A 143721-nucleotide genomic window follows, 5' to 3' on the forward strand; every position below is an offset into this window, starting at 1 on the left:
CCACCTCATGGTCCCCAGAGCCAAAGAGTTCAGAAGTGGGAGTCGGATGCACAGTGTAACTCGCGTTCGCTGAAAAGCATCTTCACAGCCTCCTCCGAGAAAAGCTGCAGCAGCTTTACTCACTGTAACGAAGTCACCTCCTTCAGTAAGGGCAGGTGGGGGTTTGCTCCATGGATTTCTGCCTTACTTTGACAATAGTCCCAATAGTCTCCAAATGAACTACTATTCCTTCTAATAAATGACGAAATAAGAGTTGGCAATGTCTTTCGATACAGCTGTCCCCTGCCTGCTCTGGGACTGCTCCTTGGAGCACGTGCATCACGTCTTCATCCAGTCCTGCTTTAAAAGACCTGGTTCCTGTGGCTCCTGCTGCTTCCCTGCAGATGTGAGCTTCCAGCTCAGTAGACCCCATCCTAGAGAAGGGCTGTCCCGTATTATCATGTCCTGCTTCCCTTTTCTTTGATCCACTGGAAATAATCTTTCCCATTTGGCACCCCAGGCAGCCCTTCTTTTAGCCTCCTGTTCTCACCCTTCTCACACTTGCAGCCGATGGTCAGCCGTGTCTCTTACGAGCTGTCACTTGGGCATTCACGCCTGGATTTTCCTGGTTTTGCTTCTGTAAGAGGTGGGGGGGAGTTTTCAACGCCTTAAGTCCAGCACAAGATAGTCACCTAGTGCTCTCCCACTGTGAAAAGGGAGAGCAGGGTATCATTGGGGTTAAGCAAGCCCCCCCAAGCTGGCTATCTAACATGGTCCTACCACTGCCTTCTGGAAATGCCTCACTTTTTCCCATGGGCCACAGTGAGGGTGCAGTCAACTATGTTTATTTGACGCCCTTAGATGGCTAAAGTTGACACGAATCCCAAAGTGCATGTGTCCTATCTGCCTCCTACAGTCCTCGGTGATGAGAACCTCCATCTTTTTCCCCTGGCCTTCATCCCTCTGCTGCTTCTGCAACAAAATGCCCTGCGGAGTCCTTGAGCTTAACTCCCTCCTAAGTGCACAAGGAGAGATCATCTGAAAATCTCACTGACTTCTCCCCCTCATATCTAATTTGTGGCACACAGTCAATCCTGTCCAGCACGCCTGCTGTCTCCTCCTTATCTGAGTTCAGCTGTGCAGATGGCATTTCCATGGATGACTTCCCTTGGCCTCATTGACCCAGCACCAGTCCTTGTCTGCAGCGAGATAACGATAAAGATCACCGTTAATTTATGACCATGTCACACAGACTGAGTATCCACGTTCCACTGACTCTTGGCATGGGTAGCTCCTGGCACCATAAAACACTTGTAAAGTGCAAGCAGAATAAGAAATACTTCAGAGATCTGATGTATCCCAAATCTAGATACAGCTATTATTTTTTTAAACTTCCCCCTGCCCAGCATCTGTTCATAAAAGAAGGGTTTGGGGAGAAGATACCATTTGCAGCAACGGGCTTAGAGCCATTCTAATTATCCTTCTGCCTCATCCTCCCCATCCCCTTTACCCATCACCTCTCCTTTTCTGCTGGTACTTACCTGCAGTGAGCACTGCTCTTTGGTGGGAGCTGAATGCTGGGCTCCGATGTGGTGTTACAGCTGCCCAGGGGTGAGGGTGACTCTTACAGAAAGAGGATTCAGCTTAGGGAAAGGGGGTTTTACCTGCTTCGTTTGGAAATGCCGTCCCAGGAATCACCAGGTAAGTTGTTCTTCATATGAGGACAATTTATTAAAAGACATGGGTTACTTGCAGTTTGGAAATCTCATCTCTGGCTTGACCCAAAATGTGATACAGAACCAGAACAAAATACTTACAAGATACAGGAGTAGCTGTCCTTCTGTACAAACAGTTTACAAGGCAACGGAGGGATGAGCTGGGGGAACAGCAGAAATACAGCCAAGGGAACTTCATTCGAGCCATTTGAAAAGCTGCTTGTAAACTTTACTCAAGATCTTTTCTGCTTCCTTGCCTTCAGCATCCACCCTGGATATGATCTCCCACTTTGAATTCAGTGGTCCTTACTGGAACAAAGAGTTAGGGAATGTTTTAAAGCAGAGAGGAGTGACTGATCGCTCAACTGCTGCCAAACTCCTTGACTTCATGCTTCAGCAAAGCAATGAGACGCAAGGTGTCCTTGGAAAGCTGGAGACATCAGCCTCCAGTAAAAATGATCCAATAAAACCCATTCTGCTTCCTCCCCATCTCGTCTCCTGCCAGCTTTAGCATTAAGGTCCCAAATGCACTTCATATGCGAGAAGGGACAGACTGAACTAACCCATAAAAAGCTGAAACGTTGTGACCTATGTGGCTCATCTTACCAGAACATCTTCTAGAGCAGGCACTTAAGTATCTCCATTGTGTTTTACTGCCAGCAAAATGAGCATTGCCAGGGCCCGTTCCCTGGCCTGGTATCATTAATCTCCATTATTTTCCAGGAGAGGTTGGTCACATCCATCCTTGTCACTGGGAAGGCTGTCTGGCCTGTGCAACTACAGGACTGTTGGGACTCCTTAGTCTTGGCTAAAACTGTTCCAGGGACCATGCTAAAAGTTGAGCTGTATGGCCAGCAGAGACCTGTGCTGGTTATTAGTGCGGATGTAATCAGAGAGTTTTATTTGCTTGGCAGAGCAATGCTGCTACAGCCTCGTCAGTGAACACTGGCCAAGCGAGGTTCAACCTTACCCCACGAGTGAGGATCAAGGGTTCAGATTCAGCTCACGAGGTCAGCTGGAAGCAAAGAGAGACCAAGAATGAAATGAAAACCTAGTTGGTTATATTATTTATGAGGAGGAGAAGGAAGAGATTAAAAAAAGCCCAGCTCAGTCCCACCTCTTTTTACCTTTACATTGTGTTTATGGCCTTTTTTTTTTTTGCAGCCAATACTGTCAATAAACCAGGCATCCAACCACTCTGGGCAAAGCCCATTTAACCTCTGCCTGGAGACAGTGGGAGAGACTGGATGGATGAGCTGATAAGGCAGTGTCACATCCCCATTTGGGTTGTAGCTCTTCTCTATGCCCTGATTTAATGAAGTAATGAGCCAATTTGGCTTCTTCATACCTGTGGCTGTAACATCCTGTCTCCATCTATGATCAAAGTGATCCAGGCACCACAGGTTTTGGAGCATGTTCTACGAACCACTGAATGAAAGTCAATGAGCTGGATGATGAATTAGATCAGACTAGATAATTAAGCTAGACTCATCCAGCCTTTACGTGGAGGAAAAAGTCCCCATTTAAGTCCTTTTAACTGCCAAGGCCATTATGAGTTCTCTATGACAAATCACAGATAATACCATTAACTTCAGTGGATGCAAACACAAGTTTAAGACAGGTTTTTTGTACAGTATTTGACTATTTGATTCCTGGAAATAGTCTCCATGCTGTAGCATGATTTGCACGTATAACCTTACTAGTTTTCTTGTTCAGTGTGTCACAGGAGCTCATGTGGTTTGTTGTCACCTCTGTCGCCCAGGGCTTGTCAAGCGTTTAAATGTCACAACCTATTTTGGTTAATACTGCTCATCTCTGCTTTGGGATGGCCAAACAGAAGAACGGCGATGTTAAGTGCGTTACCTTACCCACAAAGTATCTCTTTGCGATTCAGAACAGCACTCAGGACTATGCCAAGGTGTACTGCTGACCCAAATCATTACAAAGAAAGCAAACAGAATAAATCAGGAAAGGAGAAAAGGGATTTGCAGTCAAACATACATCAGTTTTAGGCGCAGTTTTTCCATTAGTGATAGCAGGTGAAGAGAGGAGAGAGCCACATATCCTCCCGTTCTCAGGTCTGTTACTTGGAGATGCCATATCAGAGTTGGGGACCAGCCCAAGATCTGGATACCACCTTCTCTTCCTGCAGTTACTGGTTTTAAACACAGACTGAGTGTGCTGTCATGTGAGTTCAGAAGATATGTTGACCGTATTTGCCAGTCCCAGAATTTATATCGTACAGTTGTTTGTCAAAGCCCCACCTATCCCGTGCAGCACTTCCCTTCTGATAATTGCTACTGAGATACAGAGCCAAATAACGGAAAGGGGAGAAAAATCTCTAATTCTCACCATTATCTTGAGGGTAGCCTGTTAAAACATGAACTCTCTGATATTTTCTTCCAAGCTCCTCCCCTGAGATACGCCTCTGAGCATCCCTGGAATTTCCTTGCACTTGGACACTGCCCTGGACTGTCGTGGGAACTCGGTGAAATTGGGAAGGTGTCATTTGGTGTTGAAAGCTTCTCGGTTTTGTCAAGTATTAATGGAGACATAGAGTGGTGAGCTGCAAAAAGGAAGAGCGATGAAGATTTTTTAAAGCCTTGCTGAGTTTATCTGTTCATTGTAATGGTGAAGAGATTATAACCCTGAGACTTTACATTCCCCCACAAGGCCTACTGAGGGCATGCTCATGTCTATCCAAGAGGGTAGAAGGTCTCTTTGGGCTGGGACTAGTCCCTGTAGTGGCATCAATGGCAAAAAGCTGTTTTGGACCATGTTTCAAATCTCAGGCACACGGCAGTGGCCCCCGCTGCAGCCCTGGGACTGCTAAAGTCACAAGTGCAAAACAGCACCATAAATGCCGGGTTTGCTCTTGCTTGGGCTATCAGAAACCTCAGGCACAGCATTGCTGTAGCGTGAAGGGCAGCATGAGTAACCCGCTGGGGCCACAGCTTCTACCTCAGGCACACGTTGCTTAACCTTGAAGCTGGACACCCTTTACAACCTAAGAGCTATAGTATCAAAGCTGCTTCCAGCACCTCCATTTCATGACTGATCCCCAACTCTCAGATTAAGGTGTCAGTCACTGGGGGCAATCCTGCAGCCACGGCCAAAGGATGCTCTAAGCCCATCCGTCTTGCTGTGAGCCAGCTGCAGACAATCAGCTCTCTTCCACAGTCACTGCTGTAATCATTTTATCCAGCCCTGGCTCCTGTGCTGCACAGTTTAGGCACCATCTGTCATAGTTTCCAACTTTGAGCCACCTCAGATCTTGGAGTTCAGGAGCTTGGAGTCAAGACCTTCACCTGATGATATAGGTTGTCCCTATGACTTCCCTCCCATCATTAGCACCTCTCGAAATGGTGCCTTGCTCAGACAACCTGAGCTCTACACAACATCTCACAGGCCTTTGTGTTGGCTGCAGGGTGCTTTCAAGGCATCGCTGCCCTTAGTCCACAGCACTTGTAAGTCTGTATGAGATCCAAGAGGAAAAAAAAACCTGGAAACAAGCAAAGAGCCCATCATGGAGATGAGAAGGGATGAGAATCAAAATGTCAGAGTAGGCAACAAGTGCTCTGAAACAGGAGCAATGACGGATGACAACAAGGGTCTTCTTCTCATTCTGATACTGGAAAAGAGGGAGATAACTGACAAAGCTCTCAAAGATTCTTCTCTTTTGTTAAACAGAAGATATTATTAATCAGAAACAAAACCCTAGAAACTAAAGTCACAAGCAGGTCTTGTCACAGCTTGATTTCCACCTTGGGCTTTCCTGTTCACCAGGGAAAGAGGCTCATCCAGCGCACTGTGAAGTCAGCAGAGACATCTAGTGGCAAAAATAACATAAAAATACTCAGGGGAATATACTGGAGTGCTTTGCTTCATCTTACGGACAGCTCGATTACCACTGGCTTCCCATGACACATAAAAAGGACTGGTTGAGAGCTCAAAGCTGTATTTTTAACTGATCTGTTGAAAAATGCATTGGAATGCTGCTTCCCTAAATCTCCAAAACCCCCGTTTTATGGAGATAAAACACCTCTATAACTACTGTGCTTCCTGCCGGTCCGCAGCCTCCCAGGACATTGTTCACCCCGACTCTCTCCAGCTTTTTTGAGGAGTTTGGAGATATTGGTATCGCGTCTGGTTTTGGTTATGTTTTTTGGTCATGTGTGAAGGTTTCTGTATGCCATTGCTGCGGGGCTGACTGATGTGATCTTGTTATAGAGCTCAGAACGATTTTTTTTCCATCTGTTCATTACAAATATGTTTTTTGTTAAAAGCTTTTCAGATTTTGGCTTTGATGGCACTGGATTTTGTTTAAAGACTCACATTACCTATTATGCTGAACATCTTTGTGCAGCTGTTCCATTTAGCCCAAGTCTGTTCTTCACTGGACACAAACCAGCCACTATTCAGCTTTGGCAGCTGTTTAAAAAAAACCAACCCTTAAGAATGTAACAAAGCAATAGCAAAATTCAATATCTTAGTGGAGCAGGTAATGCTGCCAATTTACCTGCACTGAAAATCTGGCTTATCTTTGTCAAAGCCCATAGTCCTTACACTGGATTTATTCTACAGTCGCAGACAATGGGTTAAACACAGTGCTGCAAATGGAGGATGAAAGATGTGAACGCAGAACTGCCAGTCTAGGTAGAAATTTTTACTTTTATAAGGACTTTGCTGGCTTCACGTACATCTCACAAAACACATTTGGCTGACAGGAGACCATTGCTGCGATGGCAAGACAGTTGCTCAAGCAAGAGAAGACTCTGGCCCAGATTTCAGTGGGTATTTAGCAACGTTCAGTAGTGCAACACCGAAAGGACTTACAGGAACACTGGAGTGTGAGGATGTGATCGTAAGCAATCAAGAGCTAAAGCAAGCGACCTAGCAGCCCACTTAGCAAACCTCTGTTCATCACCTGGGCTGCGGTACCCAACTATGCGTGTGGCCCTGCCCTGACTCACTAGCGGCGTTAAATATTTCAGCTTCTTGAAAGCCAGTAAGCTGTAGGCTCTTACATGAGTAAATCAGTTTGGAAAACCAAATTTAGACTCTGAAGTCAATTAGGCATTGCAAAGTGAAACAGCGAAACACTGAAATACCTCATCACCCGCTGGTTGGGCCAAAGAGACAGTTAGGGATCTCCAAAGCAGTTGGGATCAGGTATTTGATGTGATTCCAAACCACCTGTGAAACATTAAAAGGTTTAGAGGATTCAGTGGAAAATGAAGGCAATACAAGGGGTTTTTTTTTAAGTTACTCTTTCAACTTTGGTATTGAATTTTTGGTAGTGATTTTTTTTTTGGTAGCGATGTTTCTTTTGGCAGTGAATCCTGACACATTTTGAGATGCAAAGAAAAGCACCGCTTTGACCAGTAGTGCCCACATCAAGTCCAGTAAGTGAATGAAGAAGACCATTTTTAAATCGCTTGCAACCTTTCAGCTGTGCTCATAGGTAGGCTGTGGAATACCTTGGTCCCCTCACTGCCATTCCTCCCCCTGTCCTTTTGACTCATCACATCCAGTAGAGAAACTCTCCCCCACCACCAAGCACAACCAAAGAGGAAACACAAAGTCTGCCAAGCATCGGCTGTGCTGATGAGAGGGGACCACTTATCTCAGAGGGACAAGGGGGTATCAGCCAAAATTAATCTGGGGAGGATGTTCACCTCCGGATGGGGCTGCTGTGGTCCCCGGGGCTGCTGTTGTCCCCTCTCCTGGCCTCCAGTGCAACACAGATCGCAAGGTCCCTGCACACAGAGGAGCAAACAGCACCCACTCTCCCGTGGCCCGCATGCTTGCACCCATGAGACAGGGCTGTGGCTGGAGGGAGCTAAGGCCCCCCTGCCTCCACCAATTCATCGGCACCCAGCTGGAACATCATCTCACAGAAAAATATCTAATTCCACTCTGAAGCCTTCACATGATGAAGAATCCACCCTGCCTTCCAGTGACCTGCTCTAGCGCTAATTACTCACCCTGTTGAGAACAACCTTCCTCCAGCGTGATACATTGCTGCCTTCCCCATCACGTCCTTGGTTCCAAGCCTGCTAACTCCAGCAGTCCTTCTCTGTAGGCAAGCAGTAATCCAAGAACGGGAGGGCAAGCGGTGTCTCTGCAGTTCAGAGCCACGTTAATATTAGTGGTTACATCTCTTCTAGTAAATAAGATGATTCAGAGACTGTTTTCTGACCTGAAAGACCGTTTGCACAGCACAGCTGACATCCATACACCTAAATAATCACCAAAACACAGTGTCCTCCACCATCCTGCCTGCTGAGAGCAACCCAAAGGCTGTGCTCTCCCTGGAAACTGCTGGAGAGCGTGGCCAAAACCATGCCGGGCAACAGGCACAACTACACAACCTGGACTATTTCAGGACAGTAGATGGATCCATGCCTTGGTCCTGGTTAGTTCCAGTACCCTTCAAAGGAAAGATTAGCTGTATAAGGATAAAAACACTATCCAGAGCTGTAATCAGTAATATTAAGCTTAAGGGAGGCTATAAATACCTACTGCTTAGCATACGGCTGAACTTCAAGCTACTAGGGAGAAAGAAAAGGCCAGGAGAAAGCTTTTGCTTCAGGCATCTCACCTTATAATACATTCTAAAGAGATTTTTGCAGTTTCCCCAGTGGTGCCGGATCTGGCCAGTGTCTGCAGCAAGATACGAAGCTGCTGTTTCAGAGAGAAAGGTGATTTTGGTCATGTTGCGAACCAAGGATGCCCATCGTTTCCCAGAAGAAAAAAATAAAACAGTGGAGGAGTGGTCCAGTGCATCTTCTTTATTGGGAATGGGGAAGATATAAACTAGAAGTAACTATTTAGCGCGCAGAACTGGGAAGACCTCTTTTTCTCTGTACTATTGCTGTAATGTAGGAACCAGTGAATGTGGCTCTTGTCACCTGATACTTCATTTCAGTGCAAGCCTGAAGAGCTCAAATCCATAACAGACCAAGCTCTAAATACTTCCTCAGGACAGACTTGGCTGCTGTTCCTAGAAACCTCTTCCTTCTCTTCTCTCATCATTATTGGACTTGCTCTCACAGCGTCAACCCACGAGGTGGAGGGAAATGCTTGGCCAGAGAGTGGGAGACTCATAGGTTTTACAAGGCTCCTTGGCATCAATTCCAGCTCCCAAATGATTGCTTTTCACTGTTTAAATAATATGAAAAGTCAGTCCAAAAAGACAGGCTATCTGCATGGGAGATTTCAGACAATCTCTGAACCTTCAAAGTCAGGCCACTTGTCTAAATATTTAGATATGAGCACCAAGGCATACAATAATTTACTGAAAGGTGAGTAAGCACAAATTTTATTCTAATTTCTAATCCAGTAAACCAATTATTACAATCTTTAAGTCCTTTTGATGGTCTCTCAGGGCCCCAGTTTCTCAGAATGGCTGTAGTACTCAGAAATCTGAAATTATATGGAAGAAGACATTTGAATGGCACCTGATTTCAAAGGCACTGGCCATGAACATACTGCTGGAAAGCCTTTTGGGCAGGGTCTGCAAATTAACCAGTTTAAAACTGAGGCACCCATGATCACCAGGCTCATTAGAAAATCTGGACGCATTTGCCAGTGACAGATGCTCTCCTTCCTGGCTTGCCTTGCACATCCCTACTGCTCCTGAGCACATTTAGATTAATGCAAAGAAGGTGAATATATTTAAATGCAGGTGGCTCTCTGTGGTAGGCAGACGACCCCGCAGAGCCATGCTGAAGGTTGCCAAGCAGGAATTTAGCGTTGTCTCTGTTTGCACAGAAGGACCTCAGTGACTTGGAAAGCATAGCAGAAGGAAATGTTTTCTCCATGACATACTATGTGCTGCCTACAATCAGCATCCTTCCTCGGCAGCTGGGCTTGATAAATGTTGTCAGCAGCCTGGGAGTCCTTTTGGGCTCCCAGTGTCAAGAACGAATCCGAAGCAATCAGGCAGGGACAAACACCCCTATGCCAGAATTGCTCTGGTCACGCTAGAGCGAGTCCTTATGTGACTGGGCTGGAAGACTGAATCCTTCAGAATAAATTCAATTTGAGCTGCTTATTGAGAATAATCGAGTTCATTCATCTAGAGTTTAGTACGTTATCCAATTCTGTTAGAAGTATCACATTTAAAAGTAAAAAGAATCCTAATACACCTGGCTTTTCAATAGAAAAAAGTAAATTAATTACCCTGTTTGTCTGCTAAAATAGACTAAGTTGCCAGACAGAAATTACATTAACAGTTCTGCATGCTCCTACATATGCTATTATTTTACTTGATATTTTTAGCCCAGTTTTTGAAAGAATTAAAAGACCTCTGTAATTGTGCTGGGGTATTTGTGGGAGCTTATCAAGCCTTCCACTAGTACCTTTGAACCAACCGGGCAATTTCATACAAAGGAAGGGAGGAACACAGGTCCTGCAGAACTACAAGAGACAGAGACGCTTAAATTCTCCTCGTTATAGCGAATAAATGGATGTGGGCTTGCCCTTTATCAGACATCAGAGACTCCACACAGGGGAGCTGCCCTTGGAAACACAAATCAAGATGAAATGAAGCTTCTTTGGCTCTGCTAAACCCAAACCAACCTCAGTTCTTCTCTTCAGCAGAGCGAGGCAATGCCATGCCTTGTGCCTGTATTGGTCTGAGAGAGAGAAAAGAGGTCACATCACACATTTCCCCTGCACTCTTTCCCATGAACTATTCTTTTTAAATCTCTGCTCCATCACTGGGTTTCCAGGCTGGCATTTCCACTGTGCTGGGACATTTGGAACGAATTTACCTTTCAGTATTACTGCATTCAGGCAACATAAAGTGGTAGCTTAGAGGTGCTGCAGGACACACAAGGCTCTTTGCAGTACTCCCATTATGTACAAAGACCCACTTACAGGGGGAGCTGAGCCTTCCTCTTGAAACAAAGCTTCCAAGCAGTTTGTTTTGGCCTCCTTTGGAGCTGCAGGCCAAGTGAACTACAGCCATTTGTTCTGAAACCATAAATCTCACAAGCTATAAAGTGGTTTCCTAATCCTTTTATTTCACAGGGCACACATTTTCTCAGCGAGCCGTGCCTCTTCTTAGCTGTGATTTGGACAAATCTGCACAAGGAAACCATTCCAGCCCTCAGAGCTTGATTTCTCCAGCTGTTGCGTTTTCCTTATTTTCTGGGTTACCTGCCTGCACAAATTAGGTGCTCCAACCTGTCACAACCACCCCATAGAAGAAAAATAAAAGGAGCAGCAGCAGCAGCACCACAATAAAGTTGAACTTGGAGCCAAATAAAACCTGTTGTGGAAATTCACTTGACTAATCTGTCTCCTTAAAAAAAAAAGAAACAACTGAGAAATGAAGGGTTTTGTGTAAAAAAAAAATATATATGGACACACACCTGAGCAAACAGATTTCAAGGTCTGTGGGCCATGCTTCCATTGGGAAGGATCAAAGTAACTCTGCTGGAGTGCATTATGGAAAAAGTCACACATAAATTGGGATCCTGGCGGTCCAGGAGACAAAAAAGGATGGGGAAGGGCTCTGTAGAAGGTCCCTGTGACCATTCCTCCTGCAACAAAATCCTGCACTTAAACATCTAACTGCTGTTGAGAAGGCAATGGGGAAAAAACCTAGAAGGAATAGCACAAACCGCATATGACATTCACTCCTTTGGGGGTTCCATGTCCTCCTGCTGCGGGGCGTCCTCTCCTACACCAGCGGCACAGCACTGGGTCCGCCCTCCCACGCTGAGGTGGTGCGGGCAGGTGGTGGCATCCCGCCTGGCTGAGGAAACCACTTGTAGAAGACACGTCCTTCCGTGGCGGCTTGGTGGCAGTCACTGCCAGGCCAGCATGGTCAACCAGTCTCTGCCATACCCATCACATGATGTCATCTGTTCATGAAGCAGCTGGATATGCAGCTGGAGACAGGGGTTTCAGTCATTTGTGAGACTGGAGGACCTCCTACCAGGGACAGAAAGTCAAGGAGGATTGGAGGTGTTTCAACGGCAGTGCAAGGAAGCTGGCACCCTCTTGGTAAACACCTCCTGCTCCGCCACCACCATGCTGGGCATAGCTGGAGGATGTGGGAATGGATGTGTAGAACATGCCCCATCCCTGCTTGCACAGGGAGAGGGTGCCAAGCTCTGCAAGTTACTGGCAGCTCTCTAGGGAGCAGCCAAAGTCGCATCAGCAGTCCCCATCTCCGTTCCAATTTCTTACCCTCATCCAGTGTGATGACAGTGACAGAGAGACACTTTGCAAAGAACAAAGGGAATCACTGGTAATTTTTCATCCACAATGGGATATGGGCACAGTTTATTCCTAAAAGTAAAAGAAAATAAACCCAAGAAAGAGCTAAAGCTTTCAAACACACCACTGCTCTCTTTGGCCTCCAAGAACCACAGTGCTGCAGTGCCTGGCGTAATTCAGAGGTTGCTGCAAAATAGGTGTCCTTTTCAAACATTTGTAGGAACAACTGTTCTTGAGCATTAAAATGTCCTTTGTAACACAGCAAGGGTTTAATTTTAATAATTCCCTACATTGCAATGTGAGTTTGCATGCTCAGGAACAGTTAGCCAAATGCTTGAGCTGAATCATAGAATCATTAAGGTTGGAAAAGACCTCTAGGATCATCAAGTCCAACAGTTATCTCAACAGAGAATCCCAGAATCCCAGACTGGTGGGGGCTGGAAGGGCCCTCTGGAGCTCATCCCGTCCCACCCCCTGCTGGAGCAGGCACCCCCAGAGCAGGGGCACAGGACCACGTCCAGGCGGGGGGTGAATGTCTCCAGGGAAGGGACCCCACAGCCTCTCTGGGCAGCCCGTGCCCCTGCTCTGGCACCCGCACAGCAAAGGGGTTTCTCCTCATGTTCAGGGGGAACTTCCCGTGTTCCAGCTTGTGCCCGTGGCCCCTTGGCCTGGCGTTGGGCACCACTGAAAAGAGCCCGGCCCCATCCTCCTGACACCCACCCTTCAGATATTTATAAGCACTGATGAGACCCCCTCAGCCTTCTCTTCTCCAGGCTGAACAAGCCCAGGTCTCCCAGCCTTTCCTCACCAGGGAGATGCTCCAGCCCCTGATCCCCTTGGCAGCTCTGCGCTGGCCTTGCTCCAGCAGTTCCCTGCCCTTCTTGGACTGGGGGGCCCAGAACTGGCCACAACCCTCCAGATGTGGCCTCACTGGGGGAGACACCCCCATGTCTCCTAAACCATAGAGTCATAGAATCATAAAGGATGGAAGAGACCTCTATGCCCCTCAATGTCCCTCTTGTAGCAAGGGGCCCACTTCTGGAATATTTTCTGTCATTGATCTATTTATTTCCATAAAATCTCTGGGATATAAGGCCCAGTTATCAGATGTCTGAAGTGATTATGGACTCCATCTAGTCACATGAAAAATTTGCAGTGAATCAGGACGCTATATCAAGGTCTCCCGAAGCCCTGCCTAGTGCTATGAAACAATGTCGCCAGCCCAGGAGACTCACAGATGTGCCATGACGAGAGACAGCAGAAACAAGACAACTGATACTTTAAAAGAAGGGATAGCAGGGGTGAGTTAGTTTGGGACAAATGAACGTGCAGTTCATGGTGTTCATGGTATTCATAAAAGGTAAGAAGACAGCCTCTCCTAACATCAGCATCCATTTGGGTTCATGCTTTGCCAGCAGCGGACAAGGAAGGATCACCAGCAGAGGAGGAATCTTAGAAACTCATTCCATGTGTTCTTGGTTATTTAGGCATCGTCTCCCATAACAGCAGCATCTCCCCTTGCAGTGACAGCCGTTTATGAACGGTTCCACTTCACGCATTCCTCTTCATGCCGAAACGCACCCTGAGACTGAGCATCTCTGCAGAAGAGGAGGTGGGAACAGGTTGGAGACGGGAACGAGAGTGTAGGGAAGGAGCATAGGCTGGTAACATCCGTTCGAAATATTAAATATCCACAGCTGACTCAAACCTACCTCCCATGTTTATCTAACTACAAAAATTAATACAGTAATTCCTTCATTTCCAGCAAATCAGTATTTCCTGAAGTACTGTGATACTTTCCCTGAGCTGAGCAGAGCTCCGCTAGGGTTTTCATTTACAGACAATTTGGTAATATCTTATTACATGTCAGACGTGCTAAGTCAGATAAAAATGTGTCTTGCATTCCTTCCTTGTCCCGGACCTGCTGCACAATAGATATTTCAATGTGCTAAAGGCATAAAGAGTGTGCAGCTTTGGAATGTATTTGTTTTTCAGGGATATTTGAATAAAGCGTAGCCTATATGGAGTAACCACTTCTCCTGGGCTGGGAAAGAATTTGGGAACAGAGCTATAAAATAATTGGTATTTTTGATTCAACAATAATCCTGAAGTAATAATACAAGATCTCTTTTAAATAAACAGTCATCATCTGGTGTGAAACATAATTTAATATATTTTTAATCCTCTCAAGTTTAAATTCAAGACAAATTGACAAACTTGTGTGGTTAGATATCCTCAAAATAAAACATTTAATCTTAAAAACAGCATTTCATTCATCCTGAATGAACCACGCAGGAAAACAGAGCATTTCACAGATCGTTTTTTCCAGTTTACCAAAAGTTTCTGTTGAAAAACTTGGATGAATACTATGTAAAATCATATGTCTGTATCACCCCCATCCACATAATTTTCATCATAGGTAAAGACAGAGTGAGCTTACAGCTGAGCAGTAAGCGAGTTTTTTGTCTGGATTTGGGTTTTTTTCCTTACTTTTATGGGGAAGTAACAAGTGTTACTGCAGCAGGGTGAGAGGAAGAACACGTTTGGTATTTGAACAACCTGGCATTCCTTTTCCATATGGAATAAAAATGTGTTGTATTACAGAGCAGTCACCTTAGACCTGACGTCTTCCATTTCCTTCCTGTATTAAAAAAAAAAAGCAAAGAACAAGAAGCAAAACCATAAAGATGGCAGTAATAGTTTCTCACTAGGAATGCGATGTGGGCAAATAAACTTTGCTTTCCACATAGGTGAGATCTGAGGTAAATGCAAAATGATTGTGTATGTGCAAATTTCCTGGAGTCCTTGAGATCAGTGTGCTTCAGAACAGACTTTCCAGATGCTGCAGTTAAATCTTGAAAAGTTCAGGAACGTCTTCCCACATTTCTGATTCAGTGCAAGCTCAGCAGAGCTAAGTGGGAAATTGTGGTTTTTTCTGTGCTCTCAGGCCTTCACTATGCTTGTATGTAACATGTAAAATTGATGTTCATATTTTCATATGTTCATTGTGTGATATTATTTCATTGCCACTTCTTACTACACTATTTTTGGGCCAGTCTTGTTTAATATCTTTATCAATGATCCGGATGAGGGGATCGAGTGCACCCTCAGTAAGTTTGCAGATGACACCAAGTTGAACAGGAGTGTTGATCTGCTGGAGGGCAGGAAGGCTCTGCAGAGGGACCTGGACAGGCTGGATCCATGGGCCGAGGCCAGTTTTGTGAGGTTTAACAAGGCCAAGTGCCGGGTCCTGCCCTTGGGTCACACCAACCCCAGGCAACGCCCCAGGCCTGGGGCAGAGGGGCTGGGAAGTGCCCGGCGGAGAAGGCCCTGGGGGTGCTGGCTGACAGCCGGCTGGGCATGAGCCAGCAGTGCCCAGGTGGCCAAGGAGGCCACCAGCCCCCAGGCTTGTGTCAGCTCTGGTGTGGCCAGCAGGAGCCGGGCAGGGATGGGGCCCCTGTGCTCGGCCCTGGGGAGGCCCCACCTCGAATGCTGGGCTCAGGTTTGGGCCCCTTGGGACAAGAAGGCCCTGGAGGGGCTGGAGCGTGTCCAGAGAAGGGCAGCGGGGCTGGGGCAGGGTCTGGAGCACAAGTGTGCTGGGGGGCGGCTGGGGGAGCTGGGGGGGTTTAGCCTGGAGAAGAGGGGGCTGAGGGGAGCCCTTCTCGCTCTCTGCAGCTGCCTGAGAGGGGCTGGAGTGAGGGGGGGGTCGGTCTCTGCTCCCAAGTCACCAGTGACAGGACGAGAGGGAACGGCCTCAAGCTGCGTCAGGGGAGGTTTAGGTTGGATGTGAGGGAAAATGTCTTCCCTGCCAGAGCGGTCAGGCCCTGGCACAGGCTGCCCAGAGAGGTGGGGCTGTCCAAACACCGTGTAGAGGTGTCACTTCAGGGCATGGTTTAGGAGACATTGTAGTGTTGGGATGATGGTTGGACTTTTATGATCCTAGAGGTGTTTTCCAACCTTAATGATTCTATTCCATATGAATATCCATGATTACATATACATGGTCTTTTGCATACAAAAGAAAGTGAGTCCACCTGTGTCCATAGCCAACCAGGAATCCCGGAGCCATCTCCTCATCTGCAGGATGGTGCATTGGTGCTGGTTTCAAATGGAAGTTCCTGGTTCCTAGGCTGCCTGGAGCAAGGGCAGAGCACAGGGCGAAGTCTGCCTGCAAAGACCAGAGACCTGCCATCAGACATCAGAGCAGACCACGATCAACAAGATTTACCATTCAGTCTGGTATCTAACCCAAATCGTCATTGCTAGAACCCCTTCCGCTAAGCATGCTCACCAGTTGACTGCCTTTGTGACCATCACATCACATACTATTCTCGATCTGTGATGAAGGAAATGGCAGAAACGCTGGAACTTTTTAGCCATCTGCGACAGCTTGCGATGCATTTAATCAACAGGTAATGACCGTGTCAATAACAAGCTGGTCAGCCCAAGGAGTAAGCAAAATAAGTAGCTGTTCCAAGAGCATCCTGACTGTACAGGTTGCGGGTAAAGCATCCCTTGGGGTTTATGCTTTTTAGGATCGCGGATTACTGATTAATACACAATACTGTGGTAAGGGCTGTTCCTGCGCTCACACCTGAGGATTCACTTAGGAGTCACTCCAGTGGAAACCCTAGAAACCTTTTTCATCAGTTTGAGCTGTTTTAAGGCCACCTTTTCCCCGAAGACTGTAAGGGTAGTTCCCTTGGCTGGGCTTCCCGCATAGCCAAGGTTACAGAAGGAAAGAACAAATCTTTATTTAACATTTGAAGAATATTGGTATTTGAAAAAAAAACTGAAGAGGAATTTGCTGCTTTTCTACAATTGGGATCCATAAAAGCCGCATTTTAGGATGGGGGAGAAACAGGAGGGTAGGTGAGACGATGAGTTGGTTGTTTTGTTTAAACGGTAAACCTAACCCAATACATCTAGCAAATATGTCCTTGTCAGAATAGAAGTGAGTCTCTTTTCTCGAGATTTCTTTATCTGTAGATAAAGATTAGGAGTGATGAGTAACGTGTGACCTGGGACTGAGAAAAGAATGCAACTTTGTAGACAAGTGAAGGACTGTTGGGCTGAATTTGGGAAGGGGAAAGTAAATGAAGTAGAAAAAAAACCATAGCACGTGTAATATCTAATAGCAGAAATGGAATACAGTGGGTTTTTTCTATTCTCTGAATGACAACTACAATGAGGGGACGTATCAAAAAAGGCAAATTTTAAAATTGTTTAGAAAGATTTCGTTGTCACGGGATCTGCTGAAAGCCACCCAGGGAATGCAATGCAATACCAAGGTAGCTAAACAACGCAGCCCCAGTGCTCTACTGAGACGCTGGATTTTGTTCCTAGACTAAGACTTTCAAAATCTGTGCATTTTAGTGCCTTTAACTCTATATGCCCAGTTTGACACTGCTTTAAAGCTCCTTTCCACAGACAGGAGTAATTCTAAACACTATAAAAATCACAGCCTTTCAACACATCTCCAACTGAGAAATATAAGATATAGGCATTGAAGGACACTGACCGTTGAAAAGCATGACCTTAGATGCCACCAAGTTAGGCACAAAACATACAACCACACCGGAGAAGAAAAGTAGCACCCAGCCCTGGAAGGAGACCTGTCCTCCTTGAAGCTCTTTCCGTATCTGTGCTGGGAGAAAAGAAGAGTGGCAAGACCCGAAGGACCATGTAGCAGCAAGGTGAGCAGTACCTTACGGATTCCTTGGAGAAGCAAATAGTGCAGAAAATGGCTGCATCAGCATTTTCAGCGTCTTTTTTTTTTCCCCCCTTGAAGAGTTTCCCGGGGCAATGGTGCACTCTCAGGTGGGCAACTGCATCCAGGCTTCAGCTGCATTGTCCTGCCTGAAAGGTGCAGAGTCAGGATTAGAGTTGCGAATCTGTTCCGTTATCCCCATTGTTCAACCGAGAAAGTGAAATAGTCTGGAAAACGCAGGAATACCTGATGTATTGTATGTATTACAAGTAGTTTCCAAATCCTGCTTTTATAATATCGCAGAAGGGTGCCTTTACGTATGCCAAAACCCACACTAAAGCCACAGGTTTCTCAATAAACACATCTTCTGCAATGATGATACACTTACAGGATTAAAGTTTATAAGACCTGCTAGACAGAGAGAGGTCTGCTCACCTGCCAAGCAGTAATTCCTTCAAGCTTTCCGCCGTCTCTGCAGACACTGAACAGGGTACCCTGCCTCATGCACAACATTGATTTGGAAGGTGTAGTTTTGTAGGGTGAATTTGAAAAGTCTTAAAGTCGGTGCTCACTTGCATACTTAATCTTTTCAGAGTGAAGGGGAAACTATCTGATAATTAGCACGTGTTTAGGCTCATGCATTTTGTTCATCTAACAGTTGTGTGCTTGGATCATAGGGAGCAGGGTTCAGGAGGAGCCATGTACAGTGTGGACAAAGCCTCCCAGGAATAAGCCGTGTGCTTCTTGTTAATCAAAGCGTGGCTCAGCAAAGCTGACACGTGCAAGACAAACAAGTAACTTCATCTGGCTTTGCATACTTTATATGCATATATACACACACACACAAAATGAGCCAAAAAGTGACTTAGAAGTGCTTATTCATTAGGCAAAGAGAAGTTCTCCAGGGTGCAAAGACTCTTTTCTCAGTGAGGTTCCTGGCACTCGTAGCTTTCCGTTACTTTTTTATTATTAAAAAAGGAATTAAAACCATATTTTTCTCATTTCAGTAAGTACCTTTATGATATCCAAACAACTCCAACAATGATATCATCTGTCTCGTTCCTCCAGGGATGAATTTGGGCCAGACCGTGATATTCCTGCTCATTCCTGGAGCACAGAGCCCCACACCAAGGCGAAGGCAGCAAGCTTCACTCCCTGGGGGGGAAAGGCATGTCACAGCGCCATCCGCTTTATGCTGTACCTCCTACGCATCCCTCCCTCTTCCTGAGAGCTGTTCAACACTTTAGATTAAGAGTTAAGGCCTGAATCCTACTAAGCCTGATCTCTGCAGGCTGTTCTTCAGCGGGGCATGCTCAGCAGTAAGGATCTGCCCATATGGAACCCATTTCTCCACAAATACTCTTTTCAGGGTACATACATGTGGCATAATCGGGCTGCAGTCCTTGAAGCGGCCTCTGATTTAATAAAACAGATGATTCACTTTCAGCGACTCCTCCAGTTTAGGAGGGAGGTCAAGTGTGCCTTTAGTTGACTGCCCGCACGATGGCAGACCCGCAGGGAGGGATGTAGGTACAACCTCCCCAGCACTGTCAGCCTCATGCTTTCCATGAGGGACTTGTCCTGTCAGCAGCACAAAGCCCTCCAGCCTGTCACTCAGCCTGCCATCACTGCACGCCGGCAGATGGGCATGGAGGAGAAGTCCAGGACCCCATCTGGGCTTAACTCTAGGCTTATCTAGTATGCAGGCTTGGAGCATCACACTACCAACCAGCCCATGCCCCTGACCGGCTCTCTCATGTATCTCCTACCCATCTCCTGCTTCCCTCATGACCTGAACCCATGACTCCTCCTTCCCAGTAGCTCATAAACATCTTCCCTTCACCAAGTTAGCAAGTGCCACGTTGCTTCACTAGGGAACAGCCACAAAGCTTGACGTTCTGCTCTGGGAGATGACAAAAAAGCAAGGTGCTGGTGGTAAGTTCTTCCCCTCAAACACCATGTCCTGTTGACGGTAGATGCTGAAGTCTCTTGGTTGACAGAATCTACCCGCTAGAAGATCCCACTGAGGCTTGCTGGCCATGCCAGAGGTGTTGTCTTGCTGAGTAAACCTTCCAGAGGTTCTTGTAGGAGCAAGGAAAGACAGTCTTTTCCCCAGATCCTCAGACATTTTCTGGCTGAAGAGGTGACAGAAGCTGGATTTTCAAGCTCTAACAGTGGTTTGTGCAGTCCCAGCTCTGACTGTAGACTGTCACAGATGTCCAGGAACACAGCAGTCACCCCTCGCTGCAAGATGCCACGAGACACCTGAAACCAGTGGCAGATGTGCTGAGCTGTCCCCATCCCTGGCTTTCACGGGGAATCTCCATTTTTAAAGGTAAAGCAGCATTGCTCGCTATCTTTCACTAAAGGCAGGGCTGTAACAGGCTGTAGCCTGGATTCCATACAGCATGCTTGCAGGCTCACAGCGTGGCTCCTCAGCAAGAAGGATCCTATGTTGCCCCCACAAATGGTTTTTATGTGGTGGTGGTGGTAGAGTACGTGGTCATGAAAGTGTAAGGGTTAGTAGGACATCTGTAGATAGCACAGGTGGCTTTGGGAGGTGGTAAAAGCCATCCCTAGTCTTCATATCCTTTCTTACATCCTTTAGTCTTTACCCCAAGTTCCACAATTAGTAAACTAATTTATTCCTAAAGACTTTCGATGTCATTTAACACGCACACGGGGTTGTCGGGAACCTCAGGCAAAGCACTCATGCAGCAGCCACTGCAACACGAGAGCATCATCTAACGTAACATCACACGGGCAAATGTGTCAGTTAAACTGTCTGTGTGACTTTGGGACACTAGAGAGGAGCAGGGGGCAACACGGCACCTGTTCCGTCACTGCTGCACTGCTTCTCTTCAATCTCACTGAACAAGCTTTGCTAGTACCTTCAAGGAGACTTCCAGGGATAACTACAGAATCATAGAATCATGAAGGTTGGAAAAGACCTCTAGGATCATCAAAGTCCAACCACCAACCCAACACTACCATGTCTCCTAAACCATGTTCTGAAGTGACACCTCTACGTGTCTTTTAAATACCCCCAGGGACGGTGACTCCCCCACCTCTCTGGGCAGCCTGTGCCAGGGCCTGACCGCTCTGGCAGGGAAGGCATTTTCCCTCATCTCCAACCTAACCCTCCCCTGACGCAGCTTGAGGCCGTTCCCTCTTGTCCTGTCACTGGTGACTTGGGAGCAGAGACCAGCCCCCCCCTCACTCCAGCCCCTCTCAGGCAGCTGCAGAGAGCGAGAAGGGCTCCCCTCAGCCCCCTCTTCTCCAGGCTAAACCCCCCCCAGCTCCCTCAACCTGTCCTTGTAAGACTTGCTTTCCAGACCCTTCACCAGCTTCGCTGCCAGCTAAAACAAAAGACACACAGGCACGGTTTTAAGGAAAAAAGCAAGCTTGCTACATGAAAATAAATTAACAGAAACACTGGACAACTATGCAACAATGAAACGACAATTATTGAATTACAGAGCACGTTCATTGAATTCTCCATAACACTGTTATTTCCCAAAGTAAAGAAAACCTATAATGAACATGCATATTTTGAAATTGCTGCAGGTCTGTGTATGATTTCGAACTCCATTTTCTTTGCTGATGCCTCACTACTTACACATAGGCAAAATGTTGGGGGGACTGCTATTCTTTGTAAGAATTGTTTTCCTTAGGGAAAGTTGGGAGCATTAGAGGTCTGGAAGTTATTGAATGTTAAGCCTGCTTTGGGGTAACACCTATTGTTATTCTAGGTTAGCAACTGTTTCTTGAAACAGATCCAGCAGAGATTTATTTTCACCTTCTTAAAGTAATTGGGATGTTTCTGGCAACTCTGAGATTCGCAGTGTTTCACAGAAACAGAGCGCGGGGGGAACGGGGTGGCTGCACCCAGGATCATTAAGTGGTTCTGGCCCTCCGCTTCTTTACAGCAGAACCTTGGCAGCCAAACCAGTGGTTACAGGATTTCTTCAGCCAGTGACAGAAATAATGTTACAGGAGACAGAAAGCTACATACTATTTTTTGAAGAAGCAACAGTGATTTCTAACAGGAATTCTGTGCATGGGAAAAGGAAAGCGAGTTTGTGTACTCTGAAGATGAACATCGCCTTCACAAATCACAATCAGCTGAGCAGCTAAGGAAAATCCACTTTCCCTAAAATACATTAATTTCTCAGCAGTGATACTTAAAATAATTTAAGCAGACATATTGCTTTGTTACATAGAATGTGCCAAAAAGCCAGGTCAAAGCAAGGTAAATACCTCAGATGCACCCTTGAAATACTTAATGCCCTGAACTGGCATGATATTTATGATGACAATTTCCTCTGTCTCAAGAATCTGTTTTAAAAAAAAACAGAAGAGTAATCAAAATTTATCTTGGGTGATTATTTGTCCCATTTTCAGATACTTCTGTCAGTCTCTGACCTGCTCCAGCAATAGTGTTTGCTTTAAAATTGTATTACCAGATTCCACTTCAGTTCCATCCCTTCTCTGCACCCCCAGAAATAAGATGGGAACTGCTTCAGTCTCAGTAAACGGTTTTCCTCCACACAAATCTCTTCAGATAAAGGGGTACCAACCACTGCAATCTGCTATTCCTCCGCATCCCGCCAAGCCGTCGCTAATCAGACTACAGGTTCTTAAGTGATGCCCTGACATGCCTGAAGAATGAGGCATTCCTCACCAACAGGACAACTCACACAGGCTAAATAAGGAGCTTCTGCCCGATTACAGACAATCTAAGCACCTCTGTGAATGGCTGCGCAACAACCAAGCCCACCAAGCAGTCAAGGCTCTTGGAGGCAGCTAATTAGCAACACCAGTCACAACTGTATGTCTCAGCCGAGCTCCAGAGGACACTTCAGTGGCTAAAAGGGTGTTTTACTGCATCTCCCTTCTTCAATTTCCCTCAGCACATCGGTCAAAAAGATCTCATTTACACAGTTGGAAGGCAGCCTTCAGCTCTTTTGGCCAATTGTATGGCACTGGGTACCGAGCTTCCTTCCCCAGTTATGGCCGTAAGCCTGGGCTCACCCCGCCTTTATCGATAACAATTAATCAAGAACCTGACGTTACCGACACGGGGCTCACAAGCTCAGAGGTCACGACCACCTTGCGGTGCTGTCTTTAGCCGGGGAACTCACAGACATTCCCAGGATGGGAAAGATTCATTTATTTATTTTATTAAAATTGTAACTGAGATCTTCTTTAAAAAAAAGACAATTTTCCATACAGCTTCTAATGAAAAAATGCCTTTTTTTTTTAATAGCATTAACATAGATGTGGGCTATTTTCATATATTAAGAGGAACAGAGCAAGCTATTAGCTAAAACACTTTACTGATCGAGGCAACAATTGCATTAACACGAAAGCATGCCAGAAAGCATATACAGATAGCAGTGGAAAGAGAAGATAATACTTTTTTGAGCAATTTTTACTACTCCAATGTAAATAAAAGCTCCTGAAAGCATTTCTTAAGATGCACATAGCCACTTTAATACCTAAAATTACTTAGTAAAGGCTTCCCCCCCCCCCCCCCCCCCCAATTTCTTCTTAACGTTTCAATGCAATGAAACATTAAGAACTGTATTTGTCACAGTCTGTACAATCAAGCCATTTTCTGTTGCTGGGGGCCTTTCCCCCTGCAACCGGGAAGTACATAAAAGGACAACTGTAAATCAGTTGTAAAGCTGGCATGCATCAGGATAGCTGCAAAACTTAACTTTTTAACCATTTCAAATTTGATTTCCACCTGTTTCAGGCAGAACTTGACAATTAAAAGGCGTGTATTTAGCGCTATCTCAAAATATTTTAAAAAACCAACCCTTCAGGAGAACATACAGATCAAAAGTGCTTTTACACAAAGTATCCTGTGTCTTAAGACAACGCCACTCACTAGAACTGCAAAAACAACGGAGAAAAAAATTGCCAAAACTAAGAAGGTACCTTACAAAATACACCTTCTTGAAGAGGCACAGCTTTACTAAGAAATTCAATACTATGTAAAAAGCAATTCACATTTTATTTTAAATTGCAATAAACTGTACAAAAATGTTTCATTCTTGCCAAAAATAACAGCAATATTTTCCATCTTACTTCTAGACAAAGAATGAACTCTTATTTTAGTCTTTCGTGGGTGAGTTTACAAATAAACAGACAAGAAGATGCACGGGTTTGTGTCAGAGTCATGATAGAACGAGCAGATTTCAAAGTTTGTGGAATAAGTTCTAAGTTATTAGTGTCTTTTAGGAATTTCAATACTCCTGCCATGCCTCTTAAAAGCCTAAAGAAAAAAAAGAGAAGGTTTGTGTCTCACACAAAGGAATGTAAACAGTCATCCAGAGATGAAAGCAGCTGACTCCTCCAACAAAACCACAAACGTACCTCTATACCACTAACATTCACTTTACACCGAGAACAGTCCACGGCACGGGGATCGTGCAACAGCTGAATCCACTCTCCAAAACGCCAATTAAATATCCATCGAAGACTTTTTTAAAAAGTTTTCAAAAAGAATAAAATCCTAAGTAACAGAACTGAAATGGAATACGCTCTTTTTAACATTGGTTTTTTTCTTATCCTAATTTATAAGCAAGTGTGTAACAGCCCCATCCAATCTACAACCACAATTACTTTTTCCAAGATGCAATAAAGTAAACGAGCACCTAGTTAAGTCAATCAGATGCAAAAAGCACCTCTGCCAAGAGCACGGGCTTATTTTCAGGCTTGGTTTTGTTCACATAACACATTTAATGCGGACTAACAAAACATAATTTGGGTCACTGACCGTGGCTTCTTCAGCCCGAGACCTAAAATGGAAATACAATTGCAGTGATGTTACAGATTTCACAGTTGTTTTTTTTTCTTAGCGTTGGAACGTAATTAAGAAAAAGCTGTTTCAACAGATTGGTTAGAGCTTAAAAAAATTAAGAGTCTTCTGTTACTTCAGAGTTGTTTGAGGGAATAAAGTCTTCTTGAAATTCCACCTTATCTGGATAGAGTTTAATGTAGGTGTCCACCATTAAATCTAAGTCATGTTTGATATCAAAGTTTATGTTCAGCAAAGCCAGGTTGCATGACCTTTGCTCTCTCAAGGTGTTTTTCAGGTACGCCTTTAAGCGCTTCCGTCCTATCTCATATTTTTCATTCTCCACCTTCATCACTGGAAGTATGCACAAGACTTTAAGCAAGGCGTAAACGTTAGGGAAAAACTTGATGTCAGGCAAGTGAAGTGCTTCATAAATAGTAGCTGGAAGTTCAATATCTTTTCCTCTGTGCTTCCACTTGATTCTCCAACAATGAAGCTCAGCAGAAAGTGTGTCTGGATTAGGCAAGTCATTTTTATACATGTCAGCGTGATGCTCCTCAGACGTATTGAATTTCAGCTGCCCCATGACCGAGGGCACCAATGATAAACACTTAAGAGCTTTTAAATGTTGTTCTGAGAATATATCTTTTAATTCTTGAATAATATGCTCTACTGTGGGGACACTAAGGATTTCTTTGTAGTAATTTTCTGACGTTACTTCAGAGTCCAAGTTACCTTGTTGAGCCCTGCGAAATTTCCCTGGGAGTTTAATTTGTACATCCAGTTTGGTAGCCAAATTTGTTGCCTCCTCAAACCAAAATTCATGGTAAACTTCAATGTTCTCCATCACTTCATTCAGAGAATGCAACACTGCTGTTAAGCTGCTAGCCGCAAAGAACACATCTGATGTTTGTCCTTGGAGATTTTTTCCAAACGCTCTTGTAAAAGACAGGACATTTTTCAGAATTACAATAGTGACAATGAAGTCAAAATCTGTTAATGCACTTGAAAGTACAAACGCTCGGCCGGCAATGAAGTTGTTCCACCTGATGGACGAGTCGCTGCTTACCGCATCCAAGCACAGTACCAACGCTTGCATGAGGTCCACTAAAACCTCAAAAGTATCGTGCCTGCCTGTCCACTGAGAACGGCAGATCTCCTTCAGCTCATTACCCTTCTCCTCATTGTTCTGAAAAAGAACAGAAATTGTGTTGTCCAGTTCTAACAGTAATTGCGGAGACTGATTAAAAAGACAGTAAACTTCTTCGATTGTTCCTAACGCAATGGAAACGCCAACGACAGGAACAGATTTTGCCAGCCAAACATTTAAGGCACAAGAGGAACACAGCGTGTACACAGCTTGTGGGTACTTTTCCAAGAGTCTTGTAGCCACAACTTTCATTTTAGAAGCAAACCCGCTGGAGACGATGTAGGCTTGGCCACGGCAGTACTCCATGTTTAGTCCCCACTTTTCAGTAATAGTCGTGTGGAACTTTACAGCTAAGATTTCAGGATCAGCCTCATAAGGTAAAAACCCTATGAATTCTTCTCTTAGATTATGAGAATCATCAACAAACCTCACCAACACAGGCAAATGCTCCTCTCCCGCTATGTCTACTACTTCATCGGTGACAATAGAAAAGAAGTGCGAGTCTCTCACTTCCCTCAGTGTCTCTTCTCTAACACAGCTTTCACAGATCTCAAGCATTTGTTTCTGCTGAGTTTTTGAACAATACTCAAGATTGACTGCAGTCATCTCAAATCGTTTCCTCAGAACTTCATCCCCAGCATTAATTCTATATTCCAGCAGAGCCTGAAAGTTATCTGAAGTAAAAATACCTTCTGGAAGCTCATCAACACTATGGCCATCCAAAGGAATATTTTGTTTACCCATTAGGATCAAAATTTCAAACAAAGATTTCAGGTAATCTTTGTTTTCTCTTTCTTCCAGTGTTAAGGGAACAGCTTCTTCCTCTTGTTCTTCCCCTCCTTCCTCCGAGACGGCATTTTGTTCATTGCTTTCATTCAATTCTTGAGTTGCCTGTTCCCGCTCAAAAGCTTCATCAACTAGAAAACATAAAATACTGTGTCACGATAACATGAATGAAACATAACATTTGCTTTCCCCTCCTACTCCCATTACCTTTAAGTTACTGGAGTCCAAGGAAAAATGTTTCCAGTTTAAAAGCAAATGAGTGTTTTGGAAAGAGTTTAGACTGGCTGTCTGAATCAAGCAGCAGCTCAATTATCCTCCTGATACATGTAAACTTACAGTCACATGTCCCGCATGACCTTACCAGCCTTAATAACAAAGTTTTGATGAACTCGATTATTTTGCCTACTTACTCTTTTGTTGCTTCAGTGTCCTTATTTCATCTTCACTCTTTAAAAAACAACAAAAAACAAACCAAAAACCAAACTTATATTGATGATACTGTCTAGCACATGCTTTAAAATATTAAAGTACATCATGATCAGATACAAATATTGTAGATGAGATCATTTTAAGAGTGTTAATATTTACCAAAAAGTGCTAGGAAGTCCAAGAGAGAAGGAGGTTTCTTCAGGTTACTTTATTGCTGCCACGACACAGATCTACTGACTACGTGAGAGCAGTTTGCTGCTACTGCTTAGAACCCCATATTTATATTAAGAGTTTGTTCAATATATATTTTATAATTATTCTTAAATAGATTCCATTAAAGAAATCTGTTTCACTATGAACACGCACTGCCAGTAGACAGAACCACCTTTAACTCTATTTTCAGTCAATAAACAGACTCAAACTCACAAAAAATTATTTAGAATTTGTCTGTAATTTTCCAACATATAAGCAGAGTTTAGGAGTTGAATTCCTCTTGTCAGTATACTTATAACGACAGAGACCTAGAGACACTTTCTCTGTAAATGACACAAAAGAGGTATCGACAAGATGCAATTCCACAAGAAACTGCTTGATCTTGGTTTTATACGTGGATCTACTTCTCAAGAACAAGCTAAAACAAGCATGTCTGAATTGGTGCAGACTTGAAAAGTTAAACAACGTGTGAACTGAAGATCACAATCAATACACAGCAAGGATTTCGCGGTACTATGCATAAGTTGTAGTCAGCGCTGTAAGAACAAACAAAAGGAAGATATGCACTTTCTTTGGAAGACGGAATCAGCTCTGGATCAACGCATTTCATTTCCAGCCTATTGCATTAAGCCTCCCTTAGTTGATAAAATTTATCAGCATAATATTTGGGCATTTAACTTATAATCAACAAAAAGATACTAGACTAGGCAGTATAGAAAAAGCAAACACCCAATTGTTAAATATTGTTATTTGAGACTTTTACCCAAAAGTTTCACATGAACTTACTTACTTTTATTTTTTTAATAATAAAAAGAAGTCTTACATTAAATACTTACCAGCTCTTTTATCCTTTTCCGATGTCTGCTGTGTGGATTGTTCAAATGACTCGTAAGATCAAATATAGTTGGCACAGCATTATCCCGTAAAACCGTTCTGTAAGGGCTCTGCAGGAAGACAGACATCTAGATGAGGGATATCTCTGGGAGGTTCTCCCTCTCCATGCACTAAAAGCCCCCAGACCTTCAGATGCCATTTTTTCCTCCTTTTTTTTTAAAAAAAAAGTATTTTCACTTTCTGATGTTTCAAAACAAAGAGAAAGCTATGTCATCCGCTTTTTAGGATATCAAGAGAACACTGAACATGAGAAGGGAGATACTTAAAAGAACCCCACCATTCTAACCCAAACCATAAACACCTTTTCTTGCCCATTATCTTCACATCAAAGACCCCAGATGCAATAATTAATACCATAATACAATGGGGGTTTTTTCTGGATAAAAAGACATCTATGCATCAGAAAGGAAACCTTTTGTTACTATTAAACTTTGGGGTTTATTACTTATTTCACAATTCTAGATGCAATCACATAACCATTTTCACAATAAAAATGTTCAACTCCTTCGTTATGTAGACTTAGGAATTCCAGAAACCACTACTGTGAAAGATCATATTGAAGGAAAATGTATCTGTCAAATAAGCAGGAGGAAGAAAAGACTTCTAGACGATCATGTAAATGTTTCTAGCAGTTAAAGAAAAATTTTGTTTGGATATATTATAAACTTACATGTCTAAACTGGCTAATTTCCAGTAAGTACAGGATTTTAACTGATTATGTTTACACTGTCATTAGACTGAAATACATTTTAAACAAACTGAGTTTCATAAAGCATCATTTCAGATTCAGAATTATCTCCAACATTCGTTTGCTTCTGGGATGCTGGCTGCTCAGAGACCCTGCCATGTGTAACACCGCCAGGAGCTCCAAGTCTGACCTGTGTATTTTAATTATCCTTAATAACTAAAGGACTGATCTTGCCTACATATTAATGTAAAATTCAGCCTGGAAATTAAAACTTGATACAAAGCCCCAAATCCACCATTTCCAACTGTTATGTAAGCTGTTATAATCAGCATTATCATGTTAACAAGAAGCATTAAAAGCTATTATTTCATTAACAGGAAATAGTGCGCTGATTTTAGCTGGATAAAATATAACAGGAAGCAAATGCTTGACAGCTGCAAAGAATGTTTAAACCTCTTGGCCACAACAGAGTAATTTAACTGAATCTCGCTCGCTTCAGTAACAGCACATTAATGATATTAAATAATTAGAGGTATGCAAACTTACATACTTCCACCCAATAAATTTATATAATGTTGTAACATCTAGTGACAATAAACAAAATGAGCATTGCTTTGCGTGAGGAAAGAACTGCAGTGAAGACCAGGGCTCCACAAACATATTAAACCAGCGGGAGCAGCTCTGCTTTTCTCTTCCCCAGCTGCTCATTTCCACCTCATCCTTTGTGCCAACATCTGCGATGCCCCAGACCATGACAATGATCTCAATTAAGACTAAGAGATTAATTTTCCCAGGGACCAGTTACCCAGGAGATCAAAGATTAAAACGCAGTGTTCTGATGAAAAACGTTAGTCACATTTTGCAAGACGTAACAAACAAACGCTTGGTTTTACTTACGCTTCGACATATCATAGAAGTCTCAAAATGTTTAGCACACAATCTGTAATGCTTGTTGAGTTGATCTGGAGTTTTATCTTCTAAATCTGCCCTTCGACAGTTCTCTACCCATCTTTGACATCTGCATGCAAGCAAAAGAATTAGCTAGTTTTAAGATAAAACAAAATCCCCTACAATTTCAAACAGTACTCAAAATTGGAGTGCAGCGAGACCTGCGCTTTGTGCACAGCTAAGGAAAGTTCTGTATGCCTTCCGCGTAACTTACCATCACATCTTTTTAAAAAAAATTTGTTTTCTCCTTTTGTTCACCGCTTAACACTGCCTCAGCAGATTCAGGAATCTTCTCCCTTAATTTATACGTTTTCGCCTTTGTCTCTCACACACACACAGAGCAGATTGTAAGGCACTTGCTCATGAAACTGACCATTTAATTCTTAAGAATTTAACCTTAATAAGTTAAAAAAGAATGAGATGTGCTTGCTGACTAAAGTCAAAGTTTTCGAAGGCAGCTATTAAAATAGTTGCCTTCTCTGCCTCCCTCCAAAACACAGCATTTTTCTTACTTATTGTGGTCACTGGGGAGTTTATAGTAGATTTTTGAAAAGGGAAATAATAATTAAAAAAAAAACAATCATTCTACAGATAGCGCTCACATGCCTGAAGTAAGTTTTTGTTAGATGTGTATTTTTACAACAGTTACTTCTGCTTTGGAATAGTTATCTGAGATTTAACACAGAGCTAAAGAAACATTTCCCCTACTAACAGGGCTCCTTTCAGATACCCAAGAAACTGTTTCCTCTGGTGAGTAAAACACTTGCAGTAATTGATGCAAATGCATTAGTCAGCTTGTACTTCCCCCCACCGGGGTCTCTGCAATCACTTTCTTGCTATGGGGTGCTACGAGCAGCAACATGCATAGACTGATTCTGCACAGCTACTCCAGTAAAACCGATCTGCTGTTTCATTTGTGCAGTAAAAATATGTATGTAAATTAACAAGACACCAGCAGCTATTGATATCTCTGTATTTAAAAGTTTTTTTTAAAAAACCAAAACATTTCCTTCCTGCAAAAACAACCCTCCGCAGCTGCATTATTTTAATGTGCCTGCTTACACCTTGTGGCACCACAGAGCCACCAATTCACAATGGCACATAAGTCAACAGTGAGTCGAAAAGGTACCATGCAGATGACTAAAAACCTTCACATGAACACGACGGATGATTTGTTTGTTATTCTAACTGTACAGAGGGGTTACACGAGCTCCCATTCCTCCGAGGGTAAATCCTTCCCCAGACAAGCTCAAAAATGCCAGAAGCAGCTACATTATAAAGAATTACAGTGATATCACGATAATTCTACACCAAGAGAAGAAGGAACTTTCACTACAGTCTCAGTGACTTATTTTACTTTACAATCCACCACTTTACTACATACTTTTCAACATGGACTCGTATTTCAAAGTGTTGTGGTGTCATTTTTTATTAATTGGTACATGTTGGCAATGTCCACAAAGTTCCAGGAACCTCCACAGAGAAGTTACATGAAGAGTCTGCTGTTTCAGCAGGGCAAAGTGGGGGAGATCTCCCCTCAACCCAATCATTGCTGAAGTTCATGAAAGTGAAAAAATTACTTGATCCACTTTAAAACAAAAGGCTTTAAATCTTCTTTTTTATTCCTAAAGTAAAAAGAAGACGGGTCCTGACCAAACAAACAGCTAGAAGTTATGAGAAAGCAATTTTATTATTATTAGTTTTGACTGCAAACATGGAATTATTGCTCACAGAGGCAAGAAGGAAGGAAAATAATTAGTGATTATTCAACAATTTGGAATGAAGGCTGTCTCGCCAGACATTTTGGTGGGCAGCCCAAAGGAGGAAATCCACAGCTCTGAGTAGATACACCATCACCTCTACTTTAACCGAGTACAGCAAAGGGTGACTGTGAAGATGAACGGGGGCAATCCTGGATCCTGATCTCTGCTGGCTGAACCATTTGTGCATCTTAATTTTTCGTTCATGCAAAATACCAAAGTAACAGTTTCAGCAAGTGCTGTAAAATAGAAATAATTTCTAATACTGCTCTCACAAACCTACACAATGTACCCTTAACAATAACGTAAAATAATAAGAAAACCAATACCATTTCTTGCACAATTTTTTTGTCACCACCAACCTTGTACTCTTGCCTGGACCATGCAATCACACCACCAGAAGAACAGGAAGAGCGTTCTTCATTTAACCAAATGGTATAAGCAGAGTCTTTTTACAGGGGAGACCTTTAGCATGCAGATTATATTGAAACTGGCTCTCATACTTTCTGAGTGGGTGCTGATTACTAGATAACTCATTAAAGGTGATTGCATCGGGCTGTCACAAAGGCTGATGAGCCTCCCTTATGGTCAGTGGGGAGGGTTTCAGTCCAGGGGGGTATCCAGAGGAAGAGCCTGACCCTAGTGGTCCTACCTGCCTCTCTCAGTGACTCAGGGGAGCCGAGGAAGACTGCCAGGGAGCAAAGGCAGTGCCCCTCACATTATGATAACTCCTCTAAATCCCCTCCTGGCAACCACACAGGGACAAACCTAGATGCAGCATTGCTGTTACCAAACTGGCACACAGTTGTCAAGGTCAGTCAAATATCAGCCTCAATCCCTTCACTTCCAATGTTGCTGCCCACCAGAGAACAAGTAGATACTAGTAATAACCAGGGACCAGGTCAGAGTAATGAGTGATGGTGAAAGACATTGTGAGCTTTTCAGACAGGACTTACTCGGGAAACGAGTCTCACAAAGATTAAATTAATCACCCAACACTCCTCTCCCTTCCCAACTTCCTCCAGTTACATAGAAGCGGCTGCAGCCGTTGCCTGAAGTCAACACTGAGCACACGATCGGAAAGAATCTGGCATGCAGAGCCCCAGTTTGTGGATCCTGATCAGACACAAGCATCAAGCTCCTCATCCCATCGGAGCCGCGGATCGGTAGCTGGAGCTCTAGACACGTAGGAAACTACGGGCAAAGGCTGGACCATTGACATTTTGTCAGGTAGCTACAGGACTAGAGGGAGATGGCAGAGGTTTTGCAACTGGACTCAAACATGCAAACTCCATCTGAGTCTATACTCAACCCTTCAGTCTTGCTGCAGGTTTGGCTCCAAATCGAATGTTCTCCAAGGAATGAAAGAACAAAGAAAAAGTTCAGAGCCCTGAAATCACCCAACATAGTTCTGCGTGGTTGGCAGTGTTGGTTTGATGGTTGGACTTGATGATCCTAGAGGTCTTTTCCAACCTTAATGATTCTATGATCCAAGCAGCACTTCAAAAGATTTTAGAATAGTTATGTGTAAAATTTTCTCCAGTTTTTTAGTATTCAGCTAATGCACACAATATACTGTTGCACAAGTGCTTTAGCTGCAAAGTATTTGGCACAAATTAAACACTGTTTCAATGCAGTGTATTACACCACTGCCTAGGCATCGCTCATTAGCTTTTAAGGTGGTTTTCTTCAGTCACAAGCCTTGTGTTTTCCGAGATCTGCTGACACCTCATGGAAGCTCAAATGGCATTTTATTTAGGCACAGATAGAGTGTAACCCATTTATGTTACCTCAGTATTGGTCAACCACAGTAAAAGAGCATCTCTTTGCTTAAGAAGTGTTCTGTTCTAAATATTCACACCTCACCTTCACTCAAACCACCATGACAAACAGACTCAGAAACACAGATGAGGGTTAAACAGACAGATCTTTCTGTGGGGATCACTGCCTAGACCGTATAAAACTATAAAATATGCATCCTTATTGAGGTAACAGAAGAGTCTATTTATGTTAATGTTTGACACTGTATACCATCCATTAAATGCAGCTGGTTCTTTACCAAAGCCTAATCTGTGCACCCCTTCTCATTTTCTCAGGTAGCCTCAATAAATGAAGCTGGTCTTAACTAACTGGTTAGCTCTCACAGACTTGCTAACGCTCAAAGATGAGACTTAGAATGTCTAACTGGAACTGCTTAGCACCAAACTGGGAAAACATAAAGGCTGTTATTCAGTTATTGTGGAAAAACTGAAAGCAGTAATGTAGTAGACACAGTTTACCTGGGACTATGTATTTCTCACCAATGATTTTTTTCTAAACTTAAAATGTATTTTTAAAGATGTGTTCTAATGCTGTTATACTCAACCTTCTCACTGTAAGCTGCCAAGTGCAAACAATGTATCTTTGGCATAAAGTACTTTACTTGCCAGACCAGTTTGACCTATAACAGTAAGGGGTTTCTGTGACTGCAAGGAGTCCAAGCAACACATTGTCATTCACAACTGCAGCTGACTGGTGTAGTTCAAACCGGAGAACAAACTGTTAACATCTTCCGGTCGATAAAGCCAAAAGGTTGCATGGTTCTGTCAATCTTTAAATGCTGTTATTAAAACAGAACATATGATCAACTTTGGACATTTTAACATAGGTTTAAATGAGAAAGGTGTAGGATATTGGGGGGAAAATCTTGTAGAGAACTTAAACTGTTATCCTTGCCACTGCATGGTTTTAAGAGCACAATAAAGATGCTAGAAACAGTTTAGGTATAGCTTATCCTTCCTTTGGACAGTGGAAAGGTCCATATGATCCTTCCGGGTCAATTTTAACTCTACTTTCTTCTATTCTGTTAGAGGAACATTAATGGTATTAGCCTGAACTACTTCAAAGGGATTATGAAACAGCCATACACTCAGAAAGCGTAGTTACTCTCACACTGTAGAAATGTTAAGCCAGTACATGATTCCTAAAACCATGCCTGCGATCCACTTCAATGTTTGCAAAAGAAACATCCATAAATCTTTATCGTTCCAACTCATTGTAGCTGACATGCATTTTTTTTTCCATAAGATTTTCATTTCTAAACCTCCACATATGGTGGTTAAAAGTAGCAGTAGTCTAATTCCAAAATTTAGTAAAAAAATATTTAAAATTAGTGCATTGTTTAATTAACTGCACATTTTTTATATATCTCTGCATTGCTACCATGGAAAACATTCATTCAACATGCCTTTCAATAGACAAATTATAAACTCAAGGGGGTGTTTTCTTCATACCACAAACTGTCACATATTGACCAATTTTGCACAACTTGACACGACTCAGACTTTACAGCATGGACTCCTTACAAATTAAGACCAAAGTTGAGACAGCACCACATCTCTTGAATTCCGCACGAACTGCAGTCATTCCTCTGACTGCGTAAGAACCTGCAGCTTTCACAGGATGGAGGATGGAAAGAGACAATGCTAAGAGTGAATCACCCAAATGAAAGGTTAAGAGTAGGGGATCAGCTATTTCAACTTCAGTTTTCATTAAAAGCATAAACATATGCCACATGGATTGTACTAGAAAACCTTGTAGCATACGGGCATCAGAAAGAGGTTTGGTTATCCTCACTTTAATGCAAGTAATACAGCTTTTCGTGTCTTCTTTTGAAACGGCTTTACAGGGGACTGTTTTCTTAGAAAAAACTGCACCCACAATTCCCATGGGTTCTGAAGTTTTCCAACAACCAGGCCAAGCAGCTTCAAGGAAGGAAGGAAGCAACTATATTCAATGGTTGGACTTGATGATGATAGAGGTCTTTTCCAACCTTAACAATTCTATGATTCTGTAGATCGGCAAAAATTTCAGCCTTAATTACTTACTGTTAAGAGAGAGATAACTGGTGTTGCTCTAGCACCTTTGCACCTTCCAAAATTTTAAGTAGCAAGTTAAGTCGAACAACTTTAAGAGCATTATGTAGATTTAAAGGTGAACTTCTATGTGATGGTTGTTATGTCTAATGCATATTTATTTTTCATGGTATCTTCCGTGGCCTCTCACTCACACACTTCTTGCTCTACCAGTGCACCATCCCTGCTTTCCACCCATTGGGAACTTGAATATCCCACCACTTTTGCTGTTGCTCATGATGCTTCACCACCAAACATCATCCTGTCAATCCTGTGACAGCTGCCTGTCATATTGGCGCCTATTTGTCATGCACACACCTCATTGTCCAGTGCCGCATGCCTCTATACACACGCTACAGCTGACAGACTTCCACCACCTGAGCCAGCGCTAGCCCTGTGTGGGCTCCCCTGCTTCATCCCATTGCTCCTGCACCCCTCCAGCTGCCCCACACCCCTAATAGATGTGCACCTCCTCCCACACCCAGCAGAGCCAGGCAGCACCTCACAGCCAGACACTCCTTCACACCCTGCACAGCCAGGCAGCCCCTCACTCCCTCAGCCCCCCCACTCCCCTCAGAGCCAGGCAGCACCCCACTCCCTTCACCGCCCCCCACTCCCTCAGCACACCACTCCCTTCACAGCCAAGCAGCCCCTCACTCCCTCAGCCCCTTACTGCCCTCACAGCCAGGCAGCCCCCCCTCCTCTCACAGACAGGGTCCCCCTCCCACACCCCTCACAACCAGGCACCCCCTCACACCCCACAGAGTCAGGCAGCCCCTCACCCCCTCAGGCCCCACACCGCACAGAGACAAGCAACCCCTCAGACCCAGGCACCCTCTCTCACACCCAGGCAGCCACCCCAAGGAGACGCGCCCCCCCTCCGGTGCAGGGTGGAGGGCTGAAGAAGGGGCGGCGGCGGCGGCGCATGCGCAGCCGCTCGCCCGCCTCCCCGCCGCAGGCCGGAGGGTCCCGCGGAGCCCCGCCCCCCCGGCGCCACAGCGCGCGCGGCCTCCGCCGGGAGCGGCGGCAGCTCCGGGCGGCCCGTTGCACTGCACCGCAGCGCGTCCGCCCCGGTGAGGAAAGGGGCTGCGAGGGACGGGAGGAGGGAGGGAGGCGCCTCTCCGCCGCGGCATCTCCTCAGGCGGAGCGGACAGCTGCGGGCCGGCGGGGCCTGAGGAGAAAGGCGAGCCCGCCCCCGGCCCAAACCCGCCCCTCTGCGGCGCGGGCTGCCCTCCTGAGGCGGCGCCGGCGGCGGTCTCACCTGACGGGGTCCCGGGGGAAGCGGAAGAAGGCCAGGTCGGACTGGGTGCTCTTGCGGGTGCAGTTGGGAGCCGCACAGAAGTTCGGCATGGTCCCGCAGATTGGCGCCGCTGCCCCTTTAAATCGGCGGGCCGGGGGGGGGGGTGTGCGTGTGTGGGGTGGAGGAGGAGGAGGAGGAGGACGGGGGGGAGGGAGGGAGTAAGGAAGGGGGGAGGAGGGGTAGGGGCAGGGTGGGGAAGCGGCTCCACACTGCTGTGAGCGGCCGGGAGGATTCACCGCCGCCCTCCGCGGGGACACGAACCGCCTCCTTCCCACAGTGCGCTGCGCCCGGCCGCCCGCCGGCGGGAGGGAGCGGCTGCGCATGCGCCCTGGAGCGCGCGCGGGCCGGCTGGCGGCGCGCCTGCGCGGGGGGGGGGGGGGGCAGTGGTGGTGAAGCCGTGCATGCGCAGAGGGGAACAACGCATCTCTGCTACATCATGTTCGCTTTAAAAGTGAACTTCGGGTGTAGAATGGGATAATAATCTTTTTCTCTTGCTTGTTTTCTTGTCTTCTGCTTTTAAGGAAGATGTTACTGCAGAGCCCGGCTGGATAATGAGAGAAACCACAAGTGTTTTAAGCAATAAAGTAACCCAGCAGGGAGCATACCTAGTAGGAAACCTTTGCCAGGTCTGTCATAGGTAAAAATGAAACAAAGATTAGAAAAAAAGAAAGGGGAAATAGAAAATTGGTTATTTGGAAGAAGAAGAAGAAAGACTCATTGAGCAAATGTGGCCGGCTGGTGGTTTGGAGAAGTAGATCTAGCAGCTATGAGGGGTAGAAGTGCTGATGGCATGTGATAATTGTTCCAGGTGTAAAAACGCTACAGGGTAAGAGTTCAGCTTTGACACATCTTTTATGTATCTTTACAATCACATAAAAAGCATCCCGACATGGAGATTTGCAGGGCTTTAAGAAGAATAATCCAAATATATGAAGATGTCGAAGTATGTGTCTTTTCAAAAAAAGTGCATAAAGGAAAACCAGAAATATTCATTTGATTCCTTCTGGCTGGTTTAAAAATGTGTATGTTTTTTTTATTTAGTGTGAGTAGGACAAAAGCTGTCTTTTCTGTGAGGAAGCCTTGTCATCAAGTGCCCTTTGAATTTAGATTCCCAAAGCATATTTCATTGGACTAATTTCAACAGCATCGGTTTACTTGGTGTTAATTCTTTGGCAGATTTCAAACTCGGGCAGGTAGCTGAGTTCACTCCTTTTAGGCAGTTTTGAGTAGTCATTTAAGCCAATGCTAAAGGTAAGTTGAGCTGCACCTGACGGCTTTCGCTTTACTGGGCAATCACCAACATTTACATACAGCGACGTATTTAAAGGAGTTAATCAGCTAAGTCACTTTTTTTAAATACACTCATTTACCTTTAGGTTAGATTTAATTCAGGTAGCTGCCCTCTGATTTGCTGTGCAGATTGCACAAACGTTCATGTTGACGGAATGCAGAGGAGAGAGCACAATCATCTTCAACTGCAGTAATAGTTTAGTGGCATGACTGCATAATGCTAATGTGAAGCGCCCTGATTTTCAAACACTTTTAAAACCCATTTCGTTTTTAAAAAATACTTCTTTGCCCTTAAATAATTATCTTTTGCCCAAGATGGAAGGGCCTTTTCCCCTCCAACTTGATGCACCAAAGTGCATGTGTGCTGAAACTCCTCCTCAGTGTTCTGAACAAACAAAACCAGAACATGATAGTCCTATATTAGAGATAAATTAGCCGCGGCACGTACTTCTGAGCAGCTACTTCTGACCGAAGCTTGTTTTGATGTTGCATCGTGTGAATCACTATACAAGCATGTTATGGCTGTTCTTTTCTAAATGTGTATATATTTGCATATGAGCTTTCTTAATGAAATGAATGCAATGACTTGTGCAAAAGTTAACTTACTGAAGCCTGCTGGATGATGTCTTTTACATGGAGCCTAATTTTTAAGTGTTTCATGTACTATGGAAAGAAAATGAACTTATTTTCAAAAACCAATGTTACTAGAAGTCCACTCTTTTAAAAGAAAATCAGTTTACATTACTTCTTCGTTGGAAATTCCAAAAATTAGCTTCTGTTGCAGAGAACAGAAATCACCAAAACCACCTTTTTTCCTGCAGAACAGCCTTTGAAGTGTACATTATCATCTGTATGCTGGTGATTTTGTTTCTTAAATAATCCTCCAGTATTGTTCACCATGTATTTCCAAGTGTGTCTGTCTATTGACACTGAATGAGGACTATAGACTATTAGTAGTGTTGCACATATAATCTGTATGCTTTGGATAAATTATTCTTAAAGGAATTCTGTGTGTTTGTGTGGATTTTTTAAATCGCTTTATTTCTCTGCTGTGCCTTTAAGGTCAGCTGTATCTTAAAGCCAGGATTCTATATCACATAATAGCGGTTGTAAAATAACCTCTTTAACGTACTTCTGGAAATGAACCGCGTGTCTCTTTCCCAGGGTGAAAGTCAGTATGCCTGTATTGTCTGATTCTACTCCTGCAGGTTTCCTGCTATTAAAAGTTTTTGCAAGAGAATATTTGAAGCCTGAAATGCTTTCAGGGCTGTCACTACCATTCCATTCTCTTGCAAGTCGTACAGCCCCATTGTTGGGATCACCTCTCTGTAAGAACTAAATGGACACCAGCTTAATCCCATAGGGGTATTTTTGTACATCTGTATCCGTGTTCCCTTTGAGATGTGCTGAAATTTGCAATGACAGGATGAAAACCGAGATGCTTCTGTCTCGGGCTTGCCTACCATTCTGGAGAACTGGGAGGCAAAGGTGGGGAGTAACTAAGTCTTGGACGCTGTACAAGAGGGGACCTCTGAGGAGACATGAGTGCACGCGGCACTGAGTATGCGATACCGGTGACCAATATGCAACTTAACCCCAACCCCAAGTTGGAGTAATGCAGCATCCTGGATTCTCCCTCACGGTTAGCTTCCTGCAAGTGAAAGCTTGCAATGTCTATGATGATATTCAAGGGTTATCAGACCCAATTCCCCCTGCGTTTTCCCTATTTCACTGGGACCTTTTTATGATTTCTGTTTCAAGAATTCTGATTTTCATAAGTTTAGTATGAGGTCTTCAATAAGAAGAAATGCAGAGGGCTTTGCAGCACTGTACTTCCATGTGAGGATGGTGTTTGTGTGAGGGTCTGCCCAAACATCGTGGGGTTGTGCACAGGCATAGCTTTCCGAATGACCTGCACTAAGCGATTTACTCATCGCGGTCTGCGTTCTGGCCATCAGCTACGTCCCTCCCCGCCTAGGAAAGCAGCCTTCTAAATTACACATGACTGCTCTGAGTCCAGGCCTTGCTTCCACCTGAGCTGCTCGGCCAGCCCAAGCAGACGATTGCAGCCCACCGTCCTGCTCTGTGGGCAGCACAAGCTAACAGAGAGACAAGACCATGAAGGAGTTAAAGTGAGGGAATCTGAGTCATCTTTTTATTTTCCCTATTTGCTTGCCCCAACCCAGGAGTGACAGGTTGTCTTTATTTGTCTGTAGGAAACAAGTACATGAACTTTTCCCAGAGTTTCAGTGAAGGCTTCGCAGTGACAGATCCTCCTGATTGTGCTTTGTGAACTTGGCACTGACTTGCTTTCCTTTTCCATTGCTCTTTTCACCCTCCAATAATGTTTAAATAAACTTTCGTTTGCAAGGTGTGCTCTGTGGATAAGTCCAAACCAGAGCAGGGGCAAGGGGAGGAGTTCATTACAATGTTAAACCCGATGGTCTGGTCCGAATAGACATGGGGTGGAGATTGTAATGGAAATACCTTTAAATTGTTCCTGGGGAATTCCTTGTTTTGCTTTGCTTGTGTGGCGGCTTTTGCTTTACCTCTTAAACTGTCTTTATCTCAAACCATGAGTTGCCTCACTTTTACTCTTCCGATTCTCTCCCCCGTCCCACCAGGGGGGAGTGAGCGAGCGGCTGCCTGGTGCTGGGTTGCTGACTGGGGCTAAACCACGACACAGGATCAATGTAATTTGTTGAATTCAGTGCACAGCAAATGAATGGGATCCTTCAAAAAAAGTTGGGCGTAAAGAGTTTATAAGCGATCCTATTGCTAGGGAAAACAAGGTCAGGGGTTGTCCAGATAAACAAATGCCTAGTCTCGTTGTCCATTAGGTAATTACAATTGTTAGCTGTTCATGGTGGTGTCTGTGGAACTGCCTTTGTTGTCTGGTGTCCATACAGGGATTGAACGCATCCGTTACAGTTGATACGTTCACTTGCTTCCCCAGCATTTATAGAGCCCATCTAGCCTTGTAAAAGTATTTAGTCAAAATCAGGAGCAGATAATTCACTGACAAGTTGAAGAACTTTGCAGCAATACACAGACTGTTGATGGGTTGGAAGTGCAGCTTGAGAGAGAATCATAGAATTGCTGAGGTTGGAAGAGACCTCTAACACCATCAAGCCCAACCCCCAGACCTCCTAAACCATGTACCAAAGTGCCACGTCTACACGTGTTTTGAACTCCCCCAGGGATGGTGACCCCCACCTCTCTGGGCAGCCTGTGCCAATGCTAAGCTGTTCCAGCATGCAAGCTCCCCTAAAATACAGCACAAATCAGGTCCTGGCACGGCTGAACTCTGCTACATGCTAATCTGGGGTATGTTCTCTGAATTGCAGAAGTATGGCAGGGTTACCGGTGGTTTGTAAATCCGCTTATGTGACCATAGATAGGGACGCAACTTGCACAGTGTAGCGATAACTTTAAAACTTGGCCTTAGCCCCACACTTTCTATTCTGAGAAGCGCCTTTGCTTTCTTCCCAGCAAGTTTATACGTTCCTCACCAGTACAGCATGCTACAAAGAGGATGGAGGCCTGCATGTGCCTCCCTAGGTTGCAGAGGGTACCGACTTCAATCTGCTCTTTGACATGCCGCAGAATGACACAACAAAGTTTTTCTTTTCATTATCCGAGGTTGCTTAACCGAGGTTTCGCCTCAGCGTAGCAAAGTGTTTAAATAGATGCTCAGCTCGATGCAGGGTGGCATTTTGATGGATTTAAGCCTTGCTGAATTTAGGTACTTTTCAGCGCTGAAGCTCGTAACAATTTGTAAAATAAATATATGTTTTGAATATAATATGTATTGCTCATAATAGGGGGAAAACATATTAACTGGCAACACAAAGCTATCTTCAGTGAAAGCAGTTGAATTATCTTCATGGATTTAAATACCAATAGTCCTGGGTGACAATCCCTGTATCTGACAAGGCTGTATATAAAAGGCTCCTCTGGCAAGCTGCCAGCGCCTAAACGTTGCTGAGGCTTCTGCTCTTATCTTAACCAGGAGAAAAAAATGTGACGGGGGGGAAAGCGTTTGAGGAGGAAGAGAGAGTTTAGGAGTGGTCTGAGGGCGATAGAATCAAATTAAAATAGAGCTGCTTGTGTCAGGAAAGCATATCGAGTTGCTGAATAACATCTTAAGGGAAGTGGAAACTCCATTGGTTAGGCCATTTAACTCGGAAACAAAGAAAGACCAAGAAATTGTTTAAATTCTGTTAGAATCTAGGCTATTTCTTACGCAAGACATGGTAGATACTTTAAACCATCTTTCAATTTCCTAAAAATTTAAATTCCCTACAATGTTGTATTCATCTTAGTAGAAAACCACGGTGGGTTTCTTACTTCTTTTCTCAATCGCTGGCAGGCTGATACAAATAAGGGTTTTTTCCCCCTTGATTTTTCAATTTTACTTTTGAAAATACTAACGTAAGACTCTTGGAAGCTGAAAATTCACCGTTTATGGCAGAAAAGAGGCAGCTGCAGCAGCTGTGCATGGTTCTCATCTAGTCCCAAGCTGATGTGCTTCTTTTCTACCCCAGAAAGGCTGCTCTGAAGAAAAAGGATTATTTCAGAGTCTGTATCAATCAGGTTGTAGTGATGTGAGTGGAGATGGAGTTAATAATCCAGGGAGAGCCGCAGCGAGGCTGCTGTGCTCGTTTCCTCCGAGCCCCCGAAGAGCTGAGAAGCACAGCTTTGTCCTGGTGACCTGGGCTGCATACAAATCGCCTTCTCCCCGTGAAAATCACCGCTCCTCCCTTGGGCCCTCTCACTGCTGATGCTTCCAGGCTACAGCTCATTGTCTTCCCCCTTCCATTGTCTTAGGGGATAGAAGGAAGCGTGGCAAGACATAGATTATTCTGTAAATGCTCAGAAAGTTTAATTAATTAGACCAGTGCCTGTAATTGATGAGAATCGTGTTATTTAAGCTGATGGGAGATCTCAGGATGTCAGGTCATAGAGAACATAATACAAAGTAGGAGTGCTTGATGGTCACTCTATTTCTTTCCTTTACTGGGAGGGGGAATAAATTTTGCTGAAATGCATATAATTGAGCAAATTCTTAAAAAGTATGCCATTATCCCAGCAGTATGCCGTTATAAATAATAATGTGGCTTTGGTGTATCACCATCTGTCATTAGTTTTTAGCATGCTTTATAGAATTGGGAAATGGAGCCACAAGAGAGGTGATACCTTAAAATCACAGAGTGGTTTGGGTTGGAAGGGACCTTCAGAGGCCATCCAGCCCAACCCCCTGCCATGGGCAGGGACATCTTCTACTCGATCAGGTCGCTCAGAGCCCCGTCCAGCCTCACCTGGGATGTGTCCAGGGATGGGGCATCGACCACCTCTCGGGGCAACCTGGGCCAGTGTCTCGCCACCCTCACTGTAAAACATTTCTTCCTTAGATCCAGTCTGAATCGCCCCTCCTTTAGTTTCAAACCATCCCCCCTTGGCCTGTCACAACAGGCCTTGCTAAAGAGGTCGCCCCCACCCTTCCCACAGCCCCCCTTTAAGCCCTGGGGGGCCGCAATAAGGTCTCCCCGCAGCCTTCTCTTCCCCGGGCTGAACAACCCCAGCTCTCCCAGCCCGGCCTCGCAGCAGAGGGGCTCCAGCCCTCGGAGCATTTCTGTGCCCCCTCTGGCCCTGCTCCAACAGCCCCGTGTCTGTCCCGTGCTGAGGAGCCCCGAGCTGGAGGCGGCGCTGCAGGGGGGTCTCCCAGAGCGGGGCAGGGGGGCAGCACCCCCTCCCTCGCCCTGCTGCCCGCGCTGCCGGGGATGCAGCCCCGGGCACGGGTGGGTGTCTGGGCTGCGAGCGCACGTTGCCGGCTCGTGTCCAGCTTTTCACCCCCAGCACCCCCGGCCCTTCTCGGCAGGGCTGCCCTCCATCCCCCATCCCCCAGCCTGTGTGGGTACCGGGGTGGCCCCGGCCCAGGGGCAGGACCTTGCACTTGGCCTTGTTGAACCTCGTGAGGTCCTCCCAGGCCCACCTCTCCAGGTGGGTCACCATCAGACGAAGAATACGTCCTGAAGAATGGGTCCTGACGAGCCCCAGTTTCATCTCCGTTGCCTGTAACAGGAAAGCTAACGGTGAGCTGTGGTTAACACCTTGAGAGCTAAGGTACCAGCCTAATATCACCAAGCTACAAAAATTCAGTGATTTACTGCTTAAAGCTATTTTAATGATGTGGGTTCTCAGCTTGCCTCAACTGCAAAATAAAATGGATTATTACAAACTACTTCTTACCTTGTTGTTTTTTACACTGTTGAGGATTGCCTCATTAGGAAGCGAGAAAACGTTGCTGCTATCGACAAGTTTCTCTCTTGTTTGGCTTTGTGAACAGTCAGAAACTGCTGAAAGAAACTAATTTTGAGGCTCCTTAACTGATGACTCAGAGTCCGAGGATGCGGGTAATGAGAACTAAGAAAGCGATAAACATCTGGAAGGCAAGTAAGGCGAGAAAAAATGCTGGCAGTTTCACATTTGGCATTTTCTTCCTTTACTCGCAATGAATGTGTTTATTTTATATGAATTTACTGAGAAAATTTCACCTGTGGGACACGTAGCCATGTTTCTGTACTAATGACGTAAGCCTAAACTATATTGTCTTTGTTTTCATTTTGTTTAGTATATAACTGGAACACTCTTGACATTGTGTTCATTGGACATAAAGAACCGTTGTCCAGTCTCAGCCTCCTTCGGGTGACCTCCCTGGATTAGGGTAGAAGATCCAAGCTGGCTGCGTGCAGTCCTTCTGTGTCCAGATAACCTTAATTTAGTCTTACGGAAAGATCCGTGCTGCTCCTGGGACCAGTTAGTGCCTCTCGACGAAGACCCTCCTGCCCGGAGCCTGCTGGGCTCGGGGGTCTCTCTGGTGCACCAGCTGGGACAACCTCGGTGGATCCATCCCACTGACCAGCCACTGCACAGCTCTGGCCTTGGTTCACACTACTTATGCTTTTCAGGACTTCTCATTTGGGTTTTTTTTTCCTTTGTCCGTGGTATCCCCACCCTCACATTTTTATGGGTAATAGAGAATTGCTTGTAGGTTAATCTGAAGGAAATGGCAACGGCGCTGCCATAACTACAAGCAGAATTTGGCCTTCAAGACTTTCTGGGCCTCTCTCATGTATTTCCAAGTCTGGGTCTTCATCCTTAACAAAAATAAGAAGTATTCTTGGAAATTGCCTTACGACATCTGCAGAAATGCAGCAATTGCAGCTTCAGACACTTCATTTTTTACATCTCTCTCCTGTTCTGTGTGCCGAAGGAAATGAAGCGTATACCCTTCTCTTGAGTACATACATATGCCTGTCCGTGAGTGTCAGTGTGTGCCTGTCCACCTTGCCCATAAGCACTTTTGATCCCGTTGGCTAGTTTCATCCACATTGGGGAAAAAAAAAATCTAAAAAAAAAATATTGATCTAATGAAGTTTAACAAATATAGCTGCTGAGCAGAGCTGAGAACATGTATTTGTGCTCTCTCCAAGCTGCAGAGATTTAACTGGAGAGCGTGTGTGGCAACGGAGTGCATTAATAAACACACAAACTCAAATAAAATATTTAGCTAAAATCTCCACCTTAGATAAATTTTCTTTAAAAAAAGAGAGTTTTGGTAGTTTCTTGCTCACAGAATGATTTATTCTACAAATAAAAGGGCCAGCTGTTAAACACCTCAGATGCAATAAACCCGATACTCTGCTAGAGCATCAGTGTTACAACTGACAAATAAACCTCAAAAAGGTTATTTAATTCTGGGACGCGGAGAGGCTGCCCTGCCTGTTCCGACTGCCCAGAGTAATCCAACCAAAAGGCATTTCCACGTCAGTTTGCGGTAGTGGCTCTGATCTGCAAAGCAAAACTTCAACTTCTGGCGCTAACCCGTCTGCATCTTCCTCAGGTTTTCTGCAAAACTGAGGATGTTTATTTTTATTGGGTAATATTCTGCAGAGATGGTGCTACTTGCCTTCAGCTGGTTCTTGTTTAGGAAGGCATTAAAAATAAAAAAGAAGGAAAATTGTTCTAGCTCGCCTTTACCGTTCAGGATAATTGTTTTCCAGTATTTGGGATTTATACTGCTGTGAAGAACAATAGGAAGTTGCAAGTGAGAAAATGTTCATCAACAATCACAGGGAAGAAACATTGTTATGTACCGTCAGGTGGAAATAACAGCCCTCGCAGATCTAGAAGTAGGTGTTGCGATTCCACGCACACCATCCATCCGCCTTGTCTTCACCTCAGCAAACATCCGGCTGGTTCTGGCATTTTGAAACCAAACTATAAACCAAGATTTTTCTGGGAGAGAGCAGAATAAGGAGGAGCCCTGCCCTCCTCTTCATCAAACTGTCCGGCCCCAGGGCGCCTGTTTGCTTTGCAAAATCAGAGAGCGTGCAAGATGAAGCGTGGAAAACAAGTGCCTGCAGCAAAAATGAAGCCCCGTGAGATGGAGACCCGATAGCAACAGCTCATCCTGAAGGGGCTTTAGCGTGATTTTCCAGCGATTGCCTTGCAGATGGTTTTATGGATCTTTTTTTTTTTTTTTTTTTGCCCTCTTGCAGCAACACGCAGCCACGAACAGATGCATTGTTTTTAAGCTTCAGCTGCACCCGAGAGATATTTTCTTTTCTATTTCTAATCTGATCTACAGACTTTGACAGAGAGAGAATTACTGCTGTTCTTGGAAATCTGCAGGGAAAAAAAAAGTTATAACCGCTGCTATATATAAAATAGCTGCCGGGCCCAGGGCTCCGAAATCGGTGCTGGCGGTTTTTGGGGGTAGGTGGTTGCTCTGCTCCCTGAGGAATTACCGCAAGGAGCAAAAAAATGCCCCGAAACGGTCGTGAGCGCGGTTTTAAGGCGTGGATTTTACGACTTTTATTGTTTGCACAGAAGCGCGGTGACTACAGCCCTACGCAGCACCGCCCGTAACCGGTGCCGGTTTCAAGTCAGAAAGCTGGCAACGGCCAAATGACGTCAGGGCTGATGTCAACGCTGCCAGATTGCTTTGCAGAAGCGGAGGTCAGCCGTTAATGCCTAAAGTTTAGGGGTGTGTGGGGTGCGTTTAAACCACGCCGCGCTCGCAGAGGTTTCACGCCGGTACAGCGCGCGCCAGCCGGGCGGACAACGCGCACGGGTTTTTGTCCCCTCTTGCCGCCCGTACTCGGCCGCCGGGCCATGGCGGGACGGCCGGCGCCGCTTCCCACCGCGTAGACAAACGCCATGAGGACTACAACTCCCAGGCTTCCCTGCGCCTGTGCGCATGCGCAGTGGGCGCACGCCTGCGCCATCTTGCCTCCCGCTTCGCCCATCTCCTATCTCGCCCGCGGCGGCGGGGACTACAACCCCCGGCGTGCTCCGCGGCGGCCGCGCATGGGCAGTGCGTCCCGCCGCCATCTTGGCCCCGGGAAGCGGCGCCGCCGCCGCCGCCGCTAAACAAACCGGAGAGCGGCACCGGGAGGGGGGGGGAAAGGAAGGGTCCTGTCGCCGCTGAGGAGCCTTTCGATGTGCCAGGCACGGCCGGGCAGGTGGGTCCCGCTCTTCGGCAGCGCCTCCCCGCCTTGCCTCGGGGCTCTCCCCCTCGGGGAGAGGGGCAGCTCCCCTTCCCCGGACGGCGACGACCCGCCGTCCCCCCACCCCCCGGCCCCGTCACGACCCCGGGCCCCGCGGGCAGTGCCTGGTCCCCCGCCTGCAGGCCTCCGCCGCCGCCCCTCCGCACGGCGCGGGGAAGCGGCCGCCGCCCGCTCCTTCCCTCCCTCCCTCTCTCCCTCCCGCCGGCGGGGCCCTGGGGGCGGCCGCCCCCGACCCCGGCGGGGTCCTTCCTCCCGCCGCTGCCCCGCATCGAGGAACGGGGGAGGCCCCGGGAGGCGGCTGCTCCTTGTGGGAGACCCTCCCTCCTCCCAGCCCCGCTTTGGAAGCTGCGACGGCGCCGGGGCTTTTGTTCCCGGTGCCCACTTCCCCCCCTCCCCATCCCTTTCCCCGCCGTTCCCTGCCCGGGGGAGGTGGCGCGGCCGCGGGCTGGCACCGACGGGCTTCCCCCGTTCCCCTCTGGCTTCTCTTTTTCCTTTATTATCCTCATTGCAACGAGGGGAGGTGCGCCCTCCTTCCCCGCCACCCCCGGAATCTCGCCGCGATGCGATCGGGAGGGGGGGGTGTTCCCGTGTTTGGGTTTTTTGGGGGGGCGGGGGGGGGGGGCGGGCTGGCGTCGGTACGTGGAAAGCAAATTTTCACGGTGTTTTTGCAATTCTGTCATATAATAGGCTAGTGCTAAATGCATTCCCCGGGGGGAAGGGGGGGGCGTGCGGTTAGCTGGAAGAGTTCTTATAATAGGTGCTCTGTGCATAAAGAGAGGGAGGAGACTTGAACATCAATTCGGAGAGCGTTTCGGCGTAAAAAAAACGGGTTTGAGAAGGAGATGGGAAACTCGGTAAGAAGGTTTGGGTGACGGATCTGAGCGAGGGAGTGTAGGAAGTCCGTGCCCTTGTGAAACTGCTGAATTCCTGCATGGCAAAGCATGCCATTACAAAGGTTGGAGCAGGGATGGGAGCGAACGTGCCGGTGGAGTTGTGAGCAGGCTGAGGAGAGTTTACATTAATCGGCTTGGGAAATCGATAAGCGATGGACTTGCACTTACCGCATTTATATTCCTTTTTTTCAGCGAGGCTGAGCTCTGTGGGAGCACAAACACAAGGGGAAGATGCCTGTGGTGTGGCCAACGCTTCTGGACCTCAGCAGAGATGAATGCAAGAGGATCCTTCGCAAACTGGGTACAGTAAGATACAATTTGTGGGTCTGTATGTTTGCCCTTTTAAGATTTGCCTGCCTGCTGCTTCCATTAAATACTTTAATATGTCTACAGGCAACTTACAAGTCATTTCCTGCATTTTGCATGTGTCATTGGTTTGACAGCCCTGGCTTAAAATGATGTTTGGCAGATGCTCTCTGCCTGAGCAAAATGAATAGAGCAGAATTGGTCTGGTTTGGTAGAATCTCTTGACATCCTGGTCCATCTCTGCCTCGATATTGCGGTGTTGCATTGCTGCTATTTCTACAACTATTAATGTGCAGCGGGGTACTCTGTGAGAGGAGGCTCTTCGTTTGTCTTTCAGTTTTGTATTAGACACCTTTCTGTACGAAAAAGATCATGGAACCTTGGTTTAATTGACACGGTGGGACTGAGTTCAAGTAGTAAAGGTACTATTGTGAAGAGTTGAAACAGGATTAAAAAAAATTTTTGATGGTTTGTGATTTGCAGTTACACAAGTTATCAGGGAAGTGTGAAAACAATGTTTTCTTTTTAACTGCCATAACAACAGGAGTTTTCTGTGTTGCTTCAAATGTATTTCGGTATCTGAGACCCCTGCCCAATAGATATTTATTGAGAGACTTTTTTTTGTGCTCTGTTCTTGTAAATACATGTGTATGAGGAGACATGCTTTTGTAATTTGGAAGGTAATAAACAAATCCTTGCTCTTTCCTCGCATCCACTTTTGGCTCCCACAGGAGAGAGAGTCCTTTGTTAGACTGTTGATGGCATCTTGCACAGTTGTTTTTGAGTTCTTAGAGCTGAATTTCTCTTTATTTAGTTAAGGATTTTTTGCCAGTTAAATTATATGTAGTTTTAGAAGGCAAAAAACCTTAGACTTCTTTTCAGACTTTCTTCTGAGGAGCTTGATCGAAGAGATGATGTCAGGAAGAAAGTTGAGACTGCCTCTAACTTCCTGTGACAGTCAAGGCACAGCTTTTCTTCTTCTTTTACTTGAATGTTAAAAGATGATGTACTGTACTTCTTAACTCTGCCAAGGTTCTTGACATTATGAAGCCATCCGCTTTATTTTCTGAGAGTTGAGAATTTATTTTCCCTCACTTTGCCCTTTTTAGTTAATTTCTTGGGAGCCTGGGATTTGTGTTCTCGTGACGCAGATGTTGCGCTTGACATGGCAACTAAGCTGTACGTCCATTAAGGTGACAGCCCTAGGTCTTAAGCGAGGCTCAAGAAGTACGAAAATGAGGAGAAAGTGCAGGATGCTGAAAGATTTGGACCGGATCTGTGCTACTAAATTTTGTTAACGTAGCTCTGCTGGCTAGGAGCATGGAAAAAAAAAAAAAACCAACTTCCCAGCCCAGCTGACGGCGGTGCGCTGGCAGAACCCTGCTGGTGCAGCTGAGCCAAACAGAACTGCAGCTACACCTCTTTCAATGACATAACCTAGGCTGACAGGAAGAAAAAATAAAAAAAATTTTAAAATCTTTTTTTTTTTTTTTTCCTGCTGGCATGAGCTGTGTCCCCGCAAGGGGGCCCTGCCAGCGGAACACGATCACAGCCTCCAGCAGCCGTGTCTCTTCTAGGGTAGAGAAGCTCTCAGTTTAAATAAACACACCACAAGAGTGGAGGGGGAAGGAGCACAGGCAATGGGAGCGAATAGCTCTCTAACAGTCATATCCAGCACTAAGCATCTGCTTTACAGAGTCCCGCTTTTCCACCTCTCAGCCCAACATCTTACTTGGTTAATCCGTAATGAGTGAAATGCGATGGTGTAGGTGAGGCTGAAAAGCATCCTGAGGTGTGCAATAGCCTCGCTCTGCGGCGTTCGTGGTTCGTAATGGAATAAGGGGATGGTGGGGTAGCACCTTGCACCTGAAACGATGAGATTTATTTGTGAAACCTGGTTTGGCCGTTTGATGGGTTTTGTGTTGGAAAGAGAGTGCACCGGTTAGTGATTGCTATGTAGACATCAGGGTGAGGAAGCTCGTTGTAGCTGTTCTGTAATCTTTACTAGTTCTAAAAAGCCAGAATGTGCGTTTTTAAAGCTCTAGTGTAGAGGATCTCTATTAAAACTGCAGAAATAAAAAAAAAGAAATCTAGCCTTGCTAAATAATTATATGGTCGTATCTGAGAATTACTTTATGTTAACAGTTGAAAATAATTAGTATCTTAAATATTGTAACGTGGTTGTCTAAATAAATGTTGATATTAGTAATAACCATTGCATTAATTAGCAAGTGTTTTGTAACTGAAGCTCTAAATGCTTCTGTAGGTCACTCGGCATCCCTGTGCAGGCTGCTTAGTTAACCAAAGCACTCTGCTTTGTGTTTTGTCTGCTTAATCAGGACAGGGGAGCCGGACTTCTTTTCAGCACAATTCCTTGATTTGATTTGTAAATTAGCTCTTTGGAATCCTAATCTGAAAGCTTTTCAGAATAGCATCAGTCTTTCTTTGGCTGCAAACTTCGGAGGTGTTGGGTTTTGGCCTGCCCCTTTTATTCTTGAGTTTGGTTAACTGGGATCTGTTGTGGGCTTGCTTTGGTTGGCTGCCGAAAGGCACCTATGTAAATATCGAAAGAATTTGTATTTCTGATTTAAAGCAGGAGTTTCAGTAACGTTCCATTAAACCGTGCTAAGCTTAGAATAGCAAGTCATTCTTTGGCAGACTCCGTGATTTGCACTAGGTGTATCTTCACCCTGCATAGCAGGATAAAATTGGGAAGTTTCAGTAGCCTTTAACTATTCTCTTTTTTTAGAACACGGATGGCATGAGAGTTACCTGGAATTAAAAATTTACGTTAAATCAGAGTTGTATTTTTGTGAGTTAATGTGCGTGATGGCTCTACATTTAAGAACGGCCGGATCGTTCCTTTTGTGTTGAGCAGGTTTAATTCAGTGTGTTGCATTCTTTTCAGGTTCAAGCAGTTGTACATATCAAGTAAATGGGCATAAAAGATTACGATGATCATTTTTAACAAACTAGAGCTGATGTTCTCAATGCTAATTAAGGAAAAGCATTACGAAAAAATGAGTTGCTCTTTTGATAGTGTATTTCTTTTTCAAGCCAAGCTTTTCCATGGAACTTTTAATTATGATATGTTTTAAAGATTTTCTTCTCCTGTTTCTAGAGAATTCTGAGCTACTCTAAATTTGGGGGCTGTCTCGTCAAGCTTTCTGGTTGACCTGTCAGCTCAGAGAAAGCTTGAAATATTCAGTTGGGTTTATAAACTAGATAATCCTCAGTGATGATAGAATTGTTCCATAGAAAAGCGGTGTGCTGCAGAGTAATTGACTGAGAGCGTTCTAAATAATCAGTGTCTTTTCAAAAGCTCTAAATAATGGGAAGACATGTTCCTTGTAATGATTATGAAAATTAGTAGAATACTGTCAGTAATACTGACAATAACTTCTTTTTTTCCCCGCTTTGCTGCGAGCATTAAATAGAAATACTGTTTGCTCTAATTCTTCAGAACTGGAGGCATATGCAGGTGTCATCAGTGCCTTACGTGCACAGGGAGACCTTACGAAAGAGAAGAAGGATCTTCTTGGAGAACTCTCTAAAGTGCTTAGGTAACCCTGACTTTTTTAAAATACGAACCAGTGACCTGTTTTCTTTTAAGGTATTGTGCGCTTTTCTATCGCTAGTATCATAAAGCAAATCGTAGTTTAGAGAAATAGTTCTCCATCCTGTGGAGGTTGGATTCCTATTCTGCTTTGAGTTTGCAGTAAGGGAAACAGCTGTGCTGCTGTGGTTGGAGCTTTACCGTTCTGTGGGTGTTTTGGGGGGATACTGGGGGTTAGAATCGTTACAGCTCACCCGTGAGTGTACGCTAGCGTGGAGTTTCGTCAAGGTAGGACTTCAAGGTCTTTGGGCCCAAGTTACATTAAGAATGCTGCTTGCTCTGTGCAAATTTTTCTATCGTGTGCTTGAAAGGTATTGCTTTCATTAGGAGGTTGGATTCTAGCTGTTCTGCAGGGCTACCCTATGAACAGTAATGTTCTTTTTATTCTTCAGCAATATTTTTGAACAATAATACATTCATTCTTTCTCACTGTGATAGAAGTTAAGTGACAATCTCTTAAATGTAAATGCCTCTTTCCTTCTGTCTCTTGAGTGGATTATTCATAAGTTTCATTTTAGCTAGAAGTTTTAGATAAATGTTCATGTCTCCGTCTGACTAAAATATATTGCTATTTTTTTAATAGTATTTCAACGGAGCGACATCGTGCTGAAGTTCGGAGAGCAGTAAATGATGAACGACTAACGACTATTGCACACAAGTAAGTTATAGGTAATTTTCTACGTGACTTCCAAAGGTACACTTTGGAAGAATCCATTATGCCTTAACCGCGTGATAGAACTTTGAAGATTGAGGGTGTTTTAAAGAACAGTAGTTAGAACAGCGTATGGATGAAGGAATTACTGTATCAGATTTACATCAGGGAACTAGAAGCAGATATTTAGTACTGTTGCATTTTGGATCTGAAGGCATCCCATTCACTCTACAATGTAAGAACAGTCTTTTTGTCATCAAGAGCTTTCTGTAAGACAGACCAGAAGAAACAGGCAGTAGAGAAAGTAGAGAAATCCATAAGCAGGACAAACGTGTTTGCTTTATTATTTTTTTGTTTTACCATTACTTTTATTACATTTATTACATTTATTAATTACATATAATTACATATCATTAAATACATTTATTTATTACATTAATTTATTACATTTATTACATTACTTTTATTTAAATCTGTTTGGAAAGGCTATATTGAGAGGGAGTTAACTACGTAGAAAGACAAAGGGAGGGAAAGAGGTGACGGAGATTAGTGGAAAACAGTGTTTCAGCAGAGAGGTGGGGGGGGAAATGGCAAGAGTGAAAAAAACTGCAGCAAGCTAACCGATGACATCAGTGTCCACTGTTCTCTGCTCGATGCAGCTGCTGTGCTGGCATCAACTGGGCTGGTTCCTCCTTTCGTTTGCTTTCACAAGCTCCACGTGACTTTGAGAGGTAGAAAGGAGCAAGAGGGCGAGTGCTTACGTATCTTTGATAGTTACTTAACAGTCTTATTGTTAAGAGCTGGATCGTCAGTGTCGGTATTTTTCTTTCTTTTTCTGTGCCATGTCCATTGATTTCTGACTCCTGTAGTTCAGGTGTTATGGGGACAAAAGAAGGAAATTGTACAACTAGCAGGCTGCTTGGAGATAGCGACTGTCTGCTCTGAGACTCGCCAGCATCAGCGTACTGCTTTAGTGCTGCAGAAGGACATTTAACGTTTTAGTGTTTTAATGTTCAAGTTTAAAGAGTTAGAAACAGGCTTTTTACCAAACAGAAACAGCGAAGTTCCTTACACTTCTTTAAAGAAAGGAGAAAAAGTAATGAAAAATAAGCATTTAATTGCCAAGTCAGGATTCATCAAATCAAGTTTCCTTTTTAAGTAGTAATTCTGTTTTTAGCATTTTATAGAACAAGCATAAAGTTTGTCCTGAGGTGTTGAACCTCAGGCGGATAAGGTATCCTAATCCAGACAAGGTACAGCTGTGAGGTGCTGCATCTCTTTATTTTTCCCCGTGGTAATTCTTTGTAAGTGATGATCGGTAGTATGATATTTGATTTAAATAATTCGCTAACTCATTAGGAAAGCTGACTTTGCTAGCTTTGCAGTACGCAACATTTGTAGTCTTATTCTTGATTTTAAAAATTTATTTTTGCCTCAGCTGATGTAGCTCTGCTTATACTGTATGAATATGTATGAAGAACGCTGAAGCGTAGCAGGAGATACAGATCCCCTCTGCATTTTACAAACTAATTTGTGGTAGCTTTTGCCGTAACTTGCAATAGTTCATGTGAGAAGTTGTTTTTTGGAATATATTGATATATTAAATGGGTTGATTTGCTTAAGAACGTAACAGCATTGAAAAATAATTTGCTGTTTGGTTTTGCTGGTTTGACAAATGACTCATGTGGAACAGTCATAAACAGAAACACTTCTCCATCTAGATAAGAACAGCATTTTTTGGAACCATTCAGTTTGTGTGTAAGTACTAAGGTTAAAAGAAAATGAGAGTAGCAGGCTGGTTTCTGTTGAGGAAGGTGCACAGGGTGTATTTACATCGTTTAATGGCCTGTCACCTGGTTTGGGCCTGCTTTAATAAGTCTGAGAAACTTTTCTGTTCAGGTAGAACAAGATTTGCATTAGAAGCCAAGGGTTTTTTCCTGGTAACATAATTGTTTTCAGTAGTCTTATGAAATCTGTTGGATGTCTAGGTGTTTTTGTCATCCAAAAGTAAAGATTGTACCAACTCTACCTGAATAATAGCTAATCTAATACGGGGGGTTTGACCGTGCCATCCACAGACCTCTGGCTCTTCAAGGGCTCTGTAAAACTAAACAGTAAAAGAAGCAGCAACTCTTTAAGCTTTCTGTGGGAGGATTTCTACATCAGGTGGGAAAAATGTAAGGGCTTTCATGAAGTGAAGAAAGTTGAAGATTATTCCTCTAGTATGTCTCTAGAAACTGCCTTTTAGATTTTTGGTGTCGAAAAAAGGCACGCAAATAAGAGTACTGACTATTTTGGAAACTTGGCAGAACACTTACAGAATGTGCATTTCTCTTCAGTATGTCTGGACCAAATAGCTCTTCGGAATGGTCTATAGAAGGTCGTCGACTGGTGCCGCTGATGCCACGGCTTGTTCCACAAACAGCTTTTACTGTTACCGCTAATGCTGTTGCCAATGCAGCTGTTCAGCACAACGCATCTCTTCCAGTTCCTGCAGAAACTGGAAACAAAGAAGGTGAGAGAAAGCCGGGATTCTACTGCAATCTGTGGGAATATAGAAATAATGTCATGGTATCAATCGTTATCTTAGATTTTAAGTGTTAGATATTTAAAAAAAAATCTGAACAATTCTTATTGCACAGTATTCATAGGAATATGCAAAGAATCTCTTTTCTTTTAAAAGATGCCTTTGCAGCATCTTTACCATAAATGTGACAGCTTTGTGTTAGCACACTAGCAACTGAAATTAAAAAGAAAACCAAATTGCCAGGAAATGAGGGGGAAATTCACTGGTGAACTTGTTAAGTTCTGTAAACTATAGAAACTTGGACCGATGGCTAAAGATTTTGTAAAGTTCTGTAAGTGATGAAAGATGTTTTAGAACACTTTATTTTAAGGATGCAAGTAGGTTTTGGTGAAAATCAAGAATATTTTGTTGGGGTGTTTTTTTTTTTTTTACTTGAGATTAAATATACTTAGGTAACACGTTAAAGACTTCTTTCTCCTTCCCCTGTGCCTTTTAAATAATGCTAGTACACATTCCATCTAACTTGGCTGAATAGGCTCAAATTGTGCTTCATGCAGCTAGAGAATGTGTAACGCTTCTTGAAACAGGCTGTTTTCTTCTGGTTTTATGAGAAATTCTGGATGGTTGTGCTATTACTTATAAGGAGTAGTTTAAAAAAAGCCGATTGTTCATTACTGAGGGAATAGTTTGGTTTCTTCAGCTGACGTTCCATTGAGGAGAGGCACTAGCTATTTTCTATCAAGTTACCGATCTAGATACGGTACTTTACAGAAAAGCAAAAAGATCAAAATATTGACTTAATGCTAGACTGAAAAACAACAAAATGTAAAGTAAAACATCAGATTAATACAAATCAAAACTCTAGAATGGGCAGCACAGATTTCTGGGGGTGGGAGGAGGGGAGGTTAGATTTCTATGTTGTCTTTGAAGGCCATTAATTCCCTGGCCGTGCTTAGGTCAAACGGGGGAGTATTGAACTGTAACAGGATTGCAGAGGCAAAGATGTGGATAATGACCCAATAAGTCTTTGGCTTCCATTTCAATTGTTAAAATAGTGATAGAATAATGGGATTGTGCACTTCAGTTATATGGAAGGTGTCTTTTCTCCTCTTCAGTGGTGGTTTGCTATTCCTACACAAGTACCACTTCAACCCCAACATCTACCCCTGTTCCAAGTGGCAGTGTAGCAACAGTGAAGTCCCCCAGACCCGCCAGTCCAGCCTCCAATGTAGTCGTCTTGCCAAGTGGAAGTACTGTTTACGTCAAAAGTAAGTGAACCTAGCAACTGGTTAACAAAAGGGAAAGAAAGGGACAGTCTTGTGGCTGAAGCATGGACAGAGTTAAACACTCTGACCTTGGGCAAGTCATTTAATGCCTTCATGCCTTTGTTTACTCTAAAGAACTAATTTATTGCTTCCCTTTTTCAGAGAAATTATGTTCAGGATAAATCCACTCACTGTAAAATGCTGCAGGGAGCAGTAATGGCAAGGACAATAAGTGAAGAGTATTTTGAAAATATAGGAATTTCTGTATATCGGTGGATATCTAATTCAGCTTGTTCAGAACTTGTTTTTAAGGTGGCTCTGCTGGTTGCTTCTGCAAGGACTTCGCTCTTCCTTCTGCTTAAGTAATGCTTAGTAGTCACTTATTTGAGTTAGAAAAGGTCCCTTGTTTCCACTTTCACAGCTGACCTAGACTTTTTTAGAATACAGTAGTTTGGCAAGCATTTATATGGTTACATTAACTGTGTCTGGCCATTTTGTGATTGATTTGGAAGCAAATCTTTGTGAGGCTTGAATTCCTGGGTGACTCTGAGAACTCCATATGAAATCCCACCAGATACCCATCTTCATGTATTTAAATTTGGAAATCCAGGGCATAATGTCTAGAAACAGCCTTTTTTTCTTGCCACCCCCACTTCTTTCTTTGGCTAATAAATCGTCTAGTTCTAAAAGCGGAGCATGTCATCATACATATGCCCAGCTCATCAAAGATAGTTCTAATTAACTAATAATTAAAAATGTTTTCTCCTGTCCTTATGTGGTGTTTATCAAAACACAGGTGACAAAGATTCATAGTGGAGTTGATAAGTGCTATTTTTATGCTTGCTGTGGATACCTTTAATATTTTAAAAGCTATTTTAATCTTTATGCTACATGTGCACGTTTGTATAAACTTTTAGCTGGTCAGAAACATCACATTGTACAGAAATATAATGTTGCCTGCAAACCACAATCTTTAATGGCTATATCAACCCACGGACCCTATTACATTAAGATTTTTAATTTTTCTGATTTAATGCGCTAATCACTCAGCTTTAGTTTAAAGATTCAGGGAAAAATGTTCTTAACCTCTTAAAAAACCGAGGCTTCTGTTGAATTATTACATGGTAATGAGTATAAAACCAGTCTAGACACACGACAGAGGGATGAAGCATTATCATTTTTATTCTGTCCACCCCTAGATTTCATTTTTTCCCCATTCCCGTGCTTCGTTTTGTTCTTTTTTTTTTTAAAGGAATCACGTGTCTTCCAGAACGTGTCATGTCAGTCACCTGAGTTTTAACAAACCTTAAGGACAAACTCAGGAGGCCTGAGTTATAGTTGTGACTTTGCCACTCATCTGTTGTGTGACCTCCTCCGAGTCACAGTCTGATTGAGCCATTAACCCCTCCGTGCCTCTGCTTCCTTGCTTGTCAAGTGTGAGCTACAGTCGAGCTGTATTACCTTTTAGCTGAATGCTTGTGGAGAACTTGGTGCAAATGCAGTTCCTAACACGAAGTTACAGGAATGACATTCTTACAGAACCCCAGCAGTGAAACAGGAGATGAAATGGGCTGTACTTAACATAAAATAATGTTCTGCTAGTTTAATCTTGCTTTCTTACTTCTGTGTTGGTTTGGGTTTTCTTTCTGTGGATGAGGACCGCAGACAAATAGCTTTCTCTTCAGTATTTCTTGGTGACCCACCAAAATAACAGCTGTGTCCCAACATCCTGGCCGCGTGCGGTTTTTTGTTTCAGATAGATTCTGAAACTCCTGCACATTTTCAGTATGATCAGTGACCTCACAGTTATACGTTTGCATAGTGCACTCAGAGCAATACTTAAAAGCCTGTTCATAATAGACCTTAAAGTCATGTAATCAAATCTCTGCTTTATAGCTGGAGATCACCCCTAGGCTTGTTCAGGGCCATAAAGTGAATTGTTGATGAGAGCTTTGAAATCCGGACTCGCAGATCCGCGCTTCGTCTGTACTGCTACAGCCAGCTCAAACTATTTTTTGGAGTTCAAAGCAAATTTAAAATAGAGCCTTTGCTTCTTTCCTCTCGTTCAGTTTCCCACCTTTGTGTGGATACGACTGTCGGCCTTCTGAAGGGTACCTGCAAATGAGCCGGTACTCACGCTACGTACTACATAAGAGAACCCCATTTTTCAGAAATCACTTGCTGGGCTACTGGGCGCTTTCTTGTCCATGTTAATTCCTGCATCTTCACTTTTCGAATGCCAGACTATTTAGTTATTCCAATTAGAGATTGACCATAATTAGATCTTGACCCTAATTAGAGACTGACTGCCAACCAAGTCTGTTTGGGTTACCAGCAAGACTGCTTTTTGCCATGACAGTGTTTTTTGTTTTTAAGCCCCAGGCGTATGGAACAAGATCTTCAGTCTTGTTCTGCCTAGGGAGGCTTGCGTCTTTTTGGCTTATCTCTTTTTTTTTTTCTTTTTAATTGTTTATCACTGGCTAAGGGGGTAAGCATAAATGCTACCCAATACCATAAAGAGATTTTCAAGGTTATTAAACTGTGTCTTTCTCTAATGTATACCAATTTGTGAACCTATTGTCTACTTTGGAAAGCTTCATATGGATTTAAGATCCATTGATCATGCTGTTTTCCTTTGCTCAGGTGAATATTGGCAGCAGATTTTTTTTTAATATGTGTGCAGTAGATGATTGTGAGGAAGAATAAACTCCTTTGAGGCCAGACTTCTTTTTTCATGATTATGTATTAGGTGCCAGTTGCACAAACCACACCAAGCAAGGCAGAAGCTGATAACCTTCAGTGAGGTATGACCTTCACAGTTGAAGGTGTGTCAGAAAAAAAAAAGGAGGGATCTCAAGATGCTGTGTTGAGGCGAAAGGGAGAAGGGTGTTGTAATGATAAGCATGGCATGAAAGCAAGCGTGAAGGTTGAAATCGGGGAAGGCTACAGGAAGATAAACCTCAGTAGTCCAGCTGCTGTAAACAAAATCAGCACCACCACCACCAGCAGTGCAGTGTAAAGTTCTCAACTGAGATGTGCGTGGCGTTATCTCGAACCCCTGTGTGCGTGGTCTCGGTAGTCCAATTTCTGGAGACAGAATGAAATCCCTGGACTGGCTCATACAATCTTTTAATCTCTTAAACTGAATGGAGTAACCCAGTAACTGAATCATTTGGGTTTTGGGGGTTTTGTTTCTTTGCCTTACGGCACTGTAAGTGTGTTTTATATCAAGGACTGAGACCTTCTGTGGTGTGATACAGGTTAGTTGTGGCCATGAGATGTCATTTGTCCTCTGTTTCTTTTGGTCGTATATGAAAATGGGTATAAGACTCAGGAAGTTTGTAGTGTTTTAGAAAGCACTGAGAGCCGCAGATGGGGGAAATATAATTTAGAAAAAGTACTTCTTTTCCAGGTGTCAGCTGCTCAGATGATGATGAAAAGCCCCGCAAAAGACGGCGAACGAATTCGTCTAGTTCTTCCCCTGTTCTTCTGAAAGAAGTCCCGAAGGCAGTGACTCCTGTCACTAAAACTATCACAGTGCCTGTAAGTGGCAGCCCCAAGATGAGTAATATAATGCAGAGCATTGCCAACTCCTTACCACCACACATGTCGCCTGTGAAAATAACCTTCACTAAGCCCTCAACACAGACAACAAACACGACAACACAGAAGGTATGTGGGGGAAGCTGCCAAATGTTACTCTATTCTGGTTTTATCAATGAATAAGATGCGATGTTTGACTCTTCCTTTCTATGAACTGTCTAGCTGTTTTTTAAGGATTGCACTGGGGATAAGGTAACCCCTCTTTAAAACGAACAAAGAGAAAACCAAACTCTTGTATGAATTTAGTTCACCTGTGTGTGAAAGGACCTGGATTGACAGCCGTGGAGACTGAAGCCCTCTTTTTATCCACAGAACAGGTACAGCACAGGCAGCGGGAGTGCAAGCTTCCCCCAGACTGCCCCACCAATGTGCCTCAACCCTGACCTGAAGGGACCACTTCTAGGGATGAGAGGGGATTCAGTCTCCATGCTCATTCAATTCTTGGCCTCTCTGGTGAGACTGCCAACAAGGTTGCCAGTTAGTACCATTTGTGGTGTTGGGTTTTGTGATATGGACACTAGTCCACTGAGAACTGGATCACATAGGCCACTGAACAGCCTTCAGATGGTAACAACTGTTGGTCAAAGGTAATCTTTCTTATTTCTATTTTCCTTATTTATAATTATTCTTTGCAGTGCTGGAATTCCAGGAGAGGTGGCACGGGCTTTCCCTTGCCAAGCCTGTTGTCTAGAGACTAGGTTTTTTTGGGGTCTATAAAGCTTATTCTTGGAGCTGATCAAAGGCTGGGGGGCTTTATGTTTTCTTTCAGTACTAGTGTGCCATTTCTCATGATACATTAACAGTGTTACAGTGATCGAAATCAGCTGTGTTATTTCAGCCGGGTGTGCCCAGCTTTCAGCAGAATGCAGTGTGTGGAAAAGGCTTTCCAGGTTGAAATTTGGTATTGGACTCATTTTTAGGTGCCTAATCTATGGCATGACTATTTTCCCATGCTTTAGGAAGCATTTCAGGTGTGTCTACTCTTTTGTTCTTAAGATTTTAAAAAAAGATTAATGGCTCAGACCAAGTTCATTCTTGGTACGGTTATTAATTAAGGCAGACTTGGGAGGGGGCGGTGCTCTGTGGAATTAATTTGGCCTTGATACCGACAGACTGATGGTAGGCTGGCCACTAACAAGCATTTTTTCCAACTGTGAGGGTTCGACAATTGAGCTCAAACCTTCACACGGTTTTGTTCTATTAGTCGTCTTAATTGTTTTATGACTCTGTTTGGATTAGCAGAGTTCCCATGTCCCGAGTTTTTTTAGAAACTTTAAAAGCAAGGAAGATTAGCTGAAGTAACGTGCAATAAAGAACTTGCTTTCTGGCCTTTTCCCACTTCAGAGCTCTTTGATGCTTTCATTTGACTCACTGTTCTATAACAGTGTCCTTAATCAAATTTCATCTCTGAATACACGTATAGAAATTTGTGAGTGAGCATAAACCATCAAATAAAATGTCCTGCGTTCAATGCAGCAAATCCACAGCTGGGATAGAGCTTAACCTACCCATCTTGTGGCTCTTGTTAGGCTTGTCCTTTGTGCAGGAAGAAATTTTCTGCCTTAAACGTTTGTAGTGCTGTATTCAGTGTTACATATTGTGGTCGTTAAAGACAGTGTATGAAATCTCCAAAAGGAAGAGAATGGACTGTTGATAGGGTCTTTTCTGCAGTTGTGCCTCTGCTTGTTATGACATGGGCGTTTTAGGGTTTGCTTTATATAGTATTGTTTGACAAACTTCTTCATCTGCAACGATAGGAAAATCATCGCGTGTGTCATTAGGGAGGCATAATCGCGTTTGTGTCTGAACTTGTCACACTGCCCTCTGTTGTTGGATTTAGATATGCCAAAATACGTAACTGGGTCATTTTGGTGGGAGAAATCCCTTTTAGTAGTTTTTAAATGAAATGTCAGGCTTGTTAGACTGAAATTGGAAATACACTGTTTTAAACAAGTGCTGTTGGATAGGAGTGAGATTGTTGGATATGAATGAAATTCTTCATTTCTGCATGCCAGCTTTCTGAATTGTTTTGACATTTTAGTAGGTTGGAGGAAGATTTGTCGTAACAACTAATAATGTCACAGCTCCAATCTCTGGATTCTCTTATAATTAAGTCCTCTGTCTAGGACACAGAAGGAATCTAGCTAGTGAAGCTTCTGGCAGTCAATGGCTTTATTTCTGCAGGGACTAGGTTTTGCCGTCTCTCAAAATAGAGCTGACGGGACTAACATCAAGGTATGTTAGGAATTAGTTTTTTACCTTAATTAAAATCAACAGCAAAAATGCAACTTTTTTTTTTTTTCTTTTAATTAATCAGGCAGTCTTCTGCTGTAGATGCTGTGATGCAGTTTTGGTACCCACGATGAGGTTACTTTGATAATTTCAACATATATGAGAAAATAGTATCTCAAAAATATAATTGTTGTGGTTTGAGCTTTAATACTTCTAATTTTTTACCCCAAAATTCTGTTTTCTGGGTATACTTCATACATGAAGATCACTGAACTTTGTTCTGCTGTGTTACTTTTGAAAGAAGAAACCGAATAAAGAGACCCAAACCTGCTTAGTCACAGGACAGCAGTCATTGTTGAACTATAATGCTTTAGAAGCTTTTTTCCTTGCATGATTAAATAGTGTTATTAAGTGATAAACCTGGACCGATGGTTTTACCTCTGTATTTGAACAAAGAACAAGGGTGTTCAGGAGCTGTGATTATGCCCAGATTCATCCTACGTATCTATGCGTGCTTGGTTGAGACGCTGGGCTTGCCCTGTTGCACTATGGATTATGCAGGAAGTTCAGTGTGAATAATCCCCCTTTTTTAACTGTAAGTTGTCCTTTGTATTCCTAAATTAGTTATCCTAGGTGGAATAGAGCTGGCCCTAAAATTCAAACACCTGGGAAGTATTTCTAGTGTTAACTGACTACTTAAGAAACAGGATAAAACTCCAGAGGCACGTTGTAGCATCTCCCCACCTGCAAGCCTTGTACGAGAACCAAGCTGTGTTGTGTTCATCTCGTCTGCGTGGTCGTAGCCTAAGAGCAATTTCAGAAGGGTGACCTGATTAAATAAAGGTTAGGCAGAAGGCAAAAATGAGTGACGTAGAGAAAATGTTCTCCCCAGGGAATGCACTAAAGCGGTAGAGCAGTAGATGTGGAAACCTTGTCCTGCAGGCAACAGTCAGGTGTGGTCAACCTGCTGTAGCTCACGGAGGTAGAAAGGTTTTGGTTTTCCTCAGAGCGAGATATCAAAGGTTTAGCTAAGTAGCAGGGACCATAAAACTAAGCACTCAGAGGGAAGGAGAGTCAGAGGCAGTCATGGTGGTGAAATTTGCTGCCTCTATTCCATCCATGTGGTTATCTTTTTTTTTAATTGAAAAAAAACCAAAACCCAAACCAAAAACCCAAAATAATTATAAACTCACTCTCTAACTGCTTGATCTGTCACTTAAGTCTGTTTCTAGTGCCATTATCATATTTCTTTTCTCTATCAGCCAAGTTTTCAGTAGTCCTTGGCTACTAGTGTAAGACTTCTGCTTTGAGTTGACCCAGGTTTTCTTTACTCCTCCTGTACCTTTTTTTCTATCTGCTTTTGTTACACCAAATCATTAATAAGTTTTACTTTCCAAAGGTTTAATAAATTAATTTTTTGTGGGGACAATTGCGTTATTAAAACAGTTTCTCAATGTTCTTGCATGGTAAACTGAAAATATGTTGTATTTCTGTGCTGTGTGTTTGTAAGTACAAGGAGATGCAGATGAGCAGAATAAAAGGAATCTCTTTACATAAACAGTCCTCATATTCAGTACTTAAGAAATGCTTAGTTTTCTAGGTCAGTTGCATAAGAACAGACCTCTTCCAATGTTATAATGAATTCTGTGTTTTTCTGTGTCAGATCAGATTCATGGCGTTGTAATTGTAACTCGCTCTAGGGGTAATGTTTATTGTCTTTAGACAAATGGTTTTCAGACAGATAAAGAATTTCTTGTTACTGAGAGCACTAATTAAAGCAGAAACTGTTTTAAACCAGGTTTTTCACTGATGAAATACTGATTGTTTATAGCCTTGTGGATCAAAACTATTTCCCATTACTGACTCAGCAACTGCTTGTTAATTGTTAAAGAGAAAAAAAAATCATCTATTCTCTCATTGCCGTTTCTTGATGTATATGCAAGGTTTGGGAACGGCACTTAAAACTTGCTTGAAATTCCTTCAGTTCCATTTTAAAATGGGCTTCAGGCTTCCTGGCCCAGTTTAACAAAGCCAAGCAGTTCATTCCTCTCTGTTTGCCTTCAGACATGAGATGATTCTACTTTAATTAGTAATTGTTTTCCAAAAAAAACCCCAAACAAACAAAACCCTTCTGATTTTAAGGAGATGTATCACCACTTCTTCAAACTAATTGAGATTTTTTGTTGCCAACAAATGTGAATATGACACTCTTAATAAACACGTGTCCCTAAAACTAAATACTTCTAGACAGGTATGTTACTGAAATTTTATGCTTTTAAATAAAAGCGAAGAACAAATGAATTTCTTGTTGTTGTTTTTTCTTCTTTCAGGTGATAATAGTAACCACCTCTCCAAGCTCAACTTTTGTACCCAACATCCTTTCAAAGTCCCACAACTATGCAGCAGTTACGAAACTTGTCCCAACATCAGTCATTGCCTCAACTACTCAAAAGCAGCCAGTGGTTATAACTGCTTCGCAGTCCTCTCTGGTCAGTAGCAGCAGCAGCAGCAGTAGCTGCTCCACTCCCTCCTGTACTGCAAACACTATTGCCGTGACTGCTGTGGTATCATCAACACCGTCAGTGGTTATGTCAACAGTAGCACAAGGTATGGCTAGAACTTCATGTTTATTAAAGCTCTTTCACTTATGAATTGCACTTTGTGTTGAGAATAGCGTAGGGGAGGGCGCTGTATGTTTACATATGATGAGTAAAGCACAGGAGATATCCCAGAATCCCAGGCTGGCGGGGGTTGGAAGGACCCTCTGGAGCCCATCCCGTCCCACCCCTGCTGGAGCAGGCACACAGAGAGCAGGGGCACAGGGCCGCGTCCAGGCGGGGGGTGAATGTCTCCAGGGAAGGGACCCCACAGCCTCTCTGGGCAGCCTGTGCCCCTGCTCTGGCACCCGCACAGCAAAGGGGTTTCTCCTCATGTTCAGGTGGAACTTCCCGTGTTCCAGCTTGTGCCCGTGGCCCCTTGGCCTGGCGTTGGGCACTAATGAAAAGAAATATGAAAGAAGTCTACTGGTGAAGCTAATCCAAGATACTCCACAGTTGTTCTTGTTGAACTCTTCCCCTCTTTACTTCGACAATTAACGTGCAGATCCTCTTTTTAAAGAGAATGTGGTGAGATGATGCGGCATAGCTTTTTTTATTTTGAAAAGATTTTACTTGCAGCGTTAAAATGCTGTAGCCTCAAAACGACTGGCTTTGAGAACTGTCAGATGCATGCAAAATGGATGTTGCCAATATTTGAAGGTGGTTGCTTCTCTTAAAACCCGATTTACAAAAACACACAAAGTTAACAGCAAATCAATACAACTTATGCTTGACGTGCCTAGTCTTTAGAATATTTCCTGTGGTAACTAATCTTGATGGCAATTCTGAAATGTCTGAAAGAGAAGTGTTTACACGTTTTTAGCTGTGTATTTTATCAGCACGTCAGTTTTCAAGTCCTTAAAAATTAAGATCTGAGTGGGCCTGGATTAAGATCCCGAGGTTTCTGATTTCTAATTCCCACTATGTACGCTAGCTTGACTGATTCAGCTCCGCAGCCACCAGCTAACATTTGGAAGGGACTCAGTGAGCAGCACTTGAAAAACACTGTGCCTGACAATGACAAGTATCCAGTGGCAGTATTTTGTAGTCCATATTTTCCATAATTGTTCCATTCCACAAAAAGTTGGGCAACCACATCAAGGCTGAGGAGGTATTTTGCCTTCCATATTGCTTCTACTAATCAGGTCCTGAAGATGTTAATCTAGACAGCACAGGGGCTTCCAGCAGAACTTCATATTGTTTGAACTGTGCGTTTTTATGTGGGTTTGATCATGGAAGAGGCTATAATTCTGAATTATATTAGACGGAATATCTCTAACAGGTTTTTTTTCCAAGGCTAGTGGTGTCATTGCAGAAGATGCTGGTGAAACATTTTGTGACATAAACTGATAATCACTCCAAATGTGAAGAAAGTTAAATTCATGTATGAAAACAGCTGACCAAGGAAATGGAGAAACCATCTTAGATGATGCAGTGAGAAAAGGGTTGCTTATTTAGGTTGCCAGAGTTGTAGTTTATGATGATTTCTATCATTATCGCTGCCATCTGTAAATGTAGAGAAATAAGAGAGGAGACTTTCTTTCTGTTTTCCACTACAGCTGGCACTTGGTTAAAAACTGCCGTCATAAGACATGGACTTTGCTTGTCTTTCTTGGTGCTTATGGATGTGCAGTTTAGAATTATTGATGAAGCCAAATTTTCTTGGTAATATTGTGACAACTATGTAAGGGAATGACAGAAATAAGTATTAAGATTTATTTGGGAACTTTGCCTTTCTATCTTGCTGCAAACTTGTTTTAGTCACATTATTACTTGTAAGATCACCTAACCTATCAGCAGAAAAAATGTGTGTTCCACAGTTTTCTAAATTACATACCATTACTTGATTGATTCTCTAAAAACAACATTGCTCTCTCTAACAGGTACTCCCTTCTAATGTTAATGGTTTTGATATTTGTCATCCGCATATCCTAACTTTCTCTAGTCATGATTTTCACTATAAATATTTTGCTTTCTTGAAGCTTAAAAATCAGGCTTTGAAAATATTTGTGAATTAGTCGCACTACAAGAGGTGCAGGAAGTGGACTGGAATTGTGGTCTTTCCATTAGCTGCTGTTCTGCTGCCCACTGAAAATCTGTATAAAACTCCCTTGCGCTTCTGTTACATGGGAGCTTTTTTGACTCATGTATATCTATGCATCTCGCAGTAGTAAACGCAGTTTAAATGCAAAAGTATTTAAGAAATTGTAATATTTTTCTTCCGTGTTGCACTGTTCAATCTTAAACCATTTACTCTTTCACAGGTGTGTCTACATCGGCAATTAAAGTTGCCTCTACCAGACTACCTTCCCCAAAAGGTTTGGTTGGGAATCCAACTCAGATCTTAGCACAGTTTCCCAAACAGCATCAGCAGTCCCCCAAACAGCAACTGCACCAAATACAACAGGCCCAGCAGCAGCAGCAGCAACAACAGCAGCAGCAGCAGCAACAGCAGCAGCAGCAGCAGCTGGTGCAGTCTTCGGTAGCTCAGCAGCAGCCACAGCAATCTCAGTTGCCACCTGGCATCAAGCCCACCATTCAGATCAAACAGGAATCAGGTAGTTGGAGTTAATCTTGGGTCATATTGCTGATTGCTGCGGTCTAACCACAGCTCAAGAAAGTAGAGCAGAATTGTGTCCCAAAATGTGCATGGGGGAGCTATCATTAAGGCATAATTACTTGAGTACAGGATTTGGCATTAAACCTGGATGTAAGTAGATAGTCAAGGATGTCTTAAGGTTTTCAGCTAACAGTAATTGAAGAATTTGGTTCTTTCACTCTTGTTTGGTTCAGGTATACAGGCCATGCTTTAGGAATAAATGTTTTATCTTTAGAGACTGAAAGGTATGTAAATATCTCCAAAAGTAACATGATTTGCAACCTGGAAGACACCAGTTTTCTGAAGATCCAAGAGCTGTTCAACCGTATCAACTGGAAAAAGAAGTTAATCCATGTTTTAATTCTTTTCTTGAGTCCAGAAATCAAAACCTACTTTTGAGGTACTTGTCAAAGCAAATACAATTAGATCTGAGACTAGAAGTTGGATTGGATTTTTTTTTTTTGTGACGTTGATTCATTCAGTTGACTTTGGGCAAGTTGTGTAATCTTTCTGCGTTGGCTTTACTCTGCTGTAGAGTACAGTTTTATCTCCATATGGTGTAGTAAGAAGTAATGATAGCAAAGTCATCTAATTCTAAAGGAAGAAGTGCTATAAAAGTGCAAAGTATTTTTAAGTCCATATTTTATACAAATCATGTCAGTAAAATTATTATATTCATACAATTTAGATCAAAGAATTAAAATAGACCATAGAATGAAAAATTAAACAGCCCTACTCCTGTCCTTTAACTTCCTTTTGGATTATGGGACTATTGCCTAAGAAAAAATATCCAGTAATGAAGACAGATGAGAGGCGTCCATCCTCCAGTCACTGAACAATATTGGATCGATAAGAGCTTCACTCCTTGCCTTCTGTCATGGGTTTAGGCTCAATGTTCTTTTTAGTTAAAGTTTCTTTGAAAATACCATCTGCTACTTATTCTTCCTGGAAGATAATGAATCAATTTTCATAGAGACGGTGCTTTTTATCCAGTTCTGTGTCTGGATGATGCAAAGGCTTTGATTTCTCTTTCCTAACTTCACTATTTAAGTTTGGAGCTTACTCCATAACGCTTTTATAGTCAATGTAGAAAGGAGAAAACATGGAGGAGGATGTTTCACATCCCAAGTGGACAAAATTGTTCACCTAGAATTATTTGTGTACGTATGTAAGTGCCTACATTTAGATGGGATTAACGCAGGCTGGGTGTTTCATGGCGTTTGACCAACAAAATGCAATACATTTACCTCGTCATGGAACAGAAAGTACAATGCAAGTGTCATAGATATACTTTTGAACAGATGACGTGAATCTCTGTGTTTGCAACTAGCAGTGAAGCTCGCAGTGGTCCCATTCGGCTGCACAAATCGAGGCAGGGAGCGGAATCCTTCCTGTACTATGGTGTCCTCATCCTTTGTTCTTGCTGATCCTACTCGGAGCTTGTGTCAGCCCTGTTCCTTCGTGGCTTCAAGATAACCAATAAGTCATGAGGAGAGCAGTTTACTTAAAGCAGCCTCCCCTAGCCCGTGTCACAGTTGCTTCCTTACACCCACCAATGCTCGTTGTGCAGAAAGCTTTTTTTTTTTTTAAATTCAGAGGGATGAAATTCTATTAGGCTAATTAAGACACATCAGAATTTACAGGCTAAATTAATGAACTATTTCACTTTTAGGTGGTTCGTTGTACATGAACCAATTCAGTATTGGTTGTAACCTGTTGGTTCCTGGGAAATGTTCTATTTCTTTGTTTTTTGTTTTTTTTTTTTAAATCATGGACCAGAAAAGGATAAAAATCACTGCAACAAATCAGTGATGGAATGGAATCAGTGGGAGTAGCTCGGAATTGAAACAGGCACATGAAAGGCAAAGATCATGACTGTCTTTTTATTTGCAAAACAAAACAAAAAAAGCAAAAAAACCCAAAAAATTATTTTCAGGATCAAGAATTCATGGGCTCAGAATAGAAGCCTTGTGAGGCTACTTGCCCACTAGGGCTTGGTCTGAGAAAGCATTTCAGAAAGTAACTTTTCGTGCCTGCATTTTAACAGTGACCTTTCTCCTTTCCTAGGTGTTAAAATAATCACTCAACAGGTGCAGCCCAGTAAAATCCTTCCCAAACCAGTTACAGCGACCTTGCCCAGCAGTAGCAATTCACCCATTATGGTGGTTAGCAGTAATGGGACTATCATGACAACTAAACTGGTCACTACTCCCACTGGTAAGTTGTGGCTCTGAGAAGGGAAGGGAGGGTAAACCCAGGCATATAGGTGATCAGACATGGTTTATTAGGGTAAAAAAAGGCACTCGTGAACAGTGAGCACCACGGCACAGTCACAATCCTGCTGATATTTATTCCAGATTAGGATTTTTGCACTGAGTGCTCTTTTATTCCTCTTGCAATCTCTTTGAATCTGTACACAGAAATAAGATCTTTCCTTCCCCACTGGGTTTATTTTAAAGGAAGTTTTCCTGCAACTTATACTGATACTTTGCACTTCTGTAGCACCTTATATTAGATGATTTACGTTAGTTTATTTACACTAATTTAACTTTTTAGGTACCTCAAGCAGATAGGTCAGCATCATTCCTGTTTTACATGTATGGACTTTGAAAGACAGGTGACTTGCTCATAGTCCTGCAGTGAATTTATTTAAAAAGCCAGTAAATTGAATTTTAAACTCCCAGTGTTTTTTTCTGGGGATCTAATTGTATTTGTGTTTTCTTATTGATGAAAGATCAGAAATAATGTAGGCCGTTCAGTTTGTAAACTTGTGTGAGGAAAACTGGAAAGGCAGCTTTAGCCTAGCTTTCAGAAAACTCTTAACTGCCTGAATTTTTAGCGTGGGTTGGGAATATTAGCATAAAGTAATAGCTAATATTGTTTTTCTAACTTTTGAAGTGCTTCACAAAAACATTAAGTACATGAAAAGACTAGCAGTTTTGCAGGTCATTTAATTGGTAAAACCTCTATTGTGCTCTCTTGGATTTGAACAGGGCTTTCTTATAGCAAGCTCTTTTGCTCTGTCATCTTTAGCTACGGAGGTCTGTAGTGCACTGTCTGCAGCAGTGCAGGCAGAATGGGATTACAATGTTCCTGTAGCTGCTGACTCGTTTTATTATTTTGGGCAAGTTTCTTCTGTGGATTCAGTTCTGTTTCCACTCTGAGAAAGGAGTAGTTCCGAAAAAACAGCATTTATACCGTGTCAGGAGGTTTATTTTGTACGGCTAAATGCTAAATCATTGTAATGATTTATCATTTATCAAATGCATTATCATTGTAATTTTATTTTGTAATTTATTGTAATTTATTTTTCTCCTCTTATTTTCTTACATATTTTTATCTATATTTTAATTTTTCTCTATATTTTTCTGATATTTAGACCAGTAATCGGTGGTGTTCTTTATAAGCAATTTGTTATGTAGGAGAAGTGAGAGTATAGGTCTCTCTCAGGGAGGAAGGGATCAGTTCTGGTAGTGTCATCAGATGCCGAAGTCCTGAGCATCTAAAGGAGCCAGCGGCAAACATTTAGGCAGGATCTAAACACCTATTGAGAATTAAAATCTTAGCCCCTAAAATATGGCAGTCATGGAACGTTTGGTAAAATACTTCAGAAGGCTCTTAAATTAATTTGAAGTTGGTATGTACTTGAATATTGCTCTGTGGGCTGAAAAAGCCCTGAGAGGCTTGTAAAGACTGGTAATAAATTGCAGTGGGGGGGGTCTCTTTGGATAAAATCTAATACTTTTTTTTTCCTAAACTAACTTATTTTTCCACAAATACTAGTAGAGGATCATGTTCTAACAGTGAACTTTCTTGTTCTCCCTTTAAAACAGGAACCCAAGCCACATATACGCGGCCAACGGTCAGCCCGTCTATAGGGGCTCGGATGGCTGGAACTCCAGGGGCTGCTACGTACGTGAAGACTACAAGTGGTAGCATCATTACTGTAGTACCGAAATCACTGGCTACGCTGGGAGGGAAGATCATCAGCAGTAATATTGTTTCTGGTAGGCATATGAGTAGTTTGATATTAAGACTTATTTCAAAAGTAACTTTAGACTTGCTCTAATTTTTCAGGGCTCTTCTGCGGGTTACAGGCTCACATAATTATTAGGACCTTTATTGGAGAAGTTAGTTCAGAAGAAAAATAGCTGAGGATGAAGAAGAAAATAATGGGTAGAAGTTACAGAGGTAAAGTGTTCTCAAGGATTGCAGTAGTTCTTGTGTTTAGGAAGGAAACATCGAATGTGAGGGAAGCCTGGGAGGAAAAGAGAAACGTCGGGGCGGAGAACTGCTATATTGTCCTGTGTTAGAGGGCGGAAAGATCTGAAGACGATTACCCTCAATTTAAATCATTTTATAATCTGGAAGCTTCCCTTTCCTATCCCGCTGCGCGTCCAAAGAACCAGAATAAAAATGAGCTGTGTATGTTAAATTCACTTGCGCAGTCTCCGCCGCCTCTTGTTCTTCTTCTAGCAGTGTCAGCCTGTCTTTGCCGTACCCCGTGTTCTAAGTTTTTCTTCCCAGCCTCATGCAGACCCTGCTGCTGATCTTTGTTAGCCTGCTGACCAGCCGTGATCCTCTGCCCGTATAGCCTCCAAACATAGGCTCTCTTTAGGAGCAGGACCGAGCACACTCACACCAGTCACAGTTTCTTAGTATCTATTTTGGACTTTAACAGGGCTAATGCAGAGAGCATCTGCGTTCCCCAGCTGGGTGAACGTGTACAGCAAGAGCTTCTGGGTCAGCCCATCCTGTGTAGTAATACCTTTAAATTACTCAGCGGTCGCGTTGTTGGTGTTTATTAGCAGAGACCTGACATAGCACCAGCCAGTTCCTGTCGCTGGAAGGTGCTGCACAAGTTACCCAGTAAATCCACTCTGGGGTGTACTCTGGTAGAGGCACCTCAGGTTTTCAGGTCCTGATTTCTAGAGAACGATATCTAGGGCCGATAGAGTAGCTTCTTTGGGAGCAAGTAACTTCTTTAGCCTGTTGTGGGTACGGTGAGTTGTTAAGAAGGTTTCTACATCTACTTGTGAGTTTTTACACAAATGCTAGTGGTATTCTGAGCGCCAGCTAAGGCAGGGAAACCCTTTGCTGGTCCTGATAAGGATAACGATTGCCCTGAAACAACAGGAGTTTGAAAGGACGCCTGCTTTTTTGGTGGTTGTTTCATGGTGGGTTTTTTGGGGGGGTTGGGGTTTGGGGTTGGTTTTTTTTTTTTGTTCTTTAGATGCCTCTGAAGTCACTAGAATGAAGTAAATCTTGCCTCAGCATGTCTTCCCTTTCCCAGAATTAGTGGAATTATTAATCTGAAACATGTAGTGAAGTATCCAGAGGCGTGACTGATAGGTAGAAGGTAGAGAGGGGAATCCTTGGGTTGGCAGCTCTGCTGTGACCGAGTGGTGCTTTCTTCAAGGAGAAAGTGGAAGGTGTTGATAAAAAGCTATCTGAGTAGACACTGAAATGGCAGTCTGATAACAGCGATGACTTACATGTCGGTGTATGTACTCTTGTAGACTGTGGAGGGCTGACCAGAATTACCTGTCACTGCAGTAAATAAAAACCTGATACAGGGAATGGAACTAATACTGGGAGAGGAACAGAAATAGCCAACACAGCCCTTCAAAACAAGAAAAAAAAAAAAACCAAGCCACACTTCTAAACCCCGCTTTTAGGAACTGATTGTAAAACAGTAGCATGTTTTAATTTCTTCCTTCTTTTAATCTACTGCTTGTCACTTGTATTACAACAGTTCAATGCCAGAAAGAGCTGGTATTTCTCTTGACTGGAGATACATTCTTGGTATGTAGATTCTCCTACAGAGGTTATCTGTAGAAGAATATTTGTGCAAATAGGACCTCGACCTGAGTAGTGGTGTTCTTATCCCCCCTTAATTCTAGCCTTCGAAAAGTGAGACTTGTTAGCCTGAGGAAGCTGTATTAGCCTGCTCCATAATTAGTGAGAAGGGCTGACTGTCCTAATATAGAATAAATTACTCTGTCCTGGGCATTCTGTTTTTACTGTAGGTGAAAGATTTCTAGAGTGGGCATCTAACCACTGTATGTTGAGTTGGGTGACGGAAATTCCCATTCCAGGTGCTGCCCTTTTTTCTCCCTGTTGTGCTGTCAGATTTAAATACCACGATTCCTGTATAGCTCACCAGCTTCTACAGTGGAAGAAAATGGACATGTAATAAACGGCACATTATTCATTTTCCCACAAAAACTTAGGAACTACAACCAAAATCACTACAATTCCAATGACATCCAAACCCAATGTGATTGTCGTGCAAAAGACTACTGGAAAAGGAACTACCATCCAAGGGCTTCCAGGAAAAAATGTTGTCACAACGCTGTTGAATGCGGGGGTAAGTAAGAGTTTCAAGTCTTGGTAGCCGACTGACAGGCTGTGCGGTGGCTGCTGCATTCGTTCTGCTGAAGTCCCTGTTAAAAGCAAACTGTGCATGAGCTCCTTAACAGACACAGCATGCCTTAATGTCGGGGATGTCTGAAAAGCAAGTATGTTTTGCAGGGTATGAAAGGTGCTTAAACCAAGCTGGGAATGTTATCAAAATTAAAGGGAAAAAAACTTTTGCGCTTGACTTCTTTTCATGGTTAATGATTTTTTTAATCCTGAAGGGATTAAGTAGAAGGTTACTAGAGCCTTACCCTGTTTGTGCCCTAGTGAGAACCACTGTGTCATAAACTTGCATCTCCAACCGTTTATCTTTTGGATGTGAAGGGCAGAAATAAACTGTCCCTTCGCAGGAAGGGTGCCACCTTCAGTGTGCGTAACACAACACCCCGTACCTCAGTACTGTATAGCGCTGAATTAGTTTTTGGATAACGTGATGTGTACTAAGAACAAGTTTCCAGCTTCAGCTGGGTTTACCTGTAAGTGCTAGTAAATAAAAATTATGAACATGGTTTATGTTCCTAGATAGAGCTGTGAGATTTAATGCATTAATCATGTAATCTTCAAAAGTCTACTTTTAAAGAAGGAAGAGTGGTTTTTAAAGCCTTTTAGGAATTTTTTTTTTTAAGACAAGTGGAAATCTCGTAGTGTTATGCAGTAGGAACGACACAAATGTGATGGTATTTCTGAAACAAGTATGGTTCTTGGGATTTCTAGCTACTTGATGGGAATTGGAAGGAATACTGGGAGAGCTGGCAATTAATGCTGTTCCTCAGCTGGTTTGATACTGTGCAGAGCTAAAAAAAGTATGCTCAATGCCTCTGCTCTTCTTGGGCTTTCAGGGGTCTAGTCATGTCGGCACTATTCCAAAGTAAAATGTTCCCTGTGAAACACCTGTGAATCAGCATTTTTTTTTTAAGTGAACTTTTAGTTTTAAAACAAGTCCGTACGTCATTAATGTCTTGGTCATGAGGATGATACAAAGATCTATATTTAAATAAAATTTCTTTTTAGAATCTCAGTGCGAGTTTTGTAGACGTCTCGCCAAAGTTAGTGTTAATGGAAATAAGAGGTTTTAAAAAAACATTTGTGAAGGATTTGTGGAAAGTTACAACTTTGAAGCAACTTCAAAAAACTTGTGTCTTTTAGTTGCTCCTATTTGTTCACCCATTCAGAGCTGTTCAAAAGGTAAAGTAACGGAAGAGGGGATTTTGGTAGCTTTTCCATTCAAGCCATAGGGGTTTTTGCTCTTGGTTTTTTGAATGTTTTTTGTATCAAATAAGTGGTTGCAGCAGCAGGTTGATTTCATGGTACACATACTCACCTACAACTGTATTTTTTTTTTTTGAGAGAGAAGTGGGTGTCTCTGAAGAATTTCACTAAGTTAACCTGTAAACTTTGACTTCTCTACAGGGGGAGAAAACTATTCAGGCAGTGCCAGCAGGAGCAAAACCTGCTATCATCACTGCCACACGACCCATCACAAAAATGATTGTTACACAGCCAAAAGGAATAGGGTCCACGGTCCAGCCAGCCACCAAAATCATCCCAACTAAAATTGTTTATGGTCAGCAAGGGAAAACACAGGTACAGTGAGGACCCATTTCTTCTTGAAATGTACCCCTTAATTTTAATGGGAAGTAAATAATTTTGCACTGTGTTGCCGCATTTGTTGCAGGATTAATATATGTCTATGGGTATGAGACTTAGGGGTGTAGTGAGGTGGCCTTGGTTCTGGTTTCTTGAGCATGCTGTTTGCATTTGTTAGCTGTTTCTGGAGGCCTAGAGCAAGCCAAAAGGATTTACTAAGCCTTTTTGCATAGCTGAAACTACCTGGTCACGGCTCTAAGTGCCTGTTTAAGTCTTAGAGCTAATAGCTAGATCATGAGAAATGAAGATGTAGAGCCTGGACATAGGTTATCCATCAAATCTGAGGTTTTACTGAAGTTATTTTCTGGTTAATATATGTTCAGGGTGTCCCTGCAACCTTGTGTAGTTGGTGGGGCTGTATATAGGCAATCCGGCTTGTTTCTGGACGCCTTCAGTTTCAGCTTTTTCTCTGGTTGCACTTAGTATTTAAAAGACCTAAACTTCTATCAGATACAATATTTTGCGTGTCTTGACTGTTTATGACTGTATTTATTATGGGCTGCAGAAGAGAGGTGCTTGTCCTTATCAGTGCAGTGCCTGTTCCAGCTCACTTGCGTAGCTTTCTGTTGTCACACCATAGTTGTATCCAGCCCTGAAAAATGACTGTTTAGTGTTTCATTGCGTTAAGTATTCCAAATGACTGAGTGAGAAGCACATTCTTGTGCATTGCCATTTACTTGGGCTTTGTGGTTGAATAATCGGAGCTGCTGAATTTACAGGTAGAATTTCTCAGTAAATTACGAATATTATGTAGGTCTTGTACATTGATCTATGTGAGGGGCACCCTGTACTCTGATTGCTCAGATCTCTTTTTCTGAGTGCTCTTACTATACACAAAATTTGTCTTCCTAATTAGGTTCTCATAAAACCAAAGCCAGTGACATTTCAAGCAACAGTTGTGAGCGAACAGACTAGGCAGTTGGTGACTGAAACGTTACAGCAGGCATCAAGGGTAGCAGAGACAGGAAACTCTTCTCTGCCAGAAGTGAAAGAAGAACCACAAACCTACACCGATAGCAGCTCTTCTTCTACAGAGTCCTCCCAGAGCTCCCAAGGTGCGTATTAGGGTCGCGTAAAATACGAATGGGCTGTCTCCCAAGCGTGCTAGCTACTTTCATGTAACTCAGTGTGCTTCCTTTTAGCGCAGGTTTTCTCCCACTCTATTAGCGGTGAGTGATGGATTTATTTCTCTTCTATGAGGTATTTACTATATGCTTCCATTTCCTATGTGAAATGTGGAGATATTGGTTTCTTGCTGGGCTCTGACCTGCTGTTCCAATGCTTGAGGCTTGTGACCTGTTCCCTCTTTTTGGGGAGCCTGTCACAGACATGCATTGTAGCAGCTTGGATTATATTTTTTTGGCGGCCCATCCTCTGCCACCCTCTTTCCTGAGTGTATTAAAGCATCTCTCCACTACATGACTGAAAGCTGTTGTGTGTCCACGTGTGTGTCGTGTGAATTTTGGTCCTTTTATAGGCACGTACGGGTGCCTGAGGACATACCTCAGACGTGCGATCCTCATGGGGATGCTGCCACGGTGTCAAGCTGTGGTGGGGATGCAGCTCGCTGTGTGGTAGAGGAGAATAAATAATAGGGCATAAATAACACCCAGTCTTTGGTCAGGAGTGACCATAGGGTGTATCACTACATCAAATAAAAGCAAGTGTGTCTCAGTGAAAGATGGGTCAGGCATATATGTGTCTTTCAGTCACCTTTTTGATATAATTCTGTTACTGTTGGTCTATACTGCCATTTTAAGTAAATTTTAAAAAGTTTTGAAGATTCAGCAGACTCAGGAAAATTTAGGAGCTGTTAATTCAGAATGCTGAGTACACAGTGATCACCTCAACTGCTAAAACTTTCTGAATAAGAGTTCAATCCAAGGCAAATTCAACATATAAAGAAACCTGCTGAACTTTGGTTGTTCAAACCAAAGCTTTTAGAAACAACTGAGATACAGGATCTTTTTTTTTTTTTTTGCCAGAAACTGTTCGTAACATCAGCAGTGTTTTACTTCAAGTCAATTGTAATAAAAACAAAAGTGTTGCAGGATGAGAATGTGCACCCTTGGCAGTGTTGAACACACTAATGGATAATGAGTCTAATTTTGAACTATAGCCCTGCTCTAAAGCAAGAAGTTGGACAAGAGACCTCCAACCCAAAACGGTTCTATGATGACTTGATGTGCCTTTGTTCTTTTGCAGATTCTCAGCCTGTAGTCCATGTGATTGCTTCAAGAAGTCAAGACTGGTCAGAACACGAAATTGCGGTGGACACGAGCCCTACGATAATTTACCAGGATGTATCCAGTGAATCTCAGTCCGCTACTTCCACGATAAAGGCTTTGCTGGAACTTCAGCAGACAACAGGTGTGAAAACACATGCGGCTGTTTAGGATAACTTCAAAGCTCATTACTTGCTTGAGCAGCAGTTTGTAATAAGTTTTGGAATCGAAAAGCACCTATATTGAATCAGCTTGATTCCTTTCTTCTTATCCTGTAACAGTTTGAATCTATTTTGTAACGTTCATCTACTTAATTAAACTTTTGTGTTTATATTGGAGGTTTATTTTATTATGGAGGTTTATATATTGGAGGTTTATTTTGTTTTTCTTCTAAAGCAGTGAAGGAAAAGTTAGAATCAAAGCCAAGGCAGCCCACCATTGACTTGAGCCAAATGGCTGTCCCAATCCAGATGACCCAAGAAAAGAGGCATTCTCCAGAAAGTCCTTCAATTGCTGTAGTAGAGTCGGAATTAGTGGCTGAATACATCACAACTGGTAAGTGACTACAATAGTGTGATGGTGGGTTTGCAGTTGAAGTCTGGGGACTTCAGTTTGGAGTTCTCTTGCAATGGGTTTCATTTTTGTTTCACTGTAATTGGCTGTAGAGGAAACGGGTCTTTTCTTCCACTGTTGAGACCCCGTGCAGGGGACAGAGATTGCATGTGCTTTTCTGGGGCATAGCGGAGAATGTTTCTAACTGAAACGAAGGGTTGTTGCTTCAAGGCATCCTAGCTGGAGAGATTTTCTGTTCCCTGAACTGATGGAGAGGACAGGCTGTTCCCTTTGTCTTTAAGGAAAGTCTCTAATAAGGAAAAAGTCAAAAATGAAGTTACAGGAACTGTATCCTAATTTTTGTAGGTAGCCAGTGGAGACATTGAGTTAGTTTAACCCCTGTTTGCAAAATGTTACTTGCTTACCAGCACTAAGTGGGATTTCAAGCCAGGTGTGCGTTCAGCATGCTAATATTGACCCAGTTCCGTCATTTACTAGAAGGCTTTGAACTGATAAGTTTGCACTTCCAAAATGAATGAGTTATTCAAATTGAAATTACGTTTGGGATTCAGCTTCTAACTGCTTAAACTCTTGACTCCTCATATCTGGCTGCCCATTTTGTGAAAGTCTGTGACTCCCTTGTCTCTCTGCTGCTCCCTGCTACCCCAGAACACTAGGTGTGAGCTGCTTCCCGTACATACATCACAGGATCAAATTACCTCGTTTTCCATTTTAATTTCTTAAGTCCACATTATTGGTCTCCCTACGTTATTTGCAAAATGAAAGCAGAAGCGTGTCGAAAATCCACATTGGAAAAGAGGAATAAAATTTGATTATATTAAATTGTATAAGTACGTATCTGTAACTCCAGTGTTCTCAGTGTTAAATGCCTAATCGGATATTTTCATTTTTTCCTTTTCCTGCTCCTGTACCTCCTCCCCTCGCTTCCATCCCTTGTATGACCTAACTTTAAGTTGTATGGAGTTGGAGCTGGGAGGGGATGTTATAGTTATTCTTTTAAATAACGCTTACTGTATCTGGCTTCAGTTTCGAATGTTTGAGTCATGCTCCCTTGGATCTCCTAAAACAAACCCAAAGGTACAATAAATAGTGATAAAGTGATCTCCAATTAACAGTCAATTATCCTCACTGACGCAGATACTGTGTGTTGTGCTTCTGTTAAAGGTTCCAGTTTTTGCTGGGTCTTGCTGTAAAAGCTGATGTAAAATAGGACCCTTTGCAGGGAGGATGGGAAACCACAGTCGGGATCTTTGTAGATTTCAGTCCTTTTCTGCAGCTTAGAAGCCGTACAAAGTCCAAAAGTTGAAAATTTCCTTGAGCAATGATTCCTGCTTGCAGTACTGGGATTTTTATAATCCTTGAGTTGATAGACAGGGATCTACCAGAGAAGTGCAGGCTGCTTGACTAGCAGCAGCTTCTGCTACAGCACAGAACTAGTTATTTTGCTCTTAGATTTTTGTCCCTTCCCCCGGTTTCTGTGAACGCTGCCAGGGCATGCAGGTAGCTGAGTTGTAAATTTTGTTTCAGTTTGTGCTTCTCAGGATTCTTCAGGAATCCATGTAGCTGTATTTTCTGCTAAAAATTCAGTAGTAAGGTAATAAAAAGTCTAGAATCTGTTGTGAAATCTCCTGCATGCGCCTAGACCAAAGGATTAGGCACACTTTAATCTGCGTGGGAGCTGGGATTCAGCATGTGCTTCCTCGTGAGATGAAGGGAGCGGTTCACACGTCTTAGTGTCACCATTTTTTGTCTGTCTGCAGACTCAGGAAGACAACACTGTATTGGTTCACATTCGGAAGAGTATCTACACAACCATATAGGTTAGAAGCTTTATTTTTAAATGAAGTTTTCAATTGTGCAGGAACTGTTGGGAGATATCCAGGACGGATCTGGCATAGCATGCAGGCCGGTATTGATACGATCCAGCTCCTTTCTTGGAGTGAAAAGTAAAATTATCATGTTAATTACAAATACGACCTTTCTTTTAACTTCCGGGAAGGTCACTGGAAACTTTAACTTTGAGTTATGTTACCACTGAATTTAAACTCTGCTTGTTCTCCTTCAGTTATTTATTAATTTGTAACTAAAAGGTTATTTAAAGCAAGTATTTTACATATTAGTATGGACAGGCATAAAGTAATTTGGATTCATGTCTTATCAGCGACTGCAATACAGAATGGTTTGTGGGTTTTTTTTTTTTCTCAGAAGATTGTTTCTCTTTCAATCCACTATGTAATTACAGAGCCATCACCATAGCTCCGTAACTCATGCTGGATCTGTTCTAAAAAGTGACATAGACCCATGATAAGGTCTCAAATTTTTGGTCTGTGATTTCTGATCGACCTCACCTGCTTTCATAATACCCAAACGTTTTCTAATTGCTAATCTTTCAAATTTAGCCCGTGTTCTGGAGAGTATTTATTAACAGTTTATCAGTGGTAGAAATTCAGTGAGCAAGGCTTGCTGTTCTTGATTGCAGTCAGTTGTGCAGGCGCTTTTAACAGCGTAAAAAAACCCACAGAATAACTCGTGCTTTACAGTGTTACACTGGTGGTGTATAAAGAACCCAGCTGAAAATCAAGTATAAATTCTGCTTGCAAAGTTGGTGTGTTGGGAGAGGGAGGCCAGAGGAGGTTTGGATCACGCGTTATTACTTAGGAAGCAGAGACAAAAGCAAAACCCCTGAGTTGCTACTTTAAGAGGCTTCTCAGAATAGAGCTACACTTTGAAGCTAGCATGCAGTAAAAGATGTTTTCCATACTCAGATCTTTATTTCACTCGTATATGCTTTCAGTTGAAGCTTAAATGCAAAGCAAACAGTTGAAGTTACTGCAGATAGTTCTGGAGAAGTGCCACTGACCTCTTTACTTTCAGTCAGCCATCGGTCCCAGCCCCACCAGCAGTCATCTCAGCCCCAGAGGACTCTGCTGCAGCATGTGGCTCAGTCGCAGACAGCAACGCAGACTTCTGTTGTGGTGAAATCTATCCCCGCATCCTCCACAGGCGCAATTACCCATATCATGCAGCAGGTTGTACCCTTTCTTTTCCCAACAGTCTATAAACAGCAGTAGGTTCTATGAATTTTATAGGACTAGGGCTTGTTCTGAACGAGTATGTCCTGTTGCTGCCACCGAAAACACTAAGTGGAAGGGCAAATTAATAACTTAATATTGCCTGTTTTGATGATGAGGGTGGTGGGGTAAAAGGGAAGCAGTTAACGAGATTACTTGAGACTGTGAAGTGAGAAGTATTAGCAGCCACTGTGGAAAAGATCGGGCTGCCTAGATGAGTTCTTGCTGTCTGTATGTCATCTCTTCAACAGCAACAAGCTGCTTTTTTTCTGTATGCTGTATTGAAGGGCCTAGGCTCTCTGGATTATGTTGGTGTTAGTGTAGGGGGAAGAGGGATGAGGCAGTATCTGGTCAGCACACAGAGCACAGTGTCTTTTTCATTTGAGAGCTTTAGCCTGTGAATAGGCAAACTTCTCTGAATCAGAAAGTAAGATCGTATTTAGAGCAGTACCGTGAGGATCCCCAGCACTTCAAACAAAGCGTAGTTTGTGGTGAAATCTTGCTGAAGACTCTCCGATGCCTTTGTTTAAGACTTGCTCGACTCTGCAGTGCTTTAACTTCTAGGATCTTCAGCTGTGGACCAGGACAGTACTGTCGCAGGGTTATAAACCCACTTCAGAGTGTGTTTTCACGGGCTGCTTCATCTTGCTAAGGCCATTTATTAATATGTTTATACCATGGTATATAAAGCATAGTAAGGTAGATCTCTTGCTCCCTCAAAACCCTCAAAAAATCGAACAATATTTGTGCAAAGCCCAGGAAAAATGGCAATAAAATCTTGAGGAAGGAAGGAGGAGAGAGGATCTCTGCTGTAGTAGGGTAGACTGTAGGTATACGGGGAGCTGCAGGAAAAAAATCGTGGAGATGACCCGGTTCTCGAGAGGCAGAATGAGAATTTATTGTGCAGAGAGACTGTGGCTTTAACGAGGAGCTGCTGGTTCAACCACCTGCTAATCCCTGCTGCTTCCTATCCAGCTGCCATGCAACCTTAGGGGCTTTGAACCTTAGCCTGACACGTGCGAGAGCTGCATAATCTCCGTTGAGGATTAGTCGTGCAGTTGATGGCATCACATAGAGACGTGCTGTGTTTTAACATGATAAAAATAGCTGTTGATTGCTTACGTATTGTGGAATCTCCACGTAAGGGTATCTTTTTATATATGAATTGGGAGTCTGCAATGGTAAAGTAAGTTAAAGAGGTTCAGTTGAAACATTAAAAATTATTTTTAGATTGTGTATTCTCATTTGTTTCTCTTTCCTAACTTGCTCTAACTTCTTTTTATTAAGGCCTTAAGCAGTCACACTGCATTTACCAAACACAGTGAACAACTTGGAACTGAGGAAGGAGAAGTGGAAGAGATGGACACGTTAGATCCTCAGACTGGCCTGTTTTACAGATCGGCCCTGACACAATCGCAGGCACAAAAACAGCAAAAACTGAGTCAGCCACAGCTGGAACAGACTCAACTGCAAGTGAAAACTCTGCAGTGTTTCCAGACTAAGCAGAAGCAGACAATCCACCTGCAGGCCGACCAAATCCAGCACAAACTCCCACAAATGCCCCAGCTTTCTATAAGGCATCAAAAGCTAACCCCCTTGCAGCAAGAGCAAGCACAGACCAAACCAGATGCACAGCACCCCCCACACCACATGATGGCCAAAGAAAGGCAACTCCCTACCTTAGTGGCACAGCCACAGCAAACTGTAGTACAGGTGCTTGCAGTAAAAACCACGCAGCAGCTGCCCAAACTGCAACAGGCACCAACGGCACAAAAAATCTACGTGCAACCCCAACCCCCCCAGAGTCAAATGCAGCTACCTGCCTCTTCAGAGAAACAGCCAGCAAGCCAGGTAACGGAATATTGATAGCATGCAAAATACACGTCGCTGTTCAAGGAAAAAAAAAAAAAAAAATCAAAACACCAACCCTGTCGCTGTAGCAGTGTTTTGTCCTGGCAAGAGAGAACTCCTCATTCCGCTGGTATTAATTACCCCATCAGAAGGTTGACACTAGGAAAGAGAAGCACATGTTATAGGGGAAAAAAATCCATAGAGCTCACAAACGTGTTTTGTTGGACAGTGTTTATGAATTTCTGCCACCACTGGTGCATGGAATTTGTCCCTCATTATTTGCTTTTAATTTTTAGATATGACACGTTATTAATTTCCGTTCCCGTAGCACTTTTTATTTCTGTGGAAATAAAGATGAATACACTGCAGTCTCCTAAGGCTCTCCATTGTACGTCTTCCTTTGTAGTTTACATCTTCCTGAAGTTATGTGGCTTTCATGTACAGGGGTAATTTGATTTTCCTTGGGAGGGGAAAATGTAAAGACTGAGGAATGTGGGGGGAAAAAAAAAAAAACTTATTTTAACTAACTCTGGAAAAGTACAAATTTTTTTTTGGTTTTGGCCCTTTCAGGAACACATGTGAAAACAAGAGGGTTAACGAACATCTCATGGGGATGTAAATCCCAAAGGAAAACGAGGCTGCTCTGGTATTATGCTGCTACAATCCTTATCTAGCAGCCTAAAAAGCTGCTTTTCCCCAGGCTTCAATTAACTGTTACCATATCATTGCTAATTCCTTTGTTAAAACACTGAGTTTCAACTGTCTTCCTAATAGCAAGTATATTGTTTGTGCCATACTGCCCTTGGAAATATTGATTAGATTTTCAACAAATAAATAAAAAAAAAAGCCCTAGCTGTAACATGCACAACAAAAATTTGATTTTCAGGTGCAGCAGCCAATTATAACGCAAGGATCCACTGTTAGAAAGATAACTTTTGCGGGGCATCAGCCTCCTTCTGTTTCAAAGGTAGCAGTTCTGTGCCCAAAGTGGCATTGCCGGTTACCAGCCTATTTCCCATGCAGGCATCCGCGAAGACAGCAGTAGCAGATATTTTGAGAGTGTCTATGGTGGAAGCTCAGATTGATACAAACATAGAACGTACGATAGCGGATCCCCCAAACAAGGCCATGTCCACTAGTAAGCTCGCTAGCGAAGCAGAGTCGTGTACCCAGGTGCCGAGGGTGACTGCAGTAGGGATGACGGCAACTTCCATCCCCCAGCAACAGACCTGTACAGAATCCGGTTCAAGTCCTCCTGCTGTTGGTCCTACTTTAAGAGAGAGGAAACTCGATGCGCAAGGAATACCTACAACAAACCAGTTTATACCCATTCAGAATATATCACAAAAGAAAGCTGAAGAGAGTTCATCAGAAATTGTTATCCAGGTAAGAGAAGACCAGAGCAAATAAGGCAAAGGTTGAGCAGCGCAAACTCATGTCTAATGTGATGATAGCAACTGAACGACGTTCGAGTATATATTTTTTCCCCTTCCTCAGTTTTTGGTTGTTTTTCTGCTCTTATGCTTGCACTAGGTTACTACTTGAAAGCATGTCATTCTTAAATTGAGCTCGAGTTTCTCTAGCATTATATCGTTCACTGTGTCCCCGGTGTCCTCCGTTATGTTTACGTCAAAACAAACCAAGCTCATCTAGTTTCACAAAGTACTTTCCTTTGAAATGCTTAAAAACGTGACCGTCACCGCTTACTGTGGAACTGATCTAGAGTTTTTTAGGGTGTTAATGGTACCTCTGAGTACAAAAGCAGTACAAAAAAAATTAAGTAGTGGGGTTCTGCTTACTGGGAAAGTTCAGCAGATAAGGTCGGGATTCAGAAGGAAGCTTAACTTCACTTACAACCAGTCTTACCGCTTCTGAGATAAAATTGCTATTGATCTTTAGCCGAACTGCTTTGAGTCGTTGCCTAACTGGTGATCAATATTGTCATTGATTCTGCTGTCTTAAATATGCTCTTTTATGATGTAATACACGGTCAGAATGTCAACTGAGGAAGTATTTAAGTCATCTGAGGATTCATAGTGGTGTAATACAATTCTTTGTGGACGAGTTGGCGTTGTCTATGGTCACCCAAACGATAGCGTGGATGGAAATGGTTTTATTGTGTATCGTATTTGCATTGCAGTGAAAATACTTCTGGGGTGGGAAAATAATTTGTGTACAGACTTTTCACGCTACTTTGTAAACTCTTCCCTGCGGCTAACTTCGCTTTGGTGGAAATCATCGATTTTGTACTCATTTTTAGTCCTCCTTTCCCTAAATAGAGAAAGGTAGATTTCCATTTTGCTTCAAATCTGTGTATTTTGAGAACCTGTACCGTTTATCGTTGGGGCATGCTGTGAGCTGTTTCAAAAGTAAAATAGTGCCTAGAATTTTGGTTGTGTAAAGCTGTAGGTTTAGTTCCCAGAACCTGTGAAAGCATAAGCCAGGACTAAATGGCTCAGATGCGTTGTGTTTCCTCAGCCTCTGCGCTGCCGCAGCTCTGAGCAGGGCCGGAGCTTGTATCGTATTGTATGCAAAAACCCCACGGCTAGTCCTTATATCTGAATGTCTCGTCTGACAAAGATAAGGAGAAATAAGGCTGAAGGAAGCGTTACCTCTGCTTTGCGTTTGAGGAGCGATGGGCGTTGGTGGCTTAGCTGTTGGTTATGCTGTCACAGACCTTTCCTGAAGATCCAAGGCCAAGTACCTTGAGAGCAAGATTATTCAAATTTTCTCTTTCACAACGTAATCGGGTGAAAGCGTGCTTTGAAGCTTTAGCTAACATCATGTAACGCAAAATTTGCTCTTGGAAACCCAGTATCCCTTCTCCACGAGTACCTGCGCTTGCGCGGATGCTGTCACCTGTGAAAACTGAGTGTTAAAACTTACATCTTTTCTTTCTTTCAGACTATCCCTCACTATTCCATCCCTTGTCACTCCAGCTCCAACGTGGTAGTGGAACCCAGCGGGCTCCTGGAGCTCAACAACTTCACCAGTCAGCGCCTCGACGACGAGGAGACGGCGATGGAGCAAGATGTGGACAGTAGCACTGAGGACGGCACCGAGCCCAGCCCCTCTCGAAGTTCTGCTGAACAATCCTAAGGAATTGGGACACTGGAGTGCACTTTAAAATATCTTGGGATTTTGAGTGTCCAAGATGCCCTTGTATTGTGATGTCTTAGAGCACTTTGCCTATTAGAGTTGTTCATTGGACCCTTGAAGCATCAGTGTGTTTTAACAAGACGGTATTGCAAAAGCTGCATCTTAAAAATTGTTTCCAAAAAAAAAAAAAAAAAAAAAGAGGATGTAGTTACTGAGATTTAGTAAACCTGTGACAGTGGAATGTACTCCTGTTAAAAAGCAAATCTGCAGCGAAATTCTACAGCTCGTGCTATTGAAGCCCTTGCCCAGATACTGAAACAGCTTTCAGTGAAAAGGGTTCGTTATTTTGCTGTGTCTTTTTGTTAGCTGTTGAGCAAAACGCCATCAGAAAAAAAAAAAAAAAAAAGAGAATGTTTAATAAATATTTGTATTTTTAAATAGCATGTGAGAGAAAAAGTGTCTCTGACAGTGCTGGAAAAGCCCCAGGAGTTTTGGAATTGGTTAGCTTTCTCGCACTTGTGCTCACTTAGAGTTAAGATTTTTCATAAGCCTAAAAATAGAGTTTATTTTTTTTAAATTCTTGTTGGTGAGTGTTTGGGAATAAGCAAAATCACTAACTGGTAGCAAAGTGGATTTGCTCGTGGGTTTTCGTTTTCATGCTTTACAAGGAGCAGGGTAACGGTGTATGAGGCGTTTCTTTGTGCCGCGAGCGCATGAAATGCTCATCTACTCTAGTTAATCTTTGATTATTTATTTAAATAGAAAATTTAAAGTGAGGCCAAGTTGTTTAAAAAGCTCCTGTGAAACAGGCAGGCGTGTTAATTCTAATACAAACGGGGCGGGGGTGGGTGGGGGATGTATTTTGCTATAAATCAGTTTTTCAAAATTGGGGATAAGTGGTTCAGCATCTTTCAAAGCTGAACCTCTGAATTTAGACGTGAGCTAAGGCTTTTAAAAAATCTGTATTTTACTCTTACATGCTGTTTTTAAAGTGACCGTTTTGGGAGTTTCAGAGCTTAAATCGGTATACAGTGGTAGGTGTCGGAAATTAGCCTTATGACTTGGCTTGTTGAAGCAATACATTGGGGTTTTGTGATAGTTACAAGCCACAGAGAGAGGTTTGGGTTCAGATGGGATAAGGGAACCAGTTTTAATACATTCTGCTAATGAAGACAATACTTTTTTTTTTCCAAATGTATATAAAAGACACGTTTTTAACTGTTTTGTATAGATTTCATTATAAATAACTAAGCATTTTAAGACTTTGACATATCATTTAATTGTATATACATCTATCAGCCTAACTGCCCACTTTTTGGTGCTGAAGTGCTACTGTAAGTAGATTTCATCCAAAGTCTAATACAGCTTTTTGCGTCATCTTTTTTTTTTTTTTTTTTTTTTAAGCTGTGATTTTACTGTTGATATTGTAGTTAAGAATTAAATTCCAACTAGAGGAACTCAGAAACTAAAAATACAAAACCTAAAACACCACTTATCTTACTTGTCCTGAGTATCCGCCCGTGTGGAACATGCAGTAACCCCTAGATGGTGCTGTTGGTTTTCAGTCTAACCTCAGTTATTTTATAAATCAAGTCCCTATGACTTTCATACCCTTTTTCCCCTCTTGTTTTCCTTTCCATCAGCATTCGTCCCTAAATAATGTAGTTTATTATGGCGGAGAAGCGTCCTGATAAATTCCTCGTGCAAATGCTGGAATAGTGGGGTAGGGAGCTGACTATTTTTGCGTTGCCTTTACGTTGGAGTAAGTATTGGTTTGGTTTTTGCTGTAGTTAGTGCTCAGGATAGAAGAGAATAATATATATATGAAATGAAACATACCCTATTTCTTCCTCTAGTAAGAAAAAAAACCCCAACCCTACCAGTCTGACATTGTAGGTGGTTCAGGATTTCATAGCTGTTGGGGAGCTTTTACTCTTGTTTCAGTGAAGTAACGGTGACCGACAAGAGCGACCAAGTTACGATCTAAGTCCTGAAGAGTTCCGCGCTGCCACAGAATGGCAAAAAGCGACTTAATACACATTTTACCGCCAGTGGGATCGGAGCGTCCGTTGTGCTGCGCAGATGCCGGCGTAAGGCACGGGCCGCAGTTTTCCGTACGCGGTTATGAGAAGCCCAAAGCAGATGACGCACAGTCCTGCTGGCTTCTGTCAAATTTTCATTGCCTTGCAGTATTTTGAGTGTCCCTGGCATATCTAGGAGTGAGAGGCCGTGAGAATATAAAGCAGAGCAAGATTTCTAAGCGCTTTTGCCCAAGATCTTTGCCTTGATTTGTGCTATGAGGTTTAGGTGAATGTATTTGCTCTCTCCAGCCAAAAAGAGGTACTAAGAAAGGGCAGAAGGTGAATTTGATGCTCCTGCTGCATTAAGTCTGTTACTGAGTTCTGGTTCCATTTATTCCGATGTTTTATGTAAGATTTTGGTTGCGTCTTTAGTGGCGACCTTACAGCGAAGGTACGAGCAGCTACAGCGAACTGTGTGACGGTTCCTTGAAGACAGCAAATCTCTTAAAAACACAAAAGCTTTCGGTGTTGCTGTGCGAGGCAAATCGAAGCCCGCGGTGGGGGTACCGAGGGGTCGCGCCAGAACTTCAGAAGGATTTTTGTAATCGGTGCATTCATTCTTCAGACTCCTCCCGACGCTTTCCCAAACTGAGCTGAATTTTTTCATTCTCTTAATTAATCCATCTGTTCCAGCACTTCTCCATATGAATACCTTTAATAATAAGGAACATACAAGATGAGCTAAAATTTAGGGTCAAGATGTTAATTTTTTTTCCTAGTTACTTGATATTTGAGAACAGCTGTAAGAAGATATGCTCGGAGCATCTGGCCATCTCCCCCTTTCCACGAGCTCCAGGCAGCACTGCCTGCTCCTTGCCCTGCCCTGCAGATGTGCAGATTTTTCATACTTGCTTCATCCTGCTGCAGCCACGTATCCGCTCCTCACAGCCTTATAAATATCACTGAGCTGCTAAAAATAAATCATCAGTGTGCAAAGACGTTTGCATAACGCTTCTCCCTAATGAGCTGCAGCTCCCTGAAATGAATTCGATGTCCCTCGGAGTAGAAGGAAGGTGAGCTCTGGTGGTGACGATAGTCTGTGGTACCAGGAATGAGCATGTTCTAGGCTTGTAACTTAGGAGGAAGCTGTGGGTGAATTGGAGAGCAAGTCAAGCAGCATTAAAGGGTCGCTTTGAATTCAGCATTTCAGCAAATGTGCTCTGGCACTGCGGTAGGGCATGCATGAGCTTTCAAAAAAGGATGCTAAGAAAGTGAAATGAAACTGGAGGAAGTACCGGAATGGGGGGGGGGGGAGGGGGGGGCATTTTGTGCACTTTAAAGATGCGTGCACTCGCAGGGGACGGCGTGTTTCCTGGAAGGATCTGACCATCAGGGTAAAAATTATTTTCAGCCTCAGTCTTTCTCCCGCTGAGGAAATGAGCTTTTGAAATTTCGGGACAAAATAGAAAAACAGCAGCTACTTGCAGCTGTGTCATCTTACACGTAGGGGACCCTTCGAGCAGGATGCATGACTAAATAGTTGGGATTTAAAAAACACAACACCTAAGACCTTTAAAAAATCCAAAGTCAGGGAAACTGAAGGCTACATGCTTTTGTCTCTAGTGTATAACTCGTTCCTGAAGTGGATGGGTTTCCCAGATGAAGGTGGTCGTGCACCCCCATAGGTACCCTGCGAAGGCAGATGTTTCAGCTTGGCAATGTTCAATCCCGAGAAGACTCTGGTCATAATTTAAGATAAGGAGCTACAAAAATCAGACTATTTAGACGTTTGCCTGTATTGGAAAAATAGCATGTTTAGCACCTGTGTGTCTGTGCTGGGCTCAGGACTTGCTCCTTTCCCTGGGTTTGGTGTAAACGGTGAAGAGGATGACTAACAGCCTGTGCAGAGTTTCCTTCCATGCTCTGGGGCTTAGCGGTTTCCCCTACCCAAAGTCCGTCCTGAAACCTGCTGCCCTCTGAATCTGGCTCCTTCCAGTAGAAATGCAACACACGGCTTATGATAAATTTAGAGCTTAACATAGTTTATCGAAGAGAAAGTTAGGGAAGAAGTACTTTGAGATGTATTTGCGCTTCCTATGCGAGAAGAAATTGTCCTTAGGAGTGTTTTAGAGGGATAGAAATGGAAAGGCAGAGGGCATGAGAGGGCGTTTCAGGGGCTTTGGGCATTATAGAGGCACAGAAATGGAAACTTGAGAAAAATCAATTGTAAGACTGAGGATAATTAGGGTTACCATGCGTCATGTTTTCTGTCAATTGGAGTCCTTTCTCCCCCACGAGCGCAGAGGCCGCAGGTGGAAATCCAGTGACCTCCTGTCTCAGGGAGTGGCAACGAAAATAGGCAGTTGCAGGGGTGTCTTAAGGCTTTAAACTATGAAAAGAAAGATAGTGCGTGGTGGTACCTTGAGGCAGCTGGAGCTATGACTGGCAGGTGGAGGTGACTGGGGTCGTGAATGACTTGTGGCGGTGGGTTGGTTTTCACTGTACTTGGGTGAAAAGTTGCTGAAGGGTCATAAATAGGACGATGAGGACGTGGGAACTTGTTCATCGTTTCTGGAGAAAGGGGTCTTTGATTTATTTGGGATAGGAAAGGTATTAAGAGGTTTTTAACCATTGGGGACCAAAGAGTATCAGCACGGCCTTGAATGAGTTTTGGAGCCCAGGACTGTTCAAATTGCCCAATAAATACTACTCCAGATAGGTCCTACTCAAAACTTAGTCCAGTACTTGGCTGTTTTTGCAAACCAGATTTTTTTGTGATGATGTTTTTCTCTGTTTTCCATCCCTCAGTAAGTTTTTAGCAGTTTTGAAATTTTCTGGGATCCCATTTTCTGCAGCTGCCTTTATTAGATGGATTTTCTCATAACATATCACCTAACTGGAGGTGGGGAATTAGGACCGTGGGCTCTGTGTGTTACCACTGAACCTTTCAGAGGGTGTCAGGCACATCAGCCAGTCTCACATGTGGGATTTAGACTCCCTAGAATGGTTTGAGTTGGAAGGGACCTCTAAAGATCATCTACCCATGTCACCTGAATGCCCAAACTACCTAGCGTGAATCCTCTGGGATGGAGCTTTTGCTAAAACTTTGAGAACCTAATTTATTACTCGTTAGTGCAAACGCTGGTCAGGAATCACGGTCTTCTATGGTAACAAATCCAGCTTTTCGCAGCTGTCAGCCAGGACTGTCCTGGAGGCTCGTAGGACTCGGTACTTTGGGACTTCCTTCACGTCAGTCTCTACCGGAGGCCAACGAAAGACTCCGAAAGTCTCTTTGCCCAGGCTTTTATTGCTGTTATGGACGCTGCTCTTTTTAATATGTACATATGGAGCATATAACAGGCTGCTTGTGTCTAGAGATGACAGCGAGGCCGTCACTGCTGCCCTGTAGCCGTCACCATGGCTGTTGACTGTCTCCATAAGCATAAACCCTTTAAGCTGGATGTTTGGTCAGGCCAGACTTTTCCTGAAGACTCGTTAACCCTTAACTGCCAAGTTACTCTTCGATATTGCAGATGTTCTTAAAAAGCAAAGCAAGCCAACGGGCAGGGTGTCTTTTGCTTGGTGTCTGTTTCAGGTCTCTGTTTTTCTAATTCTCTTTGTTCCCAGGAAGGTGCTTTCCCCGTCAGTTTAGTTCAGACCTGTAATCTGCTCCGGTATCTCCCATCCTTCCTGCAAGAAGATGACGTTGTGTATAACTGCCATAATTCCCATGGAGATAATGGGATTTGCTTGCATCCTTTCCTTGCAAGAAACGTCTCGGTGCCTGAGCCCTCAACACAGCAAAAGGCTGGGAGCGGTTCTTCGTGCGCCCACGTGGCCAGTGAGGTTGGCAGGATCCTCCGGCGATCGTCCAGTCCAGCCCTCTTGCTCAAAGCAGGGTCAGCTGGGGCAGGCTGCTCAGGACCACGTCCAGCTGTGGTTTTGGAAATCTCCCGTGATGGAAACTCCGCGACCTGTTCCAGTGTTTGACCACCCGCACATTCTTCTTTTTTTTTTTTTTTCCCCTCTAGTATTTAAGTGGAATTTCATCCTTTTGAGTCTATGCCCGTTATCTCTTGTCCTTTCCTTGGTTACCACTGAGAGAAGTCTGGCTCCATCTTTACACCCCCATCAGGTATTTATACACGTCGAGGGGGATCCCTGTTCAGCCTTATGCCCAGAAACCTGAATGGCTGAAAAAACAGTGATATAAAATACTTTGAGAAATCGCTCCTGGTTTAAGTTTCAATAACCTGGCCCAAGGCATGACGCCTGTCTTGGGATGTTTGGCTTCTGTCCCCGCTGCTGGGAAGATTTCAACCGCAAGCGATGCAAAATCTGCTGCTTTCAGGGCTCTGGGAAATAAATGCAGTTATAACCATTGTCAAGGCAGCTTGGAGGGATGGTAGCCATGGGCTTTTGGGAGTGTGAAAATAATACCAGGAAATAGTTTGAAATTATACCCAGAGAGGCTGGAATAAGATTTTCCTGTGGTGTATCACGTGGAGATGATCTGCCTCCTCCAGAGTCAGGATCAGGCACTTTCCATGGGGTGTCCACATGTCCCAAAGACTGCAAAAAACAGGACTTTGTTCAAGGTTATGAATTTATCCAGAAATTAATTTCTCCCAGAGAGACAAGAACTCGTTATTTTATGGGATTTTATTTATTTTATTCTTTGCTGGGTTGGGGTTTTTTTTTTTTTGTTTGTTTCCTCTCAAGATTTTTTTTTTTTTTTACTTTGTTTGAACTAAATGTCACAGTGAGATGTCATAGCAAGCCTGGGCTATTTATAGCAGAAAGCAGCAGTATCTTGACTTTCAAAGTCTCTAGCACAGAATTAAAAGTGCAACTTTTCTGGTCAGGAAATGGCAAAGGTTTGTTTTGAAATAAGCAGTAAGAGCAGAGCCTGTAGTATAAACAGCAACTCTGGGGGACTGTGAGGGAGGGGAGGTGCCTTTCTGGACACCAGGTCTGCGTAAAGTGTTACTGATCCTGAGCCAAAAGTGATTTTTTTTTTTTTTTTTTTCCCTGCGGTGATTGCCTTTCTCCTTGTCCTGACAGGTGGTAGAAGACGACGCTTTTCCCTCCGTAGTCACACCTTTGGGACCTTGTCTCCTTTCGTCACTTTGCAGCCCTTCTGCTGATCGCATCTGCTGAGAAGGGTGGGCACAGGAAGGAAAAAATGCAAGTTCTTTCCATCTATCGTCGCAGTGAAGAGCGGACGTGTCTTACCGCTGCAGCTGGGAATGTGGCTGCTTCACGTTCGCTCGATCGTGTTGTTTTAGATCAAAACGTAGAAGTTATTTATGAGTTATTTGAATAATATGTTACGTCAATAGTCCACGGTGGTAGGAAGAACTGTCCTACATTGCCATCTCTCTTCTGATGCTTAGCAAATTCTGCAGTCCCCCGAGCGCAGCCTGAACTCGGGAGTTAAAGGGCATCCTTAAGGGGCATCCCAGCCTAGCAAGGAGTGAGCGTGGAGGGTCTGCAGAGCAGGAAGAGCACGATCCCACTGCGGCTGAAGTGAAAATCCAACGTAAAGGGCCAAGACAAAGAAGCGTTGCTTCAACAGCTCTTAAAAAAATGTTTGGTCTCGGCGTACATGAGTTTCGCGCGTTCTCAAAGCGTGAGGGGGGCATCCCCTTCCCATCCCATCTGGCCGTTTTTCTTAATATGAGGATGGTAGTAACGAGATAAGAAAAATCCCCTTTAAAGCAGGCTGTCTAGCTAGAAATGTATCTGTTGGTTTTTTTTTTTCCCCCAAAACCAAATGAGTTATTTAATTGGAAAATAGAGCCTACTCTCAATTTAGAGGCACTACGGTGCTGCTTTTTGTAATAAGTTAAAAGAGGAACATGTGAACTCATTAGGAAAAAAAAAAAAAAAGAAAAGAATTGACCTAAATTGTGGCTAAAATCCTTTTGGGAATGAAAAGGTTTCTGTTCAATTGTTTTTCGAGTGTGCTCTGTTTTCTGTTTTTTTTTTTCCTTGGTTTGTTTTGGACGTGAAATAGAAATACTATATTGGTTTGAGAAGAGGTTAAAAACAGCATGAGAACAAACCACAAGAAGTAGGAAGTAGCACAAGTTTAGTGAGAACAAAGTTTCGTAGCTGCAGTGTTCCCAGAAATAGGGATATTTGTTTTCCTCTCCTGACTCGTGCTCGTACGTTCTCCCTGCAGCCACATTTGGACGGCGGTGACGCCAGGCACGAACAAAGCGCTGTTGTGAGCTCCCACTTTCTACTGTCTCTTAATGTTAAAGAAGTGTCCGGAGAAGGATTTGGGTGCTCAGAAATGTTTGTTTCAACTGCGTCGATCTACAGCTGGATGCAATAGCTGTTAGCGAGCACTGTGCAGCCTCCTCGTTTTGCACGAAAATGTATAATAGAGATCCATGGGTGACCACGGCATGGTTTTAGCTCTGATTTACGGCTCCTGCTTAAACCTACCATGCAAATGTGCAACATGCAAGCCCAGAAGTTCTAATTTGAGAACTGGAGGGCTGCCTTCCCTGAAAAGCAGTGATTTTGGTCAGGATGGAGCCTGGCTAGTTTTGCCTTGAGGACACACAAACTCCTTTGGTTGCTGATGCTGCTTCAGTGCCTCCTTCTGAATTTGTCCTGAGGGATGGACACGTTCTCCAGCAATAGGTGGGATTGAGGAAAACAAAGTCACAATAAAGATCTGCCAAAGCATGGTAAGAAAAAGACCCAGGAAGGTGCTGCAGACCAGAGCTGGCTGAGTACTGAGAACACAGGATAGAGTTTTATTACAAATCGTTGTAAATAATTGTTAGGAAGTCAGACCGCTATTAGTGCGTGGACTCGGCGAGCAATTGCCTGGCCTGAGCAGCCACTGTGAATGTACCATGGGGCTTGGAGTTACTGCTGGATTAGGGTTAGCACAGGTGCTTTATGGAAGATTATTGTGGCCATGTTTGGAAACGAAATAGGAACCTCCAGCTGAAATCAGCTGGGGTTGGGGAATGGGGGTTGGAAGCTTTGAAGATGAGGGTAAATGTAACCTGGATCATTTCGATTCTCTCAATCAAGGTGCAGGAAGACACAAGGACAACCTCTATCCCTGGAGCTTTAGTCCCGTTGCAGGAGTTGAGCAGAAGTGATCTGGAAGTTGCTTGTCTTGGACGTATGTGGTATCCACAGATGGTGAGTGGGACGTGGGAAACGGTGGTGTGCAGATGCCGGCAGGACAACTGAAGGGGAACCACCGAAATCCCCTACTGAGAACTGCAGCTCCTGTTATGGTGAGACATGGTTTGTACGCACGTGGTTGGTTTGGGGGTGGCACACTTGTTTGCAAAGCTATCAATGGCTCTGAAAGTAAAATAAAGTTATGAGGTTCCTGACTGGGGTGGACTAAGCGCTCCATTACCTCATTCCTCCTCACCTTCCACCCTTAGAAATTTTAAATTCCCCAAATTAATTCTAAAGGCTACTGAAAATCACTTTTCCTGTCAGACAACTTCCTTATGAGAGTTGAGGTTTGTTTTCATCACAAATCACACCCTTGTTCTTGGTTCTGACAGAAAGGATATCCTTTGTGTGGTTGCCAAAGGACTTCACGGTTTTCCTTTCCCTTCTTCTTTGTCCTTTTCTTCCCGGACTTTGTGGTCATGCTACAGTAGTCTCTGCAGGTCAGAGAGTAGCAGGATGGCTGTAACATAATGAATGGAGGTTTTCAGGTCAAGTCTAAGGGAAGTTCCCCTTGTAAATCACCAAGAAATTCCTTAGTTGGTTAGGATGGCTGTGGAAAAGCATGGGCCCACTTCCTCACCATAGGCCTAGATGATCTGGATTCCCAGGCCTTGGAGACTGCCACCCAGAATAGAGGCTTGTTGTGGGATGGGAGACTTGGGAGGAGTGTGCGTGGCTTGCCGACTGCCTGGCACAAAGCAAGACGTTGACTTGAGCCCTCCATTTATTATATTCCACCCATCCTGCTCATCATACTCTTCGTTGTTGGGTGTGCATCCCTTGAGGCCACCAAACAGCAGCAAGAAGCCCAATGAAACAAGGGTGGTCTCGCTCCTGCAATTCATGGTGTCTGGTGTGACTTGTCCCGCGGACTTGTCTTCTGCTTCCCTTGGCCAGACGCGTTGTGTATTGCAGGGCAGTAAGCAGTAACTTATGTTAACATAACACTCACTATTGCTGCTGTTGGAGTCTTGCCAAAAATATTGTTAGGTTTATTTGTCAGATTTTAATACCAAAACATAAATAATCCAACCCAAGAGAGCTTAGTGTAGATACCTTCTGGTTGGCTTGGCCGGGACCCAGCCTAGCTGTGTGTTGACACAACACGCTCCATGCTGAGCATGGTGTCTTGGCTACGGTCTTGTTCCTCTGAGTTTGTGGCAGTGATGTTGCTGCTTTGCTGTCGTCGTGTGTTCGAATTCATCCTGTTCTTCCACAAACCATCCTGTTTTGAAAAGTTTCTTCTCAATGCTAGTGCCTTGTGCTGATCCATCTTCTCCCGACTGGAGAGGAGTCACCATGGAGGATGCCTGTGAAAGAAACTAGGACTTGCTCCTGCTCCCTCTCCCCCACAGTCTTGAGTTAGCACACAATTTTACCCACAATTTTAATTAGAATCGTAGAATCTCAGAATGTCCTGAGTTGGGAGGGACCCACAAGGACCATCGAGCCCAGCTCCTGTCCCTGCACAGGACACCCCAAATTCACACCGTGTCTCTGAGGGCCTGGTCCAAGGGCTTCTGGAATATCGCCAGGCTGGTGCCGTGATGGGTTTCTGTGCTACTGCTTCAACTGCTGTTTGGTTTTTGGTTCAGCTACTGAGAATTTATTGTTTCATAAAAAAAAAAAAATGAAAACAACAAAAAAAATTGTTTTGTCAAAATAATAGAACTTGATTATAATGGAAGCAGAGAAAGACTGCTGTTTAGGAAAGACTGACTCGTTTAATTGAATGCTTCATTTCTGAAACATGAGCCCATGATGTTGTATGTTTTTATGGATCCTGAGCTGGCAGAAAACATACACAGGCTTTAAATTACACAGATGATCTCTCCCCCCTGCTCCCAAAACATATACTTATTGACGTAAAAGGCAAATCAAAGGGTCAGGTGTCTTTATCAGGCGCCACCTGCGTGAAGCTCTCTAGGAATGAAGCCAGGCTCTGCAGCCATGCTGCAAGCTCGCTCTCGTTTTGCAGGAGCGTAAACAACCCTGTGCAGATGTTTCGCAGCGAACCCGAGTCAGGACAGCACAAACTGCATCCCGCTGTAAACACAGTTTCCTGTGAAGAACAATAATGCTTAATCATTTTTTTATGTTGCAGTTTGGGCTTGGTAGGCAGGCTAGTCTCCTTCATGATCACTTGACAAAGGAAATAGCTCAAAAAAATCAAATTACTACCAGAAAACCCCAAAATTCTTTACGCTGGTCACGCCATGTACCATGACGTTATAAATATGAATTCTTCTCTTCTTTCCCAGACTCAACTGGAAGAGAGAAATGATGCTTTTTGCCAATATGCATTTAGTTCCTTATTCTGCCATTCATGCCGCGACATGTGAAGTGAAGTCCAAGAGCGAACAAAAAAAGGTCCGGTGAAAGCTCAGTTTAGTTCTTTATATGGTTTTTTTTGCAACACTTAAAGGCCAGCATTTTATAGGTGATACGCAAAGGAATCGAAAACCTGTTAGTATTCTTTTCAGAAGCATCTCAAACAGGCTGTTCTCCAAAGTCCACGGGTGAAGAAACTGCGATGGGATTAAGTTCCCTGGTTAAAATATTTATGGAAAATCCTCACTTATTTGTCCCTATCAGAAGGAGGAAGGACGGTAGTTTCCTGTAGTGGAATAAAGTGCTTATGTTAACCACTGAAGGCAGCGTATATAAGAGAAATGAGGACTGGAGGGAGTGCAAGCAGTGAAATCATAATTAATTCCTGCCCGTAAACAGCAATATAACTTTGCTTAGGATAGCAGCTCTCCTGGTGAACACCAGAGGGTTTTTTGAGAAATGGAACTGAGCAAAGATACTATTCCCTGATATTCAATCCCACGCGCTTTCTGTTATATTCTAATGGCCTCTAAGGACAGGTGCTGGAAACCCTAATAAAGACCCCTGGGCAGGGCAAATCCGTGGGGCATCCTGTAGGGAACCAAACACAAACTTGCTGTGAGTCATGGGGATGTCATGGTTTGTGTCCTGGTGTTTATTAATTCTCCATGGTTGCCATCCAGCTTACGTCTCCGAGGGTAACGTAAAACACCGGTGGAAGAGGAAAATTAAAATCTCCTATTTATGGAGAAGCAGGGATGGGCACCCGTAGCGGGGGAAGATTAATTCTGACTCTTGCACAGATGATGCATTTCCCATACTCTGCTTTTTCAGGTGGACTTTCATAATAGAGATTCTAAGCACGAAAGCCTTTCGCTGAAGTAAGGAAGACCGTACGGGATCCAAGTGACTAGGAGATCATCCAGCAATGGTCGATTTTGTATCGGTACTAAGCAGCCAGTCTGAAAACCACAAGGGAGTGCTTCTGTGTCGGGGTAAATGCATTACCCTCACCAAGCTGTTCAGATGGTGAGAAGCACAGCTGGGAAACCTGCGCCTTCCAGGTCAGGAAGGATGCAGAAGTCCTTTTCACGCAGCCTATGGCAAAAAACCCATCGATGGCCTTAGTGGACTAATATCTCGCCTCCCATCCCTGGAAACATTCCAGGTCAGGCTGGACGGGGCTCTGATTGACCTGACCGAGTTGAAGATGTCCCTACCCATGGCAGGGGGTTGGACTAGATGGCCTCTGAAGGTCCCTTCCGACCCAAACCACTCTGTGATTCTCATCAGGACCCATCCCACTACCCTCTTACAAGCTGACCCAACGGTGCTATGCACGGAGCTTTATCCCAGGGTATGGACATAAATAATGATGTATTTTTTCCAGTGGAAAACTTTTATAAGAACAAGATGATTTTTTGTGTGTGGGGTGTGTGTGTGAAATTTATCTCTCTCCTCTATTAGTGTTTTTCTTATCCTCGGGCCTTTCATCTCAAATAAATACCAGCAGGTTGCTGACCAGCTTCCCTCCTTTGGGGAAAACATGCCTTTGTGGTGAAGATGCTGAACTAGGGCTCACATCATCTGGGTTAGACAGTCTTCATGACCCCAGGCAAATGCGTTGGGGCATCTCCCTACTCCACAGGGTAGCGTAAGGATAAAATCCATTTGTGATTCTGAGTTGCTTGGATACTGTGTGGACGTAGGGCTAAATAAAAAAATAAACACACAGAAAAAAGCATCTTCTAGAGGTTTCCCTCTGGTCTCCAGCCCTCCTTATGTAATTAAGCGACCCCTGTGTCTTTGCTTGGGCTTGCCATCCCGAGCTGCCGCTCTCGCTGCTCGTCTGGTGTCCTCGCTCAGCAGCTCCCCACAGGGCCCTGCAACTTCTCTCCCTAATTGGCAGCTCCTACTTGGCAAATCATCGCCCTTTTCCAGCAGGATTCCTCCCTTCCCTGCAATGTCCCTGGGTGATGCCTGAACACTAAAACACCAACCGATGTCTTCTTCCAGGGCTTTCCCCGCACCCTCTGCTCCTCGGAGGAAGCCTGCGCTGTTGATAATAAGCAGCGCTTATTTTTAGCCTTATCTTGCTATTAGGTTATAGTGTTTATATATATATATATATATATATATAAAAATAAAATCTTTATTACCTAATTCCAGGCCAAGATTATGAGTTAGACTGAAGAATCCTTAAAAGTCATGGCTACAACTATACAAATATTACCATGCAGCGATGCCTGAAGGCTGGTCATGGTCTTTGTGGTTCTGATATGAGATGAAGTATTTTGCAGGGCTTGACTAAGAGCATTTGGCTGGGTTCAAAGAGGGTGAACATCCATCAGCCCACATTGATGGCCACAGAGCTACGCCAGTGTAAACCTGCTCAAATGAGCCTCAATTCCAATTAATTATATGCTGAGATTTATTTTCAAATCAGAAGAAAATTACTTGTTTCACCTTAAGTTTTATTGTGCATGTGCTTTCTCTGTAGAATAATACAGACTTTTCAACGCTATTAGCCAGAAGCCAGGTTTGCAGCTCTTCTAGCAACACAAATCTCTCAGGAAGATGCTCTTAGTCATATGGCTTAGTTTTTGGTAGTCCTGCAAGGAGCAGGGGGTTGGACTTGATGATTCTTATGGGTCCCTTCCAACTCAAGATAGTCTATGATTCTATGATGAATAAATATATATAGGTAGAGAGAGAGCGGTGTACATCAGCTAGCAACTGGTTAAATGTACTGGAAGGCACATGACAGTAACTCCTTGCTTCTACACTGGAACCGCCGTGGTTCACACAGCTCAGCAGCCAATGATGCTGAGATGCTCTTGGGAGCATTTGCAGCATTTGGGCTTTATTAGCTGCTGGTAACATTCATTTTCCTTCCTCCTGGCCCCAGCATCAAGGCTGTGCTTGCAAAGGCAGCGGGTCAGCCAGAATCATTCTTCACTGTGGTGGAATATAGGGATGTTAAGAACAGATGCGTGTTGTAACTTGAATTTACGGGGAAGAGCAATCTAGGTGCTGATGTTGTATGCAAGATACAGCAGCTGCTGCCGTATGTTCTGCTAAACCATTTGCTGAGGGTGGCTGGGCAATCGCTGAGTACGCTTGCAGTGATGAAGTTCTTAAAGCATCCTTCAATGGGGGTCTAGAGTTGTAAGCAGCCTTTCCCTCTATTCCCAAATGGTCTTCTCACTGCATAGAAGGTCAGGAGGTTTCGCTTCAGTAACTAAGAACTGAAGGTCATTATGGATTCCTCTTAGTTTTCAACAACCGCTTTTATCTTTTCTATCTCACTCTCTGCTGTCCTGACTTACGGCAGTACACGTGCTCCCAGTAGCCCGACTTCATGGGCTACAACTCTCCGGATAAGCCAACTGTTTGGTCAGAGCATGGTCCTGAGTGTGGTCCTGTGGTTGTCAAGACCGTAACTCTTAGCACAGCACTTGCTGTCAGTGCAAAGCAATGTGAGATGCTTATTCACAAATCTGGGCACGTGCTTTAGAGTAAATTCCTCCTGGATGGAAGCAATGAAGCAAAACCCAGCTGTTTGCTCAAATGTAGCTGCAAATAATAATTTATTTAGAGTACAAAGCAAAATCTCACTTCAGAATCAATCTCTTCACGTTGCTGGGTTCTTTGTTTTGGGCTTTCAATGCTAAACTTCACATCTTAGCCGGTCCTCCTCATCCTTTTATAGCTCATCATAAATACACTGCAGTGAATTCCATTTATTAAATAACATTTGTAGACTAGCATAGATGTGAACAGTATTTTTACAGATTACAGATAAGACGTACTCCCTGTCTAGGAGACTTTGAAATCTAAAGTAGTCAGGTTAAACACATGGCAGATCATGAGAAAATATTTCATCGTAAGGATTATCTGGGGTTACTAGTGATTAGAAAAGAGGAGTGCTGCTTGGAGAGCTGAATTTTAAGCAGTGCTTTGAAGAAAAGAGGACGTTTGACAGATGAACACAGGGAAGGGGCAAAGGCACAAGGCCAAGAATGTGAAGAGACAAAAAAAAAAAGAAATCAGATGAGAAGATAGAGATAAGCCAGTGCGCTGTGAAATAACGGACTAGGTCTTGGTCCTGGCAGGAAAAACTCAAGTTACAAAGACTGGGGAGCAGTGCAGGTAGAGAAGGAGAAGTCATAGGACAGCTGTGATTATAATTTCAAGTGTGTGGCTGCATACTGTGTGCGGTCTTGGTCTCCAAGAGGGAAGTGTGGACTAGGGAATGAAAGACAAGAGCAAGCGATGTGCTGCGGCAAAGACAGGAAAGGAGGAAAGAGAGTCGGAGGTCTGGGAGTCAACGGAAGGTGGAGAGGTAGGATCTGGAAGGAAGATGTGTTTATTTCTGGGAAAAGGTGTGTTTGAAATGCAGGTCCTGGTGGGGAAGGTCCCCATGGGTAGTGTCAGGATAGAGGGGAATAGAGGATGGAGACCAGTACCGAGGTTCAGCGTCATGGCTGTATGGCAGGAGAAGCACAGACGAAATAAGTCACGAGAGAAGGTGGATAGAAGGAAACACAAAGAACCAAAATCAGGATCCAGTCCAACACCAATACACAGAATAAGACTAGAGATAGAGCAGCTGTTGCAGGAAGGTCTGTAGGAACATTTCAGGGACACCTACTCCACCTCTGTTCTGTCGCAGACATTGTTCCCTCTGTCTTCTCATTCCCAACGTGGAGATCAACTGCTTCTGCCTGGATGTGGCTATTATTGCTTATCTTAGACTTCCTAAAACACAAGTCTGTGCTTTTCCATTCTGTGCCTTATCCTTGCTAAAATTCCCCTATAAACACCTCCAGATACACCTACATCATCAGGGCATGGAGAAACCTGGATGGCTTTTGTGGGGCATGACGGTTGCTGGTTGATTTCAGTGCTTACTTGTGCTCCCCTGCCTGTAGTCATCCGTCTGCCCCTTGCTTTATACTCTGACTGTGAGTCAAGCAGCCCCTTCAGTAGACCTTCAATGTGCTGCAGTGATAGAGGAAAGTCATGTCCTGGTCTAGATTTTCCTCCCTGATAGCTGATGCGGGGTGGGTTTTCACCCTTTTCCTAGCAGGACTGGTGAAGCTCTCCCTTGGGTATAGTTATATGTGTCAAAAAGCACACTCTGTGTTTACGTCGCTGTAATTTACTCTAGAACCTGAGAAAAAAATTAGCATCACGATACGGATTCAGGAATGAGTTTGGAGCAGCTACCTGGACCCAGAAGCTGAGAAACCCCCTGGTTTAGCAATATAAATGCAGACACAACGAGCTGTCTCCAGCAGCACAAAAGTAACAGAGGAGAGATATCAGCTAATTGACAGGGGAGTAAGTGGGTGGATTAAAGACAAAAATAAAGAAACCCATGAAAAAAGATGTTAGGAAGACAGGGTTTTTTTCTGTCTGTGCTTGGTGCAACAATTCCCAGAAAAAGAATGAGGGTAGAAAAATAACACCCTTCCGCAAGCCAAAATTTTATTATGAGTGGAAAAACAAACTCCTCTAACAGCAGCTGCTGTTTTATGTATTGGCCATAAAGCACATAGTATTATGAAATTTGTAATAATATTTAGCAACTGCAGTAATCTAGTTAATTTTTTAATAGATGTTCACTTACATCCTGTTTATAAGACATCCGGAGCATCTGCGGTATTAAAAAGATGTATTGTCGTGACAAGGTGATTAGAGGAGGTTGTTTGCTTGGGGTGGCGGTGATGAATTAGAGTTTGATTTACAATCTAGAAAATAAGTGGGACAGGATAAAGCTTTGGTTGATATTAAGACAGGTCTTCAGCTAGTCCAAGATGGCCTGGGTCATCTGAAGACATCTTTTCTGCCTTTCTTTTCTTGGTTTTAATAAAAATCATGTAGTTTTACAATACCTTGTAAATTGTATGCCTGTCTGCTTTAAGTTTTTCAGCATTATTTATACTGTTTTATTTTTATTATGTTACCCAAAACATGTAGATCAAGCTTGGAATTGAAATTGAGTGTTTCTATAAAACCAGGTATTTACCGGCAGAGGTTTTGACTCAAGAAGTCTGAATGAAATAGGTAGTCCAAGACAGCTGCATAAAAATCCCAAGTCCAGCACAAACTTACCAGGTTATAAAGTTTTCATCAGCAAACATTCCCATGCAAGGAGGCCCTAGGAAATATCTGTGCATGACTGAGGAATCTTGTGCTGCTTGTGGGATTTAGGGTGACTGGGGCATGGCCAAGTGCTTACACAACTACTCGAAGGATTGCAGACTTACCGTATAAGCAGGAGGAGAAAGACTCAGTTTCTTACTGACCTGAGCCCTGAACAGCTTCACTGACTTGTTGGAAGCAGCAAGGCCTAAGTCATCAACAAATTTAGCAGGGTGGGCAAAGCTCGTAGCCAGTTTCCATGCCGGTACAGCCGACCTCAACGCTTGTTGCAGCAAAAGAAGCAAATGCAGAACGAGAGCAGAGGCTCAGTCTGTGTCTCACTTGAACATCTTGGAGGCTGCATTTTGCTGGTGTAGAATAGGGACGACGTGCATGGCCATAGCGTCTCCTCCACTCACCCTGCAGACAAAAAAGAGGCTTTTTTTCCCAAGACCTATTTGGCAGCTTCCAATGGCTCTGACTTTTAGCAAAGAACCAGGGGGGAAAACCCTCACCCTGATCGGTTTGTACAGTAGTAGCAGCAAGTGTTTGTGATAACAGCCAAAAAACTTCTTCTCCTCTTCTGGTGCGTGGGGGTGTGCAGGAGTGAATCCAAAATCAATAATACCCAGAAACATAACAACAATTAGCAGGCATACATAATTAAACCTCCCTGCCTAAAATATCAGCTCAGAGATCATATTTACCTACTCACGCTTCCCACTAAAAATAAACAGATTAAAGTTGCAAACCTACTGCATGAGTAGGTGGGGGAAAAAAACACCACATGTGAAGAGTAACATGTGATAGAAATTCCTCTGTGCAACATATTCAGGCTCCCTTCCCATCTCACCCTCCCTTCAGCAGTTTGGATTGAGTTGCTGGGCAATTCTTGCCAACAAATACTGGGACATCGTGTCTGCTTTGTGTCTATATTGTTATCAATTATCTGCAGCCACAGGCAGAAGTTATCAGAAATTCTTCCTTTTTTGGGGTTTTTGGTTGTTTATTTGCCTTTTCCTTTTTCTTTTTAGTTTTCAGCTGAAGACACCAGGGTACCAGGTCAGGACTCAAATCAGAAGTTTGTTTTTTGGTTTTGCCACTGCCTCACTGGCTTTGTCAGGAACAGGTTGCACTCATGAGGTGTGGGGTAGAATCAATCTGTGCCCATGCAAGGGATTTTTCATCAAAAACAAAATTATTTGACATGTGTCAGCACTGCTCCTTTAGCTCCTTCGCTGTTGGCTTTGTGCAGCCAAGCCGAATCTCTGAAGTGGCCAAAAGGGGTGTTAGCACAGCAAAACCAAGGAAGAATTGGGACGCTGATGGGCCTTGTCATGTTTGCTGTATTTGGTCTAAGAAGCAGTAAGCAACAACACAATATTTTTTCACCATGACCTGCGTATCCAACCCAAAGAGCTAAACATGTTGGCGTTTCTACAAGGCCTTTCCCTGAAGGCACAAGTATTTTTTCTGTTAGGCTCAGGAAATGAATTTGGACCCTCCCTTTCTTTTGGGCTGAAGTTGCGCAAGAACTGTCCCAATGAAGAGCCCCAGTTCTTTCTGCCTCCTTAGCATGCCTCAAGTAATTCCTTCTCCAAGGCTACCTTTACACTAGCAAATTGAACTTGCCCATGATTGCTCTCCAGCACTGAGGCCAACTGGCACAGGACAGCCCACGTCCATGCTACTAAAGTCTGTTCCTCACCAAAACATCTTGTGCCTTTTCCCAGAGTGTGCTTAGTGGTAGTTTAGGAGAAGGCTGGTTCCTCCCGGGCAGAGTCTGAGTCCTCATGGTGTTTAGTTTACTGGAGTAGATCATGCTTCAAAGACTATGCTGGGTGGGATATTAATTTTCATGAGGTATTTGCTTAACTTCTAGAGTCTTCTTGATACTCTACAGTTTCTTCAGAAGCTGGACAGTTGTCGCCTATTTCTTATTGCCTAGAGAAGAGGCTCACAATTATTTTGTACCACAAACATTCAAAGTCATTGAAACTTCATAAAGGCTAAGCTGCACCTTTCTATCCAACTTTAAACTGAAACATTGCAAAGGTGCTATCATTCCTGATATTTTACGCATTGCTAGACATGGCTTTGCACACCATGTCTTGAGGAACCCTGATGCAGGGCACATTGTCATGTAGTAACATAAGAATATGCTTTCCATCTTTGTTTTCTTTCTAATGAACCCTATTTTTAGTAATGGTAAGCCAAAGAACATGCCTCTCGTTGCTTTTTTTGTGCAGGTATCTCTCTCTATGTACAATGCCCACAACAGCAACAAAAGACTGACAGGCAAACTTGTGTGGTGTTCCAGGAGCCAGAAACTTTCAGTGGTAGCATCTCTGCTGGGAGAAATTGGACCCATAGTCAACCATTTCAAAGATTCCCAGCCTCTTTTGCAAGGTCTGGTGGAGAATCAGAAGGCCATTCATCTTTCCCATATCAACCATTGCACCATCAAGCTGCAGTGCATTTTAATTTATTTCTCAGTATCTTGTTTTCCCTCAGTGGGCAACTGCCCTTGTTAACAGTTCCCTTACTAAGAAAAACATATCCTGAAAGAGTTGGTCTCTCTCAAAAATGTATTTTTGAATTCCTAGAAGACTAGCAAGGAAGAAACCACCTATGCATTGTTTTCCTTGGTGAACTTTGTAACTATTTAGAGAAGCTAAATGAACTCACAGAATCACAGACTCCCAGACTGGTGGGGTTGGAAGGGCCCTCTGGAGCTCACCCCGTCCCACCCCCTGCGTGAGCAGGCACCCCCAGAGCAGGGGCACAGGGCCGCGTCCAGGCGGGGGGTGAATGTCTCCAGGGAAGGGACCCCACAGCCTCTCTGGGCAGCCTGTGCCCCTGCTCTGGCACCCGCACAGGGAAGGGGTTTGTCCTCATGTTCAGGTGGAACTTCCCGTGTTCCAGCTTGTGCCCGTGGCCCCTTGGCCTGGCGTTGGGCACCGCTGAAAAGAGCCCGGCCCCATCCTCCTGACACCCACCCTTCAGGTATTTATAGGCATTGATGAGACCCCCCTCAGCCTTCTCTTCTCCAGGCTGAACAAGCCCAGGTCTCTCAGCCTTTCCTCACCAGGGAGATGCTCCAGCCCCTGATCCCCTTGGCAGCTCTGCGCTGGCCTTGCTCCAGCAGTTCCCTGCCCTTCTTGACCTGGGGGGCCCAGAACTGGCCGCAGCCCTGCAGATGTGGCCTCACTGGGGCAGAGCAGAGGAGGAGGAGAACCTCCCTCGCCCTGCTGGCCACACGCCTTTCCATGCCCCCCAGGACACCGCTGGCCCCCTTGGCCCCAAGGGCCCGGTGCTGGCTCAGGGTCACCTCGCTGCCCCCCAGCACCCCCAGGGCCTCTCAGCAGAGCCGCTCTCCAGCAGGTCCCCCCCAGCCTGTGCTGGCGCGGGGGGTTGTTCCTCCCCAGGGGCAGGACCTTGCACTTGCCCTTGCTGAATTCCCCGAGGTTCCCCTGGGCCCAGCTCTCCAGCCTGTCCAGGTCTCACATTTGCTTTCTTCTGTCCTTCTTGAATATGCCAACATGCCGCTCTGCATTGATCAGACCAGAGGAAACGAAGAAAGCCTGCTGATTCTCTTCTCATTTGGCCCACGTCAGAAACCCAGCCCTACTGCACTGTACTTCCTAAAAAAAAAAAAGGTGTGATAACAACTTTGTAAGCATAATCTGTGGCATTTGTCTGTGGTCCTGGGTCACCATTCACCATTAGTCTCTCTAACAGGTGTATGTTTCTGCCGACAACCAGGAATTATCGACGGCGGTTTTGCAGATTGCTTACCTACCATACCGGGATGGCCAAGCCCCTTGCCTTGTACGAGCCTCAGTAATACACCGTTCCTCTCAGTGGAGACCCATGTCTTTTCCAAAGTATTTTGTCTTTTGGGAAAGCATGTGATCAATTTTACCTTCTTTGGTTGATGGTTGATCCCACTGATATTGCTTTTCTACAGCCTCCCAGAACTCTCTGAGACAGCAAAAGCCTTGTTTTTACAGCTTTGCAATGTATTAATTATCATTAAAATAATAGAGAACAAAACAAACTAAAAAACTACAATTAGATGCTGTGAGAGTGATAGAAATTTGGTTGAAGAGATTCACATCTGTAGGTTTTTTCCCTGTGTACATAAGGTGAACATATGGATATTAATTTTAAACATGTTTTTATGAGTAAATGGCACAAAATTATGTGTGAGAGGCATCCAGCCTAACTGATGAAGGCCTAAGATTTCTTATAAGATACACAACATCATATATGTGTTCCTTTGCCTGGTCACCTTGTGCTCATCTTCTCCTAGTTTATTTTTCATTAGGGGAAAGCGTGAGTTTAAGCTGTGGCTGATGCTTTTCCCCTGAGTTCATCATAAGATGCATAAAGAGCTTTGCTCTGCCTCTCATGTAAGGAGGGTGGGGAATGGGAAAGTCTAACTGTGTTGCGGTAGTGGACTGCTGAAGGGAATCCAAATGAAACACCATTTAAGCAAGAAAATAGCAGAACTTGTGTGGAGGGACCAGAATCTTGGATATCTCCTTGCCTTCCTCCCAGATGAATCTCCTAGCCCAGGACTGGAGTCAGACCCCTTCCCCAGCTCTCCTTTTGGCCTCATTAGTTGTAGGAGGTGTAAATGCTGCACGCTTGGTCTGGCCAGTGCGAGGAGAGGCTGGGACAGGGGTGTCTGCTGCTGTGCTTGGGCAGGAAGGCAGGGTGTGGGCAGGAAGCCCCGAGCCCCGCCTTGGCAGGGTGAGATCATGGTCTACACTCGTATGCTGTAAGCGCATCCATCTCTTTGGAAGCTCCTCCTTCTGGCTTGAGTGTCATGGCAGGGATGGGAGTGCTGCGTGCCCTTTCAGACACCACTGGTTCAATCCATGGGCAGCTTGGGTGCTCAGCTGGGCATTGTGAGCTCCTCCCAAGCTGCCTTCCTGAGGGCCATGCAATGGGACGTATCACAAAGCTTCTCATATCACCCAAGTACCCCTCTGGTGGAACACGGGTCTGATTCCTGTTGGTCCTTGTAGAAGCAGGAGACAAAACTCCTGGTAAGACTCAGGGGTGTTGGTTACAGCCCAGGTGGAAGTTGGGTACCCAAGTTCAGGAGAGACGCTAAAAACCTCTTGCAAATTGTTCTGACATTCTGGAAAAGCTGAAGACAGGTTTATTTCAGAGACATAATAGGGAACTAAAGTTACATAAAGTGCAGAGGATTCCTTATGTCATCTGAGTTGGTCATCTACTGAAGTATCTAAACTAAGGGCCAACCACCTCAACCAAAAGACCTGCTGGAATGTGCTTTGGCTCCCTCCCCTGACACGCATCCAGGTTTTCTTCCTGGGGAAACCAGCACAGGGAAGAGTAGGAGGAAGGGGGCAGCTGGGTCTCTCTCTGATAACACACTCAGGAGCTGAAAAGTCCTGCCTGTTCCTACTATTTTTCTGTTTCTCTAATGCCCATGTCACACTCCCACCATTTCAGCATGCACATAATAAGTGACCTTCTGACAAAATCCCTGTTCCTTCCACACTGTTTTCCAAGTATGGGTTTGGGGCCAAAGCTTGGGCGTCCAGTGATTAAGTCAGTTTAATCTTCTGTTGGACCCCACTTCATTCAGGATGTAAATTCTTCTGCTCTTTGTCCCCAAGGAGATTTTTAGAAATACTGCCTTGTTGCACCCGTGCAACATGCACGAAGCAGCAAGTGGCTGGAAGCCCAAGTTATGGAGCGCAAATTGCTGCTGTCAGTGTCTCCTGGATGACTGTTAAGGAGGTATCTGCTTGCCTTGAACATTTTTGGGTTGTTATGCACTCTTTTCTTAGGAGCCCCAATGGGACCACTGTTACAGTTTCTTTTTTTGTTGTTGTTTTGTTTAATGAGGAGAGAGATTATTTGTGGTTTATTTCACTAACAGCAAGAAAATAGGTAACAGATCCCTTAATAAAAATCTAAAATGAAAAAGCTGTCACTGGAACAGGCTGCCCAGAGAGGCTGTGGGGTCCCTTCCCTGGAGACATTCACCCCCCGCCTGGACGTGGTCCTGTGCCCCTGCTCTGGGTGTGCCTGCTCCAGCAGGGGGTGGGACGGGATGAGCTCCAGAGGGCCCTTCCAACCCCCACCAGCCTGGGAGTCTGGGATTCTCTGATCATGCAACAAGAAGAGCTTTGAGTGATATCTTCCAGACTAACTCTGAGAAAGGCAAGCAGGTCCCCTATTTCTTAATGATCCACTGAACATCTTTCCCAAAATATTCAGGCTCCTGGCTGCCAGCAAAAGGACTGGAGGTTAAGGGCTTGACCTTCCTGAAGAAGCTATGCTTGGCCAATAAAGACTTCGGCTAAAAGGCTAACTGGGAGATGGATGCAGATCCATCTCACAGCAGCAAGTGATGCCAGTAGTTTGCTCAGATATAACATTTTAACTGGAGATTTACTGAGGGGTTTTTTTTTATTGTTGTTTTGTTATTTCTTCGCTGTGCAAAGTTGAAACTTGTCCAGTAACACTCTGTTTCATTCTTTTTTATATGCATTATCAGACACTTAAGAAAAACAAACATACAAAAACATAACACAATTTGCCAGTCACATCTGCAGTTTCTTTAAAAAAAAATAGAAAAAAAAAAAGTTGAGAGTCAGCTAGTTTGCAATGAGAGGAGGTGGACTGGGAGATCTCGTAACAAACTTTCAGCTGAGCTCTTGGCAGAACAAAAAATAAAGAGCTGTTTTCCTTAGTTGCTGCCAGCATTTTTAATGTTTCCACCAGCTTCATTGGGCATCAGATGGACACTAAATTTGGATAATATAATTTCCAGCACAATGCATGATGCATGACTCCTTTGACAAGGCTGTGTTTGTGGGAAGTACCTCGTGGTGTTTAACTAAACACAGGTGAAACTCAGAGTTTATTCGTGAAGGCTGGGATTACTTCAGCCATCATCATGGAACAGAAAGATAAACAGTGCTAATAAAGTAACGAAGCTTTAAAGAATCCTCCCGAGCCTTCAGCCCATCTGTAAATTGCTCAGTGGTTTAACAGAAACTGCACATGTAGAGGAAGAGGAGTATGGGGTTCTAAAGCCAATTGTTGGGACTTCATAGTAGTTTTGATGGGTACGTGGAACCTCTCCGTATGTCTGAGTTAGTGCCTAACTAAAGGTATCCCTGAATCTCTCCTATAGCAAAAGGGGGTGTCACTGAGTTCAAGATCACGACCAAGGTCCTCAGAGTTGCGATGACTGACTCTTCATAGATTTAAGCTGCTTATTTAAGCCCAGGCTTTGTTTCCTGGTCCAGCCCAGATGTAACCAAGTGCAGCCCACACCTCTGACCTTGTGAAATTTCCACTATTTATATCTCATGGGATTAAATTCAGTACGGAACCAAACCTAGTTGTCTCCTAGGCTAAATATTATAAACTTCATACTTCCACTTGTACCTAATCCACGTCCATGTCCCACGCCACCCTTGAATCCCGCCCATAAAGTCCCCAGGAGGACTCACAATACCTGTGATGATGGTAGCTCCATGTGATTATACCAAGTTGATGTTCATTCCCTCTTTACAACAGCGGAGGAAACTTGCTTAGGGACTTCCGTGTGTAAAACACCCAAGCTGGCACCTCTTGTCCACATTAAAATTCAGAGTGCAGACAAAGGTGTTGAAAAATACTAGCAAGATGATCATTCCCTTAGCACAACACTTTTATCCTCTCCCAGCGATGCTGAGAAGGACGAAAGCTGCTTTTCCAGGGAAGCTGCCGGTCAGTGGTTCACAGCTGGAGGGGATTGACCCACTGATGTAAATTGAAGAGGGCAATTAGTATCTGAAACAAAATAATAAAAATCATCGGCATTTTTTTGAGAGGGAAATGAATTTCTGCCCAGGCTGAGTGGAATGAGGGTATTGGGGCAGTCAGGAAAGACCTGGCTACACTGGAATGACAGCAACAGGGAAAAAAATTGCATCAGGGTTCTTGTTAAGCAGCAGAGGGATACAGTCAGTGATGTATCACACCTCCAGCCCTGCACACCAGTGAAATTTGCTCAGAGGGTAAGTAACCATGTAATAGTATTAATTCACAATGCTTTACACTTTTGTCCCCAGGCTGGTGGTTGCTTTCCCTCGTTCCCCAGTTTCACACCAGTACAAGCCCATAGGAATGAAAGTTTTTTTCTGAAGTAAACGTGAGGAAGCATCGAGGAAAGTTGGTGCGCTGATCGCTCCTCCCAGCCAGGTCTGTAAGAAATGCAATCGATTCGGCACTCTCCCACGCACGATCCAGTGTAGGTACGTGGATAGAAATAACTGCTGTACTGATGACTAAGCAGATTCTTTTTTTTTCCTCTGTTGCACCAGTAACCCAGCACAACACAAGGTTCAGCGACATTTACCGAAATCTTGGTGACCCTGGAATTTTCCTTCCCAGGGCAATCCTAGTGTATCCGGGAATTGCTCAGAGCATCATTGCAACTATTAAAAGCCAGGCTTTGGGTAATGCAATACTTAACTACCTCCCATTGCACAATGCAGAACAAAGCTACAGATTACCTTTGTGCAAAGGATTAATCTTGACTGTTTCTACCTGTCTCTTTTCTTAGCTTTCTGTCTTCTAAGCACTGCATGCACCTCGCTGTAAGTGACATGGATGTCTGTGTGCCCGATTACGCGTGTGCATTGACAGGTTTCTTCTCTCCAGCCCTTTAGTCCTATCTCATCGTTGTAAAGTCTCTTTCTGAGCATTTGGTTTTGACCTGGAATATCTGGGGAATTGCCATTGAATAATTATTTATCAAGAAGCCTACACTGCATGGTGGTTTGTAAATGTCACAGCCTTTTAATCTGAAAGACAAATCTTATCTGGTGGGTGGGAATAATGTGTAGAGTTGCTGGTCAACAGAGGGTTTTTTGTCCTTTCTCAAAGTAGCCTCAGGCTCTGTGGCTATATGTAAATTGCTGAGTTTTGCTGTATAAACTCCCCTTCATTTACCTGTAAGAACAAGAAGGAAGCTCGAGAGGGGCCCACAGGGACTAGATTTCGGTATCTTCTCCCCCAAAATGTATCAAAACAACATTGTTTCTGCTGTGCCTAGATCCTGTGGGACAAAAGGGTTTGGCACCATTTCTTAGCCTTCCCTACACAGCCGCTGTCAGCGCTGTGAAGTGCCCTTGTGCTGCGCTGCGATTGAGTTACCACCTTGGCAGGCTGCTGAGCACCTCCTTGGCAGCTTCACCTCTCGTGGTGGTTTCCAGGCTGTTAATCAGTGTGCACACAAATACAGCCTCCAAGGCAACCCTGGGGACATCCCCACTTTGCACAGGTTGAGGCCACAAAGTGTCTATCCAGAGGTGTTGGGGTCTGCACGGGTCCTTGCAGCAACATCAGGAGCCAAGCCCACGGCTGGTGCAAGCCCCATCCCATCCTCTTCTTGTGCAGGTCAACGGAGCCGGACAGACAGAGGTGTGTGAGCATAACTGAGCCAAGCACCGACCCCAAGATGTGATACTTGGGCGTCACTTCACCCATCACTGGAGAGCAGTTGACTATTTTGCTGTTGGAGGGTCTGTGAGTGGCTCTGCCCTGCATCTTGGGAGGAGGGAGGGAGTGGCAGAGCAGGGATTTGACAAAGACTGAGCTTGTAATAATCAGAAGCAATCAACGCTGTGGATTTGTGTCTTTATCTGTAAGACGATGAAAGCCTACAGAACTGCTTTCCTAGTGGATTTGTTTGAGACAGCTGTTAAACTCAATTCTGCACAATAACATAAAAAAAATAAATAGAGGTTCTTTGTAGCTCAGATTGCCCCTGAACTCAATTGTCTGAGCCCTGTGTTGGGCCAAATTTTCCAAGGCAAAATCAGCATGTATTGTGTGACAGACATATTTTGATAGCCCAGATGTTTTCAGGGTTGTCTCAGCTCTAATTAGGTATGAGGACTTGCAGCCTGAGAAGGTTTAGCAGATTTCAAACTATCTTCCCCTAATTTGTGACAGTCATTTCTGAGAAAGGCAAGACGTACTTGCAAACCTGCTGCCACCTTCGTGCGCGGGTAGAGCTCGGTGTGAGTCTAAGACGGTCTCATTTGGCGTGACCCTCCCCCACTGGCAGATCTGGAGGTAAAAAACTCCCTTAAACCTGCTGCTGGTGGTGTGGCTCTGCTCCAAGACGAATGATGCCGGTCAGAGGTATGATGAGATGTTTCCTCCAGCAGCAAGGTCTCCGTTGCATAGGCTGCTTCCATTTCTTCATTTCCTCTGCTCTAGCCTGACACCATCTTCTGCTTTCACTCCTACTTAGTGACCTTTGCCTCCTCAAAGCAGCTTTCGTTTTAATTGCTTTTATCAGTGCTCACTTTTAAACCCAGTCTGAGGACGTCTCACGTCTGTGTCTGGTGGAGGCTGGGTCCTTGTTCACAGAAAAAGGGGCTAAAGTGTAACATTGCAGCATCACACCCAATTAACTCTTTTTGAAGCTCACAGACTTACAGGTCTGAAGGCAACGAACACTTAAACTCTTCACTCCTAAGACCTCTAAGGGATATTTGCAGCCTCCAGCATGAGATGGATTCACATCAAGCTTTGCTGAGAGGTCAAGTTTCTTAAGCTGCTGTTCCAAATTCAGCTGAAACTGAACATAAAGAAACAGAGCTGCTGTCTAGGAGTTGTCTGGTCATCAGTAATAAGCACAGCCTAACGGCTAGGAGCCTGCAGAGCATTAAAAAAAGATTAAACAAATGACACTGTGATGTCCTGAGCTGTGTGCTTCTCCCCAGGCAGAGGTGTCCTGCTATCCCCCTCCAAACCGTGGGGAGGCTGGACATCTGGGATGTGTCCGCAGTGAGAGATAGTTTTTTTCCTAAGAAACTACTGCTGCCAAGAGAAATCATCTTGTGCAAGTCTTTTCTTTCTCAAAGTTGTTCCTTCTCACCACAGTTCCCTGGGCTCCGCTCCCACCGCAAGGCCGGGATAGAGCAAGGCACCTAAGCAAACCATTGACTCACATACACTTTCACCTCAAATTGGCAAAGAACACTCAAAGCTGGGCCAGGCATATTTGTTGCACAAACTCAAACAACTTCCAACTAGACTTTTGCGTGCTTTTCTTGGTTTTTTTAAGGAATTTTTTTCATACTACAGATTCAGTTGGTTACAGGTCATTTTGTTGCTTGCTGTTCTGATGCTACTATAACTCCTTGGAGGTACACGTTATTTGTGTGGCTGTTGGTGCAAAGACAGTTGCATCTGCAGGACTTGATGCAATGCTTGGTTTGATCCCAACTCTGTCTTCCTACTGGAGCCACCCTACGTGTTCTTACCTCTTGGTGATGAGTAAGGGATCGCAACAGTGTTTTGGGACAATACCTGGGTGCAGGTCCTTCTAGAGGGGAAGGGATTGGAGGCAGTCTCAGGACATCATTGGGCTCAATGATGTGTTCCACTGCAGCAGATCAGGCTGCACGTGTCTGCAGATGATACACAACCACAGCGCTCTGGATGGGTTTGCTCTGAGGAGCTGGGGGCTTTCAAATACACCAGGGAAGGCCACCAGATGCTTTGGGGATGATGACCAGCAACTTTCACTCAACTTGATGATGGTGAGGAGAGCAGAGATGGGATCTGCACTCTCCTTGGGGGCCCTTGTGAGTGAGAAGGTGCTCTGCAATGTGCTGGGCATCTTGGGCTGACTTAGAGGCAAGCACAGTCTTTCCATCGCCTCCAGCCTGCTCTGGATGAGGCCCAGGATGTGTCATCGTGGCTGTGATGTGCGGTGTGACCCTTTTCTATACATGACACTGTTACCAAGTAAGGTTTCTTTCAAGGATGTTAACTGGTTGTGCAGCAAGACCATGGGCTTACGGGGAGGGGACAATATAAGCTGGTTAATCTTTTAAAATCACGTATTCCCCCTCCCCCCCCCTCCTCTTTTGAGTTTAATTTTTAAAATGGTCTGTCGGGTTTGTTGCCAAATACCGGTTCATCACTTTTTTTGTGAAACCTTCACAGCTGCGGACTTTCCATGGGACGGGTTGTTTGGAAAAAGTGATGTAAATTGTAAATCATGTCTTAATTTGTCTTAAAATATCTAAGCCTGGGAAAACATGTCATCTTACTGAAGATAATACACATGCTCAGAAACTCAGCAGGTATCTGCTGAAAACTCACAACAGCGATAAAAGTCATGGTTATTTTTAAAAACGATTGTTACAATGTATAGCTGATCCTAAAATGAGATAATTACATTTATCAATCAGAAGAATCTTCCTCCCCCCCACTTCCTATTGATAACGAGACCATAGAAGAGAATAACTGGGTAGAAATAAATGACAACCGAAACACTTTAATGCAATTTCAATAAACAACTGCTAAGTTAGCTACGTTTCCTTCAATTTGTTGCTCCAATCAGAAAAAAAAGCATGACCTGGAGTTCAAAACCTACGTCTTCAGTTAAACATTCTCGTGTGTGATATGTTGCTCTTTAGGAGAGGGGCAAAGTTTGAGAGATTCTGGACTTTTTTTTCTTCCCCCAGATGATCCTAGTGCTCTTCTGAGTATTTCCCAACAAAAACACAGGGCAGGATGTTAAACTAAATTGAGAATGTAAATCCATGTCATTCAGTGAAAGTTCATCGGATGCCTTGGTCAAATGACCTCTTACCAAAATAATGTTCTCTGCTTTTGAAAACTGGCATAAGGCTTGTGTATATATTGTATGTATTTGTTTGCTCTAGCTTTATTGCACAAGAAAAGTAAAAACATAGGTCTTCATGTTTTGCATCTTAAAGAAATTCATAGGACTTTACTCATAATAGACACTTAAAATAATGATTTTAAAAATGTATTTAGAACAAGATTCCCCCAAATGCAATGGGACAACATATGTATGACATTAAACCTAGTTTGAACAAACGTCTCAACCCTACTGAAATGCAACTGCGTGGTAGGTTAAATAGTCAAAATCACAAGTATGATAGCTCATTGCACTAAGCCTTTTAGATTCTGTAGACATACAAGGGGAAGAAAACTTAAACCACAGAATTTTCTAGACTGACATTTTTAAACCATGTTCTTAAATTAGGCTTTAACACCTATATTTAGTTGCTTCAAGTCTGATAATATTTCAAAGGTGCTGAGTACCTCTGCTTTCCATTGACACAGAAAACTTCTTGACACGTCTCTGAATGAGATCACATTTCTCAGAAAGCCTAAATATGGTTGTAGGCACCCAGTTTTGACTCATTTGCCTGAAAATTTCACACTAAATCTGAGTCTCCAAACTAAAGACTGTAAATAATAACTCCCCAGTGCTTCAGGGGCTCATGAAAGACATACATGGTAGTTGTGATCCATGACAGGGGAATGTAGGTTTGCCAAGGAATTTGACCTCAAATGTTGTGGCAAGGACACCTCCAGGAAAGGTAACCAATAGCAATAAAAGAGATTTATGTTAATTGACTCTCTTGTGTGCCGATAAAGTGGGGTTGGTATAGAGTCCTTAGAAATCTTAGCATAAGAAATCAAGCAGCACTGGAGCATGGCTCCCCATCCTGGTCTGAATCCAGACAGGGCCATCCCAGCAGAGAACAGGGCTCATATCAGGGTGAGGAAAAAAATCTCCTTGTTGGGTCTTTTCCACCTTCTTATTTCAGCTGAAAGCACCTCTCTGCCATTGCAAGCTTTCTCGTGGTTTCAATCTAGAGATATTGCGAATTCCCTCATTTCTTACAGCTCTCCACGCTGTGTCAGCTGGAGCCTCCCCATGGCGAGGAAAAAGCAGTGTCTGAGCTAAGGATACTGGTACGGGTCCAAGCAGTTCTTGTCCTTGCTTTTGCAAGTGCAAGCTGCCCCAGATGAGCTTGGGTGACAATTTTTCTTGTAGGCTCCTGACCACTGTTGAAATGTCCTGAGACCACCAAAGGCAGGCTGATGAACCATCTCCAGATGATAACACCATTTTGTTACCACTGACTTTCTCTTAAAACCCACAGCTCATAGCGCTGGTAGGGCTGGGTGTGGTTTAGGTTCAGTCTCTGGAGATGATACCATTTGTCCCAAGTCTCGAATCCACGGGGATTGGTCAGATTCCCATTCCTCCTGCATGGAGCCGTCCAGGTGCTCCACTGTTTTGAACTCAGAAGTTCAGCAGTAACTGTGGGAAGGAAAAGTAATACAAAAGGTGAATTGCAGGATATTTTGGGTCAGGTTTTCCACTCGTGGTGTTTCAAGCTTCCATGTTTTGTGCAACATATTGTGGGATGTGAAGGCACTCACATTGCCTGTATGCCTTGTACACAAAGCATGAACCTGATCCCCCCCAGATCCCCCAGAGTTTTCATTGTGGCTGGGAATCCTATTGCAGCACAAAGTTGCTACATATCCTGTAGTCCACAATGTATTGACTTCCTGTTGCTACAGAGGTTTAAAAATGACAAATAACAGGGTCTGAGTCAGATAAAGTAGTCAGACCTCAGACCAGAGTACCTGTTTTACATATAAATAAAATTTTATTATTTTATTATTTTATTTTGTTTTATTTTATTATTTTATTTTGTTTTGTTTTGTTTTACTTTATTTTATTTTATGTTAGTTAAAGACATGTCATTTTGAAATGAGCGTCAGACTTTGCTGCAGTAGCTAAATGGCTGCCAGGTCTTGGGCAAGCCACAGAAGATGTGTTTCTTCACACATGGCTTTAGATATACGTTGTGTCAATGTCTATACATGACCAAGTCACCCATGACTCCCTTTGGTGAGTAGACAGAAGTGAGCACTTTTAGGTTGCGATTCATCTAACTTGTTTTAGACATCTGCTTCTGAAGAAGGTGAATCGCACTCCGGGAGTCTCTTCCCTTTGGTTACAGGGAGAGCCCAGCATGACTCAAACCCTAGGATGCTTTTCGTCAGACCAATCCCAGCCTTGCCTATGCCTTCCCATCTTTAAAATGGGTCCAACTTGTCCCCCGGGTCAATGTGGTCAGCTGGTTGATGTCCACGCTCTTTGAATGCAAGGCGTGACTTTGAAGTGACAACTGCTGTTTTTCACTCTCAAGGCCCTGGGGTGTTCAGAAGTGGTATGTAATGTGTTAGATACAGTTATTTATTGGTTAATTTGTGGTAGTGCTTAAGAAGTCAGAAGGATGAAATACGAAACCACAGGAACGTACATCTAAAAGGTTACAGTGGTATTTGAACTCTGAGTTCCAACATAATGATTTCAAATGGGCATGGAGAGAGATTTAAGAAGCCCGATTTTTCATGTTTCCTTCAATAAATGTGCCCTTGGGTTTCCCCAGAGGACCTGTTTTGCTGTCCTTGCACTGCTGAGCTGCAGATATAGGCACAAAGACCAAAGGTTGGCCATTAGACCATCTGCAGTTCACTACTGATAACTTATTTCCTGCAGTGTTTCCCAGTACAATTTGCTGGGATCTGTTTAAACTATTTAAAGCCTTTCTTCCTATGAAGTAAGACATGTTGAGGCTTGATAATATTATTTATATTGACCAAATTTCCCTGTCAGGCTAACACACAGAAGTGTGGGTTAATCACGGGTAAATCCAACCCCAATCTGAATCAGGAACCTGTCTGCAGGCAAAGCAATCACTACATCGAGAGGTTTTGAACCGTGTCCTACCAACAGTGACCCAGGGTGGGGTGGTGGTGATGGGGAAATCTTGTCCTTTTTCTGCTCCCTGCAAAAATACACCTCATCATGACACTGGAAAGGTAAAGTCAATACAGGCTAACTCCGTGCAGAGAATCACTGCATGCGAAGTGCTGACTTCAGACTAAAACGATGACAACTCATTAAAAAAAGGTTTAGCGGACGTTTACGTGTAGAGTGCTCAGAGAAAAAAAAAAAAAAGACATTGAGATATTGCTGTGCTCATTCACTCCCCAGGAATTTCCCTTCATGCGGCGTTAGATTAGTGAGTAAGACTTCTTTTCCGATTCGTCTATGCTGTAATGGACTAAATGAAAACAATCTTGACTGTGTGGGGCAGTAATTGTTTGCACCAGGGCTTTTTTTTTTTTTCCCAGAACATGAAGATGATCAGATTATGAGTGGAAAAAAAATAATTATGTAAGTAAAAAAAAAAAACGTACGACTACACATACTCCCAAAATATCCCCGGGCTCAGAATTACTAACCGTTCCTGTTGAATAGTTGGAGAGGGTATGAAAAATGCTTACACATCTGCAGCGTGTCTGGACTGCTATTGGCAACACCTTTTTCTGTTTCTCGGGGGATCTTGATTTCTTCCAGTGAACTTTAGAGCAAAGGACCTCAGGAGTCTGATGCCCTCTGCTCCAGCCCCACACAACAGCAAGAATAGGCCTCCACTATTTACTACAGTTTATCTGCCATAACCTACATAATTTCAGTATTTCTGAAGACATTTCTGCATCCAACCAGCTCACATCATTGGGAATTCCTCATTGATAACCTAGAATGTATTTTCCCCAAAATGCAATTTTTTTTTTTAGGTCCTGGTAGTATCTGAAGACTTCACTTACAATCAGGGCTTTGCTGTGTGAGATGTTCTACAAACATGGACTAAACAGGCATAACTGATGTAAGTGGTTAAAAATAGTGGGCAAAAGGATTATTCTTCTGCATATTGTGCGGGAACTGAAGTACGAGGCAGAACCTCACAAGATGGACATAGCCAGGAACTGAACCATGCCTTCCAAGTCCATGTATAATGATTTGCTTAGAGGTCTAGGACACAGCAAATATACCAATTCTAGGTGGGATCTGAACTTTTAGACCCAAACCAAAAAAGATAAGGCAAGCATAACCTGAAAAGAGGCCTGAGGTAAGAAAACCAGCTTGTTTCTGATTATGAGCTAAAAAAAGAGAAGCCCATGTTGGCATATAAAGATGGGAGAGATGGATAAAATTATTTAAAATGATTTAATGAATGGCAAGACATCTTTGTTTTGTATTTATCAGGATGAGAGTAAAGGAAGTTGCAATAACTGAAGCACCAAGAAGCTGAGAACGTCGTACCTGTGAGGGTGGTTGGGAGGAGCTATAGCGTGAACATGTGCAACAGGAAGAACGTGCAAAATGACCTACAGCACAGATGGAAAAGCTCAGAGAAAGTTTGAAGCTGAAGAGGACACTGTGGGGAAATGCTGATATCTTCCAGGCTTTCAGGTCATCCTGACCTCACCCTTTTTACAGCCTTAAAAATCTCTTGCATTTAATGGGCTATAAGCATTTTATGCCTTTTGGCCACAGTCCTGGGCTGGCGGGTAGGTGGATGAGTTGCTTATTTGTTTGCAGAACCTCAGAGCAAGGTAGCCAGGTGGCTTGTGCTCACCATCATGCGCTGGGCACCACAGTCTGGGTTGCTAGATGCCCTCAGGACATCTCTCTGTGTTTGTTCATGACCTGCTCATCTGTGAAGGATGGATGATAAGGACTTTATTTTTCTTTTTTTTTTTTTTCCCCAGGTTTTGAAGATTTGCTGATGCAAAATGCAGGTTACACTTTTACACATTTTCTTGCTCCTCCTGCTCCTGTGATGATGCTGCCTCAGGAGGCTACAGCCTGGAAAGCAGATTGTAGGCATCTCTTTCTTCCTTGCAGGCTCTAGCAAGCCGTAACAGACCACACAATGAGCAGCCTCTTACGTGGGCCTCAGCCCCTTAACTAAACCAAATAGCATTGTAATAGGTGGAAATTAACAACATGTGTGTCCCATGCTAATGCTTACCCAGCCATTCCTAATATGTTTTTCTAATCTAGGTTCACTAAAGGGACAAATATTTCTTGCTTCATTCTCACAGCCGATACCCGGAATAACGTACCTATTTCTCAGCTTAGAACAGCAACGGCACAAGCCATAATCAAGAAGAGAAAGTGCAAAGTAAAGTCTGAGCTGTGACCTGCTCCACAAAATGTGTAACCAGCTGGAAACATCTCATCTGCCATACTTCAATGTATGTACTGGATATTGCGTGGGTGAGGAGGTCCCCAACTTGTTGCTACAATAAACACCAGCCCTGAGCCAGGGCAACAGTGTAAGGTTTTACTCCAGTAACAGGCTTCCTCCAATGCTCATACCAATCCCTTCACAGGAGGGGTTTCTCCTCACGTTCAGGTGGAACTTCCCGTGTTCCAGCTTGTGCCCGTGGCCCCTTGGTCTGGCGTTGGGCACCACTGAAAAGAGCCCGGCCCCATCCTCCTGACACCCGCCCTTCAGATATTTATAAGCATTGATGAGACCCCCCTCAGGCTTCTCTTCTCCAGGCTGAACAAGCCCAGGTCTCTCAGCCTTTCCTCACGAGGGAGATGCTCCAGCCCCTGATCACCTTGGCAGCTCTGCGCTGGCCTTGCTCCAGCAGCTCCCTGCCCTTCTTGAACTGGGGGGCCCAGAACTGGACAAAATTTTGTCTAGTTTTCAGTTAACAGAATTGTTGCAAAGAAAAAAGTTTTGCCATTAGGCAGAAGTTGCCAACTCCTCTTTTGGTGCCACTTCACTCCTGGACCTGTAAATAACAGATCACCTATTTGGTAACCACTTCTGTGCTAAGGCATGATACCCAATGCCTAGTTAGGTGGTCAGATTCCTGTGTGGTTTTCTATCATTGATGAATTTATTTAATTAATTTTAAATATCTGCTCCTATGAAAGTAAAAATGTTAACCATAAGATGGTGATAAATGTTGTGACAATGGAAATACTGCTGTTAAATACAGATGCTGCACTACCTGGAGCTCCAGTTCCCTCAAGCACAGACAGTGTCACTGGAACAGGGGCTAGAAAACCAAGTGTCCTATTAGAGCACCCTTTTTTTCTGACTTGTTTTGCATCAGCAGACAGGTTTGTTGCATGATACTAAGTATAAAATTTTTTGTGCATCAGTGAGGTAAATCTGTGGAGGTGCTATCTTCAGACAATAAACTTTGAATTCTTTATTGACGTTGAGTACTTCATACACCTCTAGTGGTCGTTTAGTAAAGGAAATGGAGAGAGAACCAGAAGCAAGAAATATGACAGTCATATTTGGCTCAGAACTAAAGGAATAAGTATCTGGATTGGTATGTCTGTAATTAATTAGTCACCGCTTGCCCAGACCCCCAGAAGCTTTTTCTCATTGAAGTCATTGAGTACATGCTCAGTGTTTCAGATTTAGCAAAGCAGGGAGGCACATGTTAAATGCCCTGCACTCAAATGGAAGTTAAGCAATTTGCTAACTAAAAATGGGCTCTTCAAACAGGATGTGCTCTACAAGCCCTGGAGCAGATGAGTTCAGAAAGCATATAAAATATTCCCTCCTGGCTTGAGCTTCTCATTGAAAATCCCAACACCCTTTTCCTAACGAGGGCATCACCCACAGCCCAGACTGTGCAGTCACATTTCTAACTGTCCTACAGAAAAGCCATTTCCTTCGGGCCTTCCTCTGGGGACCATCCAGCACATCCAGTCCACAATGGCAAGCCTCTTCCAAGAAGTTATTTCTCCGTTTATAAGACCCTTTGGAAAAAGACAGTGTCCTCTCACCCAGACCAAGTATTCATATCTCTGCACAGCTCACAGCCACATTCCAGAAGCTGCCCACAGCGTAAGCCAAATATTTATCCAGTGGTCTGAAGTTTGAAACACAGGCGATCATAAAGGCATGATGTTGTACTGGCCTTTCCAAATTCCCAGGAAGACCACAGAGATGATGTATGTTCGCTCCGTAACACATTCAGTTACTGCTCTGAACACAAGAAAAATGTGTTGTGCGAGTGAATAAGCATACACTGGAATCTCCTAGGAAGGAGATGAGAAGGGTCCCATGTTCACAGTGGGATCAGATGCTGAAGGATGTAATTTTTCAGTCCAAATGCTCAGACAGATTTGGGATATAAGGAAGAAATTATTCACTATGAGGGTGGTGAAGCAGTGGCACGGGTTGCCCAGAGAAGTTGTGGATGCCCCATCCCTGGAAGTGTTCAAGGCCAGGTTGAATGGGGCTTTGAGCAACCTGATCCAGTGGGAAGTGTCCCTGCCCATGGCAGGGGCGTTGGAACTAGATGATATTTAAAGTCCCTTCCAACTCAAACCATTCTGTGATTCTATGATTGTCAGTTCTTCTGCCAAGATGGGTAAAACAGCCAGGCTGTCAGCTGCTGGATCCTGGAAATATAGCCATCTTGGACATTGTATATCCAGCCTGGGGTTAAAAAGGGGCACTAGTAAAGGACTTGGATGGGCTTTTGGCATGGAAGACTTCTGGGAGATACAACTAGATGTCAACAGTCTTTCAAATCCCTAGCCTACCTTGTCCCATACCTTTCTGTCTGACTGCAGGAGACAGGAATTGTCAATTTAATAATGTAATTTGTAACCCTGAATTGTTCCTAGTCCTGCCTCCCTGATCATCCAGACTAAAGAAAAGCTAATTGATCCTTAGGAATGAGCCAGCTCTATAGCTTTGCGCCCTTCACTCCACACAGTCCTCCAGCACTGCCCAGGAAGCCTTGCACTCACAGTCACCTCCAGGAAACCCCACGTGCACCTGAAGAAGGACAGGTGCCCTTGCCACCACAGCGTAAAACATATTCTGGGGCTGCAACACAGAGTTGGTGGATTCAAACACTTTAAGAAGACCAAGCACAAAATGCATATATAGATTGCCAAGAGCTGTGCCTTGGAAATACTGAAACAAAGTGCTCCATGGGCCCCGCGCCAAGGCCAGGGCTTTCTCCTTGGGGCAAACACATTTATAGGATCATAGAATCTTAGGATCATTACGGTTGGAAAAGACCTCTAGGATCATCAAGTCCAACCATCAACCCCACACCACCAGGCCTCCTAAACCATGCCCTGAAGTGCCATGGCTACACATCTTTTAAATACCCCCAGGGACGGTGACTCCCCCACCTCTCTGGGCAGCCTGTGCCAGGGCCTGACCGCTCTGGCAGGGAAGGCATTTTCCCTCACACCCAACCTAAACCTCCCCTGACGCAGCTTGAGGCTGTTCCCTCTCGCCCTGTCACTGGTGACTTGGGAGCAGAGACCAGCCCCCCCCTCACTCCAGCCCCTCTCAGGCAGCTGCAGGGAGCAAGAAGGGCTCCCCTCAGCCCCCTCTTCTCCAGGCTAAACCCCCCCAGCTCCCCCAGCCGCCCCCCAGCACACTTGTGCTCCAGACCCTGCCCCAGCCCCGCTGCCCTTCTCTGGACACGCTCCAGCCCCTCCAGGGCCTTCTTGTCCCGAGGGGCCCAACCCTGAGCCCAGCATTCGAGGTGGGGCCTCCCCAGGGCCGAGCACAGGGGCCCCATCCCTGCCCGGCTCCTGCTGGCCACACCAGGGCTGACACAAGCCCGGGGGCTGGTGGCCTCCTTGGCCACCTGGGCACTGCTGGCTCATGCCCAGCCGGCTGTCAGCCAGCACCCCCAGGGCCTTCTCCGCCGGGCACTTCCCAGCCCCTCTGCCCCAGGCCTGGGGCGCTGCCTGGGGTTGGTGTGACCCAAGGGCAGGACCCGGCACTTGGCCTTGTTAAACCTCACACAACTGGCCTCGGCCCATGGATCCAGCCTGTCCAGGTCCCTCTGCAGAGCCTTCCTGCCCTCGCACAGAGGGTAACTATATAGTAAAATAGTTGTGGTTTTTGATGTCTGCCAAGGGCTTTAGAGGTCAGGCAAATGCCCTTCTTGATTCTGAGACCCACCTTCAAAGACAACCTGTTGGCATGATGTTGTTTGTCTCTTGCTTCTCAAGTTTCTGTGGATGAAAGCTAAAAATTTGGCTAGACCTTAACCCTGGAGTGGGAAATGTCTTTGATGCAGTGTGACCATGTCTGTTTCAGAATGAAAACACATAATATCAGCAGCCATGGGTTCATCAGAATCAGTAGCGGAAAAGGCAGCAGCATCATGGTCCACCAAACAGTAACCGCAGCAGTTTCGATAAAATGCTGACATCTGAGCACTTGGTTCAAACCATGTATTTCTAGCTGGATAACAGTGGCGGGAGGAGGATCAGGGTAGAAACATCTCTCTAGGAACACAGAGCATTTTCTTGACTGCTTGTAACATTGCACACTCTTTCGAGATATGTTTATTATTTGATGCTGCCATGGAATCTTTCTGCACACGAGATGCTTGAGATAAGCTCATCCCAAGACCTATGTGTCAAGGCAGCTGCAAAGCAGAGAATTTTCTCTCTCGGGAGGGCATGGTGAAAAAAAACTTTGCAATGAATTACGCTCTTCCCCGGGAGAGAAAGGAATGCATGGAATGATTTAGCTGAGCTGTGTATAGCCCAAGGCTGTGTGCCAAGAGACAACGGAAGATAGTCAGATCCCTTTTATAGCTTAGCCCCACACAGCTGGAAAGACAGAGAGCAAAGTGGCTGAAATAGCACAGACGGAAAATGCCAAGAGTCAAAGAGCAAGAACGGGGAGCAGGGAGACCATCTGATGCACTCCTTGTGAGGAGTTTTGCTCGCCAAAGAAGGCAAAAGGTGCTCTGAGTTCCCACAGCAAACAGGTTTGGGCAAGTAGGAGAGCAGGCTGGGAGTCCCCAAGACAGGAGCCTGCATAGGCATGAAGCAGCAGTGTGCACAGCTCATGCTTCGAAGTCTCTATTTCTGCAGAGACATGAAGGCTTGGGAGATGTGAAGTGTATCAGCTGTCCCCACTGGTTGCTGACCTTTGTATATGGTTGGTTTAACTCTTGGGGAAAGGAGGGATTTGAGGAGGGCCTGGTGGGAAGTCATAGAAAAGGCTATGCTTGTTCCTCATGGAGGGACAGCAAATGCAACAGTGAATGTGGCGATAGCCACCAGGGCAGTGACAAAAGTTGTGTTAATAGCTGTAGGACTGACAGAAGGTGTTCAAACTAAACACCAGGTAATGAAGTCTGTGGCTCTTTGTAGGGATGCAATACCTAGAGGCTTGGGATAACGAACAACTCATGAAGTCCAGACTCCAGCATTGAACCCCCACCAAGACAAGGATTTTTGTTTTCCTGGCCATAACCGTCAGGTTCTTCAGGTCTCTGTGTTGCTCCCTGTTTTACTTGAGCTTCTTTCTACCTACCAGCTTCCCATGGCAAACCCTGCTTAATTTAGGGGACCTGTTGGTCCCTAGCCAGCAATGACTCCCCAGCCATCCCGCAGCCCTTTGGTGCCCACGTTGCAGTGTTTCCGGACCTCTTACCTTTTCTGACGTGGAAGCACATTGTGCGAGGGATCAGCACAGTCACAGCCTTATTGCTGAAGCACCTGAAGAACTGACTTGTTCCACATGCCTCAGAAAACTTTTGCTGTAATCTAATGGCATAAAATCCTGCTTGGGTGAAATCCCCAGCCCCATGGTTTAACTGAACAGATTTATTGCTGTACTTAAAATTCCCATCTCACATTCTTTGTAATTAATGAACATCCAAAGAACATATTTTACAGAGACTTAGAACAGGAAAGTCTTTAAGGTCCATGAACCTGCTTTTTGTTTGTAGCAATATGCATTTGAAAGGGGGCTTTTTTTTTTTTTCCTTATGATCAGGAACAAATTAGGTATGAAAAATACAGTGAAGTTCATGAGAAGGGGGAGCAGATAACAAATGTATTCATGTGGTTAAGGCACTAGACTGAACCTCAAAGAGTCAGATTTTGTTCCGAGCTCTGGCACAGAGTTGTCTGTGATCATGGCTAAGATGCTTTGCCAGATCTGGGCTAAATATATTAGTAATTGTCTGTCACTGTTGTGGTGGGCATGGCAGGCAGGACTGCTACTCAACCACTGTCTAGACCTGAGGATGCTACATTTCTGCTAGCTGGCACCAACATGTTAATATCTTCTGCAGGCAATGGTTTGATTAGACTTTATGCCAAAGCCCTAAAGAGGAGTCTTAGGTTGGTCCCTTCTGCTACCTGATCCTACAGAGAAGCTCCGAGCCTGAGCTGAATGCATCCTGCACACAAGACAGCCAGGTGGCAATGTGCATGTTTGCATAGGTCCTTCTTCGTGCAGGAGACCCAGGATCTCATTCTTACTCCACTGGATATGACGAAGAGACTTGACTTCAATCCCCCACCTATCCAAGGCTTCTATTGCTCTTCCCTGGGACACAAGCTGCCAAGCTCCTTGAAATCATGGGATGGGAAATGTTGATATATTGGGTGATTGAATCTAGCAGCAAGGACACAAAGACTGGTGCCGAAGGAGGGTGCTGTCTTGGCTAGATGTGCTTAAGGTACGTTCCCTTTTTGCAGCCTGGCTAGTGGAGGAAGGTCTCTGTTCCCCTGCTTTTGGAGATCTCTTTGCTGCATATACTCTTGCTAGGAAAGAGGTACCTTGCACCTTGCAGACCTGAGGATGTCATCATGTGACAAGGGGGAAAAAAAAGCTCCATATTCTACAACAATCACCAAATTGTTTTTAAATTAGAGCCTGAAGTCCTCAGTCATACACAGCTGCCCAGGTCCTATTGATTCCAACAGGATTTGGGTGCCACATTGAACCTGCTCAGCTCTTTGGCTGTAAAATGGAGGTGACAATACATGCTTTCTTTGGCTGGTGTATATGGGATGCTCTTTGGGAAAGGGGAATCTTACTGGTGTTTGGAGCACGTAGCACCTTGCATCTCTCGGTAATGCAGCTGCTCATGTTGCCAGGGGTCTTTAGGTAAGTGTCACAAGCCCTTAGGGAGCTGTCAGAGCAATTGGAGGTGCTTTGTGAAGGGCTTGGCAGAGCCCCCGTATCATTGTTATCTCTCCCATTCAGATTTTTAATGAGTATTCTTGCCCTGAGAGCTATCTGTATGTAAATTTGGGGTCTTCACTTGCCTTGAAGCTTTCACTACGTGTGAGGATCTGTAAAGTCAGTGGCAGGAGGCAAGTTTTTTTCCTAACAGCAACTTTCACACACACCATAGTGAGTATTTCTGGGGAGACATCGCTAACATTCCCGGACCACAGAAAAAATATGATCTTTTGGTAGCTCCAGAAATGACTGTAGGATATAAAAGGAGAAAGGGTGGGGCTGGGGGTGATCCCAGAGGACACACAGTAGCCTGTTCCCACAAAAGGGCTGGAGGGTGTGATGCCGATCCCAGCCGTTCGCTCAGGGTAAACCAAGGGCATGTTCACAGAAGTCAATGACATGAATTAAACTGGGTGGTTGGGAGGAGAGCCATTTCCAGAGATGGCATCAGTCACAGATGAAGTCCTAATGGGACCAATATGTTGAGAATTTTGTAGACTGCAAACCCCATACCAGTGATCCAAGCGCCGGGTTAGAGTATGAAAATCCACCAAAATCATAAGCTGAAGCGTTAGTCATCATCCGTAGAAATGAAAGCTGACAAGGCAGCAGCTGCCTTGGTCAGAGCTGTTTCATATTTGAGTGGCCCCATATAAAGAAAGTTTGAATCAGAAATTCAGTGAAGCCAAGAGGGAATGAGACATTAAGCCACCACGGTGGATAAAAGGGAGAATATTTCAATATGTAAACAATCAGAAATCTCCTGGGTAACAGAGATTAATATTAACTTAGAGCAAGAGGACAATGGCCAGTGATGACACAGAGTAAAAGGGTTTGAAGTAGAATTAGTTTCACTGTTCTCTCTAGGCTTTACATGCAAGTGGATTGGAAGGTCAATGAATAGGCATTTCCTGGCTGAATCCTCACTGTTCAGTCACTCCTGGTTTCAGTTTAGTATAGAAATGGCACTAATTATTTGCAGAGCACCGCAAATGTATCACAGAGCTGCAGACAGCAAGGCATGGGATCAAAACTTGGGAAACTGGCACCAAACTCCTTCCTGCAATGTCCCGGCTCATAAGGCTTTTGGCGAGACTGCTTGACTGGGGCTGGGACTTTGCTTCTCTACAACAGAGATTAAACTCTCCCCCAGGCTGTCTTGTCTGCTAAAATATGAGCCCTTCATGCCAACATGACTGAAGGAGTGCCTTGGGTTCCCCCAGCTCTCCAACCTTACTGGGAAGCAGTTGAGTTTGCAAAGGCTAAATGTGCTGAAAGAAAGCAGAGGTTTGGGTCACTAAGCAGATGATTCTGCTGGTTTGGAGTTGGCCAGAGACCTTTCACAGTTTTTTTACAAGCGTGTAAGGCCATAAGAGTTACTATGCTGAGTCAAACCAGGTCTGTAAGTATTCCCCATCCCTCCTGGGGTGGAAGCTTTGGAAAGGAGCATAAAACACCACCAGAGGGTAGTGATGCTGCCCCAATACCTCCTCTGTGCCTACAGAGTTGTGGCTTAGGGACTTGCCAAGACACAGGTTGTACATTTGTCTTGAAAAGCCTCTGATGAACATTTCTTCCCTTAGCTATGCAACTGCTGTTGGGATCTGTATAAACAGTGGACATTAAAGCCTGCTGACAAGGAGGTTTGTAATTGAACTCCAGGGTCATGTCCAAAGGAGAGCAATGAAGCTGGTGAAGGTCTAGAGAACGTCTGATGAGGAGCAGCTGAGGGAAGTGGGGTTGTTTTTACCCTGGAGAAAAGGAGGCTGAGGGGAGTAATTATTGTTCTCAACAACTGCCTGAAAGGAGGCTGTAGTGAGGGTGGGGGTTGGTCTCTGGTCCCAAGTCACCAGTGACAGGACGAGAGAAAACAGCCTCAAGCTGCATCAGGGGAGGTTTAGGTTGGGTATTAGGAAAAATTTCTTCCCCGAAAGGGTTGTCAAACATTGGAACAGGCTGCCAGGGAAGTGGTTGAGTCACCATCCCTGGAGGTATTTCAAAGACATGTAGATGTGCTGCTTGGGGATGTGGTTTAGTGGTGGACTTGGTAGTGTTAGGTTTACAGTTGGACTTAATGATCTTAAGTGTCTTTCCCAACCTAAATGATTCTGTGATTTTAAAGGCAGAATCCTGAGGGTTTTTTCTAAGCCTACTGCCCAATAATGTCTTCTGATAACCCTAATTCTGCCATTACTGGAAACAATGAATCATTATTCTCTATGCCATAGTGTACCTGTTCGTAGAGGTATTTATTATGCCTTTCATATAATCTCCTATGAGGCTGAACAGTCATATTCTTTTTACACACTCTTGTGCAATAACCATTTTACACCCCTGGTCCTTTCCTTTTAAAACTTTTCTGTATCCTTATTGAGGAGTAAATCTTAGAGAGCAAAAGAACTTTCAGGATTTGGGTACTCTGTAGTTTGTTAAGTGACATAATCCTGTAGTTTCCTACCCCTTCCCAAGTAATGACTTCCCCATAGTGGCTTTTCCTAAATGAATTTTAGTCACAACTGAGTGTTCAGTTGACATTTTCATAGAACTCACTCTTATGACACCAACATCTCAAATAAATTCTAAAGGGTGGTTCAGAGACCTTCACTGTGTAGGAAAAGGGTTGTTCATATCAATCCACACAATGAAGCATTTGCTGCCTTTGACTTTTATCCCTCAACCGCTCTTTCTACAACTTTTCACATTTACTTTCCTGTTTAGGATTCTTAATAACTGAGTGTCCTTCACATACAATGTCCCCTCACTTTTCACTCCCTTTTTAAGATGATTTATAGATCTAATGCATGGTACAGACTGTATCCTAGATCCTGTGGATGTCCTTTGGTGATATACTTCCACTGTGAAAACAAGTAATTTATTTCTACTCCTCAACCGATATTAACCCCTGAGACTTCTCTTGTTTCATAAGCTTCTTCATCCCAAACTAGTGTCAAACTAAAAGCTTGTCTGAATTAAAATATATTTTTTTCCCTTCTTCCCATCTTCTCAGGAAAAATTGCCAGAAAAAAGATAATTCTTGTGGTCTTTCTTATCCAGCAGGAAATCCCATTGGACACAGCATAGCTGTCATGGGAGTTACGTATAATTCAGCTACACTTGGGCAAACATTCAGTTGAACACAACTTTCAAGCCTTTGTAGATCCTCTGAAGGGTCCTTCCAGGTCTTCTGTTGGTACAGCTGTATCTGGCCATATCGATGTACAGGTGCCTGTTGATGGGAAGAAATGCCCTGATACCGGGCTAGTCGTGAAATTCTACAGGAATGCAGTACCAGACAACTCCAGAGATGTTTTATCTTGGTATGGCTGCTGGATGAGCAAACCATACCAGTCACGTGGCCCTTTCTAAGCAACTGTCAGCGTGCTGGCCAAGACTTGCTCTGTTCTCCCAGGCTTTCCTGGGACCTCTGTCTTGTTACCTCATCCAAAACTGGGGAGCTACTACTTGTCCGGCTCTCTTCCCCAGCAGAAGGGAGAAAGTGGAGATGGGGCTGTGGTCCTTCTCGCTGCCCCTCTCTGGCACTGCCTCAGCTGTGGCGATGCTGCTCTCTTTGCCCAGCAGCCTCAAAGCTGAGCAGAGCTAACCGACATCTGGAGATACTTCTGGAAGGGAGAATCAAACAGTTTCCCATCTCTTCCCTGCTCTACTGAGAGTGGCAGACCTCTGGTTTAGTCCTAGCTCCTGCCTTGTACCCTCTTTCTCATGGGCTATAAAGAGTCTTCCTTCCATGATCCAGGTTGGACTTTGGGGGCCAAACTCCATTCACACTTGCGGCACCACAAACCCTCGGTGTTTCCACTGAAACTTCATCAAAATAATTCTATGTTTTCACCAGCAAGAACAGAGGTTACTTCACTCCACTGGTGCTAGCACTAAGACCATTTCATCTTCCTCCACTGCCAGAGCATATCTGCACCCAGATGAAAAAGCTAAGAGTGCCAGAGTTTCTTCACTGTACATTACCCCTTCTAAAGGATATAAAAGCAGAAGTTCATCACAAACTGTATATCTGCTCCTGTTGTAGTCAATAGTCTTCTACATCTTTAGTATTCACTTAATTTACTTCTTTTAGGGTATTTTTCAGCAAGGACCAGTCATCTGCTTTTGAAGTCTCCTGCTGACTTTAAGCTTTTCTTCTGTGTTACAGGAAAATTAATTCCTGACTGTAAAATCAGCTTTATTCCTCATGGACAATGAGAACACAGTTTCAAGCCCCGTCTATGTACAGAGATGCACAAAACATTGATGAAGAGTGCACATTGCATTGTATTTTTCTCACTGAACTTACTGTCCCCTTCACATGTCAGTCTGTAAGGTATTCCTCCAGAGTTTTTATTTCTAGTCATGTCTGTGCAATGGAAAATAAAACATGCATTGGAATTATTCATACCATAAGATGACTCATAAATTTTTTCTACAAGAGACACTAGATTTTGAAGTAGCATCAGATGAATGCAGGAAAATTAAGGGCCATATTGAAGGGTATTATATCAGAGCCAATGGCTGCAGGCAAGATGTTGGAAGGCCTATTATTTTCATTAACAGATCTTCAGCTTTCAAATATGAAATTAACCCAAGATTAGGTTCAGTCATCCAGCCTGGAAAAAAACTTAAGTGTTACAGGGATTTTCTTTGGCTTCTGTGAGCTGGGATTCAGAGGCACTGTAACAAGGGCGCAATATCTCTGTAGTCATCAGTGCTTCTGGATCTATATTTTCAAGAAAGAAAAGAAGGTGAATTTGGTGGATAACTGGATAGATCTAATCCAGATTCATGACAGTTTCCTTCAGTTAGTAGAAATCCCAGTTTATGTGATACTTCATGGTCCCTCTATCACATTTTTCTGCCTCTGGCAGTGGTCAGCAGTGATTGCTTAGAGAAGGGGAGTGTAAGGAATTTCTTCCCCTGCAAACTCTCCTCTGCCAGCAACATCTGGCTTGGTGCACAGATGAGCGGGTACTGGGACTAGGGCAATTCCACAATTGTAACGGTCAAAGCAGTGGCATAGAACTTTCTAATCATTCTTTTCTGTCCTGTGAAGGACTTAATCTCTCTTTTCTTCACAGGAATCAAGAAATCTCACCCCTTTTATGACTCTGATGAACCACAGCCCTCCAGGCAAATCACAAAGAAAGCTTTTACCAGCAGGCAGGTAGCCTGATTATTCCTTAATTGCATCTCTGCGAAGAGTTCAATTGTAAACATCTCCTTAGTGTGGAAATAAACACTTCACATAGGTTGCTCCAGTGGTTAAGAACCTCCTACCACGTCCTGACTTACAGACCAAGAAAATTGCTTTCCTGCTAGGTAGGATTAAAGCAAAAAAATATCTTGCTTTAGCCCTCCCAAACCTGAAAGCTTGTTAAAAGTCTCAGAAAAACAAACAAGGAAAAAATAAAACCCAGCCATCCAAAACTATTCCTCTGTGTCTTCTTGTCCATTCTCCTACGTGGAACAGCTGGGAGCAGCTTGCTAGGAGACACTAATTTATGGTCAGCCCATCCTGCGTTGCAGAGAGTGAATAACAGCCAAAACCAAGAGCACTTCTGATGATAGCCACCGTGTAAACAGACAGCGAACAAGGGGAACACAGGGTAAGAAAGCTGCTCCCCACCCTGTTCTTCACAGAAACCCTCATTACATAAAGGGAGCTAGTAAAGCTCATTCTAGGTGTCTTGACAGGTTAATTTATTACTATTCTTTCTCTAGCAAAAAGGCCCAAAGCAAAAAAATTCATTTATGTGTTTGGCCTGAAGCATATATCCAGGGATCCAGAGCAATTTATCATTCCCATCCTCCCTCCAGTGTCTATGATATGGATATCTCACTTCCAGGTGAGATTTGGAGCAACAAGCTTTATTCACCAAAGTCACAGGAACTGCTTCATCAACATGATGCTTGAATTGAATTGCCTTAAAACACACAATTCAAGTCACATCAAGGTTCTGATAATATTTTCCTGCACCAGGGCTACTCTTTGAACATTGTGGGGTGTCAATCACCTGTTTCCTTAGAGGCATGGGCCTTCTCATGACCCCCAACAGACACCAGGGAATGACTGCCCCCATCCTGATATAAAGTCCAACAGACAGCTGGATTATGTGGGATGTACGACCCAAGGGAGGCAAAGGTCTGGCTGCAGGAGGGCTGTCTCAGAGTAGCTGGAAGCAATATCAGAGGTGAAGAACATAAACCAGCCCCAAATCTGTCTTCTGAATGACTAATTGGGTTGAGTCTTGACTGAGCATCAGATGGTGTCTCATCTACAGCCAGACTCTGCTATCAAGTTCCACTGATGCTAAAAATGAATAGTGTGATAATCACCTCTTCAGGGAAGAAAGAGTTTGCAGTGTAAAAGGTGCATCTTAAACTTTTTGAAACCCCAGGAGTCCTGCGAGTACCAGACATGATAAAACTCATTTTTCTACTGAGTTGTGGCTCTTGGTTGTTTGCCTTTGGTGCCTGGAAAGTCTGTGAGCATTAATTTATATTTTTTCTTGTTTTGAGGTCATTTATGAAGTCTCTCTCTGTCTTGTTCTCCCCCGCCATGTGGGTTCTCAGATGAGCGTTGTGTTCAGTTTTGGGCCCCTCAGGACAAGAAGGCCCTGGAGGGGCTGGAGCGTGTCCAGAGAAGGGCAGCGGAGCTGGGGCAGGGTCTGGAGCACAAGTGTGCTGGGGGGCAGCTGGGGGAGCTGGGGGGGTTTAGCCTGGAGAAGAGGGGGCTGAGGGGAGCCCTTCTCGCTCTCTGCAGCTGCCTGAGAGGGGCTGGAGTGAGGGGGGGGCTGGTCTCTGCTCCCAAGTCACCAGTGACAGGGCGAGAGGGAACGGCCTCAAGCTGCGCCAGGGGAGGTTTAGGTTGGATGTGAGGGAAAATGTCTTCCCTGCCAGAGCGGTCAGGCCCTGGCACAGGCTGCCCAGAGAGGTGGGGGAGTCACCGTCCCTGGGGGTATTTAAAAGATGTGTAGCCATGGCACTTCAGGGCATGGTTTAGGAGGCCTGGTGGTGTGGGGTTGATGGTTGGACTTGATGATCCTAAAGGTCTTTTCCAACCTTAATGATTCTGTGATTCTATGATTTGTATGATCTCTCTCCTGCCCAGCTGATGGGAACAAAACACAGCTGAGACATGGGATAGACACAAACACCCACTCACGGCCCACAAAAGCCTTATTCTGGGGGATTGTACATAGACAAAACGGCTTGCACGTGAATACAAAGAATTAGAGAAAGTTAATGATTTCCGAGGCTTTGGAGCTAGGTGGGACCTTTGAGATAATCTTATCTGGGTTGTACAACTGAGGCCAAAGAACTGCACTAAATGGCTTCTGTGTAAAGCCCTTATCTTCTTCTTTTTTTTTTTTTTTTTTTTTTTTAGCTAACACACATCATCCTGCAGAAGAAAGAGTAAACTGGGATTCGAGAGATCAGCATTCAGTATCTAATCTCCTGTTTCACTTTGTGTTGCTTAATTATTCCTGTGCTTCAATTCCCTCTGGGCAAAATAGAAACAACAATACTTCACTGTTTCACAGAGTTATTGTAGTTGTTAAAGGTTTGTAAAGTTATTCAGATACCACAGTGGTGAGAGCCATGGAAAAATCTATACATAAATCAGCACTGTTTATATTTCTGCTGATAGGAGAGATATCACAGAGCTTTTCTCATCTGTTGTTTTTTTTTTTATCCCCAAGTGTAGAGAAGATGTCACCTCTGTCATATTACATGCTGAAAAAAAATTAAGCTCATCAACATCATAGTACAAAAACAGGGAATAAATACTTCTTAGCAGCAGTGTCGTTCTTCACATCTTCAAAGCACTGTAAAATATCTGCCAGGAAGCTGGCTTTCCACTCTGACGTTCAGATTCCCAGGGTATTGTTTCTATTTTGGTGAAATGTTTGTTATGACAGCATGACCTTCCTGAAAGAAGAGCTTCAGCATCTGAGAACCCATCCCTGGCAGAACAACATTGCAAATTGTGTTTTTAAGTGGCTTTTCTAAAACATATCTAAAAGCGTCTATCAATAATCCCATTCTTTCTTATGAATTGACAGGGAGTTGTCCATACAGGGGAGAATGAACCATGTCTTTCTCCTCCAATATGTGATAAGGGGGTTGGAGGGATGCCTTAGAATCATAGAATCATTAAGGTTGGAAAAGACCTCTAGGATCATCAAGTCCAACTTGAGATTTAACATCATAAACAGTTTTGGGGGAAAAATGATGAAAGCTGAAATGGCACGTGCTAAGGAGACCATCCTCCTGCCATTCCCCTCTTCAGAGGTGAAGGGCACGGGCTCCTCTTGGGATGGTGAATTGCAAGCAGAGAGCTGGTCTCTGGATGAGATGCTCTGGAGGACCTGGCCCTGATCCTGGGCAGTTAAGACCAGTGGTCATAGGAAGGAGTCCTCTGCAAGTCATTGCTCCTGGAAAGCTTAGAAATGGAGTTGCCTGAGAATCTGAGACCCCCAAATTCATTCTAGAAGCCCTGGAAAAGCTCACTAAGGGCCTCACAGCACTGTCCCTCCAAATCCTGGGATGGGAATGCCCTCTCTTCAGTGTGAGTCAGCAACGTAGCGTGGTCAGCACTGGGTTTGGGGCTGTTTCCTAGGACAGGGTGGCCCTGTGAGTTGGCATCTGTCTGCAGTAGGAAGCGTCTGTTTGCCAGACCCTTCTTTATAAACCCAATAGTGAATGTCGTCCAGGGGTCTTCAAGGCAGTGTCATGAAAATGGACTGCTCAGAGAAAGTCCCAATAAGGCTCCAGCTGAGGGAAAAGCTGTACGTGAGCCCAGACTTTAACAACAGGAATCACCTGCATAACCTTACTCTGGAGGAGACCTTAGGCTTCTTTTGTTTTGAATCCTAGACTCAAAGTAAAACTTGCTCACTGGGGACGTGGGAGGCAAGCAGAAGAGAAGAGTCTGCTCACCAGAGACTTCAACCTTTATGCTTTGCAGTGTTTTTTTGGCTTCCTTCTCCCCAGATAATCATTAGACTGCACTTTTTCTTGAAAGCGAAGACAGCCAAGACTCCCAGCTTCAGTATGGGCACTGAAATCCGCCACTCTGTAGGAACAGCCTTGCTGTAGCCTCCTGTCACTCCGGCACAATGCAGAGCAGCAACAAGCAGTGTAAACAGATCAGCCTGGAGAAATAAACATTAGACTAAAGATTATTTAATGACTGTTTTTAATTAAGTAATTTACTGACAAAGTTGATGGCATGGGGTCCTGCCTCCCATGAAGACCTTGAGGATTGTGGTCTGCAAGAGGTGTAAATCAGGGTATTTTCTCTGATGTGCAGAGGTTGTGCCAATTTACACCCAGATAAGGATCTGATCCTGTGTGTTTTCCACTTGCTTTGGTTGGAACAAGGGCAGGCCCAGGTTTTGCAAGTCTAAAAACAATCAAAGGGGTGCAGTTTCTTGGAAACAGCGGAGGAGAGAAAGCCAGTCCCTAAAGATTTCCTGCTCCTTCTGTAGGAGAAATGAACAAACAGCCAAATAGAAGAAGCAAGCAACAGGGTTCCTGGTAAAACCAAGCCTCCCTTTAAACATCTTTCTCCATCTGGGATATGTATAATTGCTGTGTTCCGGTTCAAGCCACAAATAAAAGGCAGTGTAAACATTTCAGAAGGGCCTGGATTCATCCTACCTAAATATAGGCAATGAGCTGTGCTTTCCACATTACAAGCACGTCACTGTAGGATCCCTCTGTAATTAATAGAAAGTGTATACTTTCTACACCACTAAGCCAGAGGGACAGTCACTGAGACCTGGTCTAAGGCTTTTATTCACAGCTTATGGCTATCTCTCTATAGAGTCAGCATTTTGCATTGAATTTACACAGCCATGACTCTGCTCTGGACTTTGTGGCTCCAAGACCTAACAAGCCCCAAAAGCCAACTGCATCCTGGGCTGTGTCAAAAGAAATGCGGGCAGCAGGGCGAGGGAGGGGGTGCTGCCCCTCTGCCCCGCTCTGGGAGACCCCCCTGCAGCGCCGCCTCCAGCTCGGGGCTCCTCAGCACGGGACAGGCACGGGGCTGTTGGAGCGGGGCCAGAGGGGGCACAGAAATGCTCCGAGGGCTGGAGCCCCTCTGCTGCGAGGCCGGGCTGGGAGAGCTGGGGTTGTTCAGCCTGGGGAAGAGAAGGCTGCGGGGAGACCTTATTGTGGCCTCCCAGTGCTTAAAGGGGGGCTGTAGGAAAGGTGAAGGACTCTTTATCAGGAAGTGTAGTGGTAGGATAAGGTGTAATGGTTTTAAACTGAAAGGGCGTAGATTTACATTAAATATTGTGAAGAAATGTTTTACAGTGAGGGTGGTGAGACACTGGCCCAGGTTGCCCAGAGAGGTGGTCGATGCCCCATCCCTGGAAGTGTTCAAGGCCAGGTTGGATGGGGCTCTGAGCAACCTGGTCTAGTGGAAGGTGTCCCTGCCCATGGCAGGGGGTTGGACTAGATGACCTTTAAGGTTCCTTCCAGCCCAAACCATTCTATGATTCTATGTGTGTTTCCTTTCAAAGTATCTGAAATAACATAAGCAGTGCTAAACCCACGAGCATGGTGAGGCAATGAGATGAAACCACAAAAGTGTTCAGTGCTCTGGGTTGTGGATCAGAGCATTTGGGGTCATCTGAAGGTGCAAAGCTTGCTGAACCAGCGTTGGAGGACTGTATGACTTTTTCATCTCCTGGATTGAGCTCAGGCCTGAACAGGGCCAGGGAGTTAAGGAACAACGAACAAGGATCGACAAGCCACAACTGAGGGCCCAAGCCTGTCTCTGACACACTTTGTTTCAGTATGGTATGCAGTAAGGACTCATTTAGGAACGCATTGATACACCTCCAGACAGGTGCTCTAAGACCTGATATCCGAGGACATCTGTCCACATTCATAGCTATGATGGCACAAAATACACATGATTTAGTGGTTATTTTCCTACATATCAGCATACTGTATGCCATCACCTCATCTCATTCCCTTCTGATGGCTCACTTGGTCACCCTCCCAGCACAAGTGTGGCACAGAGGAGGTTTTGCAATCCTACTAGGACAGTGTGGCAAAGGGAAGCCTGATTGCTGTGCCCCAGGAGAAGAGGAGCACTCACATGGGGGCCTCATAGGAGCTAAACCTATGCTCATACTACCAGAGCCTCCTTCCTCACATGCTTGTTAATAAGTTGTGTTCCTAGATACTTCAAACTCTCATATGATTTCTTGCATTAAACTTCAATAAACTCATCCTGGTGTGGTTAACCTGCCCTGTTGGACTCACCAAATGTAAGAAATAATTCTTTACCCCTAGCAGAAAATAACAAGCCATGTTTTAATGTCATGACCATAGAGAAAAAAACTGGATGATATAAATTAAGATTAATTGGAGAAGAAGAATAAAAGAAGATAATGTTTTGGTGGATCACACTCTAGACCTGGCGGTTTTGATGGGCTGGACTTCTTGTCAAGCAGCCTGCTGATTCACAATCTGCACTCCTTGGAGGATACATTTGTGATTGCACCCAGATGTTCATCAATGGGAATCAACAATGTCACGCCTATGATAAAAATGGAGAAACTGTTGGTAGCTCTGTCGGATGCAGAGGAAAAGTGAAAGGGCTCTTGCAGCATGTACACGCCAGGGTGAGTTCTTGGGAGAAATGAGTAAAAGGTGATGTGGTCTGTCTGGTTTCTTGGTGTTTGTTTCCTAGAGACCTACTCAGTCCTTTGGGGAAACATTTCGATGAACAAGTATTTTGCCTGTGGGCCAAAGTGCTCTACGTTACCCCCTCTGTATGCTGGCACGCCAGGAATTTGATCCTGAAAACCTCCAGAGGGATATGAGACATCTCCTTTACATCACTTTTGTTTAGAAATTTGGAGTTACTTGTTATTTAGTGTGGTGTTTTTCTACCTGAGACTTCACCGTACACATATATGGTGCTGCCGTGGAGGTAATGTAACAGCAGAGCCTCCTCTTTGAGCTAGAGGAGCACTCAGGTTTATTTTAGGACAGCATATTTACCCCAAGTGAAAGGAGATGATCTGATGTGGCATACAGCACTTTTGTACCAACACAAATCTTGATGGTAGTTATTACATAGGGGCTTTTTTTAGAAAAGAAAATTGCTCTCTAAACCAAAACAACAATAATGGTAAGAAATTTGAAGGTAGTCCAAACCTAGACGGACAGACCTATTTCAGCATCACAAGTTGCTGTGCAAGGGCGTGCAGGGAGTGGAATAGGTGGGACACACATCATCAGAATAGTAGCACCAGCAAGCCTTATTAGATAGGCTGAATACTGGAAAAATATGCGGCTTTTTCCCCTCACAGTGGTTGTCAAAGGGAATGTGTATAGAACCGGATCCTAAATGTCTCATGATATTTTTAGGCACCTGGAGGATTAACCCAGAGTAAAGATTCCCCTCCTCACCAAACTGCAAGGAACTGTGCCCTGCAAAAGCCCACATGATAAAAACTCAAAAAGCTCTCCCAGGTATTTGTTGTGACTACGACTGCCAAAATCACACCACTGTTATTTGAGCAGAGGGGGGTAGCTGCGAACCCAAATGTAGCTCCTTGTTGCCTGGAAAATTGTTTGATAACTTTTATTGAGAGTGATTTCTCATCCAAAATCCCACAGGGCTGAATGAGATAACTTCAAAACAACTGCAGCCTCTGCCTGTATTTCTTTGAGCAAGTTTGACCTCACGTAGGGGCACAGAAATAACGTAGTAATTCTTAGCTAAAATGTTTCAAGCAGTGAAGCCTGTAGAAATTCCTAGGAATCAAACTGAGTTAAAGGAGAAATGAATAATACCCAACTAATGGAGCCTGAAAGGCTAGGCTGGTTGACAGAAAACAGTTTTAAATCAGTGAAGATCATTTACTCCCTCCAGATTTTTGTCTTGAAGAGGCATATAGAGTGAGCTGTCGGTTTAATGTAAGCAACTGCAGATGAATGCCATCAGACGCTGATGCCGTGGAGGAAAGATCAGCTTTATTTCATGAAGCAAAACCAAACAGCCTTGACAACAACAAAACTGCCAGAAACGGGCCCTCACCCATGCTAAGGAAAGCTCTGCCAGGTCCTCAATCTGTCATCCACAAGGACAGAGGTTTCCTCCAACCTTTACTTTGAAGGAATATTTTAGCAAGGGTGGAAATGCCTCTTGGGTCTTGGACTGGGAGGTCGCTGTTGGTACCACATGTTTCCCTGACTGCTGGTCATGTCAAAGGCTTGTCTTGCTCACCTGGGTGGATCTGGTACAAGTCATCTCTTTATTGCCCAGTTAATACCGTTACTTTTGTTTGTTGTTCAAGTCCCAGTTCTGCTTTGCTTATCTCACTGCACCAGGAGCTGAGCAAGCAGAAAGAGAAAGAGGCTGGGTCGCTGAGCAGGACAGCAGTGGTACTCACCCCAGCAATTAGCAGATAGCTAATTATCTGACCGTTTCTCCTCTCAAAAGTTCCTTGTTGTTGCCATTGCCCAGGTCAGAAGAGAAGGCGAAGTAGGGTGTGATTTTTGACACATTGTTTTTCCATTATCGTGGTCTCTGGGCCAGTGAAGGTTCTTGCTTTTCCAGACTTCAGTGGGAGTCCATTAGGAGAAAGATATCCTCTTGCTCAGAAACCACAGGGTTTTTCCCCTTTGCTCTTCCACTGCATTTTCTCATAGGGTTAGCTGATCACCCCATGGGTGTGGTAGAAGAAGCAAGACTGATAACTATGCATACCAGGACACATATTCAGAAAAATATTCTAATATTTGGGGCAGATGAATTGGAAACATATGTATCTCCACAAAACTGAAAGCCAAAACAGAGCTGTTTATCTGCTGGATTGTATGTACTACTACTGGCAAAGAAATTAATGCTGAACATACAATATTGAAAAAAAATGAAGTGCTACTTCAGACTTGCCCTTAGAAATGCCCTTTCTTCTCCAACGCAATTATCTAAATGGCACTAAACTCTGAGCAGACAGATGGTGAGATTGCTTTATTCATACAGCTGGATGATGGTCCCAAGGGGGTCTGAAAATCCTGGAAGGAAATGCTAATGTCAGATGCCACGAGCTTTAAGCACCTGGACAGAGATATTGTCCACAGGAAGAGCCTAGCTGTCACCTTCAAAGCAAGGTTTTGTCATGCTTGAGACTGGGCACTCCCCATCAGAGGCAGCCTGATTGTCCATTTGAAATCCTTGGCCCAGAGAGGTGGAGAGGCAGGTCTGGGATTAAAGGGAAAGGTCATAGCTCATAGATTAAAGGAAGGGTTCTGCATGAGAAATTGTGACATGTTTCACATGCATCTGTGGTCATCAGCTCACACCTGGAGAGCAGGTCTCAGTGCTCTGGGTGACCCAACCTTAACCTGACCCAATGTGGAGCAGCCAAAGCAGAAAGAAAAGCAACACGCAGGTGATTATTCATAAGTGCTCCCGTTTTCTTCAGTTAGTTCCTCAAAGCATAATAAATGGGATAATAAGTGGTGTCAGGACATTTGGATTTTGTGTCCCATTCCTCTTTTTACGTGAAGTTTTCTCTCTTGGCTGAGTTGAATACTCTGTTATGAAGACGGTGTTTTCAATTCAGCTGCTTGGGGAACGGGTCCGGTTCCAGGGCAGGCTATCAGAAAAGGTTAAGCCATCACCAGCACTCATGTAACACAAACATCACACCTACAGGGATAAACCCTGAAGAAGGTGACTGCGATGGTGGTGGTGG

The 143721-nt window shown here is 43.9% G+C and overlaps 2 protein-coding genes and 3 long non-coding RNA genes across 5 annotated transcripts; 2 read left to right on the top strand and 3 right to left on the bottom strand.

Annotated features, from left to right (window-relative positions):
- Positions 1-1528: 1528 nt before the first annotated feature.
- LOC142066369 (uncharacterized) lies at positions 1529-12678 on the bottom strand. Its single transcript, XR_012663697.1, has 6 exons — positions 7682-12678; positions 6806-6890; positions 6214-6304; positions 6035-6125; positions 1797-4260; positions 1529-1690 (listed from the first exon to the last, which is right to left on the bottom strand). It is a non-coding gene; the product is annotated as an uncharacterized LOC142066369 (long non-coding RNA).
- Positions 12679-13192: 514 nt separating this feature from the next.
- On the bottom strand, positions 13193-20840 carry LOC142066316 (uncharacterized). Its single transcript, XR_012663682.1, has 5 exons — positions 18655-20840; positions 17638-17789; positions 15965-16098; positions 14421-14571; positions 13193-13528 (listed from the first exon to the last, which is right to left on the bottom strand). It is a non-coding gene; the product is annotated as an uncharacterized LOC142066316 (long non-coding RNA).
- Positions 20841-21989: 1149 nt separating this feature from the next.
- THAP12 (THAP domain containing 12) lies at positions 21990-36738 on the bottom strand. Its single transcript, XM_075113549.1, has 5 exons — positions 36471-36738; positions 29506-29626; positions 27863-27970; positions 26795-26831; positions 21990-26515 (listed from the first exon to the last, which is right to left on the bottom strand). Exons 1-5 carry the CDS (start codon positions 36557-36559, stop codon positions 24567-24569), a joined length of 2304 nt encoding a protein of 767 aa, XP_074969650.1. The 5' UTR covers positions 36560-36738; the 3' UTR covers positions 21990-24566.
- A 10432-nt stretch (positions 36739-47170) lies between these two features.
- EMSY (EMSY transcriptional repressor, BRCA2 interacting) lies at positions 47171-87768 on the top strand. Its single transcript, XM_075113834.1, is given in 21 exon segments — positions 47171-47329; positions 48460-48568; positions 52037-52136; positions 52773-52847; positions 55181-55356; positions 56484-56636; positions 60046-60305; positions 64799-65075; positions 67330-67623; positions 69732-69881; positions 71498-71671; positions 73898-74034; positions 75495-75668; positions 76588-76786; positions 77937-78101; positions 78356-78511; positions 81404-81558; positions 82888-83451; positions 84338-84419; positions 84422-84837; positions 86356-87768. Coding segments are annotated over 20 exon segments (3972 nt in total). The 5' UTR covers positions 47171-47329; positions 48460-48498; the 3' UTR covers positions 86551-87768.
- A 6886-nt stretch (positions 87769-94654) lies between these two features.
- Positions 94655-99648, top strand: LOC142066479 (uncharacterized). Its single transcript, XR_012663726.1, has 3 exons — positions 94655-95275; positions 95631-95842; positions 98958-99648. It is a non-coding gene; the product is annotated as an uncharacterized LOC142066479 (long non-coding RNA).
- Positions 99649-143721: the final 44073 nt, after the last annotated feature.

The sequence above is a fragment of the Phalacrocorax aristotelis genome, chromosome 1, assembly GCF_949628215.1.
Source record: "Phalacrocorax aristotelis chromosome 1, bGulAri2.1, whole genome shotgun sequence".
NCBI classification, from domain to species: domain Eukaryota; kingdom Metazoa; phylum Chordata; class Aves; order Suliformes; family Phalacrocoracidae; genus Phalacrocorax; species Phalacrocorax aristotelis.

Excerpts from the sequence above, each read along its gene's own strand:
- THAP12 (XM_075113549.1), bottom strand. The coding sequence starts at position 36,559 with ATGCCGAACTTCTGTGCGGCTCCCAACTGCACCCGCAAGAGCACCCAG. Across the intron at positions 29,627-36,470 it reads TTCCCCCGGGACCCCGTCAG|ATGTCAAAGATGGGTAGAGA; the intron begins GTGAGACCGCCG and ends GCTTGCATGCAG. Across the intron at positions 26,832-27,862 it reads GGAAAAGGATAAAAGAGCTG|AGTGAAGATGAAATAAGGAC; the intron begins GTAAGTATTTAA and ends TGTTTTTTAAAG.